This window comes from Hemitrygon akajei, chromosome 16 (genome assembly GCF_048418815.1).
Source record: "Hemitrygon akajei chromosome 16, sHemAka1.3, whole genome shotgun sequence".
NCBI lineage: Eukaryota > Metazoa > Chordata > Chondrichthyes > Myliobatiformes > Dasyatidae > Hemitrygon > Hemitrygon akajei.
This window is the reverse complement of record NC_133139.1, coordinates 90,440,853-90,580,363: the sequence shown is the minus strand read 5'-3', so window position 1 is coordinate 90,580,363 and position 139,511 is coordinate 90,440,853. Positions and strand designations below refer to the sequence as shown.

The 139,511-nt window shown below is 44.9% G+C and overlaps 2 protein-coding genes across 5 annotated transcripts; both read left to right on the top strand.

Annotated features, from left to right (window-relative positions):
* Nucleotides 1-20,416: 20,416 nt before the first annotated feature.
* On the top strand, nucleotides 20,417-111,134 carry LOC140740290 (long-chain fatty acid transport protein 1-like). Of its 3 annotated transcripts, XM_073069431.1 has the most exons (14): nucleotides 20,417-20,501; nucleotides 22,937-23,158; nucleotides 62,051-62,233; nucleotides 72,975-73,369; nucleotides 76,446-76,607; nucleotides 78,607-78,676; nucleotides 79,437-79,528; nucleotides 83,003-83,112; nucleotides 84,941-85,150; nucleotides 86,766-86,892; nucleotides 96,551-96,688; nucleotides 101,597-101,761; nucleotides 103,117-103,263; nucleotides 109,746-111,134. In XM_073069431.1, exons 3-14 carry the CDS (start codon nucleotides 62,067-62,069, stop codon nucleotides 109,901-109,903), a joined length of 1,941 nt encoding a protein of 646 aa, XP_072925532.1. In that variant the 5' UTR covers nucleotides 20,417-20,501; nucleotides 22,937-23,158; nucleotides 62,051-62,066; the 3' UTR covers nucleotides 109,904-111,134. The 3 variants fall into 3 exon arrangements, with proteins under 3 accessions (XP_072925532.1, XP_072925533.1, XP_072925531.1); XM_073069432.1 differs by lacking the exons at nucleotides 20,417-20,501; nucleotides 22,937-23,158 and adding an exon at nucleotides 42,341-42,677; XM_073069430.1 differs by lacking the exons at nucleotides 20,417-20,501; nucleotides 22,937-23,158 and adding an exon at nucleotides 42,341-42,815.
* Nucleotides 111,135-118,271: 7,137 nt separating this feature from the next.
* Nucleotides 118,272-135,071, top strand: LOC140740289 (N-acetylmuramoyl-L-alanine amidase-like). 2 transcript variants are annotated; one of them, XM_073069428.1, is made up of 5 exons: nucleotides 118,272-118,425; nucleotides 119,090-119,944; nucleotides 123,410-123,620; nucleotides 131,047-131,341; nucleotides 134,954-135,071. In XM_073069428.1, the coding sequence occupies exons 1-5, from the start codon at nucleotides 118,305-118,307 to the stop codon at nucleotides 134,987-134,989; spliced, it is 1,518 nt and encodes a 505-aa protein (XP_072925529.1). In that variant the 5' UTR covers nucleotides 118,272-118,304; the 3' UTR covers nucleotides 134,990-135,071. The 2 variants fall into 2 exon arrangements, with proteins under 2 accessions (XP_072925529.1, XP_072925530.1); XM_073069429.1 differs by lacking the exon at nucleotides 131,047-131,341.
* Nucleotides 135,072-139,511: the final 4,440 nt, after the last annotated feature.

Here is a 139,511-nt window from a genome sequence, read left to right as displayed (position 1 = left end):
TGGCATCATCTACAACTTCTGTACTAACACATACTCCCTCTACTGCTCGAAGGCCAGTATATAACTCCCATCAGGGTCTTTTTATTCGTGCAGTTTCTTAACTCTACCCACAGGAACACTGCATCTTCTGATCCTAAGTCACTTCTTTCCGATTATTTGATTTCAAATTTACCAAAAAGCCCTCTTGCCTACCTGCCTGTCCTTTCGACACGATATGTATCCTTGGATATTGAGCTCACAGCTGTGATCTTCTTTCAACCACGACTCAGTGCTGCCCGCATTCGCCATGTTCTAATTGTGCTAAACGATCATCTGTATTATTTTGTATACTACATGCTACTGCACTATGTTATCTGACGCTATATATCAAGGATACTGCTGCAAGTATGTGTGGATATTCAGTGGCCACTTTATTAGGTATGCCTCAACATCTGGTTCTTAATGAAAATATCTAATCAGCCAATCATGTGGCAGCAGCTCAATGCATTAAAGCATGTAGACATAGGCAAGAGGTTTGGTTGTTGTTCAGACTAAACATCAGAATGGAGAAGAAGTATGATCTAAGTGACTTTGACCTTGGAATGATTGTTGGTGCCAGGCAGGGTGGTTTGAGTATTTCAGAAACTGCTGATTTCCTGGTATTTCCATGTACAACAGAACCTAGAGTTTGCAGAGAATGGTGTGAAAAACAAACAAAAACATCCAGCGAGTGGAACAAAACTACCTTATTAATGACAGGTCAGAGGAGAATGGGAAGACCTGTTCAAGCTGACAGGAAGGTGACTGTAACCACACATTACAACAGTGGTGTGCAGAAGAGCATCTCTTAATGTGCAGCACATCGAACCTTGAAGCAGGTGGGCTACAGAGGCAGAAGACCACGAACATACACCTAGTGGCCAGTTTATTAGGTACAGGAGGTAGTGAATAAAGTGGCCACTGAACACATGTTCCTGCATATATGACGATGAATTTGATTTTATTGAGGCCATGGGATTTTTTCCACCGAGAGGGAAGATACTACGAAAATCTCGGTAAGAATAAGGTAATGGGGATAATGGATTCAGTGAAAACTGCAAAGAGGAGAGAAGGCTAATATTGAGAGTATGGATTGCATACACAAAGTTTGCAGAGTTTTCGAACACCGTGGTGCAGTTGGTAGAGCTGTTGCCTCACCTGGTGCAACCCTGCTCTGTAACGCTGGCTGCTTGGATTTTGTACGCTCCCTCATGACCACGTGGTTTCCCCTGTGTGCTCTGGTTTCTGCCCACATCCTGAAGTCATTCCGGCTGGCAGATTCATCGGCAGCCGAAAATTCCCCCAGTGTATAGTCTAGCAGAATCAGAGGGAACCAATGGCAATGAGGGGAGAACAGGTTCAATGAAAATTACCAAGAAATGAGGTTCTCTGTGAAATGGCACAGACAAAAACCCAAAACATCCTCCTTCAGTGTTATAAGGAAAAAAATAAGCTCACATCTTGGAGGAAGGAAGTGAATTAAGTAGCTAAATTTGCAGATGATACTAAAATAGATGAGAAAGCAAATTGTGAGCACAATAGGAATGATTCACAGAGAGATCTTACGTGATACAGCTCAGAAACAGGCCCTTCAGCCAACCACTAAGCAGCCATTTACACACTCCCATTTTTTGTCTTGCATCCCCACAAGTTCCCCTAGGTTCTTCCATGCACCTGCATACCTGCAACAATTTACAGCGATTAACTGGCTTTCATGCAGCTCTTCAGGAAGTTTGAGGAACCAGCGTGCCCTGGGTCACTGGGACAACTTGCAAACTCTGCATAGACAGCACCGGATAGGTGATTGATGAAGCTGAGGGGGAGGGGTGTAAGGCCAAGGGTTGGAGAAGATAGTATATGCTAGGAGAGGAGAATGGACCGTAGGAGAAAGGATTGGAGAAGGTGACTGAGGGGGAAATAATAGGCAGATGAGAAGAGGTAAAAGGTCAGAGTGGAGAATAGAGGAAGGGGGGAGGGAAATTAGAAATAAGTATTTGTGCATTCAGTTGGAATACAAGGAGTTGCTCTTCCAGCCTAAGGGTGACCTCACCTTTGCACAAGAGGAGGCATTGGCCAACATGTCGGAACAGGAAAGGGAATCAGAATTAAAATGTTTGGAAAAATAGGCCCCAAAGTGTCCTTCCAGGTGAGGTGACACTTCACCTGTAAGTCTGTTAGGGTGATCTCCTGTATCTGGTGCTCTGGGTGTTCATTCCTGTATGTCAGTGAGACTGACGCAGACTGGGAGACCGTTCTGCCAAGCACCTGCACTCCGTCATGCGAGGAAAAGCGGGATCTCCTGGTAGGCACCCATTTTAGTTCTACTTCCCATTCCCATTCCGACATGTCAGTCCAGGGCCTTCACTACTGCGGCAACGAGGCCGCACTCAAGTTGGAGGAGCAACATCTTATATTCTGTCTGGGTAGCCTCCAAACTGTCGCATGAACATCGATTTCTCAAACTTCCGATGATAGTCCCCTCTCACCCCGCCCGTCACCATTTTCCTCTCTCACCTCATCCCCTTACCTGCCCATCACTTCATCCCCCTTCCCTTTCTTCCATGGCTTTCTGTCCTTTCCTTTCAGATTCCCCTTCTCCAGGCTTTTATCTCTTTCACCTATCAGCTGCCCAGCTCTTTACTTCACCCCTCCCCCCTTCCCAATTTCACCCGTCACCTACCACCTTGTCCTTCCTCCCCTCCCCCCCACCTTCTTGCTCTAACTCCTCATCTTTGTTTTCCAACCCTGATGAAGGGATTCAGTCTAAACCATCAACCATACTCTTTTCCACAGACGCTGCCTGGCCTGCCGAGTCCCTCCACCATTTTGTGGCTGGTGCTTAGATTTCCAGTGTCTGCAGATTTTCTTGCTTTTGGAAAGATATGAAGTTGTCCACTTTGAAAGAACAACAGGAGAGAGTACAAATGAATCCAGTGTTAGAAACATAGAAACATAGAAAACCTACAGCACAATACAGGCCCTTCGGCCCACAAAGCTGTGCCGAACATGTCCTTACCCTAGAACTACCTAGGATAACCTTAGCCCTCTATTTTTCCAAGCTCCATGTATCTATGAGTAATTTTTACCCTAATATTACCATATACCACCTTAAGAATCATTTTCTTGTAGGAAAATAAAGAAATACAAGAGAATTTATGAAAAACTAAATGGGGAATAAACAAAGAATGACAAACTACCACCCCAACTCTTCTTCTGAGCAGATGTGGAATTCATGTGATCCACTCCAATCTTAATCAAATGCCATACAAATCTACATACACAATATCAAACCCCCTTTGCCTTGGACGATCCTCAATTTTAGAGCAAATTAAGCATTTTTAATCTAATATCAGATAAACCTTTAGATCCCAAGAATCCAATTCCCACTGGGTTGGGAGATATTACTTTTTCTTTGTTCATTAAACGCAGGAAGCTCACACACAAGTGCAGCAGGTAATAGGAAAGGCTCATGGACTGTTACCAGTATCCGAAGGAGACTGGAATTATAAAGTAGTGAAGTCTTGCTGCAAGCACCTGTGAAACGACATTATCTGTGAACAGCCTCAGTTGCCATAATCTAAGGAAAGGTTTCATTTCATTGGAGACAGCTTAGAGAGAGTTCACGGTGATGTTTCTGAATATAGATGGATGGTACTGTGAGGAAAGTTAATTAAGTTGCGTCTTTATTGCTGGAAGAAAGGGAGGTGATCTTTTTGAAGCATATTACGCACTAGACAGGGTGAATACTGAAAGTATTTTTCCTCTCATGGGAGAATCTATAACTGGAAAGCATGGTGACAGAATAAACTAGGCAGTCATTTAAAAGCAAGATAAGGAAGAATTCTTCTTTACAAGCCTTTGATAAAGGACTGAAGTGGGCCGTGTCCTGGGGTATAATTGGAGTCACAATGAATTTTTGATTAGCAGAGAAATAAAGGGCAGGAAAGTGGACAAAGAATGCCAGATCAGGCGAGAGGGGTTGAATAACATCCTCATGTTCCCATTTCCTTATAGCTTGGTCATGGATTTTGAGGACAGCAGTTCACAATTGGCAAGAGTGTGAAAAAATATATGACCCTTTCCCTGTCTGTTTTTCTAACTGAGGGAGAAACTTAGATGCAATTTCAATCCAACAAGCTTTGGGTGTCTATGTTTAGGATGCGGAGACTATGGAAGGAGAGCGGAAGAGGTTTACCAGGATGCTTGCTGGATGAGACGGCACAAGCTATAAGGTTAGACAAACTTGGATTGCTTTCACAAGAGCACTAGAGGCTGAGGGGGAACCTGAAAGAGGTTTACAAGATTATGAGATAGACAGTCAGAATCTTTTCCCCAGGGTAGAAACATCAAACACCATGTTCGTGAGTGAGGCTAGTGAGGGAAAAGTTTCAGGGTGACAAGAGGGGCAAAGCTTTTTGTGCAGAGACTGGTTGATGCCTGGATTCAGTTACTGAGGTAGTAGTACTTTTAAGGCTGGTGAGGGGGTAAGTTTCAAGGTGATGTGAGGGGAGGTATTTTACGCAGAGATTGGTGGGTGACCAGAATGGATTACCGGGGCAGAAGTGGAAGCAGGCGGTTTGGGGGAGTTCTAGAGGCACATGAATATGAAGGGATAGAGAGATACAGATGACAAACAGGAGGAGGATGTTTAGTATAAATTGGCATCAAGGCCAGCATAGCATCATGGGCCAAATGACCTGTCTAATGCTGCAACGTTCTATGTTCTGCATTTTAGATCGTCCGAACGAGGGATACAAAATGTGGCTAAAATTGTTAATAAAATAAATCTAAAAACCTCAAATAAGTTAACTTCCACCTTAGTTGATTTACTTCCTAACAAACACTGAATACAATTGCAATGTAGCTTCCCTGTCTCAAAACATATAAATGTATCTACTCCAGCACAACACTTGCAAGGTGTTTTGTCCGGTGTAAAGTTCTCATCAGTCTGCAGACATCATATTTTCATACAAGGTCTTTCACTTCTGCTTTCAGGCCGCTTCAAGTCATCAATCCACAAGCTCCCGAGCAGCTGTTCTCTCTCTCTCCACACTTCTCTCAGTCCCATTTGATACGCTGCACGGTTGCCAAGGACTCTCACACAGTTCCCTTCGAGGCCAACAAACTCTGCTTTGTACCTTATTCATTCTTAGGATTCTTCATTCTCTGCTCGTCTTTGCCCCGCGATACTGTCGCCATGTGTTTGTACATTGCTGCCACTTGTATACTCTCTTCAAACTTTCTTGATACTTCCTAGGGATTATATTATTTTTTTCAGTACCTCCTGCATCTAATAAAGTGGCCACTGGGTGTATGCTCGTGGTCTTCTGCTGCTGTAGCCCATCCACTTCAAGGTTTGATATGTTGTGCATTCAGAGAAACTCTTCTGCACGCCACAGTTGTAACGTGTGGTTATTTGAGTTACTGTCGGCTTCCTGTCTGAACCAGTCTGGCCGCTCTCCTCTGACCTCTCTTATTAACAAAGCACTTTTGCCCACAAAACTGCCACTCACAGGATGTTTTTTTGTATATTCACACCATTCCCTGTAAATTTTAGAGACTGTTGTGCATGTAAATCCCAGAACAGCAGTTTCTGAGATACTCAAGCCACCCCATCTGGCACCAAAAAATCATCCAAGGTCAAAGTCACTTAGATCACACTTCTTCTCCATTATGATGTTTGGTCTGAACTACAACTGGATCTTTTGACCATACCTGCATGTTTTTATGCATTGACCTGCTGCCACGTGATTGATAGATAGATAGATAGATACTTTATTCATCCCCATGGGGAAATTCAACATTTTTCCAATTGGATGATTAAATATTACATTAACGAGCAGGTGTACAGGCATGCCTACTAAAGCGGCCACTGAGGATATTGTACCCTGACAAACCAAAGCTCTACACCTCTCCCTCCCACTTTAGATCATCAATTGTCTGTGGTGGATGTTGGCCTCTTCTGCTCTTTCACATGGTCCACTTCCTTTCTGGTTGGCTTCAATGTTGTGACTTTGATCTCTCCTCAGAGGAACTGCAGCCAATTCGTGCAAGCTGACTGTGAACTGGTGTACTCATCAGAGCTTCCCTCTCTGCTCCCTCTGCAGTGAAAGGACAAATAAATCAGGATCTTGTACTTGGACCATTCCTTCCAGCTGGGCATGCAGCTCCTCTGGCCACATGATAGCATACTTAAAAAATTGACTGCGACGGCGGAAATTTGCTGCCTGCTCTGAAGAACAGAAAGATTAACTGTTTCTCTCTGCAGAGATGCCACTTGACCAAATGGATGTTTCCAGAATCTGCAGTTCTTTGTATTTTCTGTCTTTTGCTTTAATTTCATGTCCTCCTTCAGTTCAGTACGGTAGGCCTGACTTTCAGCAATTCCATGGCCCTACAGGATCTGACGTGCTTGGCATTAGGAGCCTATGGAAGTCGGAGAAGATGCTCAAACACAGGAGTACCAGGAGAGCCAAACGGGGAAGGATAGGCTGCAGGAGAAGCTTCCATGAGTTCAGAAATTTTACCAAAACGTGGTCTAGTTCTTTCAACACAGACATACACCTGGAACTCCGCTGTAAGCACATTACGATCTCTGAAATTGCAATCTGCAGTAGCCTTGTCCTGTACGGGTCCACACACAATGTACCAGAGGAACTCAAGGACTCAATCAGTGTCTGTCCCGATTCAGGGTTTCCACCCAAAATGTCAACAGTTCCTTTCCCTCCACCGCGCTGTTCAAACCGCCATGTTCCTCCGACGGATTATTTCTTGCTCCAGATCCCAGCATCTCAAGTAATGATCAATATCGCCTTGTTTTTTAATATATCAAAATAAACTTTATTCATAATAATAAAAATCTTTACAAAAATAAACTGCAATGCCCGGCCATTCTTTCATTCTTACCCCCACCCCTACCTTCTATTCTGGATCCTTCCCCTTGCTGCCCAGTCCTGATGAAGGGTCTCAGGGAAAGATGAGGAATCACACATCAGTTCTCATCGAGGGATCAGAAGTGGAAAGGGTGAGCAATTTCAACATCTCTGAGGATGTATCCTGGCCCAACATATTGCTGCAGTTACAAAGGAGACACAACAGAGGCTATATTTCATTAGGAGCTTGAGGAGATTTGGTATATCACCACAGACACTTGCAAATTCCTACAGGTGTACAGTGGAGAGTATTCTAATCAACTGCATCACCATCTGGTTTAGGGTGGGAGTGTAGGGCACAGGATCAAAATAAGCCGCAGAGAATTGTAAACTTAGTCAGCTTCATTATTGGCACTAGTCTCTGTAGATCCCATGAATGCTACCCCACTACCATTTATATTTTTATTTTTGTACTACTTACATAATTTAACTATTTGATATATATATGTACTTACTGTAATTGACAGATTTTTCTCTCTATTATTATGTTTTGCATTGCTCTGCTACCGCAAAGTCAACAAATTTCATAACATCTGCCGGTGATATTAAACCTGATTCTGATTCTGTTTATTCTTCCCTACAGATGCTGCCTGACTTGCTGAGTTCCTCCAGCATTTTGTGTGTCCACTGCTATCCTCTTGGTTTGCCTGTGTATTGTGTCTACACTGTACCTACTGCCCGTGCAGTGTGGGTAATGGATGGTGAGAGGTGGACGGGCTGGCACACAAGCTAAAAGCCCTCCACTTTATCTTGAAGGATACATTTGCTCACAGGACATGGGCAACAGAATCAGAATCAGGTTTAATATCACCAGCGTATGTCGTAAAATTTGTTCACCTTGCAGCAACAGTTCAATGCAGTACATAATAATATATGATAATAGAGTGAAAAAATACTGTGAATTAAAGTAAATATATATATATATAGATGAACTGCAGCCTAGGGTTCTGAAAGAGGTAGCGTTAGAGATTGTGGTCGCATTAGAAATTATCTTTCAGAAATCATTGGACTCTGGCAAGGTGTCAGAGAACTGGAAAATAGCAAATGTCACTCCACTCTTTAAGAAAGGAAGAAGGCAGCAGAAAGGAAATTATAGACCCATTAGCCTGACCTCAGTGGTTGGGAAGATGTTAGAATCAATTGTTAAGGATGAGGTGCTGGAGTACTTGGTGACACAGGACAAGATAGTACAAAGTCAGCATGCTTTCCATCAGGGAAAATCCTGCCTGCAGTGGATGTTATATATATGGACTTTCAGAAAGCCATTGACAAGATGCCACACATGAGGCTGCTTACCAAGTTAAGAGCCCATGGTATTACAGGAAAGTTACTGGCATGGTTATAGCATTGGCTGATTGGTAGGAGGCAGTGAGTGGGAATAAAAAGATCCTTTTCCGGTTGGAACACTAGTGGTGTTCCAGAGGGGTCGGTGTTGGGACCACTTCTTTTTATACTGATATCAATAATTTAAATGATAGAATAGATGGCTTTGTTGCCAAGTTTGCAGATGATACAAAGACTGGTGGAGGGGCAGATAATGTTGAGAAAATGGGTAGGATGCAGAAGGAATTAGACAAATTAGGAGAATGGGCAAGAGAGTGACAAATGAAATAGTGTTGGAAAATTTTCTTAACAGGGAGAAAATGCAAAAATCTGAGATGCAGAGGCACTTGGGAGTCCTTGTGCAGAACAGCCTGAAGGTTTACTTGCAGGTTGAGTCAGTGGTGAGGAAGGCAAATGCCATGTTAACATTCATTTCAAGAGGTCTAGAATACAAGAGTAAGGTGTATCCAGAGATACCGGCCACGTGACAGATGCACTGCCACCTGGCTGGTCGGAGGACACACCACATGCCAATCAACATTTGGTCCCTCCCAACTAATCAACGCACACCTAAATTATTGGTCACCTTAATTGGATTATCTCACCCAGCTCCATGCTTTAAAAGGTGAGACTTGGCCTTGGTTTGCCCTCTCTTACAGACCACCACATTGGAGGTAAGTGCATTGGTTTATGCTTGGGAAGGTCTATCGTTTGTCCTGGTAAGGGAGCCGCAGCTATCCAAGGTCAAGGGGGATAGCTGTCGTAGTGCTTTTCCTTTGTTCTTTGTTTGTGTAACCGTACCCTGTCCCCACACTGCTTCCTGTGTATTGTAGTTGCTTGTGTTGACCTGACTTCCCCTTGTAAATAAATTCCTTATTATTAAAGCTGTGTGTGTCCAGGCCTCTACTGTTGAGACTCAAAGAACCAGTTATTTTCCATCACAACATTTGGATCTGCTTGCGGGCCCCAGCACACGCTGATGATGCGCTGCCACTCACGCCGATCCCGCTGGATGACATTGAGATGAACTGTTTACACAGACTGTTTGCTCCTGCTGGTTTTGGTATATCTGTTTGGGGGGGCCCTGCTGGCAGTCCCCCACCACTCTCCTCCCCACTACACAACATCTCGTCCCTTGGCCCCCGATGGGGTGGGTGCTTCAGGAACTGGTATTTCCCTCCCTACAATTTGACCTCCACCCGAGTCACCACCCTCAGAGTTATTCCACAACCACTGAGTATACCTAACGAATGCTGGTGCAGACTCCGCAATGAGCACATTTCTAACTTTTCCGTTGGTCACAGCAACTGTCAGCGAAACTGGTACCCGGGTGCCCCAGTGACCACTGCCGACGATGCCACTAAGCTGGGAGCTCCCTGGACTCTAAACGGGACCCACTGGATCTGCGGCCACCGCGCCTACCCGTGGCTCCCCACGAGCTGGTATGGCTGCTGCTTTCCAGCATATGTGGTGCCCTTCATCCACCCCCTGAATGACCTTGGGGAGCATCCGGCGTACAGCGGCCACCGGAACAAGAGGGCCATTACAAAGGCAGAGAGATCCTGGATGATAGCCTTTCCCAGTTATGGTACGGCCCGGCTGTCCCGGGAGGTGATCCAGATGACCAGTGTGCTCGAGACTCTGGCCAACGAGATGGCAGTGGCACTGCAACACACGGAGGATGCCCTCACCCGAACGGCGGCAGAACTGACAGCTGTCAGGATGGTCACCCTGCAGAACCGAATGGCACTGGACTACCTACTCGCTGCTGATGGTGGAACGTGTGCAGTGGTTGGTAAGGAATGCTGTACCTTTATCCCTGATGAGTCCAGCAACATCACTCACTTGGCCGCTCACATTCGGGACTCGGTGGCTAAAATTCAAAAATCAAGGGACCAGCTCCTCCAGCACAACACCTCATGGGGCAATTGGTGGCCGTTTGGGTCCCTAGGGGGGGTGGTGGGCAACTGTCATTCACTGGTCCATCGCACTCATTCTTGTAATCATAGCCATTTCTATACTATGTTGCGCATGCCAGCTGATTAAGAGTGTCTCTGCATTTACTTAGCTGCTCAAAATTGGTTATTTCTGGTATATGTGATTTTGTTCCACCCTCTTATGTGTGTTGGCTATGTGGTGCGTCTTCCGAGGGGTGGAGTGTATCCAGAGATACCGGCCACGTGACAGATGCACTGCCACCTGGCTGGTCGGAGGACACACCACATGCCAATCAACATTTGGTCCCTCCCAACTAATCAATGTACACCTAAATTATTGGTCACCTTAATTGGATTATCTCACCCAGCCCCATGCTTTAAAAGGTGAGACTTGCCCTTGGCTCGTCCTCTCTTACAGACAGGTAAGTGCATTGATTTATGCTTGGGAAGGTCTATCGTTTGTCCTGGTAAGGGAGCTGCAGCTATCCAAGGTCAAGGGGGATAGCTGTCATAGTGCTTTTCCCTTGTTCTTTGTCTGTGTAACCGTACCCTGTCCCCACACCACTTCCTGTGTATTGTAGTTGCTTGTGTTGACCTGACTTCCCCTTGTAAATAAATTCCTTATTATTAAAACTGTGTGTGTCCAGGCCTCTACTGTTGAGACTCAAAGAACCAGTTATTTTCTATCACAACACAAGGATGTGATGCTGAGGCTTTATAAGGCACTAGTGAGGCCTCACCTTGAGTATTGAGAACAGTTTTGGGCTCCTCATCTTAGAAAAGATGTGCTGGCATTGGAGAGGGTTCAGAGGGAGTTCACAAGGATGATGCCGGGAATGAAAGGGTTATCATACGAGTGATGTTTGATGGCTCTGAGTCTGTATTGATGCCATTCAGAAGGATGGGGGGGGATCTCACTGAAACCCTCCGATTGTTGAAAGGCCTAGACAGCGTAGATGTGGAAAGGATGATTCCCATGGTGGGAGAGTCTAGGACAAGAGGGCACAGCCTCAAGATAGAGGGGTGACCATTCAAAAAGGAGATGCCAAGAAATTTCTTTAGCCAAAGGCTGGTGAATTTGTGGAATTTGTTGCCACATGCAGCTGTGGAGGTCAGGTCGTTAGGTGCACTTAAGGCAGAAATTCATAGGTTCTCGATTGAATATGGCATCAAAGGTTACGGGGAGAAGGCCAGGAAATAGGGTTGAGGAGGTAAAAAAAGGATCAGCCATGATTGAAAGGCGGAGCAGATTCAATGGGCCAGATGGCTTAATTCTGCTCCTTTGTCTTATGGCTTACTTTATATACTGTGTATATGTGCATATATATAAATACATATATAAAATAGTTACATTAAATAAGTAGTGCAAAAATTAGAAATAAAAAAAGTGATGAGGTAGTGTTCATAGGGTCAATGTCCATTCAGAAATCGGATGGCAGAGGAGAAGAAGCTGTTCCTGAATCATTGAGTGTGTGCCTTCAGGCTTCTGTACCTCCTTCCTGATGGTAACAATGAGAAGAGGGCATGTCCTGGGTGACGAGGGTATTTGTAGTGGATGCCGCCTTTCTGAGGCTTCGGCTTTTGGAGATATCCTTGAACTGGTCAGGGGCCAGCTGAGCTTGCAATCTTCTGCAGCTTGTTCCGATTCTGTGCAGTTGTCCTTCCATCCCAGAAGGTGGTGCCACCGTTAGAATACTCTCCACAGTACATCAATAGAAATTTGCACCCTTTACAGTCATGTACTGTGCAATCTCATTCACTTCATGAACACAACATGAGCTACATCTTCTTACTAAACACAAAGGAGTTTGGTTGGAGAGGTATTGCACAATTGTTTTCCCAACAATTGGTCGTTCTCATTAGCATCTTGCAGCCCAGTTTCTAAGCCTATGCCGTTTGGATGGGGGACCTGCAAGCTGTGGGCTGGCTAAAAATGTCTCTCGCTGAAATGCACCAATTAATGATCCTGTTGCTATTTTTGATATTAACCAGTTAAAGATTCATTTTAAAAATCTGCCTTTAGTTTATAGGTAAGATAGGTGGCGTTGTGGATAATGAAGTAGATTTTCAAAGCTTGCAGAGAGATTTAGGCCAGTTAGAAGAGTGGGCTGAATGATGGCAGATGGAGTTTAATGCTTAGTGTGAGGTGCTACATTTTGGTAGGAATAATCAAAATAGGACATACATGGTAAATGGTAGGGCATTGAAGAATGCAGTCGAACAGAGTGATTTAGGAATAATGGTGCATTGTTCCCTGAAGGTGGAATCTCATGTGGATAGGGTGGTGAAGAAAGCTTTTGGTATGCTGACCTTTATAAATCAGAGCATTGAGTATAGGAGTTGGGATGTAATGTTAAAATTGTACAAGGCATTGGTAAGGCCAAATTTGGAGTATTGTGTACAGTTCTGGTCACCAGATTATAGGAAAGATGTCAACAAAAAAGAGAGTACAGAGGAGATTTACTAGAGTGTTACCTGGGTTTCAGCACCTAAGTTACAGAGAAAAATTAAACAAGTTAGGTCTTTATTCTTTGGAGTGTAGAAGGTTGAGGGGGGACTTAGAAACATAGAAAATAGGTGCAGGAATAGGCCATTTGGCCGTTCGAGCCTGCACCGCCATTCAGTATGATCATGGTTGATCATCCAACTCAGAACCCTGTACCTGCTTTCTCTCCATACCCCCGATTCCTTTAGCCACAAGGGCCATAGCTAACTTCCTCTTAAATATAGCCAATGAACCGGCCTCAACTGTTTCCTGTGGCAGAGAATTCCACAGATACACCACTCTCTGTGTGAAGGTATTTCCTCATCTCGGTCCTAAAAAGCTTCCCCTTTATTCTTAAACAGTGACCCCTCATTCTGGACTTCCCCAAAACTGCACACAATATTCTAGGTGCGGTCTCACCAAGGCCTTGTACAACTGCAGTAGAACCTCCCTGCTCCTGTACTCAAATCCTTTTGCTATGAATGCCAACATACCATTTGCCTTTTTCACCATCTGTTGTACCTGCATGCCCACCTTCAATGACTGGTGTACAATGACACCCAGGTCTCGTTGCATCTCCCCTTTTCCTAATCGGCCACCATTCAGATAATAATCTGTTTTCCTGTTCTCACAACCAAAGTGGATATCCTCACATTTATCCACATTAAATTGCATCTGCCATGAATTTGCCCACTCACCTAACCTATCCAAGTCACCCTGCATCCTCTTAGCATCCTCCTCACAGCTAACGCCGCCGCCCAGCTTCGTGTCATCTGCAAACTTGGAGATGCTGCATTTAATTCCCTCGTCTATATCATTAATATATATTGTAAACAACTGGGGTCCCAGCACTGAGCCTTGCGGTACCCCACTAGTCACTGATAGATGTATTTAAAATTATGAGGGGGATAGAGTTGATGGTGATAGGCTTTTTCCATTGAGAGTAGGGGAGATTCAAATAAGAGGGCATGAGTTGAGAGTTAGGGGGCAAAAGTTTAGGGGTAACACGAGGGGTAATTTCTTTACTCAAGAGAGTGGTAGCTGTGTGAAATGAGCTTCCAGTAGGAGTGGTAGAGGCAGGATCGATATTGTCATTTAAAGTAAAATTGGATAGGTATATGGACAGGAAAGGAATGGAGGGTTATGGGCAGAGTGCAGGTTGGTGGGACTAGGTGAGAGTAAGCGTTCGGTACGGACTAGAAGGGCCGAGATGGCCTGTTTCCATGCTGTAATTGTTATATGGTTATATGATTATACTGAAACAACCTTCAGATGTGCCTGCAGGTGGCAGCAAAGAGTCAAATATGCCTCCAATTTATATATCTGAAAATGAAAGGCTGGAAAATTGTTACAAAACAGAAAAATTTGGAGGTTTAAAGACAAAGTAGACCTCAGATGCTGGTAACAAAAATCAGAATGATAGAAGAACTAAGTAAACATACTAAGATTTAATATTATCTTTAATTTCTTCTGGACCACTTGTCACTTATCTTGAAGGCACACAGAGCAAACTGGCAATGGCCTGACACTTTGATGATGCCAGACTGGTAACTTTTCTGGACTATCAGCATCTGAATCTGGTTTACTATCACTGTTGTACAGTATGTTGTGAAGCCTGTTGTTTTGTGGCAGCAGTACAGTGCAGGAAATAAAATTGCAGTAAGTTACCAAATAAATAAACAGAGCAAAAGAAAATGGTTCGTGGGCTGTTCAGAAATCCGATGGTGGAGGGGCTGAAACTGTTTACGAATCATTGAGCGCAGGTCTTCAGGTTCTTGTATCAATACGATAGTGGACCCTTGACCTCACAATCTACCTCGTTATGTTCTTCACGATTCAAGATAATGTCATTTCCAGTACACAACTGAAAAGGAGAACAAATACTCGAGATCTGATCAACCCAAAAAAACACAATAAGATAAAGAGCACAATAAACATACATACGTTATCTTATATACTTTTCATAGACTGATTGCGTGTCCATAAAGTGCTTCTTTATGGAGTGTCTGTCTATACATAAGGTGACTGACAGGAAATGATAAAGTATCGGTGACAGGGGGTGTGGAGAGGTGATTTAATGGGTGGAGGTGTTGATCAGCCATACTGTTTGGGGAAAGTAACTGCTTTAAGTCTGCTGGTCCTGGCGTGGATGCCTCCTCCCTGATGGGAGTGGGACAAACAATCCATGAGCAGAGCAGACGGGATCCTTCATGATGTTACTGGTCCTTTTCTGTAAGTACGTCCTTGATGGCCGGTGTGCTGGTGCTGGAGATACAGAGGGAAGGTTTTACTGCCTATTGCAGAGCCGCCTTATCCACTGCGGCGAAAGCTTGCTAGGATGCTCTCTGTAGAATGATGCGAGTAAAGATGTGCAACGTCCAGCTCCCTCAAAAAGCAGAGGCGTTGGACCTTGAGAGGGCGTGTGAGCTACGCACTCCCGGGAGCTTGGAACTCTCCGCAGTTTCCCCTGCTGTGCCGCAAGGAGGGTGTGAGTAGTGCGAGTTCTCCTGAAATCGATAACCATCTTCGACTCCGTCACATACCACACCATTCAGCTGTTTGGCCGCGCTGCGATGCTGGGGCGTATCTACGGAAAATGGCACCTTTGGCAAGCCCCTGTCCAAACATCTGACACCCATCTTTTAGATAACTTTATCATAATATCAGCTCAGAAATACAAGTCAAGCTAGTAATCTTTTAATTAACAAATTATGGAACTACATGAAAATTATAACTGCACCTTCCTTGCTTTCACTGAAGCAAATTGGTCTATGATGTGATCAAAGTCAGTTTTTTCCAGTTTCTTCTCTTTCTACACTCAGCAGAGCAAGATCACAGAGCCTGCCTTGACCCATGGAGGCTCTCAAATATGAAAGTATTAGTTTTAACTTGCTGAATGATCTCTCACAGCTGGTGATGGAAACTGTGATGGTTAGCATTATCTGAACAGCAATGGGAAGATTGGGGAAGACGCTCTCATCTCCATACTGAACAATAAATTCAAGAAGCTTTTCAGGTCTTGATATTTTCATGTTGACCCGCCTTGGTAGCAACATTCTGCAATCCAGAATTTCTTCATATATCTGCTGTCCATCAATGTCAGAGCTGTACAGTTCGCCCAAATTTTCGCACTTTTTCTTTAAGTCGTTACTGTCGGCACCGTAACACAGTCCCTCGACATCAAGAAGGAACCCAAACTTGGCGTCAGTGTCGTGCAAACGAGTGAACCTTTCGTCCATTTCTCTGTGAAGACGGTCGAGTGTTCCCTTCACGACTCTTTCCATTTCCTCCTTAGCAGTTAACCCAGCTTCTCTCAAGTTCTCATCAGCCATTCGTTTTTGTCTCTGACATCTTTCAAATTCAATATTCCATTCTTGACAGAGACCGACTTCTTCTTCCAGTGACTCACTGACCAACAATTTTCTTTCATCATAAAAATGATCTCGGAGGGCTTTCAAATCCAGGGCAGCATCGTGGAAGTTCATGCTAGGATCCTGCAGCCTCTTTTGAATACGGTTAATGCGAATGAGTACTTTGTTCCAAAATCCTAGCAAAATCAGAAAGTCGTAACTCAACATGTGGTTGTACAACTGTCTTGCGTCACTTCTTGTTTCACTGGTCTCGTTTTCATTATCTATCATATCCTGGAGATCTTGAAGTATCTCCTCAAAGTACTTGTTGACGGGCTTCACTGCTTCTGTCCTTGCACTCCACCTGGTTTCAGACTCCAACTTAACAACCACAGGCACAATATTTTTGAGTTTTTCCCCAGTGCTGTGTTGAACAAGACAAAAACACATGGGGAGCTTCGATGGTTCCAAAAAACATGGCCATCATTGTATCCTGCTTGGCTTCATGTACACCCACCAAGCTGAGTGAGTGATTGTCGCAATTCACAAACACTGCCAGATTGTTTTTCCTCACGTATTCTTTGATGAACAACACTTCTGTGTCCAGCCATCACAGCAGCGTTGTCATAGCACTGTGACCGACAATCTCGTAACTCTATTTCGTCCTTCTCTAGCTGTTTCAAGATGTCTTCAACCAAGCTCTCAGCATCCTTCTGGCTTATCTGGATAAAACCAAGGAAGGACTCTCTAACAGAGACTGTTTTCCTCTCAAAATCAACTTCCATATACCTCACTACTTCTGACATCTGCTCACGGTGTGCCTGATCAGGAGTCAAGTCGAACATGAGACCATAGTACTTGGCTTTACGAATGCTTCTCAGTAAACTCTGGTGAACAGTGGATGCCACCATGTGGATGAATTCATTCTGGACACCCGGTGAAAGATAAGACGTGGATCCATGATGACTTTCCAAATGAGTGAGGTGTCCTTTTGTGACAGGGTCAAAGATGGCCAGTAATTTCAGTAAGCCAAGGAAATTTCCCACATTGGAGAAATCATCCAGCTGAAGTGACTCCGTGTCCTCGCAAAGCCAGGTTCTGAGTCGCAAGGAATTTTACGCAATGAAGGATTCTCGTCAAGATATCACACCACTTCTGCTTTTCCTTCTCAATCTGTGACTGAAATACCGCATCAATAACTACTGTTTCCAGCTAAATTTCTTTCCATTTCTTTCCACTGTGTGAAGCATTTCCTGCTCCAATGAGGATTGATGGTCTGACCGGGAAAAGAGAAGACAACAGATACAAAATGCAAACACGAGGAAATCTGCAAATGCTAGAAATTCAAACAACACACACAATGCTGGTGGAACGCAGCAGGCCAGGCAGCATCTATAAGGAGAAGCACTGTCGACGTTTCGGGCCGAGACCCTTCATCAGGACTAACTGAAAGGAAAGATAGTAAGAGATTTGAAAGTAGTGGGGGAAGAGGGGGAAATGCAAAATGATAGAAGACCGGAGGGGGTGGGATGAAGCTAAGAGCTGGAAAGGAGATTGGCGAAAGTGATACAGAGCTGGAGAAGGGGAAGGATCATGGGACGGGAGGCCTCGGGAGAAAGAAAGGGGGAGGGGGGAGCACCAGAAGGAGATGGAGAACAGGCAGGGTGATGGACAGAGAGAAAAAAAACAAGCAACTAAATATGTCAGGGATGGAGTAAGAAGGGGAGGAGGGGTATTAACGGAAGTTAGAGAAGTCAATGTTCATGCCATCAGGTTGGAGGCTACCCAGCTGGTATATAAGGTGTTGTTCCTCCAACCTGAGTTTGGATTCATTTTGACAGTAGAGGAGGCCATGGATAGACATATCAGAATGGGAATGGGACGTGGAATTAAAATGTGTGGCCACTGGGAGATCCTGCTTTTTCTGGCGGACCGAGCGTAGGTGTTCAGCGAAACGGTCTCCCAGTCTGTGTTGGGTCTCACCAATATATAAAAGGCCACACTGGGAGCACCGGACACAGTATACCACACCAGCCGACTCACAGGTGAAGTGTCGCCTCACCTGGAAGGACTGTCTGGGGCCCTGAATGGTGGTGAGGGAGGAAGTGTAAGGGCAGGTGTAGCACTTGTTCCGTTTACAAGGATAAGTGCCAGGAGGGAGATCAGTGGGGAGGGATGGGGGGGGAACGAGTGGACAAGGGAGTCGTGTAGGGAGTGATCCCTGTGGAAAGCAGAAAGAGTGGGGGAGGGAAAGATGTGCTTGGTAGTGGGATCCCGTTGGAGGTGGCGGAAGTTACGGAGAATTATACGTTGGACCTGGAGGCTGGTGGGGTGGTAGGTGAGGACAAGGGGAACCCTATCCCGAGTGGGGTGGCGGGTGGATGGGGTGAGGGCAGATGTGCGGGAAATGGGAGAGATGCGTTTGAGAGCAGAGTTGATGGTGGAAGAAGGGAAGCCGCTTTGTTTAAAAAAAGGAAGACATGTCCTTCGTCCTGGAATGAAAAGCCTCATCCTGAGAGCAGATGCGGCGGAGATGGAGGAATTGTGAGAAGGGGATAGCATTTTTGCAAGAGACAGGGTGGGAAGAGGAATAGTCCAGGTAGCTGTGAGTCTGTAGGCTTATAGTAGAAACAAATTGCAGACTTTTTAGAGGGGGAATTCAGCAGCCATGAGTGAAGTCACTTCCTCACCACGACCATTTCCCAATTTCCTCTTGAACCAAGTTTTGTTTATTGTGTGGTTATTTGTTGGTAGGAAAGGCCCCTCACTATTCTGGAAATACTTCCATCCCAGCTTTATTTCTGTTCTCAACGCGTCAGTCAGAAATGCTTTTCTAGTATCCTCATCAAACTTCAGGAAGTCCAATGTCATGCTGTTCAATCACTTCTGGTATGACAGTTCGAGGCTCTTTGACACCATCCAGTTCACTAGGTTCATTGTCGCCTGGTTCAATCTCATCAGGTAAACTCTCGTCAATAAACTCAACATCACCACCACCACCATCGTCTTCCCCTCCTGTCATGTCCACGTTCTCTGTGGCAGCCTCACTCCTAATCTCGTCATACTCGGATTTATCTGACTTGACTTCCTCCTCGGCTTGTGACGCATTTGTACTTGATCCACCTTCGGATTCTAACAAACGTAGCAGGTGCAGGCGACTCCATGGAATGTGTCAGACTACTTGTTCTGGGCTTTTCAGAGAAGGGCATGAAGAACTTGCTCGACTTTTTGGCTTCCTCCGCTTCCAACTTTCATCTCTTCCATCCTTCAGCTCCACTTTCCTTCTTCATGAAGAAACATTTCATGGTCTTCGTACACAATGCTCTGAAATAAGGCCATCCTAGTGCTTCTCACCCATGATAATCAAAGACAGATCATACATCTGAAGAAAATTCTTTTTTCACTAACCAAGGATGGCTTGTCTGACTTTAATGAAAACTGCTCAGAGGTACCCAGGGCACGTGCCATGCCTGCCATACCTTAAAGACGCCACTGCAGCCATGTGTGAGCAGAGAGTAGACTGGATTCATCACACAGTCCAGGATGGGGGGGGGGGGGGTGGGGGGTGCACAAGTGTAGACGATGGGGAGGGGAGGGAGGAACTGTTTGCATCCCGACAGTCTGAAGTCTTTTCATTAGGAAGTGCAACACCAGTGGTGTATTTAGACTGAGGAGCAGGAGTTTGTTCCCCAAGGTCTGTGGGACAACAGTGTTGAATGTCGAACTGAAATCCGGAAACAGCATTCTGACACCAGTGTTCTTGTTTTCTCGGTGTGTCAGGGCCAGGTATGTGACAGATGCTATAGAATATGTTGGAAAGCACATGGGTGAGTGTCCATTATGGCAGGAATTGAGTTTTTGATGTGTGATATTACCAGCCATTTAAAACACATAACGATTGGAGTCAGTGCCACCGGACGTAGTCGTTTAGTTCTGAAGGTGAAGAGAACTAATTGTCTACTTGTCATGTACTTTCTCTGTGGCTGTTATACTTCACTCTGCATTCTGTTATAATTTCACCTTGACGTCCCTCAATAATCTGATCTGTATGAACAGTATGTAAGTCAAGCTTTTCACTCTATCTTGGTACATACGTCAATAATAATCCAATTCCTATGTAAATTTAATATACAATTACACAATACGATGCAAGCACAAATTTTGTTCAACAATTTATTTTACTGTGCCTTTAGCCTGGTGTTATTCAGGCTTGCGCCCCTTTAAAGAACCAGCAGAACTACCTGGGGCTCAGAGGCTGCCGCTGACGATCTCTGTGGCTGCCGAGCGCAACGTCAGAACTACAGCTCCCAGAAGGCACAGGGCGCTCCAGCGCCGGTTAATAGGCGGGGCGAGGACAGCGCAGACGCAGAAGATGAAAATAGCCGGCGTTGCGGGGGGGAATTTAGCAACCTCTCACCTTTGCGGTTGATCCCTGACCTCGGACTCTCTAAAGACCGTGAGTTATTCCCTGACGCTATATTTATCCCTCAGTCGATTCCTATACCCTCCTCACAATCTACCCATCCTCCACCTCCCGGCAAATTCATTCTCCTGGCCCTCACTCTCCACTCCCTCCCGTTCACCCCTCTCCTACCCCACCATCTCCTTCACCCTGCCTTCCCCCCTCACACTCCAACTGGTCCCTTACACACGGCTCCCTCGTCCCTAACCACTCCTACCCCTTCACTCTTCCCTCCCTCTCCTTCACCCGCACTTCCACCCTCCTCTCTCCGCCCCCTCACCCTCCCACTGGTACCGTAAACCCCTCCCCTTTCCTCCCTTCTCCCCACTCACCTTACTCCACCACTCTACCTTCAACTCCCCCTCCCCCCCACTGATCCCCCACTCACTTCCCCTCCTTTCCCTCCTCCCCTCCCCCACTCCCTCACTACTTCCCCTCCCCCCTCCCCCCCCCTCCCCCCCTCCCCCCCTCCCCCCCTGCTTACCCTCCCCTTTCCCTCCTTCTCCCCTCCAAAACCCCCCTCTACACCAATCCCCCTTCCACAACCCCCACTTTTAACACACCCCCTCCTGTGCTCCCACTCTTCCATCACCCCTGCTGCACCACCCACCCCCCTCTGCTCCCCTCCCCCTTCCCTCCCCCTTCCCTCCCCCTTCCCTCCCCCTTCCCTCCCCCTTCCCTCCCCCTTCCCTCCCCCTTCCCTCCCCCTTCCCTCCCCCTTCCCTCCCCCTTCCCTCCCCCTTCCCTCCCCCTTCCCTCCCCCTTCCCTCCCTCTCCCTCCCCCCTCCCTTGTGAAAGCCTTCATTTTTTAAGATGCTTCTCTCTCAATCTCCCCTCTTCACATTCCAGTCTCCAACTTCTTGGTACTGCAGCTTTTTAAGTTAAGAATAATAACACAAAATGCTGGAGAAACTCAGCAGATCAGGCAGCCTCTATGGAGGGGAACAAGCTGTCATCATTTCGAGCCGAGACCTTTCATCAGGACTGGAAAGTAATGGGGAGGATGCCAGAATAAGGTGGTGGAGGGAAAGGAAGGTGACAGGTGAGGGGAAGCTAGCTGGGTGTGGGAGTGTCGGATGAAGAGAGAAATGGAGAGGGGATAAGTGGTATTGGTGAATGGGCTGAAGAGAAAGGAATCTGATAGGAATGGAGAGGAAGGGAAGGAGGGAAACAAATAGGATGGTGATAGGCAGATGAGGCAAAGAGAAGGGGGTTGGAGGAGAGTCAGAATGGGTAAATGGAAAAAGAGAGAAGGGAGTGTGCAGAAATGACCAGAAGTTAAAGAAATCGATGCCCTGACAGAATATGAATCCTCCGCACTGGGAAATCCCGCCTAGTGCCTACGGAGTAATGTGCAGTTTATATACGGAACCTGTTTAGACTGCAGTGACATTTCACCCCTCCCCCCATATTGAATTTGATCATGCAATCTTTATCTTCTCTCTTTAATCACTCTGGTACAGTGTCACTAAACATGATGGGCTTCAACACCATATACAAGTTTGCTGATGTGGGCTGTATCAAAAGGGGTGATGAATCAGCCTACAGGAGGGAGATTGAAAGTTTGGCCGAGGGGTCTAATCACAACAAACTCTCACTCAATGTAACTAAGACCAAGAAACTGATGGTAGACTTCAGGAGAGGGAAACGAGGTCCGTGAGCGAGTTCTCATCAGAGGTGGAGAGAGTCAGTAACTTTAAATTTCTGGGTGTCACTATCTCAGAGGACCTGTCCAGGACCCATTGCAAATTTTCTTTGCAAATATAATTTTGAAGAAAGCACAATAGTGCCTCTACTTCCTCAGAAGTCTGTGGAGATTCAGTATCTCATCAAAAACTTTGGCAAACTACTTTAGATGTGTGGTGGAAAGTGTGCTGACTGGCTGTGTTACGGCCTGGTATGGGAACACCAATGCCTTTGAGTGGAAAATCCTACAAACGGTAGTGGATTCGGTCCAGTACATCAGGGGTAAAACCCAACCCTCCCAACCATTGAGCACATTTACATTAAATATTGCTGTAAATGCTCGCCACCCAGGCCATGCTCTCTTTCTGCTGCCATCAGATAGAAGGTCCTCAGGATTCACACCACCAGGTTCAAGAACAGTTACTACCCCTCAATCACCAGGCTCTAGAAAGAAAAGGAGATGACTAAATTCATTCATGGATTCTTTTATCTTGCTATTTTATGCTCATTATTTATTGCTATTTATTTATATCTGCATTTGCATAGTTTGTTTACAGTTCCTTATGTTTATAGTTTACAGATCCTGTTAGTTACTATTCTATAGATTTGCTAAGAATGTTCGCAGAAAAAGAGTCTCCGGGTTGTACGTGGTGACATCTATGTGTTCTGATAATAAATGTTACTTTGAACTTTGAGTTATGTTGTAGTTTAGAGCATGTATTTACTCCTTTTCGGACCTTTAGGTTCTGCAAACCCATCAGGGAGTATTGAGACTTGAATATGAATATTGGACCATCAGGGAGCGTTGAGACCTTGATGTGAAAACTGGACCAGCAGGGAGTGTTAAGACTTCGACGTGAGTACTGAACCATCAGGGAGTGTTGAGACCTCGACGTGAATACTGGACCATCAGGGAGTGTTGAGACTTCTACATGAATACTACACCCTCATCTGCAACTCACCAGGTAAGTTAAACCTATCGTCAGAAAAGCCCTTGCTCTAATCCTGGATCACCAGACACTTTCAGCTTTTGTATTATTCAGTCTACAGCCAGTAGCCACTTTATTAGGTGTACCTGTAAACCTGCTTATTAATGCAGATATCTAATCAGACAATGATATGGCAGCATCTCAGTGCATAAAAGCATACAGACAAGGTCAAGATGTTCAGTTGTTGTTCGGACCAAACATCAGAATGGGGAAGAAATGTGATCTAAGTGACTTTGACCGTGAAATGATTGTTGGTGGTTTGAGTATCTCAGAAACTGCTGATCTCTTGGGTTTTCATTTACAAAAGTCCCTAGAATTTACAGAGAATGTTGCAAAAAGCAGAAAGAAATATTCAGTGAGAGGCCATGCTGTGGGTGCAAGCACCTTGTTAATGAGAGAGGCCAGAGGAGAATGGCCAGACTGGTTCAAACTGACAAGAAGGTGACAGTAACTCAAATAATCACATATTATAACACAAACAAGAGAAAATCTTCAGATGCTGGAAATCCGAGTAACATACACAAAATGCGGGAGGAACTCAGCAAAGAGTTCCTGCAGCATTTTCTGTATGTTGCTTCAATTCAAGAGCCATGTGGATATGCAGGAAATTTAAGGATGTGGACATTATGTAGGCAGAAGGGATCACATAGAAACATAGAAAACCTACAGCACAATACAGGCCCTTCGGCCCACAAGGTTGTGCCAAACATGTCCCGACCCTAGAAATTACTAGGCTTAGCTATAGCTCTCCAATTTTCTAAGCTTCATGTACCTATCCAAAAGTCTCTTAAAAGACCCTATCATATCCACCTCCACCACCTTTGCCGGCAGCCCATTCCATGCACTCACCACTCTCTGAGTAAAAAACTTACCCCTGACATCTCTTCTGTACCTACCCCCCAGCACCTTAAAACCTGTGTCCTCTTGTGGCAACCATTTCAGCCCTAGGAAAAAGCCTCTGACTATCCACATGATCGATGCCTCTCAACACCTTATACACCTCTATCAGGTCACCTCTCATCCTCTGTCGCTCCTATGGTCGATTCCAGTTAATTGGAATATATCAGATTATATCATTTTGGCCCAATTATGCTGCTGCCACAATTTGCCAAAGTTTGATGGAAATAGTTAAAGTATTAAAAAAAGACAAACTATTGTTTAACTGAGTAACAAATTAAGTATTTAAATGAAATATAAAACAAATTAGAACACTAACAATACTACTACAGTACTATAAAATTATAATTCCAAATGGATATCAATGGAGGAATTCATCCAGTGTATGAAGCCGTGTTCTTTTGATTGTAAATGAACAAAATCGGTACAGATACCTAGTGCAGGTAATAACTTCATACAATGCTTTCAACTATTGCATCCTCCAAATCTCAAGTTTCATTGTAACATTCAAGATGATTTTCAATACCTTCAAATTCCTTGTAGTTCCTAACTTGTTGAAGTAGTGAAATTATTTCACGGAGCTGAAAGTGCTAATAGGAGGGGGCATAGTTTTAAGGTGCTTGGAAGTAGATACGGGGGGGATGTCAGAGGTAAGTTTTTCACACAGAGTGGTGGGTGCTTGAAATGCAACACCAGCAATGGTGGTAAAGGCAAGTACAATAGGTCTTTTAACAGACACTTAGACAGGTACATGGAGCTTAGAAAAATAGAGGGCTATGTGGTAGGGAAATTGTAGGCAGTTTCTAGGTTAGCTTACATGGTCAGCACAACATTGTGGGCCAAAGGGCCTGTAAGGTGCTGTAGATTTCTATGTTCTGTGTTTTCACTCCTGGCTGTTTCTGACATCTCCAAGCCTGAATGCTTGAAAATGAAGTGAGCAATACGGTTCCAAATTGTCTTACTGATAATTCTCATTAACTATCAATGCCAAAGGTTACGCCTTATCAACACAAACACACAAAGCTGATGCTGTTTGATAAACTGTTCGCTTGTGACTGATGTTAGTTAGAAACTTTGGCCAGCAGTCTCCTGTCCCAGTTGAGGTGGCATAGTCCCAAATAAACAAAAGGAATCCCAGCTATTTTCTTGTTTAGATTTTGTTCCTTAAGATTTGTCCCAAGTAAGCAGCTGCCTCAGTTAACCCATGACCCATTTAACCAGATTCAGTTGGGCAGCCTGCTCTGACTTTTCTGCTGTTGGCCCAGCAATGTTCCTGTGAATGGGAGTGGTGAACAGAGAACTCTGCCCTTTGAAAGCTTCTGAGTGAAGCACTTGACAGCACAGTAGCCTAGTCATTAGTGTAACACTGTCACAGCACCAGCAACTCAAGTTCAATTCTGCTGTTGTCTGTAAGGAGTTTATGTCTCCCTGTGACTGCATGGGTTTCTTCCTGGTTCCCTGGTTTCCTCCCACTTTCTAAAGATGTACTGGGTGTGTAGTTTACTTGCTCACATGGGTGTAATTGGGCAGCACAGACTTGTTGTGCAGGGAGGGACTGTTACTATGCCATATCTCTAAATAAAATAAAATTTGATTACTAATTAATTTGGCACAACGTTATGGGCCAAAGGGCTTGTTCCTGTGCCGTACTGTTCTGTGTTCTTAAGCCAGATTTCCTGATGACTGTGTTTATTCCTGGGATCATAGGGTTTTGCTGTGGGAATTTTTGAGTCTGATTTGCACCAAACACACTCCTGCGTGCAGAAGAATGAGAAGTAGGACACGAGGTTATACTGCTGTTAGAGCAATTGGCAGGGAAGATATTGAGAGGCCACTTACTCAGGCTGGGGAGTCTAGAAACAGGGAGACACTGTAAGGTTTCAACTATTTAACCATGAGTCAAGTAACTTCTTTACTCAAGAGATTATGCATATTTGAACTTCTCCATCCTTGGGGAGCTGTGTCAGTCAGTGCATTCCACTCTGAGATTGGTAGATTTTTGGATGCAAGGATGTGGGGGTGGATTGGAAAAGTGAACTGGATTGACTGTGATATAATTGAGCCAAGCTCTAAGGGACAACTTCCATTTATGTTCTTAAGAAGATGTTGGATTGCAGCTGGAGCTGTGATTTCCCATCCTCTTCACCCCTATAGTGAGACAGAAAGAAAGAAAGCCCGATGTCTGTGAGTCCGAATACAAATCCACTAGAGATTGAAGAAGGCAGTTTGACTTGGAGTTAGAGGACCATGTTCATGCATGGGTGGAAGGGAGGATGGGGGCTTGTTTGACTGTTGTTATTTTGTTGCTTGTCGGGTTATGTTTTGTGTTCTGCATTGTTCCGTCAAGCATTGTGGGCATGCTACATTGGCATCATAATGTGTGGCAATACTTGCAGGCTGTACCTGTCACAAGCTTGGGTGTGCTGGTTGTTAACACAGGTGAGGCATTTCACTGTATATACACTTCGTGGCCACTTTTTTAGATACACCTGCATACCTTCTCGTTACGGCAAATATGTAATCAGTAGCAACTCAATTCACAAAAGCATGCAGACAAGAGGTTCAGTTGTTCAGTCCAGACATTAGCATGGGTAAGCCATGTGATCTAAATGATTGTGACTGTGGACTGATTGTTGGTGCCAGACAAGGTGGTCTGAGTATCTCAGAAACTGCAGATCTCCTGGGATTTTCACACACAACAGTTCTAGAGTTTACAGAGAATGGTGCAAAAAACAAAAAAAAATCCAGTGAGCAGCAGCAGTTCTGTGGGTGAAAATGCCTTGTTAATGGGAGGGGTTAGAGGAGAATGGCCAGACTGATAGAAGTTGACAGGAAGGTGCCAATAACTCAAATAACCACACATTACAAGAGTGGTGTGTAGAAGAACATCTCTGAATGCACAACACATTGGATGGACTACAGCAACAGAAGACCAGGGACATACACTCAGTGGCCACTTTATTAGGGACCTCCTATACTTAATAAAGTGGCCACTGAATGTACATGTGATAAATAAACTTGAATCTTGAACCTTAGAAAGTTTGAGATTATGCAGCAAAGGGGAATCAGCCCAGATCTCATTGAAGAGCAAAGCATTTTTGAAGGGCTGAATGGCTTCCTTTGTGTTTGCTGAACAATTCACAAGGGTGTTGGTGCTGGTTCTTCTGTCTGGTCTGAGGAAGAGGCCTTTGTGCTTCTCTGTTTATCAACATGTAATATGATAGCATTTGTGTCTTCTTATCCAATGGCTTTCAGATCTTCTGATCCAGCATGAATTGCGTTCACTCTGGTTCCATTGGTTTTGAGGTGCTGTTGTCGCATTCACAGATGAGGCAGGGGGTTGTGAGGTTATGCCCAGTGACCAAACATTTTAATTCTGAATCCCATTCCTATTTCGACATGTCGATCCATGGTCTCCTGTTGTGCCAAGATGAGGCCACTCTCAGGGTGGAGGAGCAACACCTTATAATCCATCTGGGTACCTCTCGAATTTGATGACATGAATATTGATTCTTTTGTTGAACAAGTTTCCCCCTCCCACCCCCATACCCTATCCCCTTCCTCAATTCCCTACTCTGACCTTTCACTTCTTTCCGCTGGGTCCCCTCATTCCTTTTGTACTATTGTCCACTGTCTTTCCCTATTGGATTCTTTCTTCTCCAGCCCTTGACCTTTCCCACCCACCTGGCTTCACCTATCACCTTCCAACTAGTCTCTTCCCCCCTCCCCCCACCTTTTAATTCTGGCATCTTCCCTCTTCCTTCTCAGTCCTGAAGAAAGGTCTCGGCCGAAATGTTGACTGTTTATTGATTTCCATAGATGGTGCCTGACCTGCTGAGTTTGTCCAGCATTTTGTGAGTGTTACTCTGACTTTCTTGTGAGAGTGAAAAATTTTGGTTTTGCATGTCATATGTACAGATCATTTAATCACATCAATGTTTTGGGGCAGTACAAAAGACAAGCAAACTTGATTAGGTTTTTTGGGGCAGTACAAAAGACAAGCAAACTTGATTAGGTTTTTTGGGGCAGTACAAAAGACAAGCAAACTTGATTGGGTTTTTTGGGGCAGTACAAAAGACAAGCAAACTTGATTGGGTTTTTTGGGGCAGTACAAAAGACAAGCAAACTTGATTGGGTTTTTTGGGACAGTACAAAAGACAAGCAAATTTGATTGGGTTTTTTGGGGCAGTACAAAAGACAAGCAAACTTGATTGGGTTTTCTGGTGAAGTGACAAGGGTAATTGATGAAGGTACAGCTGTTGATGTCTGTATGGATTTTAGTAAGGCATTTGACAAGGTCTCTCATAAGAGTCTCATGCAGAGATTAATAAGCATGGGATCCATGGCAAATTGGCTGCTTGCATTTGGACTGCCTTGTCCATAGAAGACAGAGTGGTGGTCAAAGGGACTTATTCTAGCTGGAGATCTGTGATTAGTGATATTCCACAGTGATCTGCACTGGGACCTCTGCTCTTTGTTTACATTGCTTATAAAAAGTATTCACCCCCCTTGGAAGTTTTTGTTTTATTGTTTTACAACAGTGAATCACAGTGGATTTACTTTTGCTTTTTTGACACTAATCAACAAAAAATACTGTTTCATGTCAAAGTGAAAACAAATTTCACTCGGGATAGGGTTCCCCTTGTCCTTACCTACCACCCCACCAGCCTCCAGGTCCAACATATAATTCTTCGTAACTTCCGCCACCTCCAACGGGATCCCACTACCAAACACATTTTTCCCTCCCCCCCCCCCCCCCCCCGCTTTCTGTAGGGATCGCTCCCTACGCGACTCCCTTGTCCATTCGTCCCCCCCATCCCTTCCCACCGATCTCCCTCCTGGCACTTATCCTGGTAAACGGAACAAGTGCTACACCTCCCCTTACACTTCCTCCCTCACCACCATTCAGGGCCCCAGACAGTCCTTCCAGGTGAGGTGACACGGTGGTGTGGTATACTGCGTCCGCTGCTCCCGGTGTGGCCTTTTATATATTGGTGAGACCCGACGCAGACTGGGAGACCATTTCGCGGAACACCTACGCTCGGTCCGCCAGAAAAAGCAGGATCTCCCAGTGGCCACACATTTTAATTCCATGTCCCATTCCCATTCTGATATGTCCATGCATGGCCTCCTCTACTGTCAAAATGAATCCAAACTCAGGTTGGAGGAACAACACCTTATATACCGGCTGGGTAGCCTCCAACCTGATGGCATGAACATTGACTTCTCTAACTTCTGTTAATGCCCCTCCTCCCCTTACCCCATCCCTGACATATTTAGTTGTTTGCCTGTTCTCCATCTCCCTCTGGTGCTCCCCCCCTTTCTTTCTCCTGAAGCCTCCCGTCCCATGGTCCTTTCCCTTCTCCAGCTCCGTATCACTTTCGCCAATCACCTTTCCAGCTCTTAGCTTCATCCCACCCCCTCTGGTCTTCACCTATCATTTTGCATTTCCCCCTCCCCCCACTACTTTCAAATCACTTACTACCTCTCCTTTCGATTAGTCCTGACGAAGGGTCTCGGCCTGAAACATCGACAGCGCTTCTCCCTATAGATGCTGCCTGGCCTGCTGTGTTCCACCAGCATTTTGTGTGTGTTGTTGTTTGAATTTCCAGCATCTGCAGATTTCCTCGTGTTTGTTCTACAAGTTGATCTAGATTTGTTACAGTTATTAAATACAAAATAATCGATTGCTTAATTACTCACCCCCTTCAAGTCAGTATTTAGTAGATGCAACTTTGGCAGCAATTACAGCCTTGAGTCTGTGTGGATAGGTCTCTATCAGCTTTGCACATCTGGACACTGCAACTTTTCCCCATTCTTCTTTACAAAACTGCTCAAGCTCTGTCAGATTGAATGGGGATCATGAGTGAACAGCCCTTTCCAAGTCCAGCCACAAATTCTCAATTGGATTGAAGTCTTGACTCTGATTTGACCACTCCAGGACATTAATTTTGTTGTTTTTAAGCCATTCCTGTGTAATTTTGGCTGTATGCTTGGGGTCATTGTCCTGCTGGAAATGAAATTCTCCCACATCGCAGTTCTCTTGCAGACTGCATCAGGTTTTCCTCCAGGATTTCCCTGTATTTTTCTGCATTCATTGTACCCTCTACCTTCACAAGCCTTCTAGGGCTTGCTGCAGTGAAGCGTCCCCACAGCACGATGTAGCCAGCTCCATGCTTCATGGTAGGGATGGTGTGTTTTTGATGTTATGCAATGTTTGGCTTGTGCTGAACATAATATTTAGTCTGATTGGCAAAATGTTCAATTTTGGTTTCATCAGACAATAGAACCTTCGTCCAGCTGACGTCAGAGTCTTCCACATGCCTTCTGGCAGACTCGAGCCGAGATTTCATGTTAGTTTTTTTTCAACAGTAGCTTTCTCTTTGCCAGTCTTCCATAAAGCTGCGACTAGTGAAGCGCCCAGTTAACATTGATGCACAGTCTCTCCCATGTCAGCCACTGAAACTTGTAACTCCTCCAGAGGTGTCATAGGTCTCTTAGTGACCTCCCACACTAATCCCCGTCTTGCATGTTCATTCAGTTTTTGAGGACAGTCTGCTCTTGGCAGATTTACAACAGTGCCATATTCTTTCCATTTCTCAATGGTTGACTTTACTCTAAGGGATATTCAATGACTTTGAAACTTTCTTGTATCCAACTCAATAACCATTTTGCAGTTGTTTGGAGTGTTCTTTTGTTTTCATGGTGTAGTTTTTGCCCGGATACTGAATCACCAACAGCTGGACTTTTCGGATACAGGTGTAATTTTACTACAGTCAATTGGAACACCTTGTTTTTGGACACAAGTCTCCAAAAACAGATCTCCATGTAACTAATTATGTGACTTCTAAAACCAATTGGCTGCACCAGTGATGATTTGGTGTGTCATATTAAACAGGGTGAATACTTAAGCAATCAATTATTTTGTGTTTTATATTTGAATTAATTTATATCACTTTGTAGAGATCTGTTTTCACTTTGATACGAAAGAGTCTTTTTCATGTTGATCAGTGTCAAAAAAAGCCAAATTAAATCCACTGTGATTCAAAGTTGTAAAACGATAAAACATGAAAACTTCCAAGGGTGGTGAATACTTATTATAGATACTGTAAAACGACCTGGATGAAAATGTAAGTGGGTGGGTTAGTAAGTTTGCGGATGAAGACTAGTGGTATTGTGGGTAGTGTAGATGACTGGCAAAGAACAACATGGTTCCCGCTATTAGTCAAGGCATTGAATTGAAAAGTCTGTCAGTTATGTTGCAGCTTTATAAAACTGTGGTTAGGCCGCATCTGGAGTATTGCATATATTTCTGGTTGCCCCATTATAGGAAGGATGTTGAGGCTTTAGAAATGGTGCAGAAGAGGTTTACCATGATGCTGTCTGGTTTAGAGTGTATGTGCTATCATGAGAGGCTAGACAAACTTGTGTTGTTACTTCTGGTGTGGCAGAGGCTGAAGGGAGATCTGATAGAGGTTAATAAGGTTATGATAGGGATAGATAGAGTAAGCAGGCCGTATCTAATTCCCAGGCTGAAATGTCTAATACCAGAGGGCATGTATTTAAGGCAGAGATTCCCAACTTTTTTTATGCTATCAAGCAAAGGGTGTGTGGACCCCAGGTTGGGAACCTCTGATTTAAGGTGAGAGGGGGTCATTTTAAAGGTGATATAGATAGATAGATAGATACTTTATTCATCCCCATGGGGAAATTCAACATTTTTTCCAATGTCCCATACACTTATTGTAGCAAAACTAATTACATACAATACTTAACTCAATATAAATATGATATGCATCTAAAATCACCCTCTTAAAAAGCATTAATAAATAGCTTTTAAAAAGTTCTTAAATAGTTTACTAAAATACATTGAATGGTAACTTAAGCTCAATCCTAACCCCGGCACTTTAACATATCTTACCTCTGGCGGTTGAATTGTAAAGCCGAATGGCATTGGGGAGTAATGATCTCTTCATCCTGTCTGAGGAGCATTGCATCGATAGCAACCTGCCGCTGAAGCTGCTTCTGTCTCTGGATGGTGCTATGCAGAGGATGTTCAGGGTTTTCCATGATTGACCATAGCCTACTCAGTGCCCTTCGCTCTGCTACCGATGTCATACTCTCCAGTTCTGTGCCCACGACAGAGCCTGCCTTCCTTACCAGCTTATTAAGACGTGAGGCGTCCCTCTTCTTAATGCTGCCTCCCCAACACGCCACCACAAAGAAGAGGGCGCTCTCCACAACTGACCTATAGAACATCTTCAGCATCTCACTACAAACATTGAATGACGCCAACCTTCTAAGGAAGTACAGTCGACTCTGTGCCTTGCTGCACAAGGCATCTGTGTTGGCAGTCCAGTCTAGCTTCTCGTCTAACTGCACTCCTAGATACTTGTAGGTCTTAACCTGCTCCACACATTCTCCATTAATGATCACTGGCTCCATATGAGGCCTAGATCTCCTAAAGTCCACCACCATCTCCTTGGTCTTGGTGATATTGAGACGCAGGTAATTTGAGTTGCACCATATCACAAAGTCCTGTATCAGTTTCCTATACTCTTCCTCCTGTCCATTCCTGACACACCCCACTATGGCCGTGTCATCAGCGAACTTCTGCACATGGCAGGACTCCGAGTTATATTGGAAGTCTGATGTGTACAGGGTGAACAGGACCGGAGAGAGTACGGTCCCCTGCGGCGCTCCTGTGTTGCTGACCACCGTGTCAGACCTACAGTCTCCCAACCGCACATACTGAGGTCTATCTGTCAAGTAGTCCACTATCCAAGCCACCATGTGAGAGTCTACTCCCATCTCCGTTAGTTTGTGCCTTAAGATCCTGGGCTGGATGGTGTTAAAGGCACTAGAGAAGTCCAGGAATGTAATCCTCACAGCACCACTGACCCCATCCAGATGAGAGAGGGATTTGTGCAGCAAATACGTGATAGCATCCTCCACTCCCACCTTCTCTTGATACGCAAAGGGGCAAGTTTTTTTTCCCCTGGAATACTTTGCCTGGGATGGTGATAGAGGCAGGTATATTAGGGACTTTTAAGAGATGTTTAGATGGGATCATGAATGTGAGGAAAATGGAGAGATATTGACATTGTTTAGGCAGAAGAGAGCAAAAGAGATTAGTTAGCAATTTGATTACTAATTTAATTGGTTTGACACAACATAGTGAGCCTTAGGGCCGGTTGCTATTACAAGAAAGTGCAGTGCAGATAGACAATAAAGGACAAGGCCGTGAGGAGACAGAAGAGGAGATCTGGAATCCATCTTATCAAGTGGGGTCGCAGGTAGATAGGGTCGTAAAGAAAGCTCTTGGCACATTGGCCTTCATAAATCGAAGTATTGAATACAGGAATTAGAATATTATGTTGAAGTTATATACAACATTGGTGAGGTCAGAGTTGGAGTATTATGTGTAGTTCTAGTCTCCTACCTACAGGAATGTTATCAGTAAGATTGAAAGAGTGCATAGAAAATGTACAAGGATGGTGTCAGGTTTTGAGGACCTGAGTTATAGGGAAATGCTGATTTTTAGGTTTTTACTCCCTGGAGTGTCAGAGAATGAGAGGAGATTTTATAGAGCTATATAAAATTATGGGGGATATAGATAGGGTAAATACGCAAGAGGTCTTTTTATACTGAGGTTGGGTGAGACTAGAACTGGAGATCATGGGTACGGGTGACTGGTGAAATGTGAAAGGAAATATGCGGGGGAATTTCTTATTTCAGATCATGGTGAAAGGGTGGAACGAGCTGACAGCAGAAGTGTAGGGCACTGGTTCAATTTCAACTTTTTGGAGAAGTTTAGGTAAATGCACAGATGGGAGGGGTATGGAAGGCTATGGTCCAGGTGCAGGTCAATGGGACTAGACAAAATAATTTCAGCACAGACTAGATGGGCTGAAGGACTTGTTTCTGTCCTGTAGTTTCTATGACTGTATGACTATAAAAGGGTTCTCTTCAGGAGTCTCATATCAATGGGATGGAAGCTGTCTTTGAGCCCGATGGTACCATGCTTCTAGGGTTTTTATATCTTCTGCGCCATGGGAGGGAGAAGGCAGAATATCCAGGGTGGGAGAGGTGTTTGATTACGTTAGCAGCTTTTTCAAGGAATGAGGGCATACAGAGGAGCCCTGTTGCCTCAAGTTGGGTAAATAGGGATCATCCTCATACATTCTGTGACTGCCTGGGTTTCTCCTAGGTGAAGACAGGAGACAGCAGATGTTGGAATGGGGAGCAACACAATTGGCTGGAGAAACTCAGCAGGTTGAGCAGCATCTGTGGTGAGGGAAAAGGAACTGTTGACATTTCTGGTGATGTGTGAAGCATTATCTCAGCCTGAAACATTGACAGTGTCTTTGTTTCTCTTGGGTGCTCTGCTTTCTTTCAGCTTCTAAAGATGTGCTAGTTTGTAGGTTCAAAATTCAAAGCACATTTATTATTGAAGTATGTATGCTGTATTCAACCCTGAGCTTCGTCTTCCCCACAGACAGTCACGAAACAAAGAAAAAGCGTGGAACCTGTTCACAGAAAACATCAACCCCCCCCCATGAGCAGAATAAAACAAATCACACAAATGGCAACAGGAAAAAAATGAGCAAAAACAGAATATAAAACACAAAGTTGAAAGAGTCCAGGCAAATTCAGTTCAGCTCAGTGTTTGTTTTCTGCAGGCCACCCCGATCCAAAATCGCCCAAAATAGTAACGGGAAAAAAAAGGAGCACCCAGAAACACATCATAGGGTAAATTAGAGTCCAATCCACAAACCGTCTTGATTAATCCATCCTCCGTTTGACTAGATGCTTTAAATTACAGCTAGTGTTGGTGAATCAGGAAGGAGTTGATGGGCATGTGTGGTAGAATTTATTGCCACAAATGTGTATGGAGGGCAAGTCATTGCAGTGGAGCTAGGTAGGTTCTTGATTAGTAAAGGCATCAAAAGTTACAGGGAAAAGGCAGAATAGGGTTAACAGATAATAAATCAGCCATGATTGAATGGTAGAGCAGGCTCGATGGGTCAAATGGCTAATTCTGCTCCTATGTCTTATGGTTTTAATAAGTCAAGTATGGTTGGAGGTGACATCAGATGCACCTCAACTCTGGCAGAGTTTGCAGGCCATTACTTCCTATAAAGCAAAAGACAGCGATCGATGCGTTACTACCAGACGAGCTCAATGCTTTGAAAAGGAGAATAAAACCACAGCTATGAGAATCCCTGCTGCATCTGGTGACCCTGTGATCTCTGTCTCTGAGGCTGCCGTCAGACTGTCTTTGAAGAGGGTAAACTCTCACAAGGCAGTAAGGCCCGGTAAGGCTCTGAAATCCTGTGCTAATCAACTAGCAGGGGTATTCAAAGACATTTTCAATCTCTCACTGCTACAGTTGGAAGTTCCAATCTGTTGCAAAAGGGCAACAGTTATGCCAGTGCCCAGGAAGAGCAGCATGAGTGCCTCCAGCAGTACTACATCTACGGTAATGAAACACTTTGAGAGGTTGGTCATGGCTAGAAACGACGACTGGCTCGGTAGAAACCTGGGTCCACTGCAATCTGCCTACAGCCACAACAGGTCTGCAGCAGACACAATCTCAATGGCTCTCCGTGCAGCCTTGGATCACCGGGACAATGCAAACACCTATGTCAGGATGCTGTTTATTGACTATAGTTCAGTGTTTAACACCATCATTCATACAGTCCTGATCAGAAAACTACAGAACCTGGGCCTCTGTACCTCCCTCTGCACCTGGATCCTCAACTTCCTAACCAGAAGACCACAATCTATGTGGACTGGAAATAACATCTCCACCTCACTGACAATCAACACTGGCACACGCCAGGGATGTGTGCTTAGCCCATTGCTTTACTCTCTCTACACCATGACTATGTGGCTAGGCATAGATCAAATGCCACTGTTGGCAGAATTTCAGATGCTGGTGAAGGAGCATACTAGAGCCAGATATACCAGTTATTTAAGTGGTGTTGCAAAAAAACCAGCAAGACCAAAGAGCTGATTGTGGACTTCAGAAAGAGTAAGATGAGGGAACACAAACCAATCCTCACAGCGAGATCAGAAGTTGAGAGAGTGAGTAATTTCAAGTTCCTGTGTGTCAATATACCTGGCAACCTAACATGACGCAACATTGATGCAGCCATAAAGAAGGCAAGAGCGGCTATATTTAATTCAGAGTTTGAAGAGATTTAGTTGGTCGACTAAAACACTCGAAAACTTCTACAAATGTACTACAGAGTGCGTCCTGAATGGCTGCATCACCATCTGGTATGCACAAGATCGAAGTAAGTTGCAGGAACTTGTAAAATTAGTCATCTTCATCTTGGGTACTAGCCTCCATAGTATCCAAGACATCTTCAAGGACCAGAACCATAGGAAGTCGGAGTCCATCATTAAAGATTCCCACCACCCAGGACATGTCCTCTTTGCGCTGTTAGCATTGGGAAGGAAGTACAGAAGCCTGAAGGCACACACTCAGTGATTCACGAACGGCTTCTTCCCTCCCCCCATCTGATTCCTAAATGAACATTGAACCCATGAACCCTACTTTTTTATTTCTGTTTTTTTTTTGCACTACTTATTTTGACTTAACTATTTAATAGACAGAAATGTACTTAATGTAACTCAGATTTTTTCTCTATATTTATCATGTATTTCATTGTACTACTGCTGCAAATTTAACAATTCTCACAACATATGCCGGTAGTATTAAATCTGATTCTGAAGTTGCCAGGAAATAGGTTTGGGAAGTGGATCACACAAGATAATGCAGACACTGAAGTCCGGATTAAAAAAAACAGTAATTGGTAATCAGATTATTGTCACGTATACCGAGATGGAGAGAAAATGTATGTGCCGTGCAGACACCTCACTTCATGCATGAGGTAGTACAAATGGGGACAAGAAAACAGAAGGCACAATCTGGTGTTATAGTGGCCCAATTCTGCTCATAGTTACAGAGAAAGTGCAGTACAAGTAAATAAATAAAGTGTAAGCACCATGTCACAGCAGCCCAAAGGTTGATCAGAAGTTTGGAAGACAAAGCCTAATGGATGAAGGCTGAAGATTGGAAGTCTGTCCTGGAGTTGGAGGACTATCTGTGTGTGGGTGGGTGGGTATGAGGGAGAGAATGGGCTTGTTTCTCCAGAATATCATCAACAGGATCTTACACCTAACACATATTTGCTTCTGCCCCACTTTCTCCAGGCATCAGCCCCTCCATGATTTCCTTGTCTATTCATCCCTTTCCACTAATCTCCTTCCTGGCACTTATCCCTGCAAGTGGCAGAAGTGCTACACCTGCCCATTCACCTCCTCCCTCACGTCCATTCAGAGCCCCAAACAGTTCTTCCAGGTGAGGTAACCCTTCACCTGTGAGTCTGTTAGGGTCATCTAACATATCTCAGTGCATCCCCTCTACATTGGTGAGATCTGATGTAGGTTGGGAGACCAGTTTGTTGAGCACAAAATAGTACAGTTGTACTATTTTGATTTCCCTTGTCAGCCACGGTTGTAATGTTTCTTTGTTTTGGAATACAACTATCCTGCATTTCCTCATTTTTGCTAGAAACTCATTGCTGCTCTGCTGACATCCCTGCCAGCAGCTCCTTCCAATTTACTTTGGCCAACTTCTCTCTCATAACACTGTAGTTTTCCTTACTCCACTGAAATACTGCTATGTCAGACTTTACTTTCTCCCTATCAAATTTCAAGGTGAACTCAGTCATATTGTGGTCACTGTCACCTAAGAGTTCTTTTACCTTAAGTTCCCTAATCATCTCTGGTTCATTACATAACACCCAATCCAGTATAGCTGATCCCCTAGTAGGCTCAATGACAAACTGCTCTAAAAAGCCATCTCAAAGGCATTCAACAAACTCATTCTCTTGAGATCCATTACCAACCTGATTTTCCCAATCAACATAAGTGTTGAAATCTCTCACGACTATCATAACATTTCCCTTTTGACATGCCTTTTCTAGTTCCTGTTGTAATCTGTGGTCCACATCCCAGCTACTGTTGTAAGGCCTGTATATAACTGCCGTCAGGGTCCTTTTGCACTTTCTTAACTCAACCCACAAGATTTCAACAGCTTCCGATCCTATGTCACATCTTTCTACTGATTTTATGCCATTCTTTACTAGCAGAGCCATGATACCCCCTCTGCCTACCTTCCTATCCCTCCAATACAACATGTAACGCTGGACATTCAGCTCCCAACTACAACCATCCTTTTGCCATGATTCAGAGATGGCCACAACATCATACCCAACAATCTGTAAAACTGCGGCAAGATCATTTGCCTTATTTCTTATACTCCATGCATTGAGATACAACACTTTGAGTACTGTATTTGGTACTCTTTTTGAATCTGCATCCCTAATGCACTGATACTCACCCTGCTGGCTGCAATTATGTCCTATCATCTGCCTGTCCTTTCTGACAGTCTGACTGCTTGCTACCTTTGATTTTTTACCATCCATCTTATACCGAGTCCCTTCACTCCGGTTCCCACTCCCTGAAAAATTAGTTTAAACCCTCCCCAACAGCTCTAACAAATCTGCCCACGAGAATATTGGTTCCCATCAGGCTCACTTACAACTGTCACTTTTGAACAGGTCATATCTCCCCAGAAGAGGAGATCCCAATGATCCAAGAACCTGAAGCCCTCTCCCCCGTACCAGCTTCTTAGCCACGTGTTAATTTACCAAATCATTCTGTTTCTACCCTCACTGGCACCAGGCACAGGCAGTGATCTAGAAATTATTACCCAGGAGGTCCTGCTTCTCAGCTTTCTGCCTAGCTCTCTAAATTCTCTTTTCAGGACCTCATGCTTTTCCTTACTATGTCATTGGTACCAATATGTACCAAGGCATCTGGCTGCTCTCCCTCCCTCTCCAATATGTTGTGGACATGATCCGAGACGTCCCTGACCCTAGCACCTGGGAGGCAACATACCATTGGGGTGTCCTGTTCACATCCATAGAATGTCCTGTCTGTTCCCCTGACTACTGAGTCCCCTATCACTACTGCTTCCTCTTTTCCCTCTTTCCCTTCTGAACCACGAACCTGTGCTCAGTGCCAGTAACCCGGTCTCTGTGGCATTCTCCTGGAACAGTGTCCTGAATGGGAATGGCCACGGGGGTGCTCTGTGCTAACTGTCTATTCACATTTCCATTTCTCCTGACAGTCACCCAGCTACTCACCTCTTGCAACTTGGGGGTGACTACTTCCCTGTAACTCTGATCGATTATCTCCTCACTCTCCTGTACAAGCCGAATATCATCCAGTTGCTGCTCCAGATCCCTAACACAGGAGCTACAGCCGGATGCATTTCATGCAGATGTAGTTCCCTGGAAGACTCTGGGTCTCCCATGACTCCAACATACAGCATGAATAACACATAACGGCTATTTACTGCACATCTTACTTTCTCTACAGTAAGAGAAAACAAAAAAGGGACCCTAACAGAAGCTTACCCAGAGCCAATGCCTGTTTCAAGCTGAGGCCTCCTTTGAGCCAAAGCCTGACACTCCTACTCTCATCACTCACCTACTCCCAACAATGGCCTCCCCGCTTGTCCCTGCTGTACTTTTGAACGAGCGTCACTGACCTGCAAGTCTCTCCTCTTTTAAGTTTTGCTGACTTTCGAGAAAACTCGGCACTGTGGCTGCTCCTGCCGCTGCTTGGGCAATCAGAATTTTGGTTGGAACATTCCCCCGCACCTGGTTTCACTAACTTCACCAACTTTTCATCACTTGCCAGCTTAACTCCTTCCCATCCACCAACCTTATTCTGGTTTCTTTCACCTTCCTTTCCCATCCTGATGAAGGGTCTTGGCCCAAAACGTCAACTGTTTGTTTATTTCTATAGATGCTGCCTGACCTGCTGAATTCCTCCAGCATTTTATGTGTCTAACACTCATTTTGCTGTTGTTTTGTGTTACTCTGCTGAACTTGTGGGCATGCTATGTTGGTGCTTGAATATGTAGCAACACTTGCGGGCTACCCCAGCACATTATTGGTGTGTTGGTTGTTAAAGAAAGAAGGTGGCAGAGTTTGAATCGAAACATTGGTTATAATCAATACCTATACCTTGCTGGAAGCCTGAGAAGAGTTTATTCGTCATATTTACCAAGAAGGCATTAGGTCCTTTTTAAAGAATGACACAGTCTGTGCTATACATTTAACCTAGAACAGTACAGTGCAGGAAAAGGCCTTTCAGCTCATGATGTCGTTAAATTTAATCAATGTGCCTGCACATGATCAATATCTCTCCACTCCCTCAGGTCCAAGAATCTGCTTAAGTATCTCTGAAATGCCACCATTGTTCCAAGCAACTACCACAGTCTGTGTGAGGGAAAGGAAACTTAACTCACACATCTGCTTTAAAACTTTCCTCCTCGCTCTTAAACTCTATCCTCTATTCTTTGACATTTTCACCTTGGGGGAAAAAAAGACCATAAGACGCAGGAGCAGAATTAGGCCATTTGGCCCATTGAGTTTGCTCCACCATTTCATTATGGCTCATCCATTTTCCTCTCAGCCCCGATCTCCTGCCTTCTCCCTGCATGCTTTCATACCCTGACTAATCAAGAACCTTATTGACCTCTGCCTTAAATACACTCAATGACTCTGCCTCCACGGCTGCCTGTGACAATGAATTCCACAGATTCACCACACTCTGGCTACAGAAATTCCTTCTCATCTCTGTTCTAAGAGAATTCTGAGGCTGTGTCCTCTAGTCTTAGACTTCCCCACCATAGAAAACGTTTCCATATCTGCTTGATCAAGGCCCTTCAACATTCGATAGCTTTCAATGAGATCCCACTCATTCTTCTGAATTTCAGTGAGTAGAGTCCCAAATTTATGAATATTTCAATCAACACACACAAAATGCTGGTGGAACGCAGCATCTATAGGAAGAGGTATAGTCGACGTTTCAGGCCGAGACCCTTCGTCAGGACTAACTGAAAGAAGAGATAGTAAGAGATTTGAAAATAGGAGGGGGAGGGATGAAGGTAAGAGCTAGAAAGGTGGTTGGCAAAAGGGATACACAGCTGGAGAAGGGAAAGGATCATGGAATGGGAGGCCTGGGAAGAGAGAAAGGGGGAGGGGAGCACCAGAGGGAGATGGAGAGCAGGCAAAGAGTGATGGGCAGAGAGAGAGAGAGAAAAGGGAGGGGAAAATAAATAAATTGGGGATGGGGAAAGAAGGGGAGGAGGGGCATTAACGGAAGTTAGAGAAGTCAATGTTCATGCCATCAGGTTGGAGGCTACCCAGCCAGTATATAAGGTGTTATTCCTCCAACCTGAGTGTGGCTTCATTTTGACAGTAGAGGAGGCCATGGATAGACATATCAGAATGGGAATGGGACGTGGAATTAAAATGTGTGGCCACTGGGAGATCCCGCTTTTTCTGGCAGACAGAGCGTAGGTGTTCAGTGAAACAGTCTCCCAGTCTGTGTCGGGTCTCACAATATATAAAAGGCCACACCAGGAGCACTGGACGCAGTATACCACACTAGCCGACTCACAGGTGAAGTGTCGCCTCACCTGGAAGGACTGTCTGGGGCCCTGAATGGTGGTGAGGGAGGAAGTGTAAGGGCAGGTGTAGCACTTGTTCCGTTTACAAGGATAAGTGCCAGGAGGGAGATCGGTGGGAAGGGATGGGGGGAGGCACGTAGGGAGCGATCCCTGCGGAAAGCGGGGGGGGGGGAAGGGAAAGTATTTCAATCCCGAAATAATTTTGCGAACCTTCTTTCAACCCTCTCCAGTGTCAGAAGCACATCTTATCTTAACCCAGACTGCTCAAAATGTCTCTCTCTACACCTCTCATAGTTTTATAAACTTACTTCAGATCTCCTCTCAACCTCCAACACTCCAGAAAAAAAACAGCCCAACCTGTCTTGCCCTGGAGGAGGAGACTGATGTTGAGCCATTTCAGTGAATTTTGAGGATTTAGTGTCCCTGTAAAGTTACAGAGACAACCTCTTTTAATTCCTTTACCGAAGTGCTTGACATTTACAATCAAGTTCCGGAAACAAAAACAATGAGCATTCTTTAACTTCGCTCAACAACAAGTTTAAAAACTTAGCAGAAGTTTCTGTTCACTGTAGCCTCTCCAGTTCAGGTAGTTGTTTTCCTGAGCTTTTAGTTTTTAAACTCTTTTAGTTCCTCTGTCACATCACCCTTCTGTTTATTATTTACCACACGCATCTCGCGTTATGCCAGGGAGAGCAGTTTCACCAGCCCTGAGCAGTGCCGAGGGAGGGAGTGAGACTGCAAGGAGTTCTGCTGGGATAATAGAGCACCCTGTCTTAAAAACAGTTTATTCCGAAAGGTGTTCTTTAGGACCCATTGGGGACCTGCTCTGTGTTTTCCTGCTGTTCCTGTGAATGGGAGTGGTAAGCGGAGGGTTCTGCGCTGAAAGGCTCGCAGCGAGTGAGGTACTCGACTGAATGTGGAACAGCCCGTCTGCTGGAACGCTGCCTCGATGCTGGGCCTTGGAGCCACAATGAAGTGTCTTTGTGTGAAGTGAAACAGATCACAGCAACGGGATTGTTTGCGTGCAGATGGGAGGTGAGATAATCTTGCACTCAGTCCACACTTTAACCAGCGAGAGCTTGACAACCGGAAAGTTGCTTTCGGAAGGATCGTTTCAGTCTGTGGTTTGGATGCCTCGGTGAGGAAGTTTTTAAGCACACGTTACACATTCTGGTGAGTTTCCTTTCAGTGAACAAAGTTTATCATTTGGAAAATTCAAAGCTGTGTGTGAAGTCTGTTTGAAGGTTAGCTGTCCATTCCATCATTGGTTTAAACAGACAGGCAGCAACTCCTGATTGAAGTTCAACCACGAACTTCACAAATAGTAGGAGAGTCTCCTCAAGTAGGGAGACTTTTCTTGGTATTTAGGAACAAATGCCTTCCCAGTTTGGTCTTAGTGGCACAGTGTCAAATCGGAAAAGTTTCCTTTGGTTTTCAAGGGGAACTGTCTTCCTAATTAATTCTGCAATATGCAAAATCATTCCATTTCAAATGAATTCCCTTCCAAGGCTGGAAACAATGAAGCATTTTATTTCTCAAGTGTTTGATTTCCTGTGAATGGTGTGGCTCACAGGGTCTGCCATTGAGGGTGGCAAGGGGGTGGTGTGGTGGTTGGTTTAGTGCGTGGTTCGATCAGGCGACTGGTGACGAAACATCGGACTGTGAGCGCAAACTGAACCCTCACAACCTCGAAGCATGTAATGTAAATGGGAAGTGAATTGTAATGGTCTGGCATAGTCTGAGCAGTCTAGTGGTCATAACTATGTGCAGAGAATTGAGAAACTGGGACTCTTCACCTCTAAAGAGGATGAGGAGCAAGGCTGGTCGGTTTGGACTCCAGAACTCAGCGATCACAGCTGAAGGGTGACCTAACTCTAAACACCAGCCTTTCTCTCCCAAGCCCTAAATCACCCTTTCACAGCTGTCACAACTATCATTCTCAGATTAAACCCTTAATATTACAAATAAAACATCATTAAATCTGTGAATATTTTAAAAAATAGTAATTAAATTGATATAAATTAACGTGGAAAAAGAGAGTTCAAAGTAAACTTATTATCAAAGAACTTATATGTCACCATATACAAGCTTGAGATTCATTTTCTTGAGGGCATACTCAGCTAATCAGTAGCAAAACAGCAGAATCAGAATCACTGGCATCTTAGATAGGGTGGTGAAGAAGGCTTTTGGAACGCTGGCCTTTATAAATCAGAGCATTGAGTACAGAAGTTGGGATGTAATGTTAAAATTGTACAAGGCATTGGTAAGGCCAAATTTGGAATATTGTGTGCAGTTCTGGTCACCGAATTATAGGAAAGATATCAATAAATTAGAGAGAGTGCAGAGACGATTTACTAGGATGTTACCTGGGTTTCAGCACTTAAGTTACAGAGAAAGGTTGAACAAGTTAGGTCTCTATTCATTGGAGCGTAGAAGGTTGAGGGGAGATTTGATCGAGGTATTTAAAATTTTGAGAGGAATAGATAGAGTTGACGTGAATAGGCTCTTTCCATTGAGAGTAGGGGAGATTCAAATGAGAGGACATGATTTGAGAGTTGGGGGCAAAAGTTTAAGGGAAACATGAGGGGGTATTTCTTTACTCAGAGAGTGATAGCTGTGTGGAATGAGCTTCCTGTAGAAGTAGTAGAGACCAGTTCAGTTGTGTCATTTAAGGTAAAATTGGATAGGTATATGGACAGGAAAGGAGTGGAAGGTTATGGGCTGAGTGCGGGTAGGTGAGACTAGGTGAGAGTAAGAGTTCGGCATGGACTAGGAGGGCCGAGATGGCCTGTTTCCGTGCTGTGATTGTTATATGGTTATATGTGAGATTTGTTAACTCACGTTAACACAATACATAATTCAATGCAATACATAATCTAGCAGAGAGAAAAACAAATAATAAATAAAATAAAACAATAAATAGACAAGTAATTCAATTACGTATATTGAAAAGATTTTAAAATGCGCAAAAGCAGAAATACTGTATATTGAAAAAAGTGAGGTAGTGTCCAGAGCTTTAATGTCCATTTAGGAATCCGATGGCAGAGGGGAAGAAGCTGTTCCTGAATTGCTGAGTGTGTGCCTTCAGGCTTCTGTACCTCCTACCTGATGGTAACAGTGAGAAAAGGGCATGCCCTGGGTGCTGGAAGTCTTTATTAATGGACGCTGCCTTTCTGAGGCACCACTCCCTAAAGATGTCCTGGGTACTTTGTAGGCTAGTATCCAGGATGGAGCTGACTAAATTTACAACCTTCTGCAGCTTCTTTCAGTCCTGTGCAGTAGCCCCTCCATACCAGACAGTGATACAACCTGTCAGAATGCTCTCCACGGTACAACTATAGAAGTTTTTGAGTGTATTTGTTGATATGCGAAATCTCTTCAAACTCCTAATAAAATACAGCAGGTGTCTTGCCTTCTTTATGACTACATCGATATGTTGGGACCAGGTTAGATCTTCAGAGATCTTGACACCCAGGAGCTGAGGAACTAGACCTTGACACTAGTCAGTGGTGGAGGCAGATACACTAGTGAAATTTAAGACACTGCTAGACAGGTATATGGAGGAATTTAAGGTGGGGGGGTATATGGGAGGCAGGGTTTAAGGGTTGGCACAACAGCTTGTACTGTACTGTACTATTCTATGTTCTATGTTGAACTTGAAGCTGCTCACTCTCTCCACTTCTGATCTCTCTATGAGGATTGGTATGTGTTCCTTCATCTTACTCTTCCTGAAGTCCACAATCAGCTCTTTCGTCTTACTGATGTTGAGTGCCAGGTTGTTGCTGTGGCACCATTCCACTAGTTGGCATTTCTCACTCTTGTACTCCTTTTCATCACCACCTGAAATTCTATCAACAATGGTTGAATCATCAGCAAATTTGTAGATGGTATTTGAGCTATGCCTGGCCACACAGTCATATGTATACAGAGAGTAGAACATTGGGCTAAGCACACACCCCTGAGGTGCACCAGTGTTGATCATCAGCAAGGAGGATATGTTATCACCACAGACTGTGGTCTTCCTGTTAGGAAGTCAAGGATCCAATCGCAGAGGGAGGTACAGAGAACCAGGTTCTGTAACTTCTCAATCAGGATTGTGGGAATGATGGTGTTAAATGCTGAGCTATAGTCGATGAACAGCATCCTGATGTAGGTGTTTGTGTTGTCCAGGTGGTCTAAAGCCATGTGGAGAGCCATTGAGATTGCATATACCATTGGCCTATTGTGGCAGTAGGCAAATTGCAATGGGTTCAGGTTCTTGCTGAGGCAGGAGTTCAGTCTAGTCATAACCAACCTCTCAAAGCATTTTATCACTGTCAATGTGAGTGCTACTGGGCGATAGTCATTAAGGCTTCCCACATTATTATTCTTAGGCATTGGTATAATTGTTGCCTTTTTGAAGCAATTTTCTGCCCGTAGCAGTGAGAGGTTGAAAATGTCCTTGAATACTCCCGCTAGTTGGTTGGCACAGGTTTCCAGAGCCTTACCAGCGTCACTGAAAGATCAACCAGAGTGCAGAAGACAACAAACTGCAAATGCAAATATAAATAAATAGCAATAAATATTGAGAACATGAGATAACAAGAGAAAAAGTCCTTAAAGTGAGATCATTGGTTGTGGGAACTTTTTAGTGATGGAGCAAATGAGTGCAGTTATTCCCTTTTATTCAGGAGCCTGATGGTTGAGGGATAGTAATTATTCTTAAAGGTGGTGGTGCAAGTCCTGAAGTTCTTGGACCTTCGACCTCATGGCAGCAGCAAGAACAGAGAATGATCTGATATCTAGATGTCCAAATGATGTTCCAAATGTTTATCATCTTCTTCAAGCTCCTGAACCAGAATGGATAACTTCACTCACATCATCAATGAATTGATTTCACAACCTATGGAGTTTCGAGGACTGTACAACTCATATTCTCAGTATTACTTATCTACTCATTTTTTTTTGTATTTGCACAGTTTCTCTTCTGTTGCAATCTGGTTGCTTGTTTGTCAGTCTTTGTAGTTTTTCATTAATTCCATTGAATTTCCTTGTGCCATTGAATTACATACTTATTGCCCGTTTCACCACTGGCGTTTAGGACAGCAATGACGATCCTCCATCTCTGGCAGTGCTCAGAGCTTCCTTCATGTCAGCAGCTTGGTTTTCTCTATTATCAGTCATGTAACTCCCGGGTGGAGAATCAGGAATACTATTGTACACAGATGTAGAAGGACTCTTCATTGCTGTTTCCATAACAATTTTGTTTTACCAGTCAGGGTTGTTAGCCCTGATCTGAACCCCCGAACCTAGAGGATCAGTGGACCACTCTTAGTCTGGCCTTTACCCTTTGACCTGTTTGGCATGGGTGACCCTACCAGGAGCCAAAGCATAAACCCTTGCTTCCAGCCAACATAGCTGTCTGGGTCATTGAGATGAGCCTCCAAACCCTACGACAAGGTTGTGGGCCTCTTGGAAGTCTTCTATGAATGCCCGCAAAAATGAATCTCAGGATAGTATACGGTGACATACGTACTTTGATAATAAATTTACTTTGAATTTTGAGCTTTATGAAAGACTGATCCAGACCCACTGAAGAAATCTGTCTAGTTGTGGATGGAATATTTTAGGGAAGCTGTAAAGACTATTTAGAAGTTGCAGAAGAGATTTACTAGTTGTGATTCCAGGGCTGAGGAAGTTTAGTTATGTGGACGGATTGGAGAACAGGGAAGACTGCAGGATAACTGACTGAGATGTTTAAAATTAGGAAGGGTATAAGTGGTGGGGAGGAGGTGTAAGGCTCTCCTTTTCTGCTGATGGCTGGGGTCACTCATCGTGTAAAGACAATGCCCAGAAGAAGACAATGCAAACCAGTTCTGTAGAATTTGCCAAGAATCATCATGTCATGAAACCATGATTGCCTACGTCATATGACACGGCACATGATAATGATAGGCAGAAAGGCTCTTTCTGCTGTCAGAAAGATCATAAGCTTGTGTTGTAGAATGAAACTGATGGCAAAAGAACTAAAGCTGACTTGAGAAGCATTATGACAGGTTGAAATCAGGAAGATAATGTTGGGTAGGAGTAGGGGCAGATTTAATTGTAGAATTAAAAGGAAGATAGTTCAGTATCTGAAAGGCAAGCAATTACAGGACAAGGGGAGAGGTAGGGAAGAAAGTCTAACTGGATATCTCTTATGTAAGAGCTGATACAGACTCAATGGGCTGCTTCTATGCTTTAATCAGAGGGTTACACTTTGGCATGGCTTGAAGTTTTAGCAGACTAACAAAAATAACATAGAATAGGCATTAACAGGTGATTTGCTGGCAGAAAGAAGATGTAAAGGATGGCGTAGCACAGGGATCAGTGCTGGGTCTCAGTTTTTTACTGCTTGTACAAATTACTTGGATGAAGCCATTGAAGCCGCTGACAGTATGGTTGCAAAAATAACGGGGAAAGTAAGTTGTTAAATTGTCCTTATTTGCATGGTGTATCTGGCCAATGCAGTTAACTCAGGTCACTATTTTAGGCCAATAGCTCCAGAGAAAAATCTGTATCATGGAACAAATTCAAATGCAATATCTAAAGGCATGGAATCAAATTAAGAGCAAGGTTCAGTCAGAAACACTTCCACATACAGAGGCAAACAACAGTTACAGCTTGTGTCTACAAGTGGTAATTACGTCCAGGTCAATTTGTAATATTAAGTTAGTAATTTTTAATTAACAATTGAATAATGTTATTCAGTTATTAATTTTGAAGTAGTTAATCATTGACTTATGTAATGATGTCTTCCTGGTTTCTTGCCACTTCTTTTATTTTGTTGTTGCTATCTTGGACGATTTTGAATCTAGACGGCCTGCAGATAACAAACTCTGAACTGAATATGCCTGGACTCTTTCATTTTTGGGTTTTATATTCTGTGTGTTTTTTTTGCTCACCTTTTTTGTTGCCATTTGCCCGATTTGTTTTCTTTTGTGCATGTGGTGGGGGGGTTAATATCTTTTTTTGAACGGTTCCATGGTGTTTCTTTGTTTGGGAGCTGTCTGTGAGGAAGACAGGGTGTCAGGGTTGTATGCTACACATACTGTGTACTTTGACATATACCGGTTTGGCAAGTTTTGTTTTTATAAATTATGCAACTTCCAACTGGCAACACCTGAAAACAACATCTTGGGCAATCCCATGGGATCAAGGAGAACTTGCTTCCACTCCACCCTTTTCAGTTCTGGTCACCTTATTATAGGAAGGATGTAGAAACTTTCGAGAGGGTGCAGAGGACCCTACCAGGATGCTGCTTAGATTAGAATGTATGTCTTTTTTTTGGAAATGTTGACTGAGCTAGTTCTTTTCTCTTTGTAGGGAAGGGGGATGAGGGGTGACTTGATAGAGGTGTAAAAGATAAGAGGCATAGATAGATTGGACATCAATGACATTTTTTCCAGGGCAGAAATGTCTAAATCAAGAAGGCGTAATTTTAAGGTGATTGGAGGGAAGTATAGGGGAGGATGTCAAAAATATTTTTTTTTTAAACAGAGCGGTGTGTGCATGAATCACACTGCCACAGGTGGTGGTAGAGACAGGTATTTTAGGGACGTATTTAGGTGACTCTTAGGTACATAGATGAAAAAAATTGAGGACTAAATGGGAGGGAAACATTAGTTTGATCTTGGAATAGGTTAAAAGTCAGCACGATATGGGTCAAAGTGTTTGTACTATTCTATTTCTATGTTCCAGGTTTTAGTGTTTTGAATCAGAATCAGGTTTAATATCACCTGCATAAGCCATGAAATTTGTTAACTTAGTGGCAGCAGTACATTGCATTACATGATAATACAGAAAAATAAGTAAATTATTTACAGTATGTATGTATATTAAATAGTTAAAATAAGAATAGTGCTAAAACAGAAATAATAAAAAAGTGAGGTAGTGTTGATGGATTCGTTGAAGATGTCATGGATTCTGTGGAGGCTAGTACCTGTGTTGGAGCTGACTAATTTTACAACCCAAGTAGTTTTTTGAGGCCGATGCAGGAAAAGTAAACTCTTCTCAGATAGGGAAGATGAGCTGCTATTTTGTGAGGAAGTGTGCTGCTTCCACTGCCTATCTGGGACTTCTCTACCCTCCAAATGCACACACTCAGGTTTCTCAATACAAGCTGAATGCTCTTTCTCCACTATGAGTGAGTTATGAGCTAAAGATCTCAGAATTAGGGTGGAATTACATTTGTTCAAGCATATTTGTCAATCTTTTCTTTTGTCTCCACGGTAATCTCTTCATATAAAAGAGCTTGGAATGGACTATCTGTTTCGGGAGTCTGTTGACATATCTGAGATAGACATGTCTGCACAACGTAGCCAAATGAGAGTAACCAGGGTCTCACTGTTGGGGCCGTTGGCCTAGGAGAGGGGACTGGGTATGGATCACTCGCTCTTTCAGTGAACGTAGACGAGGTCACAGAGATGGCTGTGGTATCAGATTCTGATTTATTTATCTAAGTTGAAAGTAAATTTATTACAAAGTACATTAGTTACAGCCCGATATGCCGCTGGTGTTTAGGGCAGCAATGAAGGTCCTCCATTTTTGTCTGTCCTTGGCCATCTTCTCTATTGTGGCCTGGGTGTGTTTCAGGGTCCTCATTTCTACATCTACAGTTTAGCATCAAGTTGCTTTGGTCTCCTGCATTTCCTTTGTCCTTCAGGCATCCAATGGAATGCTGTCTTGATGATGGAGTTGGCCTCTCTTCTCATCATGTGCCCAATCCATCCCTAACAATTCCTCATGATGATTGTGGCCAGGTATTCTTGATGACACTAAAGGAGTAGGGTGTTGTTGGAGATCTTGTTTGGCCAGAAAATATGAAGGAATTTCCGAAGGCTCATGGTGTGGAATGATAACAGCTTGGCAAGGTTGTTCTCTGTCATGCCCTGAGATTCTGACCCTACAAGAGTATGGACAGAACACAGCTCTAGTACAGCTTCACTTTGGTGTGGATGCTGTACTTGGCTGTGATCACCTTCCCTTCCTGAGTATAAAACTGTTTCACCAGTTGCTGCCTTTATTCTACCGGACACTGTCCACCTGCTTTCAATGATGCCCAGTATGTGTAGTTGTAATGACGTATTTCAGCAGTTATTTGTGCTAGCTTGCCAGTGTTGTCCATGGTTTGTACATTCCAAAAAACAATTTTGGTCTTAGTCTTGGTGGTGTTCAGGGCTTCCTTCATCATGTCAGGAGCTTCCTTTTGGTTTTCACCACTGTCAGTCATGCAAGTCCCAGGTGGAAACTCGGGAACACGGTCTCACACAGATGTAGAAGGATTCTTCATTGCGTTTTCCATAACAATCTTTTTCATTGACCAGTCAGGGTTGTTAGCCCTGATCTGAACCCCCAACCTGGAGGATTGGTGGACCACTCTTAGTCTAGCTTCTATCCTTTCACCTGTTTGGTATGGGTGACCCTACCAAGAGCCAAAGCACAAGGCCCCGACTCCAGCCAATATATCTCTCCAGGCCCACAAGCCTCCAAACATTACAAAAAGATTGTGGTCCTTCTGGAGGACCAAAGTATGTATATGTCACTATATAGTACCCCAAGATTCATTTCCTTGTCACCTATTCATTCACATTTACTCTACATTGAAACATGCAGTGAAATGCATCATTTGCGTTAACAGCCAACACACATAAGGATGTGCTGGGGGCAGCCCACAAGGGTCACCATAGATTCCAATGCCAACATAGTATTCCCACAGTGTTCAACACAATAACAACACAATCAGCAGCAGCAACACCAACAGATGAGAACAAGACAACAGCAAACCAGACTCCTTTACCACACTCCCAGCTACCCACTGGCTCACACATACACACAGGCAGTCCTCCAACCCCAGGACAGGCCACCTCAGGGCCTTCAGTCCTTGGTCCTGGACTTTCAAATACCTGGCCTCCAATTTCCAGTCTCTGACCCAGGCTCTCAGACTCCACCTTCAGGCTCCTATCTCAGGACACGCTGAGCTCTGGACTTCAACCTTCGGTTTTGCACTCAGAACTTCATTGGCCTCTAGTATTGACCCAAGGACTGAACAGTCATGGGTTTGACCTTCTCTCCAGTACTTGAGAAGTCTGCTGTAGGCAGTCCAGATACAACAGGAAGGGCAGGAATGCTGCCCATTGAACTTGTGCCTTGTCTGACGTCTTGATCTTCGTACACCCTCTTCCTCAGTCAGACATGCAAAGATGAAAAAGGTGGTGTGTTGGCTCTCATTGGTTGGAAGATTGTATTCAAGAGCTACAAGGTAATGTTACAGTTCTATAAAACCCTGGTTGTGTAGTGTAGGTCTCCATTAGTCTTGATAGACCGTGGATTTACGCCTTGGAAAGTTTCCAGGGCACAAACCTGGGCAAGGTCTTTTTTTAATGGAAGACCAGCAGTTGCCAAGCTGCAAGTCTCCCCTTTCCACGCCACTGATGTTGTCCAAGGGAAGGGCATTAGACTACACTTGGAATGTTGTGTTCCGTTCTGGTCTCCTTATTATAGGAAGGATGTGAAAGTTTTCGAGAGAAGGCATAGCAGATTTATCAGGAAGCTGTCTGGTTTAGAAGGCATGTCTCATGAGAATAGGTTGAGTGAACTAGGATTTTCTTTCTTTGGAGCTGAAGAGTTTGAGAGGTGACTTGAAAAAGGTCTGCAAGGTTGATAAGAGACATGGAAGGAGTGGAAAGTCTGAGACTTTTTCCTAGGATGGAAATGGCTAATACAAGACGCCATAATTTTAAAGTATTGGAGAAAAGTATGGGGGGTATGTCAGAGGTAAATTCTTTACATTGAAAGTGGTTGGTGCTTGGAATGCCCTACCAAGAGGTAGAGGCAGATGCATTGAGGCAGTTAAGAAACTCTTTGATAGGCACATGGATGATAAAAAAAGTGGAGGGTTATGTAGGAGAGAAGGGTTAGATTGATCTTTTAGTAGGTTAAAAGTTGAGCACAACATCACAGGCCAAAGGGCCTGTACTGTACTGTATTGTTCTATGTTTAACCAAAGGTACTGTTGGTGTAATTGAAGACCTTAATGAATGATCTCGCAAATGTCTGCCTTTACCCAAAGGAGGATGGCAGATGCAACATGAATGCTGGCCGTTGAGCCATATGTAAGGAGTAGTCCTCGTCCCACCTGTCCCCATGGTACTGTATTCCTTCAGCACCCCACCTAATTCCCTCAAATGTTGATTCAGACTCTATGTCAGTTTCAAACTTTGATATGCCCTGGAACTGCATGATCCTTGGACTTGGGCCCCGAAAGCTCTGAGTTGGAGCTGACGGTGCAACTATTTATTCAGGATTGATATCTTCAAGATAAGAATAGTTATCTGGTAACCCTAGAGGTATCTCACCAAGGCAGTGTTAGCCTGTGCCTGCCTCCCAGTGAGTGGATTACACTTTAGTAAAAGGCAATACATAATAGCTGTCTAGAAAATATCCTTCCTCTGCCAACTCAATTGTTGTGCTTACCTGCATTCTGATGGAGAAGTTATTGTATGCTGTGGTTTTACATTTCAGTCATGCATTCTCCATTGTACCCTAGATGCTGGAACAGTGCCTTAGTGTTCATGGTGATTGTGGGTGCAGAGGGGAGGAAGCTGTGCTTTGAATTAGATTTCTAAACCCTTCCAGAACATCCAGAGATACTCCAGAATCAAATAAAATCACAAAGAGACAACTGGAAGATAAGTCTGTTCATTAGATTTCAAAGCAAATTCAAAGTAAAATTATCAAATTATTTACTGTACATGTTGCCAATGCCACCCTGAGATTCATTTTCTTGCAAGCATTCATAGTAAAACAAACAAATTTAGTAGAATTGAAGAAAAACAACACTCAGAGACAGACAATAACCAATGTACAAAATACAAAGCAACACGTACAACAAGCCGGAGGAACTCGGCAGGTCGGGCAGCATCCGTGGAAACGAGCAGTCAACGTTTCGGGCCGAGACCCTTCGTCAGGACTGAAGAGGGAAGGGGCAGGGGCCCCATAAAAAAGGTGGGGGGAGGGTGCCCGACCTGCTGAGTTCCTCCAGAGTGTTGTACGTGTTGCTTTGACCCCAGCATCTTTGTGTGTACAAAATACAACCTGTGCAAATACAAAAATAATAAACAAATAAGTGAATTAATTAATACAGATCTTTGAAAGTGAGTCCATAGACTGCGGAAATAGTTCATTGTTGAGGTGAGTGAAGTTATCTATGCTGATTCAGCAACCTGATGGTTGAAGGATAATAACTGTGCCTGAACACGAGAAAATCTGCAGATGCTGGAAATTCAAGGCAACGGACACAAAATGCTGGAGGAGCTCAGCAGGTCAGACTGCACCTATGGAAATGAATAAATAGGCGATGTTTCGGGCCGAGCGAGACCCTTCTTCAGGACTGGAAAGGAAGGGATGAAGTCAGAATAAGAAGGGAGGAAGAATAACTGTTGCTGAACCTGGTGGAATCGGACCCAAGGCCTTTGTACCTTTCTCCTGATGGCAACAGCAAGAAGAGAGCATGGTCTAGATGGTGGAGTCCTTGATGATGGAAGGATTTATCTTTGAAGAGTCTTTTAAGTATATCTAATGATAGTTTAGGAACATTTAAGAGATTCTTAAATACAGTCAGCCCTCCTTAACCACAAGTTCTGCATGCGCAAATTCAACCAACCGCGAATCGAGAAAACCCGGAAATGCTCTTCCAGCACTTGTTGTTCGAGCGTTCACCCCACATCTCGTTCGTTCGCTACTTTGTTCCTGTGAAAAAATGGCTCCTAAAAAGCAAGTTAGGTGGTCAAAGCAATTCCTCAAAGGCTAAGAGGGAGTGTAAAGTGCTATCTCTCACTGAGAAAGTAGAAATATTAGAACTTTTGATGGCCAAATTATACATGAAAAAGCTCTTAGTCTCTATGAGCACTATGACAGGATTGATGAGAGTGAGAGAAAAGAGTTTAAGGCTAGTAAGAGATGGCTGGCTGGCTGGCTATGTAAAGCGCTACAGCCTCAAGAACATAAAGATCACGGAAGAATTGGCATCGGCTAATGCTGAGGCTGCAGCAGCGTTCCCAGAGGAGCTGCAATTCTAAAGTCTCGAAGTTCAATGCTTGAAGATCCTCAGCCCTCAACCTCCACAGTTCCTGACTTTAGTATTATTGAGCCTCCTCCAAAGCGTCCTTATTCCCTAAGCAAGACAGTGTAACATCTACTGTACAGGTATTACAAGTTTTACTCGTCATTTGATCATTGTTCACCTCGTGTCTCATTCGTTCACTGCTTGTGTTGTGAGCGAGAGGAACATGTAGTTTTTTTTCTTGTCAATATTCCCTAAACAAGACAGTGTAACAACTATTTACATAGCATTTCCATTGTATTAGGTGTTATAAATTCTGTAATCTAGAGATGATAAAAGTTTTACTCGTTTGATGATTGTTTGCCTCGCGTCTCATTTGTTCGCTGCTTCTGTAAACATTACAGTATAACAACTGTTTACATAGCATTATCTAGAGATGATTTAAAGTATACGGGAGGATGTGTGTAGGTTACTTGCAAATACCATGCCATTTTATAGAAGAGACTTCAGCATCCGCATTTATTGGTATCCGCGGGAGGCCCTGGAACCAATCCCTCGCAGATAAGGAGGGCTGACTGTAGGCATATGGATGATAGAGGGTATTGTGGGAGGGAAAGGTCAAATTGATCTTGGAGTAGGTTAAAAGTTTGGCATAACATCGTGTGCAGTAATGTTCTGTGTTCCGTCAGTACGTAATGGAACATCATTGGTCTACTGAGGATATCATAGTCCCTGCATTGCACTCCATCCTGTCCCACTTGAAAAATGGTGCCGTCTACACCAGGATGCTGCTGATTGACTTCAGCTCAACGTTTAATAAGATCATCCTTCAGAGGCTAGTGGGCAAATTGCCCTAGTTGGGTCTCAAAACCTCTCTCTGTAACTGGATCTTGGACTTCTTGACAGAAAAATTGTGGTTTGTGTTGGCGGCAGCATCTCTAGTTCCATCATACTGAGCGCCAGCACTCCCCAGGGCTGTGTGCACAGCCCACTGCTGATGCACGACTGCACTGCTAGATCCATTTCAAGTTCACCAATGACTCAACAATGGTTGGCCTCATCAACAGCAATGACAAGACAGTGCACAGGGTGGAGGTAGAGCGACCATTGAATGGAGCGAGCATAACAGCTTGAGCCTCAACATGGACGAGAGTAAAGAGATGATTACAGCCCTTAGGAAGGTGCAGGCTGACCCTCTTGCACATAAACAGTTCCTCCGTGGAGATAGTTAAAAGAATCAAGTTTCTTGGAGTACATATAATGGGCGATCTCACCTGGTCCCTTAACACCACATCTTTGGTCAATAAAGCACAGCAGTGTCTCCAATTCCTAAAGAGATTGAAATGAGTAAGGCTTCTCCCCACCCCTCCCACCACCATTCTAACTAATGTTTACAGGAGTACAATTGAAAGTGCCCTGACCAGCTATATCCATCTGATATAGGAATTGCAAGGCGACTGACCACAAGATCTTATAAAGGATATTGAGGACTGCCGAGAGGATCATTAATCCGAGATCCACTCATCCGAGAAACTGTGCATGAGTGCTGCTCGTGCAGGACCTTTACCATTGTCAATGGTCTCTCCCATCCATCCAAGATCTCTTTGACCCTCTACCACCAGGCAGCAGGTACTGTAGCGTTTGGGAAAAGGATTGCTAGGATGGGAAATAGCTTTCTCCCCAGGCCGTGAGACTACTGAAGTCCCTGCCATCACCTAGGTCTCATCATGTATAAAGTGCCAATGGTGTTAAACTGTTTACTTTTTGACTTGTGTCATAATTGCACTATATTATTTGTTGATTAATTGTGGTAATATTACCTTTAGTTCTGTGTGAGGTACACGTACTGTGTTGTGTATCTTCAGCTGGAAGAACATTGTTGAAGTTTAATGTTCATTCAACGATGCATGAATATATCCAAATGAAACTGCGTTCCTCTGGGAACAAGGTGCAAAACACATTACCAACAGCACACAGCACAAATAGCACATATGGTTATGATAGCAGAAAAATAATATGGCCCAACTCTCTGAGTGGCATGACTGCAGATTGATGGTAACTTGTTGTAGTCTAGCTTGTTCTTCCGCTGAGTCAACACTGAAGGGCAGTGCCTATGGGAGGGGCCAATCCCCTAATGCAGTACAGTATGGATTCCAGTTCACTCACCGAGGTCCCTGCTCTCTCCTACGTTGCCTCTTCTGGGCATCTGCAACAGGCAATCTTGCAGCATGAGGACCTGGTCCTCCTTACAACCGGGTCAACCACTGCAGGTCTTTCCAATGAACCAGTGAACTGGACTTTCAGTATACTACATTGCCAATTTCTAATAGGGTCTTACAATCACAATGAATACACCCAGGATAGTCATGTACACCAATACATCAAGAGTACTCAAGGAGCCCAGGTGGCAAAATAACAATGGTATTCAATAAATCCAGATCCATTGCTATCGAGCACCTTGTTGATGGGATAGTCATGCAGTACTTGATGTTCTTAGTATCCAGCAGTATCTTGCGATTGTCATTGAGGCGCAAAAGACAAACAATTACACCTTTGATTGGACCTGGAGTAGCCGTTGCCAGTAGTCCAGAAAACCTGCAAGTCTAGTGCCACCAAAGTGCCAAGGGTGCCATTTAATGGTTCCATTTAATATCAGAATGTATACAGTATACAACCTGAAATTCTTACTCTTCACAGACATCCATGAAACAGAAGAAAACCCAAAGGATGAATGACAGAAAACCATTAGAACCCCAAAGCCGCTCCACCCCCTCTCCCGTGCACAACTAGCAGCAAAAGCATCAACCCTCCTCCCATTGGAAGCACCACCCCCCCCCCCCACAACGTGAAAGCAAGAGCGAAGTCCCAAAGAGACCATGATCTAGAGTCCATCAAAAACTACAGTCCTTAATCAGTACTTCAACATGCACAGGCTCTGTCCCTCACTAACGAGGGAGAGAGAGGGATCACCCCTTCTACAGTATCGCTTATTCAAGCTCACCCGACTCGAGAACCAGCAGACTCTTCCCAAACCCCACTGTGTGTGAGAGAAATTGAGACCAATTGCCTGAGTGTAGAGGTCTCTGAAAGCTGCACCCGCTGTCTTGATGTTTTGATCTCCTGTGATGCTTCCACATCCCAAAGGTGCACGTATTCCAGGCCACGCCTGGAGACACTGAAAATGCAGCCGCTCAGCAAGCTTTGAGAGTGAGAATCCACCGCCACGAAGAACTGTAGTTTGAATGCAGCTGTAGATCACGGACTCTGGCAGAACACCTTGAAAAGCAAAGAAGAAACATTAAAGAGACAAATTTAAGCTGTTTCACAGATGAACTCAAAGAAGTTGCCCTCCGGCACCATCTTAGATCCTCCTTCAGGGAGCACGATGGGGAGTAACCGCTCTGTCACCAGTGGGGCCTGATATCACTGCATGGGGCTGATTCCTAATTGTACAGAAGCTTTAGAGGGGCTGTAGAGGAGATCTACCAGGATGCTGCCTGGATTAGAGAGCTTGTCTTACGAGGGAAGATTGAGCGAGCTATGGCTTTTTGCTTTGGAATGAAGGAGGTTAGGTGTATAGGATTATGGGATCAAATAAAGTATGTCTGTCTGTCTTTATCCCGGGGTGACAATGGCTAATATCAAAGGACACCCATTTAAGGTGAGTGGAGGTAAGTTTGGGGGAGATGTCAGAGATGGGTTTTTACACAGAGTGAAAGGGGCCTGGCACGCACTGATGGAGGTGCTGGTAGAGGCTGATATAGTAGGGACATATAAGAAATATGGGCAAAGGAGAAATGAAGGATTTTGGGCTTATAGGAGGGAAGTGTTAGATTGATTGTGGGGTAGGTTAAAAGGTCAGTAGAATATTGTGGGCCAAAGGGCCTGTAATGTGTTATACTGTTGTGTGGTCTAAGTTGAAGACCGGGTAGGAGTCCTTAATTGAGCCTCCTTGGCTTTAGATTGGAAGTTAATATTAATACGGTTTTCTTGCGTTATTTATTGTGCAAGATTCTGGTATGTCCTTTGCTATACGTTATTCAATGAAATATGATCTCCACTCCCTCCATACTAATCCCAATCTCACCATCAAACCTGTTAATAAGGGGGGGTGCTGGGTGCTGTAGTAGTCTGGTGGTTGACCTCTACCTTGCTGAGGCCAGATGGCAACTCTCAGACCTACCCCTTGAGCAGGACCTCACTAAAGAGCATTAGGCCATTGTTTCTTGCACCATCACCAACCTCATCGACTCTAGGGATCTCCCAACCACTGCCACCAACCTCACCCAGCACCTTCCAATTCTACCGCCAACCCAAGATCCACAAACCTGACTGTCCAGGTAAACCCATGGTTTCTGCCTGCTCCTGCCCCACTGAACTTGTGTCAGCATACCTCAACACTATTTTATCACCCCTGGCTCAGTCCCTTCCTACCTACATCCATAACACTTCACATGCTTTCGATCTCTTCAATGACTTTAAGTTCCCTGGGCCCAATTGTCTCATTTTTTCTATGGATGTCCAGTCCTTGTACATTTCATGAGGATCTTAAAGCTGTCTGCTGCTTTCTGGACAACAGACCCAACCAGTTCCCCTCCACCATCTCTCTCCTCCATCTGGTGGAACTGGTCCTCGCCCTCAACAATTTTTCCTTCGGCTCCTCGCACTTCTGTCAAACAAAAGGCGTAGCCGTGGGCACTCGCGTGGGTCTCAGCTATGCCTGTCTTTTTGTTGGCTACTTGGAACAGTCCACGCTGCAAGCTTACATCAGCATCGCACCACAAACATTCCTATGCTACATTGACAACTGCATTGTTGCTGCTTCCTGCACCCATGCCCTGTTTGTTGACTTAATCAACTCAGCCTCCAACTTCCACCCTGCCCAACATTTACTTGGTCCATTTCTGACACCTCTCTCATCCAGTTTTTTGATCTCCCTTCATCTCTGGAGATAGTCTATCTGCTGATATCTTTTACACACTCACTGACTCTCATAGCTATCTGGACTATACCTATTCCCACCCTGCCTCTTGTAAAAATGCCAATCCCTTTTTTCATTTCCTCTGTCTCCGCTGCATTTGTTCTCAGGATGAGGCTTTTCATTCCAGAATAACTGATATGTCCTCCTTCTCAAAGAAAGGGGCTTTCCTTTCTCCACCATCAACGCTGCTCACACCCACATCTCTTCCGTTTCACACACCTCTGTCCCCACCCCATCCTCCTACTACCACACCAGGAATAGCAATCCTTTTTCCTCACCTATCATCCCAGAAACCTGCCCATCCAGTAACTTCTGCCGTCTGCAACGGGATCCTACTGCCAAGTATATCTTTCCCTTCCCCCCCCCCCCCCCACTTTCCACTTTCTGAAGGGACTCCCTTGTCCACTCATCCTTCCCCACTGATCTCTCTCATGGCACTTGTCCTTGAAAGAGGAACAAGAGCCACACCTACCCCTACACCTTGTCCCACACTAACATTCAGGGTCCTAAGCTGTCTTTCCAGGTGAGGCAACACTTCACCTGTGAGTCTGTTGGGGTTATCTACTGTTTCAGTTCTACATCCCAATCCCATTCTGACATGTCAGTCCATGTCTTCCTCTGCTTCCATGATGAGGCCACTCTCAGGTTGGAGGAGCAGCGCCCTATATTCCATCTGAGTAGCCTCCAACCTGATGGTATGAACATCGATTTCTCGAACTGCTGTAGCTGCCCTCCCTCCTTCACCATTCCCCATATCTGTTCCCCTCTCCCACCTTCTCTTCTTAGCTGCCCATCTCCTCCCTGTAGTGCTCTTCCCCCTCCCCTTTCTTCTGCAGTCTTCTGCCCTCTCCTGTCAGATTCCCCCTCCAACTCTTTATCTCTTTCACCAATCAACTTTCCAGCTCTTTACTTCACCCCTGCCCCTGTCCCGGTTTCACCTATCACATGCCATCCTGTAATTTTTCCTCCCCTCATCCCACCTTTTCAGTCCTGATGAAGAATCTCAGCCTGAAATATCGACGGTTTATTAAATTCTATAAATGCTGCCTGACCCAAGCTCTTCCGACACATTGTGTGCATTGCTCTTGATTTCCAGCATCTGCGGTACCTCTGTAACTATACAATGTAACCCCTGCCAAGAACTGATCCAGAGTTGGCATCCCAACTTGGAGATACAGATTCATTTACTTATCACATGTACAGTGCATCGGAACATACAGGTAAAAGAAGATTTCTCTCTCCCCACCCCCTCCCACGCTCTTCTGTTCCCCACTCCAGCCTTTAACCTCACCTCACCTGCCTATCACTTCCCCCGGATCCCCTCCTCCTTCCCTTTGTCCTGTGGCCACTTCTCTCTCCTATACACAGGCAGTCCTCTTAATCCCAGGACTGAGCTCCAGCCTCCAGTCTCCAGGCTTCCACCATCATGAATTTGGAGATGCATATCACAGTCATAGGCACCAGGCATCAGCTGTAGTTCTAGATTGTCTATCGTGCAATGACGAGACTCGCCCTAGTCATCTGCGATTTGTAGGAACTGAATTACAAGAGTGACTTGCGCAAAGCTTTAGTTTAAAATGGAGGAAGAGTTGTGTTGACCTCACTCACTGATCTGATACCATTGTATCCAGTGGCAAGACAGCTGGAGTTGAGGTCAGTTGCAATGGATTTCCATGACGTTCCCAGTGCCTCTTCACACTCCAAGCGTTCCACAGTGCCTTGCTGGGTCTGCCCTTCTGAACCAAACTAATGGCTAATTCTGCGCAGTCTTCTGCTTGGATAGGCAAGCTATAAATAATGCTTAAAACAACTTAAAAATTATATAAATGATGTAGAGCTGATTCAGAGCCAGGCAAGCAGAAGCTTGAAGGAATAATGTGCAGTTTAAATAGCCCATGCCTCCCCGCCCCACCCCACCCCACCCTAACACTGGTTGAGGCACTTGCCAAACTGTTGAACTGTCCGGTCTGACGTCAGACCAGCCCGTACCCAATAAAACAATACCATGATACTGCAGAGAAGAGGGTGCAGAGTTGAGATGGCATGAAAGGTTAGAGGACCCAGTGCACTGAGTGTACATGGCCCATTATTGAAACTGTTTAGCAAGTGGTGAAAGTCCTAGCCCCAGGTATGGTCCCAGGCATGCCGTCCACCATTTCTAACAGCATTAGTTGCAAGTGTGATAAACATGATGACTGCCCCATGCAATTGGCCACTTTTCAAATAAGGTGGCTTTCAATTATTTCTATTCTCTTCCTCATGTTTAACCTGCTTAGCTCGTAACTGTTCTGACAATAAAGCCACATATTACTGTTGTTAATTTCAGCATTGTTTCTTTTCAAACAGGCACCCTGTTTGCAAGATGCACAACGTGGTGAGTTGTACTGTATCCCTGGGATCGCTGGGATTGATGCAGCTCCTGGGAATCTCCTGGACTTGGAGCATTGCTGCCAGTTTGGGCATTTATCTCGGAACTGGAGGATGGAGGTTTTTCCGAATTGTGGTGAAAACGGCCCCTAGAGATATCTTGTAAGTTTCACTGCAAGACTGACTTCATTGCGGGGTGTCTGTGCCTCAGTATGAGAGGAAGCAAGTCTTGCACTTGGTGCAGCACTGAAGCTAGACATTGTTTCTTTGGAGGGATCTTTTAAATTTTAAAACTTCTCACATTTATAGCATATTTACCTCATTCCTTAGTTCCTCTGTAACTCTAAGCAGAGCAGTTAGTGTAATGTTGTTACAATGCCAACAACCCCAGTTCTATTCCTGTGTGAGTACGTGGATTTCCTCCAGGTACAGGTTAGGAGGTTGATTGTTCACATGTGTGTCATTGGGCGGTGCAGGCTCATTGGGCTGAAGGGCCTGTTAACTGTGCTGTTCTCTAAATAAATAACAGATGTTAGAAACACTCATTAGGTTAGGAAGCATCAGTGGAGATAAAAAGTTTCATGTCAAAGATTTCTACAAACAAGCTGGAAATGTAAGGAAGTAGGCTAAGGATGTGTCATAGGATTAAAAGAAAGGGGCTTAAATGATGAAAGAGGTGATTGAAGACCCAAGGAGAGGGGCATATGAAGAAACAAAAATAGTTGTTAAAACAGAAGTGCTTATATATTTAAAAACAAGGTCTAAAATTGGTATGTAGCACCAAAGCAGAAAACTACAGTGATTTGTCCAACAGTCGTGTTGTCAGCGAATTTGTGACAAAGATAGGTAGAGGTCTAGGTAGTACTGAGGAAGCAATGTGATTGCAGCAGGACTTGGACAAATTAGAAAAATGGGCAATAAAGTGGCAGGTGGAATACAGTGTAGGGAAATATATGATAATGCATTTTGGTGAAAGGAACAATAATGCAGATATTATCTAAATGGGGAGGAGGTTCAAAATCAGAGGTGCAGAGGGACTTGGGAGTCCTCATGCAAGACTCCCAGAAGGTTAATTTACGTGTTGAGTCTGTGGTAAAGAAAGCAAATGCAATGTTGACATTTATTTCAAGGAGAATAGAATATAAAAGCAAGGAGCATTTATAAGACATTAGTCAGATCGCACTTGGAGTATTGCCAACAGTTTTGGGCCCCATATTTCAGAAAGGGTGTGTTGTCATTGGAGAGAGTCCAGAGGAAGTTCACGAGGATGTTTCCAGGAGTGAAGGGGTTAACATATGAGGAGCTTTTCGCAGCTTTGACCTGTATTCACTGGAATTTAGAAGAATGTGGGGGAATTTCATTGAAAGAAATGTTGAAACCCTCCTGATGAAGGGTTTCGGCCCGGAAAGCCGTCACTACCTCCTCTCATAGATGCTGTCTGGCCTGCTGAGTTCTGCCAGCATTTTGTGTTTTTATTTATTTCCAGCATCTGCAGATTCACAAATGTTGAAAGGACCAGATAAGGTGGATGTTGAGAGGATGTTTCCTCTGGTGGGGGTATCCAAAACTAGAGGAAACAGCCCCAAAATTGAGGGGCAACCTTTTAGAACACAGGAGGAATTGTTTTAGCCAGAGAGTAGTGAATCTGTGGAATACTCTGCCACAGACTGTAGTGGAGGCCAAGTTCATGGGTAAAGCAGAAGTTGATAGTTTCCTGATCGGTCAGGGCATCAAAGGATATGGGGTTGAGTGGATCAGCCATGATGGAATGGCAGAGCAAACTCGATGGGCTGAATGGCCTAATTCTGCTCCTATGTCTTATGGAATTTGAAGATTAAGTTCCATCTGCCGTTTCTCCACCCTTACCTGTAACTTTTCTATACCCTGCTGTACCCTTTGATAACCCTTATCAATCTCCACCAGTTTTTGCCAGCTGTAAACATACTAACTAAACCATCTGCATTTTCATCCAAGACATTATACATACACTGTATATAGTTACAGATATGAGGTCCCTGAACTAATCCCTGCAGAACACTGCTGTTCACAGACCTCCAGCCAGAATAAGACCCATCAACCACTGCCATCTGTCGTTGGTGAACAAGGGAATTCTGAATCCAAACTGACAGACATTTTAATCTTCTGGATCAGCCCACCATAAAGGACCTTGTCAAATACCTTATTAACGCCCACGCTGACACCATTTACTGCTTCACCTTCATCAATTAACTTTATCACCTCCTCTTACTCGATTAAGATTGTAGACGTGACCTGCCCCATGCAAATCTAGGCTGCCTGTTCCTAATTAGCTCATGCTTTTCCAAACACTAGTAAATCTATCCCTAACAATCCTCTCAAACTTCCCTACTTTGATGTGGTAATTCCCTGGATTATCCACATTTTCCCCCTTAAACAAACAAATAACGTTATTTGTTCTCTAATTCTTCTGGAATTTACCTGTGGCTAGAGAGAATTCAAAGATCTTCTTCCAGGCACTAGCGATCTCCTTTTTTTCTCTCTCAATAACCTGGGATAGATCCCATCTGGTCCTATGGACATCAAGCATAATGCTTGTCAAACATCATCTCCTTCTCAATCTCAGAATTTAGATTAGTGTACCCCACCAATCTCACTATCCTCCATGCCCTTCTCCTCGATGTATGCTGATGTTAAAACACTCATTTACTACCTCATCCACATCTTCTGATTCTAAGCATGAATTCCCTTTGGCCTTTTTTCCTTTACTCTTACTCCTTCCCCTATTGTCTTTTTGATTTTTAACATATATGAAATGCCTTGAGATCCTAGTGGTTAGCACGACAGTTTACAGTATGGGTGACCCAGCTTCAATTCCCGTCACTGCCTGTACATTCTCCCCGTGACTGCGTGATTTCTTCCAGGTGCTCTAGTTTCCTCCCACAGTCTAAAGACATACCAGTTGGTAGGTTAATTGGTCATTGTAAATTGTCCCGGGATTAGGCTAGGATGAAATCGGAGGATTGCTGGGTGGTAAGGTTCAAAGGACCTACTCCACTCTGTATCTCAATGAAAAATAATTTTTTAAAAATTTAAATTTATGTCCGTTTTGGATTTTTAAAAAGGTTACGATTCTAACTTAGTTTTATCTGTTACATGTATATTAAAGCATACAGTGAAATGTGTCATTTGTGTCAAATCAAGTAGGCAAGGATTCTGCAGGGGACAGCCCACAAATGTTGCCATGCCTCTGGTGTCAACAAAGCATGTTCCACAAATGTACTAACCCTAACCCTGATCTTATATCTCTGCAATGTGGGAGGAAACTGGACCACTTGGAGGAAATCCACACAGTCACAAGGAAAATGTTCCTTACAGACAGCCACAGAAATTCAATTCATTTTGTTTAATTGTCATTCAACCATACATGAATTCTCATGAGTACCGCCAAACGAGACAGTGTTATTCCGGAATCAAGGTGCTAAAACACAGTACCACCAGTCACAAAGAAGAATACATTCATGGAATAAAAGAGTCCCGACCACCACCCCCCATCGCGGATGCTGCTTGATGCTGAGTACGTCAACAAACCCCAATAGAATATCAGTAAAATACATTGACGCAGAGCATGTATGTATGTAGTCCAGACCTCCCAACCCACCGATATATGTCGACCAATTGGTGATTGCTGGCATTGTAAAGTGACTGTGTTAACCACTACATTACCAGGCCACCCTCCTAATTCACTACCGTGGTCCTTTTAATTCCCTGTTTGAGTTCTTTTCTGCTCTCAAATTTCTCAAAGGCACTATCTGATTGACAACCTTATCCAAAGTTCCCTTACCTTGATCAGCAGGTTTTTAAGCAACCCCCCATGTTATCAGATATAGATTTGCGTAGTAACAGCAATTCCCAGTTTATTCTCCAAGACCCTGCCTAATAAATTGGTAATCTGTCTTCCCTTAGATAATTTGCCACTGAGATGCCAGTCACCTGGCCAGGCTCATCTTCCAATACAAAGCTCAGTTGGACTATCTAAAAACAACCTGTTTTTAGAAAAAAATCTTGGATGCATCTAATAATTTCTGCCCCTTCTAAATGTCTTGCACTGAAGAAGTCCCCATTAATATTGGAAAGTTAAAGTTATCCACTAGAATATGTATTTACTTCTTTCCATAATCTGTATGCGTATCTGCTCCATAATCTCTTATAGTATAATAGTTCTATAGAGAGGACTATAGTATACTCACATGAGATTGCACTACCTTATTTTGAACTTCAGCCCTCCTGTCTGTCCACTGAAGGCAGCTGTGATATTTTCCCTGAGTAATAATGCCTCTTTTACCAATCAGGGTGGGGTTATTGTGTTGTTGGAGAAAAGATAGCTAATGGATTTAAAGCATTTGTGTCATTGTTTGACTGTCTGTCTCTTTGTACCTGAACCTATCCTGCAGTTCACTGTGACTTTTGACAGGCACTCCACTAAAGTACAGAGGGTGCATTTTAAACAGAGCCCTGATATTGTACAGGTTGTTCCCTTGTAATAAATTAATTCCACCTTTCTGAACATCTATAAGTCAGTTTCATCCGTGAGTAGGAAATATGTAAAAGTGTTTTTATGGTAATCATATATCTATGGTACTGTAACGAAATGGCATCAGAAGTATATAAGGCAGATAAGGAAAATAAATATTTACTGAAAGTGGAGAGAAGAGGAGAGTTCTGGTATTTATAGCACGTGAGTGTGTGTGTGTTCGACTTTGAATTTAGATAAGATCATAAGGCATTGGAACAGAAAAAACAAAGTACACTGCAGATGCTGTGGTCAAATCAACACGTACAAACAAGCTGGATGAACTCAGCAGGTCGGGCAGCATCCGTTGAAATGAGCAGTCAACGTTTCGGGCCGAGACCCTTCATCAGGACTGAAGAAGGAGGGAGCAGGGGCCCTATAAAGAAGGTGGGGGGAGGGTGAAAAACCAATCAGAGGAAAGATCAAGGGGTGGGGGAGAGGAAGCAGGGAGGGGATAGGCAGGAGAGGTGAAGGAGGAATGTAAGGGGAAAGCACTATGGGTAGTAGAAGAAGGCAGAATCATGAGAGAGATGATAGGCAGCTAGAAGAGGAGGCAGAGTGAAAGTGGGAAGGGAGAGGGAGGGAATTACCAGAAGCTGGAGAATTCAATGTTCATACCAAGGGGCTGGAGACTACCCAGATGGCATATGAGGTGTTGCTCCTCCAACCTGAGTTTGGCCTCATCATGGCAGTAGAGGAGGCCATGTATGGACATATCCAAATGGGAATGTGAAGCAGAGTTGAAGTGGGTGGCAACCAGGAGATCCTGTCTGTTGTGGCAGACGAGCGGAGGTGCTCGACAAAGCGGTCCCCCAATCTGTGTCGGGTCTAGCCGATGTAGAGGTGGCCGCACCGGATGCAATAGATGACCCCAACAGACTCACAAGTGATGTGTTGCCTCGCCTGGAAGGACTGTCTGGAGCCCTGAATGGTGGTAAGAGAGAAGGTGTAGGGACAGGTGTAGCACTTATGCTTGCAGGGATAAGTACCAGGTGGGAGATCTGTGGAGAGGGACATGTGGACCAAACTTTGTATGCTTCTTCTGTCTGCAAAAAATGATTGCAACCTTTGCGTCAAGTTTGAAATAGAGAGGCATCATAAACACTATGCTGATAGAATATGACAGCTGGCTTTAATATTGTAAATATAGAACCTCTGCATAGATTAAAGTCCAAACTATTGTTGCACAGGATATAATATACCTCAGGGTCTCATCACCAATCAGCATTCTATCATTTTTTAGGAAGTACCCTCCCTCCCAGTACAGTTAATGCTCATTTGCACAGTTCCCTCATTCATCCTAACTCTCTCAGGTGAACCTCGTCTTTGTCCCGAATTTTCAGATCCGTTCCTGGCTGCACTCCTCTAGTTTTGTATCTTTCAGACATTCTACAACCTGTCAAGAACTCAGCATTTTGACTGTCAGACATCTTGCGTTGAGATGGATTAATAATTCACAGGCCTGGATGAGTTACGAATCCATCTGGCAATTGGATCACTTACGTATAATTAATTGAGTAAATGCTAATTAATAATGCAATACTTTCCAGCAAAGACCAGATAAGGAAAATACCTAAAATCACTTTCATGTTTTTATTTTGTATTTCTTCATGATAAAAACGGAGTCCATTCAGCCCACTGAGCATGTGCAGACTTTCAAAGTGATCCCATCTATCCAATACCCCTCAGTTATTTCCTTATAACTTTTTCTTTTCTCCATCACATTCCCAACCTCTTGCCCACATTCAGTCCTGGTTCTCCTGCTACCCACCAACACTTGAGAAACGCTACAGTGGCCAATTAGTCTACACACCCACACATTTTTAGTGCCTAGACGAAGCCCTGTTGGTCACAGGGAAAATTTGCAAAATCCAAACAGGCAGCACTGTGGTCACGAGAGCTGCACTACCTGCTGCACGACTGTGTCACTTAGTGGCTGTAGCCAAGTCTCTGAAATTCTCTCCACATTATAAGAGCAGAATTAAGCCAGTGGGCCCATCGAGTCTGCTCCGCCTTTAGATTATGTCTGATATACATCCCCATTCTCTTGCCTTCTCCAGGTTACCTTTGACACCCTTACTAATCAAGAACCTATTGCCTCCACTTTAAATACACTCAATGACTTGGCCTCCGTAGCCATCTGTGGCAATGAATTCCACAGGTTCACCATGCTCTGGTTAAATAAATTCCTGCTCATTTCTGTTCTAAAGGGACAGCCCTCTAAACTAAGGCTGTGCCCTCTGGACTTAGACTTCCCGACTATGGGAAACATCCTTCCCATGTCCACTCTCTCTAGGCCTATTATGTGTTCCTCTTCAAGCCATAAAGTATATTGCCTGACCCTGCTTTTGGTCACTCCTAGAATCCCTTTCTTTTGAAGGTCAGGTTCAGCTTTTAACTATCCTGTGAAGCCTCCTCAGGTGTTTGCTTGGACATAGGCGCAGCCTGTACTTGCCAAAGTCTGTCTCCTGACTGGAATCCCCAGTGACTTAGACATACTGTAGACTATGGGACAAGTTCAGACTTTGATACAGTTAGTCCACACTAGGATCAGCAGTCAAGTGTCAGAAAGATCTTTCAGAACAATTGTAACTGTGAGTCTAATACGGGAAATGGAAATTTGCCAAATTGAAGCTTGTGTGCAGGAGAACATTTCTTTAAGAGTCCATTCCTAAACAGATACAGGCTCCAGCTGAGGGTCTGTGTGAGTTGGAGCCAGCTGGAATCTTCTCAGCCAAGCTTCCCCTCTCAAAGCCTTGTGAAATGAAAGCAGTCCGAGGGAGGGAGGGAGGCATGCAGTAGATTTAAATACACTGCTCTGCTAAAGTTCCTGGCCCTTGCCAGCAGGCATACTACTGATTTGTAAATGAAACCACATTACTCAACTTTGTGCAGAAACTAGAGGCTGCAGACTCTGGGATTGGGAGCAACAATCTGCTGGAGGAACTCACAGGGCCGGACAGCATCAGTGAGGAGGAAAGGAATAGTCAGTATTTCAGGTTTCTCAAATGTCAACAATTCCTTTTCTCCAACAGATGCTGAGTTCCTCCGGCAGATTGTTTATCACTATGTGTCTGGATTAGGGAATGTTCCAAGCTCAGTATTGACCGGATACCACACAGCACAGTGTCTCTGCTTGTGTTGCTGCCATCCCACAGCTACAGTAACCTGAATTCAATCCTGACCTCCAGTGCCATCTCAATGCAGCTTGCCTGCGCTTCCTGTGACTGAGTGGATTTTCCCTGGATGCTCCAGCTCTCTCCCACGTCCCACAGTTGCCAGCGCAAGTATAAGAGAAGTTAGTATAGGTACATGGATGGTAGGGGTATGGTCCCAGTACAGGTCGATGGGAGTAGGCAGTTTAAGTGGCTTGGCGTGGACTGGATGGGCCAAAGGGCCTGTTTCTGTGCTGTACTTTTCTATGACTCTAGCACAGGTTCCCAGCATTCCTGTCAGCCCCATTCCCTCCCCATATTTCTCTAGAATCGGTTCTCGCTCATGTCCATTAACTGCCCCACACCCTGATTCAGGAATAGCCTTAACAAGCCAAATGCTTTCCTTTGTCAGATTAAAGCAATTTGATTTGCCAAAACTATTTCTCCTTTAGGAAGAATCTAGGAAAAGAAACCCTGATATAAAAATTAGAGCTAGCTCCATTCCTCCATTCTCTGTACATTCAGTGGTCACTTTATTAGAAAATCTGCTGCTGCTGTCGACCATCCACTTCAAAGTTCAATGTATTGTGTGTTCAGAGATGTTCTTCTGCACACCACTGTTGTAACGTGTGGTTATTTGGGTTACTGTTGCCTTCCTGTCAGCTTGAGTGGTCTAGTGCCAATTCACATGGAAGTGAAATCAGGAAACTATTAAATCAATAAGACAGAAAAGGAGCTCTTCCTCCCCCCATCCCCCCCACCCCCAAGGTGACCTTGTTTGTGAAGATTTGTGGAACCTTTTTGTCTCAGACCTCCATGGGGAAGTGAGAATGAGAATTTCAAGTTTGGTTTGTTGCTTGACAAGAGGCCACTGTTGGGTTAGTGTGAGCTAGGCTCACGTCCAACTCTACTCGCTTCTGTTGAATGATGAGAGAGAGGGAACTGAATCTAGGGGTGCTCCTGATTTCCATAACTTCGCACTGGAATCAGCATTGCCGGGATGCAGGGAAAGTGAGATAGTGGCAAAGTTATTAATTCCTGCTGTGTCCCATAAAAACGCAACAGGGAATCCTCAGCACTGTAGCGTCTCCATGCCCCCCTCCCCTGGCGATTTTATAGAATTTATGAACAGGCCCTTCATCCCACAACATTGTGCCAAACAAATTAAGCTGATGGTGCCTAATTAAACTAATCACTCCTGAGTGAGCGTAGTCTATACTCCTCCACACTCAGTGGCCATTTCATTTGATACCTCCTGTACCTAATGAAGTAGCCATTGAATATGTTCGCAGTCTTCTGCTGCTGTAGCCCCTCCACTTCAAGCTTCGACGTGTTGTGTGTTCAGAGATGCTCTTCTGCACACCACTGTCGTAACCTGTGGGTATTTGAGTTACTGTCGCCTTCCTGTCAGTTTGAACCAGTCTGGCCATTCTCCTCTGACCTCTCTCATTAACAATGCCATAGAATGCTGCTCACTGGATATTTTTTTGTTTGTTTTCCCACACCATTCCCTGTAAACTTCACAGAATTTTGTGTGAAAATCCAAGGAGATCAGCAGTTCCTTGGATACTCGAAGTACCCCATCTGGCATCAATAATCATTCCAAAGTCAAAGTTACTTAGATCATATTTCTTCCCCATTCTGAAATTTGGTCTGATCAACAACTGAACCTGTTGACCATGTCTGCATGCTTTTACACATGGAGTTACTGCCACATGATTGGCTGATTAGTTGTTTGCATTAACGAGCAGGTGTACCAGATAAAGTGGTCACTGAGTGTATATCAGAGACTGCTTCTCCAAGTACCTACACGCCATCCATCACAAAAATCGGAATCTCCCAGTGGCCACCCATTTTAATTCTACTTCCTATTCCCATTCTGACGTGTCAGTCCATGTACTGCCGCGGTGAGGCCGCACTCAGGTTGGAGGAACAGCACCCTATATTCCGTCTGTGTAGCCTCCAAACTTGATGGCATGAACATCGATTTCTCGACTTTCCGGTAATTACCCCCATCCCCCTTCTCCTTCACCAATCACCACTCCCATTTTCCTCTCTCAACTTATCTACTTAACCTGCCCATCTCCTCCCTTTGGTTCTCCTCCCTCTTCCCTTTCTTCCATGGCCTTCTGTCCTCTCTTATCAGATTTCCCCTTTATCCTGTTCACCAGTCGACTTCCCAGCTCTTTGCTTCACCCCTTCCCCCATCCCAGTTTCACCAATCACCTACTACCTTGTTCTTCTTCCTCTCCCCCTACCTTCGTACTCTGACTTCTCATCTCTCTTTTCCATTCCTGATGAAGGGTCTTGGATCAAAACATCAACCTGCTGAGTTCCTCCAGTATTTTGTGTTTATTACTTTGATTTCCAGCATCTGCAAATTTTCTCTTGCCACTGAGTGTATATCCATGTGCTTCTCCTCTTAAACTTCTGTAGCATATCTGCTTCCACTACCACCTCAGCAGCACATTGCATGCACCCATCACTCTCTGTGTTTGAAAGAAAAGCCTGTACCACCCATGTCCTTCGAACTCTCCCCCTCTCACTTGAAATGCGTGCACTTAAGACGTTTGATCTGGGAAAAAGATACTGTCTCTTTAGTCTATTAGACCCTTTCATCATTCTTATATACTTCTATCAGGTCTCAGCTTGCACCACTCCAAAGAAAACAACCCTAGTTTGTCCAACCTCACCTTAATCCAGGCAGATTTGTCCTCTAATCCAGGCAGCACCTCTTCTGCCACCGACACAAAATGCTGGAGGAACTTAGCAAGTCAGGCAACTTTTATACAAGGGAATAAATAGTTGACATTTCGGGCTGAGACCCTTCATCAGGACTGTTTATTCCCTTCCATAGGTGATGCCTAACTTGCTGAGTTCCTCCAGCATTTTATCAAAGTCAAAGTTACTCTCAAAGTATCTATTGTGTGTGCTGCTTAAGCTTTCCAACATCTGCAAAATCTCTTCTCTTCTGCACTTTCTCCAAAACATCCACATTCCAGCCTACAATGCAGAGTCCAGAATTGAATGCAGTACTCCAGATGAGAGCTAACAAGAGTTTTATAAACTTGCTGACTTTTGACCTCAGTGTCTCAACTAAAAAAGCAAGCATGCTATATAACTTTACCACCCTGGCAACCTGTGCCATTACTTATTGATGTGCTAACTAATCACGTGTGATTATTTCTCTCCTGGACAGCGGGCTGTTCCTGCTGATGCGTGTTAAGTTAGCGGTGAAGAAACACCAGAAGGAAGACAGCACCATCCCAAAGATCTTCCAGGAAACAGTGAGGAAACACCCGGACAAAGTGGCCCTCATTTATGAAGGAACGGATGAAAGCTGGACCTTCAGGGAACTCGACGAGTACTCAAACGCAGTGGGGAACTTCCTACTGGAGCAGGGCTACCAGCCGGGCGACGTCATTGCCCTGTTCATGGAGAGTCGGCCTGAGTTTGTTGGCCTGTGGCTCGGCATGGCCAAGATCGGGGTGGAGGCTGCCCTGCTCAACTTCAATCTCCGTCTGGACCCTCTCACTCACTGTCTGTCTGTGTCAGGAGCCAAAGCCATAATCTTTGGAGCAGAGATGAGTGATGGTGAGTCACATATTTATTGAGCCTTTCATGCTCTCAACCCTAAATTCTTCTGCAATAATTTTTTTTTACTAGTTTCATGGTGCACTTGTTACATCTAGGTTCTCATTATTAGAAGCAGGTTTATTATCACTGACATGTGAAATCTCTTGTGGGAAAAATACGGTGCAAGACATAAAAAATTAATATAAGTTACAGTTAAAAAGATTAGGTTTATCTGTCATATGTACATTGAAACATACAGTGAAATGCACCGTTTGTGTTTAAGCAGATCAGTGAGGATTGTGCTGGGCAGCCCAAAACTGTTACCATGCTTCTGGTACCAACATAAGCTGCCCACAACTCACTCTCCCTAACCACACGTGGGAGGAAATGGGAGCACAAAGAGGAAGCTCACGTGGTCATGGGGAGAACTTACAAATTACTTACAGGCAGTAGTAGGAATTGAATCCCGATCGGTGATCCCAGTGCACTAACAGCTATGCTACCGTGCCACCCTAAAATAAAAAATAGTGAAAAAAATGAATAACCAAGTAGTGTTCATGGCTTTAAGTACCAAAGCAGTCCCTGAAATGGTGGGTGTGGGTCTTCGGCATTCTGTACCCTCCCCCTTGATGGCCATAATGAAGTGGTCATGTCCAAAATTGCCATTCAACGTAACTAGCAAGGCAGGTATTTATTGCCCACTGCTTGCTTTAAGGAGATGAAGATGATCCGGTGGTGTCATCTGTTTGTAGATTTCCCGCACTGTCATCTTCACAATCCCAAAGTCTTGGGTGCTGGATAAGATGCAAGGTTCCGATCTATCGCTTTCTGAGATGGCATGAAGTTAGTTGTTTTGTGGTAGCAGTAAGATATACAAATTACTATAAATTTTGGAAGTTAATAGTGCAAAAAAAAAAGAAATGGACCATTCATAAAGCTGTTCTTGAGGTGTTGAGTGTGGGTCTTCAGGCTTCTGTACCTCCTCCCTGATGTTAGTAACAAGAAGAGGGCATGAGGTTCCTTAATGATGACTGCGACCTTCTTGGGACACTGACTCTTGAAGATGCCCATAATGGTGAGGAAGCTTGTGCCTGTGATGGAGTTAGCTGAGACTACAACCCTCTGCAGCCTCTTGCAATCTTGTATATTGGAGCCTCTAAACCAGGCTGTGATCCCACCAGATGGAATGTGCTCCACCTTGCATCTATAGCCATCTGTAAGAGTCTTTGGTGACATACCAAATCACTTAATAAAGTATAGCTGGTGTGCCTTTTTCATGATTGTATCAATGTGTTGGAATCAGGATAGTAATTCGAGATGTTGACAACTTGAGGTTGCTCACCCTTTCCACCACCGATCCCTCTCAATAAGGACTGGTGTGTGTTCTTCTGATATTCGTCTTTATGAGTCCACAGTCATGCTGATGTTGAGTGAGAGGAATTTGTTGCAATACTACACCTCTTCATCGCCATCTGAGATTCTGCTGACAACACCGATATACTTCAAGGTAGAGATTATAAGCCACTCATCACAGGGGTATCAATAATGCAACAGTGTGGATGCCAACTGCCGTAAAAACTCAAGGAAGAAGAAGAACAGGGGTATCACGTGCCCATACCCTTCCATTCATAGCACCTACCAGAATTAACCACACCACCCAGTCTGTAGACAGCAGTCAGTAACAAGGTAGGCAGCCAGTTAATTTGATTGTCTTCAGTTAATCAAAAATGGTCAGTTAAGTATTCCCTGCCCTTCTTGCACTTACGGTTTTGGGATCTTTAATGTTCACTTGACAAAAGCCAGGTAGTTTAGTCACTGTGACAGATGGCCCTTTTTGTACACAGAGGGTAGAGGTCTATGGAACGATCTGTCAGAGGAAGCTGTAGAGGTGGGTACAACGTCTATAAGACATTTGGAAATGTAGGAGTAGTAGCAGTAGTGCGATCACCCTGTTTGAGTTTAGGGTTGTCTATCGAGTGGCTGCAGAGTCCGATCCAGGATCCACGTATTCCAGTGCAGTGTGGGCGAGAGTAAGTGCTGGTTACTGGCTACTCAGTCTCTCCCTTTGCAGCTGCCGCTTGTTCTCTGTGGCACAGCAGAGGTTGTTTCATGTAGCGCAGCTCCCTCTTGAACAGATTTCCTGCAGGCTTATCTATTGAGTGCAATATCTTCTCAGTGTTTAGATGAAATGTTGAATTTCTTCAGGCTGATTTTGAAGTTCCAACTACATTTATTATCAAAATATGAACACATTATACAACCTTGAGATTCGTCTCCTTATCGGCAGCCACAAAACAAAGAAACCCAAAAGAACCCATTAAAAAATAATTCAACACCCAATGTGCAGAGAGAGGGGAAAAAAACAAATTGTGCCGGCAGTGAAAGCAAACCGCACTTAGGATGAGAGTGACGTGACGCCGAGAGCAGCTGGAGCAGGTCACAGCCTCAGTTTAGTGCAGAGCCAAGTAAATGTCGTGGAGCAGAACTGGCCCAACCCTTGCCTGCGGAGCCAACACCCTACCTTTTCGATCTGGCCCAGCATTTAAATCGTCCCAACATTGGGTCGTTCCTCATTCTAGGACCCGGGCCCCGTCGCTTCGATACGCTCTGGGCCCAGACCCTGTCGCCACATTTCAGCCACGACCTGACCTTTCCAAATCGGCCTGTCTTTGATGTTATGTTTGCCCACCAGGGGCCTGCTGGCCTTCCTTCAACTGAGAGCAAAGGATCTGTTTGGGGTGACATGGGTTAGGCAGCCAGAGTACAGTTAGAGTTGGTATGCTTTCTCAGTCCAGTCCAGCTTTCACTTTTTTTCGTAAACTCATGTTTATTTAATTAAGGTGAATTTAAATTTCTCATCTGGTACCGTGGGCATTGTACTTGCTGGACTTGCTTCCGGGGACCACTGGTTACCAGTCCAGGAACAATTACTACACTTCCATCCCAAGTTTGTACATTTTCTCAACTCTGTCCTGTCATTTAGCGCCTGTTTAAAGTTTATTCTTTGAACGACGGTGGATAAACTTTAAACACAGTAGAAAAGGTAACTGATAGATCTTTGCCTGATTGTCATCTGTCCCTGCTTTTGTTCCAGCTCTGTTGGAAGTGAATGGAATCCTGGGAAAAACCGTTCGGAAGTTCTGCAGTGGGAACTGGGACCCCAGTAAAGTTGCCGCTGGGACTGAACATCTGGACCCGCAGCTCAATGCAGCATCTAAGTTCGCCCCCTCTCCTCCTCCTTCAGTAGGATTCATGGGTAAGGATTATTTCACTGCAGCACCTTTCAAGTCTGTCCATCCATGTAATTCAAAGGAGAATTCGGAAACCTCAATGTAACCGCTACGTTTGAGAATCACGTCACATTGCTATGTCCCAGGGTGTTGCACAAACAAACTCAAACTATCTGGCAGTCACCATTTATGTAGAAGCTTTAGCAATCTATCATTCATATTATGTGGAGTATACTATCCCATTATTATTTAATATTTGTACCCTGTGGAGTGTCAGCATACACTTAAACAGGAGTACTTATTGTTAAGGGGGTACTGCCACAGGGGTACTCTCTAGTATCTGACTCTTGCCCTTCCCTTTCCTGACTGTTACCCACTTATCTGTCTCCCCAGGCCCCGGTGTGGCTATTTGCCTATAGCTCCACTCTATCACCTCCTCACTTTTCCTGACCAGATGAAGGTCATCAAGCTTCATTTCCAGTTCCCTAACCTGGTCCCTAAGGAGCTGCAGCTCAATGCATCTGGTGCAGATGTGGCCGTCCGGGAGGCTGGGAGTCTTCCGGACATTCCACATCTAACAACTGGTATAGAACATCGGCCTCACAGATTACCTTATGTTTCTATTCCTCACAGGTAACTTACCTCGCCTCGATCCATTATTGCCAAAGCCCCATTGAGCCAAAGTCCTACCACTCTGCCTCAAGTCACTAGGTTGATGACCTCTCCACTAAACAGTGTCTCCCTTTTATGCCTCAACCTTCCCTGCTATCCAACTGACAAATGATGCTCCCGTTATAGCCGCTGATAGGCCACGTACAATGAACAAATGCACTCGAAACTCCCTTTATAAATAACTGCCATCGACCTGCAAGAAATCCTTCTTGGTAAAACTCTTTTGACGCCGCTGACAGGCTGCGTACAATGGACAAATGCACTCGAAACTCCCTTTATAAATAACTGCCATCGACCTGCAAGAAATCCTTCTTGGTAAAACTCTTTTGACGCCGCTGACAGGCTGCGTACAATGGACAAATGCACTCGAAACTCCCTTTATAAATAACTGCCATCGACCTGCGAGAAATCCTTCTTGGTAAAACTCTTTTGACGCCGCTGATAGGCCACATACAATGGACAAATGCACTCGAAACTCCCTTTATAAATAACTGCCATCGACCTGCGAGAAATCCTTCTTGGTAAAACTCTTTTGACGCTGCTGATAGGCCACGTACAATGCTGTCAGGCAGGAACTTTGAAGTCTGACACAATCATAAAGCTATCAGGCAGGAACTTTGAAGCATAACTTGGAAACAGATGTTCTCAGGGAGATGTACGGCAGAAATGTGACAAATGTTCAGGGGATATTTATGTGGAGTTCTGCATAGGTGCATTCCAATGAGACAGGGAAAGGATGGTAGGGTACAGGAACCATGATGTACAAAGGCTGTTGTAAATCTAGTCAAGAAGAAAAGAAAAGCTTATGAAAAGTTCAAAAAAACTAGGTAATGATAGAGATCTAGAAGATTATAAGGTTAGCAGGAAGGAGCTAAAGAAAGAAATTAGGAGAGCCAGAAGAGGCCATGAGAAGGCCTTGGCAAGCAGGATTAAAGAAAACAGGAGTTGTACCTGCAGAGGAATGTCTCTAGGAAAGGGGAACAGGAGGGATAGGTAGGGAGGAATAAGTGAACCATGAGCTTCCTGTTCCACTCACTCCCTTCCCCCTACCTTAAACCTACTTGTTCTCTCTTTTTCACAGTTCAGCTGAAGGGTTCTGAACTTGAAATCTTAACAGCTTCTCATTCCTTGGATGCTGTTTGACCTGCTGAACATTTCTACTATTCTTAATTTGTATTTCAGAACTCCAGCTTCTGCAATAGGTATTTTTGGGGGGAAGGAGCAGGGACTTTTCGATTGTCGGCCTGATTTGAGGCAATGTGATGCCGGAGTAGGGGGGAGGTGAGGAGGAGCGGGGAGAAGCTTAGAACTTCTTCAACAAAAAGCAGCAACTGTACATGCTCTCTGTTGCAGATCGCCTGTTTTATATCTACACATCTGGCACCACTGGAATGCCCAAAGCTGCCATCGTCGTGCACAGCAGGTACAGACCAAGATGGGCATGGCCCAAGGCAGAGGTAACATCGGTAACAATTCTGAAGAAACAGATGGGTGATGGCAGCTTCTAAAGAGAGGAATTATTTTGTGTGCTGCCTTAACGCACAGATGTAGCAAGTTTAATTGGAATTTTCAGTGAGAGTTGGAAATATTTGGGTTGTATTATTGAACCAATCTACCCAAGAATATTTCTGGCCTTAGAGCCTCTTTCCCCACCTGCCCAGGAGGGACGATCTGCCTTAATGTTAGGCAGCTGTCTCCTTAGTATTTCAGTCACCTGATTATACTCTGTCGTCCCTTACAGGAATATTTGATGAGTCCCTTCGGAGCTCACATACAAAGAGTAACCAGTTTCCAACGCCGTCTTAGATTCATGATCTTAGATCCATACTTTGTGAGTGGTGGGTGGGGAGGTTAGAGCACATGTTTGTTACTGGCTCTCTGAATAGTGACAGGCTCGATACCGCGGCATCTGCCTCCTCCGTCACTGCTCATATCGAGTAGGAGATGGGTCTAGACAGTGCCTGGGTGGAAGACATCTTTAGTTCGTTAACTCATAGCAAGAGCTGAGCACAATATTAACCCCTACCCCAACTGATCTAGTAAGGACCAAGATCTCCTGGGTCAGGACGTCGCACAGAGTTTGCACCATCTTGTTGTCCAATCTTGTCCACTTGTGGAAATGAAATGCTTTTAGTGAGTTTTCCACTGTGTCGATCCCTCTTGTCTCATTTCCTTGGTTACAGGTATTATCGGATGGCTGCGTTTGCATATTATGGATTCCAGATGAGGCTTGATGATGTCATTTATGACTGCTTGCCATTGTATCACTCAGCAGGTAACAAGTGGGCTCCTTAATCCATATTCCCAATGAACACTACCCCGCTAGTCAGCTATTAAACCTCTCTGGGGTATAGGAGGAAATCCACACTGTCAGAGTATGGACAAGCAGACACCACACTGACTGCATCTGAGGTCATGATTAAACCTGCCCTCCTGCTACCTGTCCTCAGTTCAATGTCACATACAGCACCTCCAACAGTCCCTCAGCATGACCTTGAACCCACAGCCATTTCACCCTGAGAACAGCAAACTGCACACGGATTTGTCACTGACCGCTGGAACTACTAACATCTACTAGAGATCGAGCTCCAAAATCTCCTGAATGAATAGGACTGGTATGAAAACTATGTCCGTTTGTCTGTGTTTTAGAGACAAGCCAAGAGGAGGGGAGAGCAAGGGGTTAACGGTGGCTGACACCTGCTGTACCCTTTGTGTATCCACAAGATGGATTTCCAACATCAACTCCCAAGTTATGGCGGTGAGAAATAATGAATAAAGGGATCGGTGCTGAGGCTCGAGATGGAAACAGGAAAGCTCCCACCGCTGTCAGTCGATGGCTCCCACCTACTGACGACCTACTTGTATCAAAAACAAGATACTAGAAGCACTCAGTAGGTCAAGCAGCAGGCATGAGGAGTGAAACAGAAGATGTGAGGTAGAACATCTGCCTTGGGTTTCATCTGACTAGATAGCACTGTGGCACTCCCTTGGCTCAGCCACTTGAGTTTGAGGGCAGAGAGTAATGTGACGAAGTCCCTGGCAGGATTTACGAAGCGTCACAAATCAAGTTTATTATCACTGACACGTATCTTGAAATTTGTTGGTAGCAGTACAACACAAATTGTGATAATGTTTCTGGTCAAGATGGCGCCTACATACAATGCTCCCACGATTGACGTCTTCGGGAACAAGTGTAAGACAAAGACTGATTACCAGTAGCACATAACTTCAGTGTTGGGAATTATGGCGAGGCCGAACAGCCACTAACTGTTCATCTGGGCAGCGGAGGAAGCAGTGGCTTACCTTCCTGATGGATCAGTGTGCAAATTATGTTTCATGCACAAAATTATTAAAAATACTATATAAAGCTACCTTCAGGGTATATGTGTAAGCTGCATATGTAATGCAAATGGATATCATGTTTAGACTCGTGGCTCCATCCCCAAGTTACCTCATTGTATAGATGCAAATATTCCAAAATAAATTCGAAATCTGAAACACTTCTGGCCCCAAGCATTTCAGATGAGAAGTGCTCAACCTGTATTAAAAATTTTAAAAGTAGTGCAAACAGAGAGCAAGAATAGTGATGGATTTCAATGTCCATTCAGAAATCTGATGGCGGGGAGAAGAAGCTGCTCCTAAAATGTTGAGTTTGGGTCTTCAGGCTCCTGTACCTCCTCCCCGATAGTAATAATGAGAAGAGGGCATGTCCTGGGGTGGGGGAGGGGGATGAGGGTCCTCCCTGATAGATGCCACCTTCTAGAGGCACTGCTCTTTGAAGATGGTGGGGAGGGCTGTGCCCACTATGGATCTGGCTGAGTCTACAGACTTCTGCGGTCCCTTTTGATCCTGCGCCTTGGAACCTCCACGTGAATGCTGACCTTCCTTCAACTGAGGTACGCGTGTAGAAACTTGCTGCCGTCTTAGTGATGTACCAAATCTCGTCAAACTTCTAATGGAATACAATATAGCCTCTGGTGTACCTTCTTCGTAACTGCATCGATACATTCGGCCCAGATTAGATTTTCAGAGAGATTGACACCCAGGAACTTGAAACTGCTCACCCTGTCCACCGCTGAGAGCCGGTGGTAGTGGGGGCAAGTACAGTAGAAGTGTTTAAGAGGCTCTTGGATAGGAACACAGGGAATGGAGGGACATGGTCTTTGTGTAGACAGATGTGTAACTTCTAGTTTAATTCATTTAGGACAATATCGTGGGCCAAAGGGCTGGTTCCTGTGCTGTACAGTTCTCTGTCCTGTGATAGGAATGGGTCCCGGAGATTGGCACCGGGGTCATTCTGGACATCGGGATTCCTAGGAGTTTCAGGCTCACAGCTTGACCCTCTAACTTCTCCTTCCACCTTGACCAGCCTGGGAGAAATGTGACCCCCGGGGGCGGCAGGGAGAAATGATTAATAAAGGCTTGGTGCTGAGGCTCGAGAGGAAGTGGAGAACCTCAGCCTCTGTCCATCGATCACTCCCACCTACCCAGGTCCAGCTCAGGTCAAAATCCGAGGCACTCAGTAGGTCAAGCTGCATCTATGAGAAGAAACACAGCGGCTGCAGATGGAGTAACGACAAGAGGGTGGAGGAAGTCAGCAAGTTAACGAGTGGTAGAACACTGCAACACAAAAACAGGCTCTTTGGCCTGTCAAATCCATGCCAAGTTGTTATTCTGCATTGCCCTCCGTACCCCTCCTACCTATGTACTATACAGATGAATAGTTTTGACCAAAAACATCTAGTGTCCATCTCCCTTCACAGACGCTGCTGGGCCTAACAAGTTCTGTCAGCCTCCTGTTTGTTGTTCCTTGAGGACAGAAACTGAGGACATTTAAAACACTTTGCTCAGTTCCTCCTCCAGACATCAGGCAGCTGAGCCCAAGGTCAGCTGGAAATCACTCTATCATTTAGCGTAGGAATGGCACTACATTCATTCAATGAAATAAAACAGGTCAAAGAGCAGTGAGATTCGACCTCTTTCTCATCTGCGAGTTTCCTGTTTACTTTTCTGCAACCACTCATACTGGATCCTAACACACGCTCAGCCCCACTTACTCACCAGCTCTGGCTCAGTGACCTTCATTGCCATCCAGTTAATCAAAGGCTTAGTGTTTAGATGCTCCTCCTTGCATTCTGGATGTTCTCCCGACCCTCCCTGAAATCTGCAGCAGTACATCCTCCCATGATCTCAAGCCTCCTCCAGTTCTGGCTAATTGTGCAACTCTCCACCCTTGCAGGGAATGCTCAGGCTGCCAAACCTCTGGAATTTCCCTCCCCAAACCTCCCTGTTTCACTGCTCATTAAAACCCACCAGCTAGAATGAGCTCTTAGTCACACACTAGAACAAATCCTTCTAATCCCTGTGGCACGGGAGCGTAGTAATTAACACATTGCTCCACAGTGCCTGCAATAGGCATTCAATTCCTGCTGCTGTCTGTAAGGAGTTTGTACATTCTCCCCGTGACCACGTGGGATTCCTCTCTCATTTCTAAGGCGTATGAGTTAGGGTTAGTAAGTTGTGAGCAGGCTATGAAGTATAGCAACACTTGTAGGCTGCCCCCGCATATCCACAGACTGTGTTGGTTGTTGACACTGTTCACTTAATATTTCAATGTAGATCTGACAAATAATCTCTATCTTTAACTGTGCTTAGTCCTCATGTTGACGTTCATGTTCTGCACGTGTTCTTGCCTGTGTTCGTGGCAGGACCTGGTCTCTAACCTTGCCTCTGTCTGTTCTCCTGCCAGGTAATATCGTCGGTGTGGGGCAGTGTCTGCTGCATGGCCTGACCGTGGTGATCAGGAAGAAGTTCTCAGCCTCCCGTTTCTGGGATGACTGCGTGAAGTACAACTGCACTGTGAGTTTTAGCCGAGCCCTTTGGACTCTGGATGCTGAGCCCTCCCGATCCAAGGACTCCCTCTTCCCTGGCTGTGCATCAGCTGCAGCCTTAGAAACTTCCTACCCACTGACTGCAGGTGACAACAGGAGGGTCAACTTAGACCCGAGGATGGGAGCAGGACTGACCACTGACCATCTTTGACTGTACTGAACACAGCAGCTCACTTAATAAGCTCCCTGTCCACAGTCACATCACTACCCACACACAGTATCAGCTTTTGTTCCATCTATTAGAAACTTGCCAAAATTCTTCAGACAGCACTTCCATTTGCAACACCTCTACCAGTGAGAGAGACAAAGACAGGAAAAGCACGGGGAACCCCACCACCTCCAGGCCTCACGCACCCTGACTTGGAAATATATCACTATTTCTTCAGTGTCACCTGGTCAGAATCCCTAATACTATTGTCGGTAAACTCACACCTCAAGGAGTGCAGCAGTTCAAGGCATGGCTCTCCACCACTGTCTTTAGGGCAATTTGTGCAATTAACTGCTGGCGTAATCACACATTTTTTGAATAAGTAAAAAATATAATGGCTGATGTAATTGTATACTCACCTCAACATTCCTGCTTGCCCTCCTACAGGCTGTAATCTATCACCAGTTTGTTTCCCAAGAATTTATCAAACTCTACCTTAAAAAAAATCAGTATCTGTGCTTCTTTGAGTGTCAGAAACTCGGGTCCCTCAGAGAAGAAAGTCAACCTTATCTCTATCCTCTGCTTTCTGAGGAGACTGAGGTCCTATGGAATATACAGGCCTCCCCTTCACATGTTCTACCAGTTCTGTTATCGCCAGTACAGTCTTCTATGTGGTGGTGTGCTAGGGCAATGACATCAACGTGGGTGAATCCAACAGGTTCAATAAACCGATTAGAAAGCCTGGCTCTGTTACGGGAGTCAAACTGGACACACTGGAGGCTGTGGTAGAACAAAAGATCCTACAGAAATTTCCTGCCATTTCTGGACAATGTTTCTCACCCTCTGCATGCCATCTTGGCTGAACAGAGGAGCACTTTCAGTAATAGACTAAGACAACTGCGCTGCTCCAAAGAGTGTTAATGAGGTCATTCTTGCCCTCAGCCAGTAAGCTCCATAATGATTCAACCTATAGCTGAGGAAATGATTACGCCCCCCCCCCCCCCCCCGTGTACTTGTAATGCTAGAGTGACACTGTAATTTCCTTTGGAATCAATAAAGTATCTCTCTATCTGTCTATCTATCCCATATTTTTTTAAACCGTGACCCTCAATTTTAGATTATTCCACAAGAGGAAACATCCTCTTCCCTTCCACCCCATTTAGAAACTTTAGTATCTTTATGCCATGATTCCCTTCTCCTCAGCCAACAAATGTCTTGTCAGATATAGTTTGACAAGTTCCATTTAACTTGCCTCTCTGATGGTTTTGGGGAGGAATTCCTTGGTTCCACTCTCCACTATGTGAGTAAGTGGTTCCCACGTCACTCCAAAGCACAGCTTGGTTCCAGCTGTAATCTCCTGCCCACCATTCTGGAATCCTCCCAACAGGGAAAAAGCCTGTATATTTCTTTCTCTCTCCCTCATATCTCCCACTGTGTGGGGCTGGAGAAGGAGTTGTTTGGGTTCTGCAGGATTCTCTTTCTCTCCCTCAGCCTCTTTCATTCGTCCTGTGATGAGGGATTAATTGACCAGCAGTCACAGAGGGGTACAGGGTGAAAACAGTCTCTTCAGTGGCGGGTGGTTAAAGGTTGACGTTTCTCCGCTGTGATTTCTAGGAGCCCTGTGTAACGTGTAACCATGTTTCCTCAGATTGTTCAGTACATCGGTGAGATCTGCCGTTACCTCCTGAACCAGCCGACACGACGTGCCGAATCCCAGCACCGCGTCCGCATGGCGATCGGCAACGGGCTGAAGCCCTCGGTCTGGGAGTCCTTCGCCAGCCGCTTCCGCATCGAGCGGGTGGCTGAGTTCTACGGAGCCACCGAGTGCAACTGTTCCATCGCGAACCTGGACGGCAAGGTGAGTGCCTGCAGCTCTCAGCCAATCGGAATGGGCACAAACCACCTGGGCTTTCTCAACGGTGACCCATTCTCATAGAGTTACACAACATGGAAGACAGGCTCTCAGAATCAGACCATCCACGACGACCACTGTGCCTACCAAGGCTATAGAGAACATTTGAGACTGTAGGTGTTGGAATCTGGACCATTGTACAAAGTTCTGGAGGAACTCAGAGTCAGGTAGCATCTGTGGAGAGAAATGGACAGTGGCTTTCAGGTTAAGACCCTTCATCTAGTCCAGCTGAAGAGCCCTGACCTGAAATGTTGACTGTCCCTGTCACCCCATCGATGCCACTTGATCCTTCGAGTTCCTCCAGCACTTTGTATTTTGCTCTAGTCCCATCTGAGTTCATCCCATTGGCCTTGTTTGGCTCACATCCTTCCTAACCTTTCCTATTTATGTACCTGTCCAAATGTCTTTTAAACATTCTAATTGTACCAACCTTTACCACTTCAACTGCCAGCTTGTTCTGTACGCCCACCACCCTTTGAAACTTACCCCAGAGATCTCCTTTAAAGATCTGCCCCCTGTGCTGGAAAAAAAGACAGAGACCACCCACATTATCCACACTCCTCACAATATTATATACCTTTTATAAGGTCATCCTTTAGACTCCAAGGCAAACAATCCTGACTCCCATTAGTGGTCTGTGCCAAACTATTGTTGTGCCTGGTCCCATTGAGCTGCACCTCCCATTGCTCTCCATACCCCTCCCATCCAAATGTTGAACTCAAATCCACATCCACCACTTCCACTGGCAACTCTTCCACATTCTCATGACCCTCTGAAATGTTTCCCTCAAACATTTCACCTTTCACCCTTAATCCATAACCCCCAGTTCTAGTCTCATCCAACCTCAATGGAAAAACCCTGCTTACAGTTACCCTATTTATACCCCCTCATAATTTTGATAAATCTATAACTCAGGTCATCAAGTCCCAGCAAGATCTTTGTAAATTTTTGCTATACACTTTCAGTCTTGTTGATCTGTTTGAAGATGAAGGAGGGAGGTTGAGGTTTATGGCTGGTGGGAGAAAATGGTTGAAGCCTGAGGTAGAGCCTCATGTCGATGTTGTGAGTGGTGGGGAGGGTTGAGCCCTGATGGACCAGGTTCCTCTGCAGACCCCTGTGTACCCGTGCATTGGAATTGCCGTACCAGACTGCAACCATTCAGGGTACTTTCCGCAGTGCCTGTGTAAAAGTCTCAAATCTGTGCATGTGCCTCATGGGAGAGAGACGGATAATGCTATGGATTCTCATCCACTGCACTTGAATGTACAACCATGTTCTGTCCTAGACGGGAGAAACAGGCCCTGGGGGTTCCACGGGATTACATGCTTCCTCTGAAGCTCTGTGAGTCCGGAGATGAACCCCTCCAGGCGCCCAGCACCCACTCCACCGTTCCAGCATTCCAAATGGTGTCTGGTACCTGAGGGCGATTTGGAACATCGCCAGGTCTGACTCTACACTAGCTCTGAGGAGGGCTTGGTGCGGCTGCAGGACTTCGCATCGTTGCTGGCTTTAGAGTCTGCTGAACATTGATGCCAGGCTCTCCCCTCCTCTCTCTCCACAGGTAGGGGCCTGTGGCTTTAACAGCCGGATCCTACCCCATGTCTACCCCATCCACCTGGTGAAGGTGAACGAGGACACGCTGGAGCTGATCCGCAGTCCGGAGGGGCTGTGTGTGCCCTGCAAACCAGGTAAGGGCAGCGTCAGAGGGGTGATTCATCTGAACTGGGGGGAGGGGTGGGTGCTTAAATAGGTGTTGCCTCTCCCTGACGTACTGGTGCCGTGCTAACTTCCCATAATTCTCCTGTGACATTGGCCATTCGGCCCATCAGTTCCAAACTGACCATCAGGGCAATCCCACTAGACTCGTTCCCTCACTTATTTCCCACATATTTTATAAACCCCCCCCCCCCACTACCCAGTCCTTCCCTACCCCTGTCCTGATAACACCTCCATCACTACCCTTGTCCTAATAACACCCCCTCCCTTCATTACCTCTGTCCTAATAACACCTCCCTTCTGTACTCCTGCCACCCGCCCATGATGAGGATAATTTACATCGGCCAATTAACCTGCCAACCAGCAGGTCTTTGTTGGAGGAAACTGGAGCAGTTGTGGGGAGTTAACGTCCAGTTTGTTGACATGCACACAAGTATACGTATGCACAAGTGCAGTGAAAGATTGCAGCAGCATCAGGGCTTGAAGCTTATTGCCAGGCTGGACTGCAATTTGTTCTCCACTCTGTTATTGTTTTAACTTGTTCTACCTCCATACGCTGTTGTGATGAACTGATCTGTGTGAGTAGTATGTAAAACAAGCTTTTCACTGTTTCTCAGTTCATGTGACAATAAAAACCCAATTCAAACCCCACATAGCATCAGATAAGGAACCTTGTGAAGTCACAGGGAGAACATGCAAACTCCACACACAGACTTCCTAATTCTGGCTTCTTCCCCCTGCTTTTCCAGTCCGGATGAAAAGTCAAAAACATCAGCTCTTTATTCCCCTCCACAGATACTGTCTGAGCTGCTGAGTTGCTCCAGCATTTTGTGTGTGTTAGTCCACACGCAGACAACTACCAAGGTCAGGATCAAACCCAGTAGGATTAACCACAGCCCCTCCACCCACAATCCATCCCAGTCATGGTCAGCAGGTCACGGTTTGGCAGAAGGATGTGAATTTTAGCCCCCATGTCCACTGCAGAACCAATGGAGCGCCACGCTGTCAGAGGCACTGTCTACACAGTCTGAGGCTGAGGCTCCACATGCACTTCCAGGTGGTTGTCAGTGATCCCACGGCACTGTTTCAGCAAGTATCTATCTATCCCCCAGATTAGCTTTATTTGGCACGTGTACATCTAAACATACAGCAAAATGCATCGTTTGCATCAAATTAACGAGGATTGTGCTGGGGTCAGTTCACAAGTGTCACCTTGCTCCCAGTGTCTGCCTACACCTTACTAATTCTAACTGTACTTATTTGTACAGTGGGAGGAAACCCATGCGGTCACAGGGAGAATGTACAAGCTCTTTACAGACAATGTGAGAGTTGACCCCAATCCTACAATAATAGTGCTGTACGAACTGCCCAGTTACAGCGGCATGCCCCCAGACACGTGGTCCAGTTACTGAGAGGTAATGAAATAGCATGGATAAGCGGCGACTCTGATGGGAATCTTCGAATATTCCTGTTTAGGACTTGTACAGCTGAAATCCACGGTCACAGCCATGGGTACTTCATTAAGCAGCATCTTTTTAAGAAGTTAAAAAGATCTATTGATCCTCAGAATTGGCAGCCCACTGCCAGCAGTCTCAGGTCACAAGTGCAGAAAAGGAAGCGCGGGAAGCTTGCTGGGCTGCAGATACGATTGAAACGCAGAGGCCTTAGAGCTGCAGTCCCATCTATTCTGCTGAAATACGTACGGTCTCTGCAAAATAAAACTGAAGGCCTCAGAGTACCAGAGACATCAGCGACTGCCATGTACTTCACTTGGCAAAAACGTGGCTCAACCCCATCATTTTGAATGGAGTGCTGCAGCTCGAGTGCTTCACCATCCACCACAAAGATAGGACAGCTAAGCCATTTAAAGGTAGAGGAGGGGCGAATGCTTCAGGATTAACTCATCATGGATCACAGACATGATGGTTCAGTCTCAGTCTTGCTCACCTGACCTAGAACATCAAGCAGTCAAGTGTTAATCCATTTTATCTGCAGAGGAAATTTTCTGCCATCAACCTGGTATATTTCCACCTCTGGCCAAGTGTCAGGCAGGCACTGAAGGAGCTGAGCACCATGATCAGCAGTCATGGAACAGCCTTCCCTATCGTTGCGGCGGGTTTCAACCAGACCAACATGAAGAAGTCTCTGAACAGCTACACTTGTTCGGTATAACAGAGGATCCAACGTAACTGACCTCTGTTATACCACCACCAAGAACGCTTACCATGCCATTCCGTGCCCACACTTTGTAAAGTCCTTTCACCTACTCCCGACTACAGGCAGAGATTAAAGGCCACCATACTTGTGGTGAGGACCAAGAAGGTATGGTCAACAGAGACCAACTGCTTTGAGTCAGTGGACTAGATAATATTCTGGGATTCATCTTTGAATCCAAATGGATATGCCACAGTTGTTACTGACATCATCGAGACCCGTGTGGATTTCAGCATGTAAATGCAATTACGAAGAAAGTATGGAAGTGCCTCTACTTCCTTAGGAGTCTGCACAGATTTGGCATAACATCAAAAACTACGACAAACTCCAAAAGATGTGCAACGGAGAGTGTATTGACTGGCTGCATCGTGGCCTGGTAAGGAAAGACCAGTACCTTTGTACAGAAATCTCTACAAAAGTTAATGCAGCCTTCCCAACCATTAAGCACTCTTTATCTTGTTAAACACTATCGTAGGAAAGCAGCATCCATCGTCAGAAGTCCTTACCAGCCAGGTCATGCTCCTTTCTCACTGCTGCCATCCACTAAAAGATACAAGAGCCTCATGACTCACACCAGCAGGTTCAAGAAGAGTTACTACCCCTCAACCATCAGACTCCTGAACAGAAGTGGATAACTACACTTACACCCATCCACTGGGACGTTCCTGCAACCAGTGATCTCATTTTAAGGACCTGGACCCACTGCAATAGGTCTATAGCGGAAGGTTCTTCACTCAGCCTTGGATCACCTGGACAATAGTAATACATACAACAGCTCAGCGTTAAACACAATCGTACCCGCAGTACAAGTTCCAGAATTGGGGCCTCTGTATCTCTTTCTGCAACTGGATACCAACTTCCTCATCGGGAGACCACAGTCAGTGCAGATCGGAAATAATGTTGCCTCCTCGCTTACAATCAACACTAGCACATTTCAAGGATGCATGCTTGCCCACAATTCTACTCTCTCTACCCCCACAACTGTGTGGCTAGGCATAGCTCGAATGCCATCTATAAATTAGCTGATGTCACAACCATTGTTGTCAGAATTTCAGATGTCAAAGAGTGAGGCAGGTCACCTGGTAGAGTGGTGTTGCAACAATAACCTTGCACTCAGCAATCAGTAAGACCCGGGAATTGCTTGTGGACTTCAGGAAGGGGAAGTCGAGGGAACACACGCCAGTTCTCATTGAGGGATCAGCAGTGGAAAGGGGGAGCAGTTTCAAATTCCTGGATATCAATGTCTCTGAAGTTCTTTCCTGGGCCAAACATATTGATGCAATCACAAAGAAGGCACAACAGTGACTTTATTTCATTAGGAGCTTTAGGAGGCTTGGTTTATCACCAAAGACTCGCGCAGGTTCTGCAAATGTTCCACAGAAAGATTCTAACTGGTATGGAGGGGTCACGGCGAAAGATCAGAAAAAACTGCAGCAAGTTGCAAACCCAGCCAGCTCCGTCGTGGGTGATAACCCCCGCCCCCCAGTATCAAAGACATTACTTCTCATTCTACCATCGGGGGAGGTACAGGAGCCTGAAGACACACACTCAATGTTTCAGGAACAGTTTCTTCCCCTCTGCCATCAGATTTCTGAATGGACAATGAACCCATGTACACTACCACAATATTTTTTGCTCTCTTTTTGCACAGCTTACTTAATTTATATATTTTTTCAATGTTATTTCTTGTTTTGTTTCTATTATTATGTACTGAGATGCACTGCTGCCACAAAACAACAAATTTCGTCAAGTATGCCGGTGATATTGAACCTGATTCCGATCCTGCTGCACACAGTTCGAGCTGTCACGTTTCCTTTAATACAACATCCACTATATTACAAATTTCATCGGCTGCGAATTGCGTTTGATATCCTGAAAGGAATATGAGGAATTATTTCCACTCTCACAGCCTTTCAGGAACAATCCAGTCATAGATCTGTAATGACTGAGTCTGTTCAGCCCATCTTCTCTGTGCTGTTCAGAACAGAACCCTTTATCCTGGGCTCAGCTTCCAGCACTGGTCTACAGAGCCCATCTCACAGCTTGTCTAGTGCACATCCTGTACTGCTTACGAAGAAGGATCGAGTGACATGGGAGAAAGTTGGAACAGGGGACTGTTCTTGGATGATCAGCCATAATCATATTAAATGGTAGCACAGGCTTAAGGGGCTGAATGGTCTCTTGTCCTTTTTTAATATAAAAATGATGAGAGTTTTTGCCTCAATTGGTAATACTGGTTTCTGCCCTTTGTATGAAAATAATGTATGCCCATCTCCTCTCCTGTCTGCCTATACTTTAACCCCGATGTCCATTTGTTTTTCACCCTTCTACTATCAACTTCAAAGATTCAAGGTTCAAAGTACATTTATCATCATACAGTGTACAACCCTGAGGTATGTCTTCCCGCAGACAAAGAAAGCCATGGAAGCTGTTCAAAGAAAAACATCAAACTCCCAAAGTGCAAAAAAACAGAACAAATCACACGAACGGCACAAATAAAGAGCGAAAAACACTGAATATAAAACTCCGAACCGGGAAACATTGAACCAGACCAGGCATTTTCAGTTCAATCAGTGTCACATCGTTCATTAACTTCAGGCCGCAGTACTAGTCCACCCCGATGAAAATTGCACAGAAAGGGGCAACCTGAAACACATCATAACAGAGTCCAGTCCACAAGGCACTTCGGCTAAACCTTGCCCAAGACCCAGGACTCCGACAGCATCGAGGGGGAGAGAGAGACCATTTGACACCAGAATCTTCCTCCAGCAACAGTGGACAAGAAGGAGAGAAAGACCATCGCACACAGACACCTTCCTCCGGCAGCCATGAGCGAGAGGCTGATAGATGGCACAGAACGCTTACTTGCTTTCTGCTCAATAAGTTCAAGTTTATTGTTATGGCATACATTCTTGGGGTAAGAATGCTGTGAAAATTAGATTTTTACATCACAATACATTACAAACATGACTAACATAAATTAGCATAATTTATACATAATTTGTGCAATAAAATAAAAAATTAGCATAATGACATTAGTCTGAGTGAGAGAGAGTAAAAAGAAATAGTGTTAGACTTCATGGCCCGATGGCAATGGGAAGAAGCTGTTGTTGAACTCTGAGGTGTGGGTCATTAGGGTCCTGTACTTCCTGCTTGATGGCAGCATTGAGACGATGGCATGGCCTAGATGCTGGGTTCCTTAATGATGTTGTCTTCTTGAGATATCGCCTCTTGTAGATGTTCTTGATGGTAGGAAGAGCTGTATCTGTGATGAAGTCCACCACTCTCTGTAGCCTCTTCTGTTCCTGTGCATTGGAGTTTCCCATACCAGGCCGTGATGATCCAGTCCAAAGAAATATGTGTCCTTCCAATTCAGCTGAAGTCTTCACAATTTTATACGCTCAATTAAGTCTCTGCTTGTACTTTTCTGTTCCAAAGAAGAAATCCCTGGGTTATCCAATCCTTCCTCATAGCTGCAGTTTTCCAGTCTTTACCAAAATTCTAGTAAATCTCTTCTGTCTTTTCTGTAAGGGGATGACAAGAGCTGTTCGTGGTACTCCATCTGCAGTCTAGCTAATGTTGAATACAGTTCCAGTTCCTGTTTCTTATTTGTTGTGGCTCAGCTAACAAAGAAAAGCATTATTATTAAGCTCATCTTCCTTTGAGGACCATTGTGTTTATACCCTAAGGTCTCTCTGTTCTTCCACAACTCTGAGAATGCTAATTTCCTTGCAGTTTTGCAATTTCCAAATGAATTATATCACACTTCAGTGAACTTAATCCATTTCCTCATTGATATTATTTGCCAATTTCTTTATCATGCTCTCTTCATTATTAAGAAAAATGACAAAAACAAATCAGTATGTGTGCTGCACATTGCACCTGGCTCAGATTAGATCTGCTCAAATTTGCTTTAACAATTTGAGGCTTCAGTGCTATCTGCCACATGTGAGTTTGTCACCATCTGCTGGAGCCATGAGGAGCTGCACCTGTGACTTCCTTGTTTTTGAGGTCAGAGTGAGGGAGAGCAGCCTCCTCCCGTCCGATCTGTTGTGAACTTCATCCTGCACATTACCAACTAGCAAATATTGCAGACAGCATAGACATGATGAGATGAACACTGTTCTTGCGTTAGAGTCAAAGAGCCTACGGCACAGAAACAGGCCCTTCCACCCATCTAGTCTGCCTCATCCCATCAACCTGCACTCCATACCTCTCCCATCCATGTACCGATCCAAATTTCTCTTCAATGTTGAAATCAAATCCACATCCACCATTTCCTGCTGGCAGATCTCACCATTCACTCTCACCATCTGAGTGAAGTTCCCTCTTGTTCCCATTTCATCCTTAACCCATGACCTCTTGTTGTCGTCCCACCCAACTTCAGTGGAAAAAGCCTGCTTGCATTTGCCCTATCTATACCCCTTATAATTTTGTATACCTCTATCGAATCTCCCCTCAGTCTTCTACACTCCAGGGAATAAAGTCCTAACCTATTCAACCTTTCCCTATAACACAGGTTCTCAACTCCTGGAAGAATCCTTGTAAACTTCCTCTGTACTCTTTCAATCTTATTGACATCTTTCTTGTAAATAGGTGACCAGAATTGTACACAATACTCCAAATTAGGGCTCAACAATGTCTTATAAAACTTCATCATAAAATCTCAACTGCTTTACTCAGTACTTTGATTTATGAAGGCCAGTGTGCCAAAAGCTTTCTTTATGACACTATCTACCTGTGATATCACTTTCAGAATCAAAATCAGGGTTATTATCAGTGGCATACTGTATGTCATGAATTTGCAGTATTTTGCAATGCATGATTTAAAAACTATAAATTGCAATAAGAAATCAATGTTATAACCATATAAACCATACAACAATTACAGCACAGAAACAGGCCATCTTGGCCTTTCTAGTCCGTGCCGAACACTTACTCTCACTTAGTCCCACCGACCTGCACTCAGCCCATAACCCTCCATTTCTTTCCTGTCCATATACCTAACCATAACCATATAATAACCATATAACAATTACAGCACGGAAACAGGCCATCTCGGCCCTTCTAGTCCGTGCCGAACACTTACCCTCACCTAGTCCCATCGACCTGCACTCAGCCCATAACCTGCCATTCCTTTCCTGTCCATATACCTATCCAATTTTACCTTAAATGACAATATCGAACCTGCCTCTACCACTTCTACTGGAAGCTCATTTCACACAGCTACCACTCTCTGAGTAAAGAAATTCCCCTTCGTGTTTCCCCTAAACTTTTGCCCCTTTCCTGTCCATATATCTGTCCAATTTTTTTAATGACAAAATATATAAATGTCATATTTCAATGTCAAAACATGTTAAAATATATAAATTAAGTAATAGTGCAAAAAGAGAGAAAAAATGGTGAGGTATGTCCTGTCGATGAATCTGTTAACCTCCTGAATGATCTGTAGTTCAACCCATTCCAACTCCAGGTCCTTAACATGGTCTGAAAAAAGCTGCAGCTGGATGTACTTCTTACAGGTATAGTCATCAGGACACTGCAGGTCTTCCTGCCTTCCCACATCCTGAATTCCCACAACATTCCACTTTCCCATCTGGCATTCTCCCTGCTATAACTCTGCCATAAAAAAAGAAGAAAAATGAAATAAATCTACCTGCAGCCTTAGACCCTTCTCGCTGAACCCTCGTTGAGCTAAAGCATCAACACCCCACTCTAACTCTGGCCCACTACCGCAATGGCCACTCTGGTTAAACCTAACTCCTTTACATTGGCCCTTGCCAGGAACCTAATTATACACAGTCCAACATCTCCACAAGATCTGTAATGTGCAGAATATCCCAACTGCCCTTGCTCGCTTCCTTTGAACTCTATCTCCCTCTACACAATCCAGGGTCTTCTCAGGAACTGTGGCACACTGTATTCTTTGGTTAAGTCAAGTCAAATCAGCTTCCTTTTCAGATTCGGATTTATTTATCACATGTACATGAAAACATACCAGTGCTAAATTTGCATTAACAACTAACACAACCAAGGATGTGCTGGGGGAAGGCCATAAAGTGATGCCACACATTTCGGCAACAGCAAAGCATGTCCACAATGCCTTGCAGAACAACAAGAGAAGACAAGCAACAAAAAAGCAAGTCCCAACTCTAGGACAGGCCTCTAGGCCTCCAGTCTCAGGCTTCAAATTCTGGACTTCTAATTAACCTTCAGGCTTTGATTTCGATATCATCCCCTCGACTAGCTGATGACAAGACCCCGAATGACCGGCCCTCTTACTTCCTTGTGCTTGCTGTTTACATAGACGTCCGATCCCAAGACCCACCGACCTGGGACAGCCCGACATCCATGTATGTTCTTTGTCACCTAACCACGTCACTGGACTTTGAGTGCAGAATGGAGGGGCCTGACTTTTAACTCCTCCACATTCCTATCCCTGAATCCTAATCTGGTCTCTAACTACTCACGTCCCTGTCCCTAATCCCTGTTGTGTACCTTTTGTTATAAGACATTTTAGGTCTTATAACAAAGAACCAAAGAAAAACAGAGTGGATCTGTTCAACAGCATGTTTATTGCTTGCAAGGAAAAGCACCTCTACTCCTCGTGATGGCAGGCAGCTTCTGATTTACAGCTTTCAAAGTTTGTTTTTATTATGCAAGTTTTCAGGCTGTTATCTGTTCTGGGAGTCAGCTCCTGCATTACAGCCACAGTACTCAAGGCCACACAGTATATCAACATCCACTTAGTTACACAATATATAATGATCAGGGCATTACCTGCTTCCCATCACGTAAAAAACTTAGCTTATAACAAAGCACTCTGGAATTATACAGGTTCCATTTTGTCACTTTACAAGATTAAATACATTAAAAATCCTAAAGTTTTGAATAAATTTTCACACCCCTAACTTCCTTCTCTGTCGTAAGTGCAAATTTGACCACTAACACCCCCCTCTGTACCATCCCTATGAATTTAATAAAAACAACTAATTCTGAGCTAAGATCTTGATGAAGACTGCAGCTTAGCACCATCTTGAAGACGTGTCAAGATGGTATGGAGCCAATTGGAAATGTGCTGTGCCCACAAGTACTGTGAGGTGCAGATACAGTGATAAACATGCTTGCAACAGGTACCGACAACCCACAGAACATAAATTATAGATGATAGTGAAAAGAGAGAGAAAAAAGGATCTTAGTACAAACTTGGTGATGTGGGACTTCAGGCTTCTGAAATGGTATATCTATCATCGGTTGCATGGTGCATGCAGCATGCTGTTACAATGAGAGTCTGTTGAGATGGAAGAATCTCTGTGTTCACAGTGGCTGACTGTCTCTCTGTCTTGGGGCCAGGGAGGGTGGTGCGGACCCTGTGCTGTGGAGCTCACTGACATTGACACCTCCTTTGTGCCATAGGGGAGCCAGGCCAGCTGGTGGGTCGTATAAACCAACAGGACCCACTCCGCCGCTTTGATGGATATGCCAGCAAGTCTGCCACAAATGAGAAGATTGCCTACAACGTGTTTAAGAAAGGAGACTGCGCCTACCTGTCAGGTACGGACCCTGGGATGCTGCAGACTGGGTAACTGAGGGGGTAACAAGTATTTGTTGTAATGTTCAGCCCCCCCCCCACCCATCCCCCTGCAGAGCCCTGGACCCCATCTCCCTGCTCCGTCCAACCAAGTCTCACAGAGCATTTCTAACATCTCTGTATTTTTAAATGCTGAAATGCTCTGCAAATCAGGCAGCCTCCTTGGATGGAGGAATGGTGTTAATGTGGAGACACCAGAGACTGCAGATGCTGAAATGTGGAGCAAAAAGCAAACTACTGGAGGAACTCAGCAGATTGAATAGCATGTTAGGGAGGAATTAACATCGCTCTCCATTCTCACATCTGATACAGTGTTCCAACCTAACCCTTCAACAATTCCCTTCTTCCCATGCATGCTGCTTGTCCTGCTGAGTTCCTCCAGCAGAATGTTTCTTGCACCACGAATAATGATTCTGGGATCCTGTTTTGCATGTGTTCGCTGGCTGGTTTGTGTCTGTGTCCTCCAGGAGCTTGGGTGATTCTTGATTTACATTCGCTGTGGTCTGTGTTGGGAGACTCTGAACTTTTATCATTTGGGGATGGGTGTTCGGAGATTTCTATAGTCCTCCTGGTGATAACAGGTCCAACTGCCTCTCCAGTGATGGAGATTGGGGACTGGGTTATACTGCCTCTCTGGTGATGGAGATTGGGGACTGGGTTATACTGCCTCTCCCGTGATGGAGATTGGGGACTGGGTGGTTATACTGCCTCTCCGGTGATGGAGATTGGGGACTGGGTGGTTATACTGCCTCTCCGGTGATGGAGATTGGGGACTGGGTGGTTATACTGCCTCTCTGGTGATGGAGATTGGGGACTGGGTGGTTATACTGCCTCTCTGGTGATGGAGATTGGGGACTTCATGGTTATACTGCCTCTCTGGTGATGGAGATTGGGGACTGGGTGGTTATACTGCCTCTCCGGTGATGGAGATTGGGGACTGGGTGGTTATACTGCCTCTCTGGTGATGGAGATTGGGGACTGGGTGGTTATACTGCCTCTCTGGTGATGGAGATTGGGGACTTCATGGTTATACTGCCTCTCTGGTGATGGAGATTGGGGACTGGGTTATACTGCCTCTCCGGTGATGGAGATTGGGGACTGGGTTATACTGCCTCTCTGGTGATGGAGATTGGGGACTGGGTTATACTGCCTCTCCGGTGATGGAGATTGGGGACTGGGTTATACTGCCTCTCTGGTGATGGAGATTGGGGACTGGGTTATACTGCCTCTCCGGTGATGGAGATTGGGGACTGGGTTATACTGCCTCTCTGGTGATGGAGATTGGGGACTGGGTTATACTGCCTCTCTGGTGATGGAGATTGGGGACTTCGTGGTTATACTGCCTCTCTGGTGATGGAGATTGGGGACTGGGTGGTTATACTGCCTCTCCGGTGATGGGGATTGGGGACTGGGTTATACTGCCTCTCTGGTGATGGAGATTGGGGACTTCGTGGTTATACTGCCTCTCCGGTGATGGAGATTGGGGACTGGGTTATACTGCCTCTCCGGTGATGGAGATTGGGGACTGAGTTATACTGCCTCTCTGGTGATGGAGATTGGGGACTTCGTGGTTATACTGCCTCTCCGGTGATGGAGATTGGGGACTGGGTTATACTGCCTCTCCGGTGATGGAGATTGGGGACTGGGTTATACTGCCTCTCCGGTGATGGAGATTGGGGACAGGGTTATACTGCCTCTCTGGTGATGGAGATTGGGGACTTCGTGGTTATCCTGCCTCTCCGGTGATGGAGATTGGGGAGTGGGTTATACTGCCTCTCTGGTGATGGAGATTGAGGACTGGGTTATACTGCCTCTCCGGTGATGGAGATTGGGGACTGGGTTATACTGCCTCTCCGGTGATGGAGATTGGGGACTGGGTGGTTATACTGCCTCTCTGGTGATGTAGATTGGGGACTTCGTGGTTATCCTGCCTCTCCGGTGATGGAGATTGGGGACTGGGTTATACTGCCTCTCCGGTGATGGAGATTGGGGACTGGGTTATACTGCCTCTCCGGTGATGGAGATTGGGGAGTGGGTTATACTGCCTCTCTGGTGATGGAGATTGGGGACTGGGTTATACTGCCTCTCTGGTGATGGAGATTGGGGACTGGGTTATACTGCCTCTCCGGTGATGGAGATTGGGGAGTGGGTTATACTGCCTCTCTGGTGATGGAGATTGGGGACTTCGTGGTTATACTGCCTCTCCGGTGATGGAGATTGGGGACTGGGTGGTTAACCTGCCTCTCTGGTGATGGAGATTGGGGACTGGGTTATACTGCCTCTCCGGTGATGGAGATTGGGGACTGGGTTATACTGCCTCTCCGGTGATGGAGATTGGGGACAGGGTTATACTGCCTCTCTGGTGATGGAGATTGGGGACTTCGTGGTTATCCTGCCTCTCCGGTGATGGAGATTGGGGACTGGGTTATACTGCCTCTCCGGTGATGGAGATTGGGGACTGGGTGGTTAACCTGCCTCTCTGGTGATGGAGATTGGGGACTGGGTTATACTGCCTCTCTGGTGATGGAGATTGAGGACTGGGTTATACTGCCTCTCCGGTGATGGAGATTGGGGACTGGGTTATACTGCCTCTCCGGTGATGGAGATTGGGGACTGGGTTATACTGCCTCTCCGGTGATGGAGATTGGGGACTGGGTTATACTGCCTCTCCGGTGATGGAGATTGGGGACTGGGTTATCCTGCCTCTCCGGTGATGGAGATTGGGGACTGGGTTATACTGCCTCTCCGGTGATGGAGATTGGGGAGTGGGTTATACTGCCTCTCTGGTGATGGAGATTGGGGACTTCGTGGTTATACTGCCTCTCCGGTGATGGAGATTGGGGACTGGGTTATACTGCCTCTCCGGTGATGGAGATTGGGGAGTGGGTTATACTGCCTCTCTGGTGATGGAGATTGGGGACTTCGTGGTTATCCTGCCTCTCCGGTGATGGAGATTGGGGACTTCGTGGTTATACTGCCTCTCCGGTGATGGAGATTGGGGACTGGGTTATACTGCCTCTCCGGTGATGGAGATTGGGGACTTCGTGGTTATCCTGCCTCTCCGGTGATGGAGATTGGGGAGTGGGTTATACTGCCTCTCTGGTGATGGAGATTGGGGACTTCGTGGTTATCCTGCCTCTCTGGTGATGGAGATTGGGGACTTCGTGGTTATACTGCCTCTCTGGTGATGGAGATTGGGGACTGGGTTATCCTGCCTCTCCGGTGATGGAGATTGGGGACTGGGTTATCCTGCCTCTCCGGTGATGGAGATTGGGGACTGGGTTATACTGCCTCTCTGGTGATGGAGATTGGGGACTTCATGGTTATACTGCCTCTCTGGTGATGGAGATTGGGGACTGGGTGGTTATCCTGCCTCTCCGGTGATGGAGATTGGGGACTGGGTTATACTGCCTCTCCGGTGATGGAGATTGGGGACTTCGTGGTTATACTGCCTCTCCGGTGATGGAGATTGGGGACTGGGTTATACTGCCTCTCCGGTGATGGAGATTGGGGACTTCGTGGTTATCCTGCCTCTCCGGTGATGGAGATTGGGGAGTGGGTTATACTGCCTCTCTGGTGATGGAGATTGGGGACTTCGTGGTTATCCTGCCTCTCTGGTGATGGAGATTGGGGACTTCGTGGTTATACTGCCTCTCTGGTGATGGAGATTGGGGACTGGGTTATCCTGCCTCTCCGGTGATGGAGATTGGGGACTGGGTTATCCTGCCTCTCCGGTGATGGAGATTGGGGACTGGGTTATACTGCCTCTCTGGTGATGGAGATTGGGGACTTCATGGTTATACTGCCTCTCTGGTGATGGAGATTGGGGACTGGGTGGTTATACTGCCTCTCCGGTGATGGAGATTGGGGACTGGGTGGTTAACCTGCCTCTCCGGTGATGGAGATTGGGGACTGGGTTATACTGCCTCTCCGGTGATGGAGATTGGGGACTGGGTTATACTGCCTCTCTGGTGATGGAGATTGGGGACTTCATGGTTATACTGCCTCTCTGGTGATGGAGATTGGGGACTTCATGGTTAACCTGCCTCTCCGGTGATGGAGATTGGGGACTGGGTTATACTGCCTCTCCGGTGATGGAGATTGGGGACTGGGTTATACTGCCTCTCCGGTGATGGAGATTGGGGACTGGGTTATACTGCCTCTCTGGTGATGTAGATTGGGGACTTCGTGGTTATACTGCCTCTCTGGTGATGGAGATTGGGGACTTCATGGTTATACTGCCTCTCTGGTGATGGAGATTGGGGACTTCATGGTTAACCTGCCTCTCCGGTGATGGAGATTGGGGACTGGGTTATACTGCCTCTCTGGTGATGGAGATTGGGGACTTCATGGTTATACTGCCTCTCTGGTGATGGAGATTGGGGACTTCATGGTTAACCTGCCTCTCCGGTGATGGAGATTGGGGACTGGGTTATACTGCCTCTCCGGTGATGGAGATTGGGGACTGGGTTATACTGCCTCTCCGGTGATGGAGATTGAGGACTGGGTTATACTGCCTCTCCGGTGATGGAGATTGGGGACTGGGTTATACTGCCTCTCTGGTGATGTAGATTGGGGACTTCGTGGTTATCCTGCCTCTCCGGTGATGGAGATTGGGGACTGGGTTATACTGCCTCTCCGGTGATGGAGATTGGGGACTGGGTTATACTGCCTCTCTGGTGATGGAGATTGGGGACTGGGTTATACTGCCTCTCTGGTGATGGAGATTGGGGAGTGGGAGGTCATATTGCCCATCTGCTGTTGGAGATTGGGACAAGGATGTTTTACTGCCTCTCCGGTAATGGAGGTTGGAGAATGGACGATCCCAACGTGCAGTTAGTTTCTAATGCACTGTTTCTCTCACCCCCCAGGTGACGTTCTGGTGATGGATGACCTTGGCTACATGTACTTCAAAGACCGAAGTGGAGACACCTTCCGGTGGCGGGGGGAGAATGTCTCAACCACGGAGGTGGAGGGTACCCTGAGCCAGCTGTTGAACCTGACCGACGTGGCGGTGTACGGAGTGCCCGTGCCAGGTAGGCAGAGATCTGAGTTACAGCCCCTAGCTACTGCCCTTGACTGACGAGCAGGGGCACCCAGCATAGAACCAAGGCTCTCTTTCCCTGCTGTGGCCGCTGCTGATTTGTGGGCCTGTGTTCTCTTCCCTTGAGCTCGTGACATTCCGCCTGGGGACGTACCTCCAAGTTGCTGTTGGATTGCCTGTCCTGGGTGTGTGTGCTTGAGGAATTGTGGGAAGGATAGCCATGCAACTATTGCCCCTCCAGTGATGGAGATTGTGGACTGGCAGATCCTACTGCCCCTCCAATGATGATCAGAGACTGGGAGGTTCTACTACCCCTCCAATGGTGGAAATCAGAGACTTGGGAGGTCTTACTTCCCTTCCTATGATAGAGATCAGAGACTTGCAAGTCCTGTTGCCCCTCCTGTGATAGAGATCTGAGACTGGGAAGTTCCACTGCCCCTGCAGTGACGGAGGTCAGGGTTGGGAGATCCTACTGACCCTCCTGTGATAGAGATCAGAGACTGGGAAGTTCCACTGCCCCTGCATTGACGGAGGTCAGGGTTGGGAGATCCTACTGACCCTCCTGTGATAGAGATCAGAGACTGGGAAGTTCCACTGCCCCAGCAGTGACGAAGGTCAGGGTTGGGAGATCCTACTGACTCTCCTGTGATAGAGATCAGAGACTGGGAAGTTCCACTGCCCCTGCAGTGATGGAGGTCAGGGTTGGGAGATCCTACTGACCCTCCTGTAATAGAGATCAGAGACTGGGAAGTTCCACTGTCCCTGCAGTGATGGCGATCAAGGATGGAAGTTCTTAGTTTCCTTCCACTCATGGGCAGTGAGAAAGGGAGGTCCCTTCTGAGGAATGTGGGAGGAGAGTACTTCTGTCACTGGGTGGAATGCTAGTACCGTGGGTTACTCTATTCCCAGTGGGGTTGAGCCTTGACAGCCACAGAGGGGCAGTAGTGGAGGAGGGGGAAACGAGCACACCGTTACGTGGGGTAGAACACCATACCAGCCAGCACCTCCGTCGGGTTTGGAGGATCCCAACAGCTCCAAATGCACAGCTGCATTGTTTTCCCCTCTACCACCTTTTCCCCAAGGGAATGGGAGCTGCACTCTGACCTCCATCCCCCTGAGAGGCTATAGCCCACAGTGAGGTCAGGGTGAAATCCCAGCTAATTGGGGAGAAGCCGGGCTTGCACCTGGTGGGTCAGAGGTGCCAACACCCTTCATCCCTCCAGCCTGTCCAGGGAAGGGCTGCAAACTCTACGCATTGGGTTGTTGAGTGTTCATCATTGCCTTTTCAGGTCTCCAGTGGCCACAATATTAATTTTGTTTCTGTATACTCTTCTGTTCTCCTACCAGGCGTGGAAGGGAAGGCTGGAATGGCGGCAATTGCAGATCCTGATAACAAGGTTAATCCTGAGCACCTGTACCAGGAGCTGATGGCGGTGCTTCCTCCTTACGCCAGGCCTGTGTTCCTCCGCATCCTCCCCGCCGTTGACACCACAAGTACGTACCTCGGGGCCTGTCTTGTGCAGCCTCTTGTGTGATTGAAAGGGACGTTTCCATTTCCCCTCCCTTCTCCATGCACGATGCAGCACGTCACCCCAGCAGAAGGAGACCCAATCTCTCTGGATTATTTTAGAATAACATAGACACAGCAGAGTGCAGTGAAATTTGGGACACGAGACTGCAGATACTGGAAATCTGGAAAGACCCACAAAAACACTGGAAGAACTCAGTGGGTCAGGCATCATCTAAGGAGAATAAATGGGCAGTCATCATTTGGACTTTCCAGACCAGATGAAGGGTTCTCGGCCTGAAACACTGACTGCCCATTTCCCTACATGGATGCTGCCTGACACATTAAGGTCCTCCAGCTCTTTTTGCATTGAAATTTGTTGCTCATGTGATGAATAAACTGTATACTTAGCAACAGCAAGTACAACATTTAAAATGCACAATGAGCAGTAATAGCGGAGTAGTTAAAGACTGCAATCTGAAGTATTGTAAAGGAAATGCTATGGTGACAATAACAGAATAAGCAAGAAAGGTAGAGCTAACAGAGTTCTTCCTACAAAGTAAAGCCTAACATCATGAATGATTATGATGTTGCACTCCCAGATGAGCTCAACATGTTTTATGCTCGCTTTGAAAAGAAGAATAAACTACAAATGTGCGAATCCCAGTAACATCTGCAAACTCTATGATCTCTGTCTCAGAGGCTGATGTCAAAACATCTTTCAAGAGGGTGAACCCTCACAAGGCATCCGGCCCTGACGGTGTACCTGGTGAGGCTCTGATCCAAAACCTGGGCCTCTGTGCCTCTATCTGCAGCTGGATCCTTGCCTTCCTCATCGGGAGAGCACTTTCTGTGTGGATCTCCATCTCACTGACAGTCAATCCTGGCGCACCTCAGGGATGCATGATTAGCCCATTGCTCAACTCTCTCTACACCCCTGATCATATGGTTCAAACATCATCTATAAATGTACTGACAACACAACTATTGTTGACAGAAATTCAGATGGTAACAAGGGACATACAGGAGTGAGGTAGATCAGCTGGTATGTGCTGACACAACAACCTTAGCCTCAATATCAGTAAAACCAAGGAATTGATTGTGGACTTAAGGAAGGGAAATTTGAGGAAACATTCACCGGTCCTCATTGAGGGATCAGAAGTGGAAAGGTTCTTGGGTGTCAACATCTCAGGGCATCTGTCCTGGGCTAATATATGGATGCAATTATGAAGAAAGCACACCAGTGGCTATATTCCATTAGGAGTTTAAGGAGAATTGGTATGTCACCAAAGACACTTGCTTATGTTTGGAGATGTACCATGGAAAGCATTCTAACTGGTTGCATCACCATCTAGTATGGAGAGGCCTCGGCACAGGATCAGCAAAAAGCACTAAACTCAGCCAGCTCCGTCATGGGCACTAGCTTCCCCAACATCCAGGCCACCATCAAACAGAGATGCCTCAAAAAATGTTGCATCCATCCTTAACGACCCCCATCACCCAGGACATGCCCTTGTCTCATTGCTACCATCAAGGAGTGAATAAAGGAGCTGGAAGACACACACTCAATGTTTCGGGAACATCTTGGTCTTCTGGGAGATCAGAATGGTAATCTATGTGTGGAGCCAAAAGAGATGGTGATATCTTAAATGCAATGTTTGCATTCGTATTTACTCAGGAGATGGACACAGAGTCTATAGAAGTGAGGCAAAATGGCATCAAAATTCAAAGACTTTATACATACTACAGAGGAGGAGGTGTGTGCTTTTTTGAGGCAACTTGGGGTGGATAAACATACCATTGAAGGAACACATACCAATCCTCGTAGAAGGATCGGAAGTGGAGAGGATCAGCAGTTTCAAGTTCCTGAGTGTCAAGATATCTGAGGATCTAACCTGGTCCCAACATATCGATGCAGTTATAAAGAGGGCAAGACAGCAACTATACTTCATTAGGAGTTTGAAGAGATTTAGTATGTCAACAAGTACACTCAAAAACTTCTATAGTTGTACTGTTGAGAGTGTTCTGACAGGTTGCATCACTGTCTGGTATGGAGGGGCTACTGCACAGGACCAAAAGAAGCTGCAGAGGGTTGTAAATCTAGTCAGCTCCATCGTGGGTACTAGCCTACAAAGTACCCAGGACATCTTCAAGGAGCTGTGTCTCAGAAAGGTAACATCCATTATTAAGGACCTCCAGCATCCAGGGCATGCCCTTTTCTCACTGTTACCATCAGGTAGGAGGTGCAGAAGCCCGAAGGCACACACTCAGCAATTCAGGAACAGCTTCTTCCCCACTGCCATCTGATTCCTAAATGGACATTGAACCCTTGGATACTCCCTCACTTTTTTTTTAATATATAGTATTTCTTTTTTTGTATGATTTTTAATCTATTCAATACACATATACTGCGATTTATTTATTTATTATTATTTTGTTTTGAGATTTTTTTATCTTCTATATTATGTATTGCATTGAACTGCTGCTGCTAAGTTAACAAATTTCACATCACATGCCGGTGATAATAATACTGATTCTGATTCTAAATCTCCAGAGCCTGACATGTTGTTCCCTTGGATCCAGCAGGAGGGAACTGATAAAATGCTGGGGCTCCAGCAGAGATATTTAAAGCATCTTTAGTGACAGGTGACGTGCCAGAGGATTGAAGGATAGCCGATGTTGTTCCACTGTTTAAGAAAAGCTCTAAAAATAAACCAAGGAATTACAGGCCCGTGAGTCTGATAGGAGTTGTGGGAGTTATGGGAAGGTAATCTAAGTGAGGATGACTATCATAGGATGTAGCAGGATCTGGACCAGCTGGAAAAATGGGCAGAAAGATGGCAGATGGAACTTAATGTAGATAGGTATGAGGTGTTGTATTTTGGCAGGATCAACCAGGGTAGTCTTACACAGTGAATGGTACGGCACGGAAGAGTGTGATAGATCAAAGGAATCTATGAATACAGGGCCATTATTCATTGAAAGTAGTGCCACAGGTAGGGTCGTAAAGAAAACTTTTGGTACATTGGCCTCCATGAGCCAAAGTATTGAATACAGAAGATAGGATGTATGTTGAAGTTGTATCAGATATTGGTGAAGCCTAATTTGCAGTACTGTGTACAGTTTTGGTCACCTACCTACAGGAAAGATGTAAACAAGATTGAAAGGATGCAGGGAAAATTTGCAAGGAAGTTGCTGGATCCTAAGTTACATGGAAAGATTGAATATTCCTGAGGATGTAGAAAATTGAGAGGAGATTTGATAGAGGTATACAAAATTATGAGTGGGATAGATAGGGTAAATGCAAGCAGGCTTTTTCCACTGAGGTTGGGTGGTACTACAACAGAAATCATGGGTTAAGGGTGAAAGGTGAAAAGTTTAAGGGAACATAAGGGGAAACTTCTTCACTCAGAGGGTGGTGAGCGTGTGTATCAAGCCTCCAGTGCAATTGGTGCATGGGAGCTCAATTTCAACGTTTGAGAGAGGTTTGGATGGGTACATGGATAGTAGGGATATAGAGGGCTATGGCTAGGATAAAGGTCGATGGGAGTAGGCAGTTTAAGTGGTTTCAGCATGGACTGGATGGACCCAAGGGCCTATTTCTGGACTTCTCTATGACTCTATCTTCCTCCCTTCCTCCACCAGATTTCTGAATGGGCACTGTACCAATGAACATTTCCTTGGTATTTATTCCTCTCTTTTTGCACTGCTTAATTCATTTTCTTAAATATTTATTGTAATTTATAATTTTTATTATTAAGTGATGCACTGTAGTGCTGCCACAAAGCAACAAATTTCAGGAGTCGCAGTATGCCAGTGATATTAAACCTAATCTGGTTCTGATTCTGATGCTGAGTGAATACTGGAGTCCTGAGGGTGGATCTGAGCTCTCCACACCAGACAGCAACAAGACGCAGGTGTGACATCTCTACCCCAGGAAGTAGGGAAAAGCAGACATTCCTCTGACGTTGCAAGGTCTTCGTCTTCAGTTTCCTCTGGTCAGTCATCTCTGAAAGAATCAGGAGGAGGTGGGATGCGCCAACCTTTGTGTCCTTATACAGAACCACTCAGCAGCATCTGTGAAGAGAAGCTTGGTTAATGTTTCAGTCCAACAAGGCTCTCAGACTTGGCACATTAACTGTGTTTCACAGAATGTAAAACAGTACAACACAGGAACAGACCATTTAACCCACAACATTGTGTCAAACCAGCTAAAAAACAAATCAAAAACACCCAAACACTAGTCCCTCTATCCTACACAATGTCCATACCCCTCCATCTCTTTAAAAGCCTCTAATGTATTTGCCTGTACCACTATACCAGGCAGCGCATCCCAGGCATCCACCATTCTGAGTAATCTGAGATGCTGCCTGACCATTTTCTGTTTTATTTCAGTCTCCTAACATTTGCAGTGTTCCTTTATTTTAATGGATCTTCACAATCTGCTTCGATCATGGCTGATCTCAATTTTAACCCCACTCCTAACTTGTTGTCTAAACAAAGTCTACTGTGAGCTTTAGTTATGTTTTGAAGGGGAAAGTTTCAGATTTACTCTCTAATATGTGAGAAGAACAGGAGTCTAGCTCTAATTTAAAGACTATTATTCCCCCTACAACCATTAAGTTCTTGAACTAACAACTCAACGTTGGAACACCTTGGACATCCTCGCGCTGCAATGGCTTAGTCTCCAGCTGTGTTTAGTTGTATTATGTTTATTTGTACGAATACCTTGCTTTGCTCAGGTAACCTGCAGGTTGAGTCAGAGTTAAGGAAGGTAAATGAAACATTAGCATTCATTTCGAGAAGACTAGAATACAAAAGCAAGGATGTAATGCTGAGGCTTTATAATGCATTGTTCAGTCTGCACTTGGAGTATTGTGAGCAATTCTGTACCCCCTTAGCTAAGAAAATGTGCTGGCATTGGAGAGTGTCCAGAAGAGGTTCACAATGATCCTGGGACGAAAGGGTTAATGTATGTGGAGCATCTGATTGGTCTGGGCCTGCACTCACTGGAGTTTTCAAGAATGAGGGAGGATTTCTTTGAAACATATTAAAGGCCCGGATAGAGTGGCTATGAAGAGGAAATTTCCTATAGTCGGGAGTCTAGGGCCACAGCATGCAGCCTCAGAATAGAGAGATTTATTTCATTTTTCAATCTTTTTTATTGATTTTCAAATAAAGAATATACAAATCGGAAGAGGAGTTTAACAAGTAGATAATATAAAAGACATATAAACAGCAATAGTAAAAACAGAGTATATAATGTCAAAATCAAATAGGTAAAATATTATGCTGTTATATATACAATGGTCAGAAAAAACTACAACTCCTCATAGCAAGCATAAAAAAAATTGGAAATTTTATTGATAAAGAGAAAAAGAAATGCACTAACTAAACTGAAACAAAAAAAGAGAAAGAAAAAAAAGGAAGGAAAAAGAAAGATTGGGCAGTCCAATTGAGGATAAATTAGAAAAAAAAGAGAGAAAAAAAAACACATCCTTCCAGTCATCTCCGAACCTTCATGGATAAGGATTTTCCCCAAAGAGAATAAAGAAAAATAAATATTTAAAAATAAATTAAATCATGTGAAAGTATTGAATAAAGGGTTGCCAGACTTGTTCAAAATTAAAGGATGTATCAAATGTCCGGCTTAGACATGACATAATGGAGGAGAGCCAATAGAAAACAATAGGTGGGTTAGATTCTTTCCAGTGTAGCAAAATAGCTCTCCTAGCCAGTAAAGTTGAAAAAGCTATCACATGTTGGGTGGAAGCAGACACTTTGCTTCCTCTGGAATAATCCCAAAAATTGCTGTAAATGGATTAGGTTGAACATCCATATCTATAACTTTAGATAATATTCCAAACACATCCCTCCAAAAATTATTTAAACTTACACATGACCAAAACATATGAGTTAGAGTAGCCACTTCTGCGTTACATCTGTCACAAATAGGGCTTATATTAGGAAAAATATGTGCCAATTTATCTTTGGACATATGGGCCCTATGTACTATCTTAAACTGAATTAAGATATGGTGTGTGCAGATAGATGAATTATTGACTAAATAATAAATTTTACTCCATTGATTATCTGAGAGTGAATGTTGAAGTTCTACTTCCCAGGTGTGTTGAACCTTATCATTAAGCGACATGCGAGCATTCATTAACTGTTTATAAATGATAGCTATTAATCGTTTTTGGAAAGGTTTAAACTGAAAAATAACATAAGCCAAATTTAAAGAGCAGGCCAAGGGGTAATTTGGTAAAAAAAATCACGTAAAAAATTCCTAACCTGTAAATACCTGAAAAAATGTGTATTATTCTTGAAATGTTTTCTTCGTTAGAGATTTAGAACAAAGTTGAGAAACTAGAGGATCATGAGTGCTTCCGGCAGGATGGGAATTTTGAATGTGTATTTAGTGACTGAAGGTGACCCCATATGAACTGGAATCTCTTTATTGTTTTAGGTACATTCAAGATCCAAAAGACCAGGTTACGCAAACAAGGTTTCGAACCGCATCAAGTGCAGGACAAGCTTTTCTTCCTCGACTCAAAACTGTCCAAGTATATCCCTTTAGACAGGAAAGTGTATGAGATGATCCTGGCCGGGAATTATCATCTTTAGATTAGGAAGCCAATCCTGGCATGTTAACAAAATTAAACACAAATTATGGTTAAGGTGGGGGAAGAGCTGAGATACGAACTGTGCACCGAGCAGGGAAAGGAGCTCCTGTGGAATGAAACATTATTTGGTTACTGATGTTGAATTCCGGGTCCCTGAGTCACTTTGGAATTATTCACAACCCAGGCTCCGGTCTGCAGTCAGGACCAGTGCTCCAGGAACCCGATCTAAAATCAGGAATTCAGAACATGCAACTGCCTACTGATGCCCATGGACTGGGAATCCAGGGGTCGGATTCAAACATAGGAACTCTGCAAATAAGGAATTGTTGGGCTTCCCTCTCTGCTCTGGGGCAGTGACCTATCAACGTGCCAGCTGCTGGAAGGGGAGATAGGCACAAAAGGCAGCTTCAGTCACACCAGCTTCAAACCATCTCCCACTCTCTGACACCAGCCTTCTTGGTTCACTCTCCCCTCTTCTTTCCCCTATTAGTCTAGACTATTGGTGTACAGTAGTGTTGCAGCCTGTTCCTCCTTCTCCACATGGTACTTGTTTGGGTATTTTATGGTTGAGGATTCTGCATCCATGTGCTTTGTGCCGATGTACTTCTTCATATGTGTGTCTATGCTTGAGGATATCTGTGTGTGTGTGTGTCTATGGCTCTGTCATTGGAGTGTCTGTATGGAGGGGGACTAATCTCTCTCACTCTCCTTCCCCCCCCCTCTCCCCCCTCCCCCCCCCTTCCCTCTCCACTCTCCCTTTCTCTCCCCGACACTCTCTCTCTCTCTGACTCTCTATCTGTCCTATCTATCTCCATCTCTGTCTCTGTCTTTCTTTCTCTCTGAGCTTGTGTGAGTGAGTGAGAGACCCTAGATATCGCTTGGTGTCTGGCAGTTTCTTTGCGTGTGTGTGAATGTGCACCCTCGCTGCTGTTTTGGGAACTTGCTGTGCTTGCTCTCTGGATCACTGGGATTCAGCTCAGCATTCAGGTGAATGCAGCAGAAAGGGGTTAATTTACTTGAACTCGGTCCATTTCATGCACTTGCCCCAGTGTGAGGAACAGAGGTATTGCTGGGAAATAAGTTGTTGACGTATAAGCAGTTTGTCCAGGATCCTCACCAGTTTGACCCCTGTATCAATATGTCTATATCGAGGGCTGTTCTGTGATGTGGAGCTCTGGGGCATTCTTTCTGCCCTCTGCCCCACCCCCCAACCCTGGCATTTTCTCTCAAACCAGAGACTCGCCCAACACAAAGCAAAGGGCTGACTTAGTGATTGAAGGAATAGCGTTGAGGCATAATGCAGGGAGCTCAGGCACCTCTGAAACACTGACCATCCTGCTCTGCGCTGACAGTCATGTTTCTGCTCAGGCACAATCTCAAGTTTGCTCCAGCGCAGCCTATCACTCAGACGAGCTCCCCGTCTCCCTCTGGCCCCAGGACAGCCGATCTCCCATTGAGACTACCACTGCTCAGGATGCCGTGTTGGCAAAACGGGAACCCCTGTCTGATTTTTCTCCACACCTTCCTCCATTCTCGACTCACAAGGATATAAGGAAGATCCCTCATTTCGAGTGTCTAGTTAGACACCCCTCACCTGCATCGAGATGGAATTCATTCAGTGGAGTTGAAAGGTGATAGAAAGATCATTCTTATGAAAAACTGCCACCAGGAACTGGTAAGTTGATTCCTAATGCTTCCTGCAGCCCAACTCCATAGGAAAAAGGGAGATTTCTCCACATACAGAATGTGTTCTCTACTTCAAGGAATATTTAAAAACTATAGGAATTGTTCATGTTATGTTTGAATCTATTCACTATTGGAAATTGATTAAAAAGAGTCTTGACAACTTGGCCTGGAGCTAGCCTCAACAAAAACACACTCCTCTCCGGACATCATTGTCAGAAGCACAAGTTTAATGTTTAGCTGTAAGAATGTCTCCAAGGCACTCTATTGCCGAACAAGAATGGATATTCTGACCAAGCATGGGTATACGTTGGGAAGCTCTAATCTTCATTGAAACTGACATAAGTGAAGATTAATAGAATATGATTGATTTCACTAGCTTGTAACAATTTACCTCTTTTTCATTGAAGGACTGATATGCCTTGAGAATCAGTTTTCTTCAGTGGATTTAACCAGCCCAGCCACTCACTGCAGTCTACTTATCAATCGGTAGTACAGTAGTGCGTATTGTATCTTCGTTGAAGTATGATTAAACATTGTGTGCCTTAAATGCTGCCTGCGTGTATGTGTGTGAGAGAGAGAGAGAGGGAGGGAGAGAGGAGTAGTACAAACGTTACTGAAATCTGGTACAGAAATTCATACTTGACTGCTGTAATGTTGATATATGCATATAGATTAACACAGACAAGAGAACTCCTGCTTGCTTTTCAAAAAGATTACTTAACATATTAATTATAATTTAGTTTTTATATTTTTAATTTAGAGATTCAGCACAGTAATGGGTCCATACCATCCAATTACATCCATGTGACCAATTAACCTACATACAGATCCCTATGTCTTTGGAATGTGTAAGGAAACTGGAGCATCTGGAGGAAAGCAATGCAGTCCCATGCAAGCTCCTTACAGAAAGCAGCGATAATTGAACCTGTGTCACTCGCACCGATATTCAACTGTGCCACCACATGAGAGTTTGATGAGTTGATTGAAGGGTGACCTGATAGAGATCCATAAGATCACGAGGGGCATAGACCAGGTGAAAGCTCCTAGGGGGAGAGCTACTAAAAACAAGAAGAAATAGGTTCACGATCAGAGGCGAGAGATTTGAAAGGGACATCGGGGCACGTTTTTCACAGAATGTTTGAAACAAGCTGCTAGAACTAGCTTGAGGTGAGCACATTAGCAACGTTTAAAAGTTAGCAGGATAAGTGTGGGGACAGGAGAGGTTTAGAGGACAATGATCAAAACGAGGTAAATAGGGCGAGCAGCGTAGCTGGCACGGACAAGTTATGCTGTAACATACTATGGCTCGAGCCTGTACTTCATGCAGTTAGGTAGGATGAGGACTCTTATTGAAACCTAGCAGACATTGAAAAGGCTGGATAGGTGGACGTGGAGAGGATGTTTCTATTAGTAGGAGAGTTTAGGATCTGAGAGCATAGCCTCAGAATAAAGGGAAGTCCCTTTGAAATGAAGAATTTCTTAAGGCAGGTGGTGAAGCTGAGGATTTTGTTGCTGTAGAGGGCAACGGAGCCAAGTCATTGGTTGTATTTAAGGCAGAGAATAGGTTCTTGATTGGTAAGGGGTTAAAGGTCATAGGGAGAATAGAGGGATTCTGTTTTAAAAAAACAGCTATGATTGAATGGGAGAACAGACCCAGTAGACTGATTTTGCTCCATAAATGCAGGAGATATTTTATGGTCACATGAAACTGTTGTGTGGGATCTTGGTGTCCTTACAGAGCTTTGTTTAAATTCCTGATGTGGAATGGCATTAAAGAGGCCCTTTAAGATCTTGTCAGTAACACATCAGTCAAGCCAAAGGGAATCAAAATTTGGTTTATTATCTCTGTCCTGTTGACCTTCATAAATCAGGGCATTGAGAGCAGTTGAAATGTTATGTTGAAGATGTGTAAGATGTTGGTGAAGCCAAATGTAGAGTACTTAGAACAACAGTATTGTGTGCAGTTCTGGTCACCTACCTAAGAGAAGATACCAATAAGCTTGAAAGAGTGTAGAGAAAATTTTCAAGGATGTTGCTGGGTCTGGAGGACCTGAGTTATATGGAAAGATTGAACAAAGGAAGATTTGTTAGAAGTATACAAAATAATGAAGGATATAGATAGGGTAAATGCATGCAGGCTTTTTCCATTGATGTTGGGTGGGATTACAACTAAAGGTCATGGGTTAAGGGTGAAGGATGAAAGGTTTAAAAGGTACATGTGAGGAAACTTCACTCAGAGGGTCAGGAGAGTGTGGAACGAGCTGCTAGTGCAACTGGAGCATGCAGGTTCAATTTTAATATTTGAGAAGTTTGGATAGGTACATGGATAGTAGGGGAATGGGGTGCTATGGTCCCAGTGCAGGTCAATGGAATAGCAGTTTAAATGATTCAGCATGGTCTAGATGGGCCAAACGGCTGGTTTCTGTCCTGTACTTTTCATAATTCTATGACTAGGGTTTGCCTTTATCCCAAGAGCACAGGAGAATGGGGGGTAATCTTACAGAAAATAGACAAAATTTTAAGAAATATAGATAGGATAAAAGCATGCGGGCTTTCACTGAGATTCAGTGAGACAACAGTTAGAGGTCTTGGGGTTAGAGAGAAAAGTGAAGTGTTTATGTAGGGTCTCAGGGGAAACTTCAGTTAGAGGGTACTGTGAATGTCGGCAGAAGTGGTAGAGGCGGGTTCAATTGTAACATGGAAGAGAAGTTCAGGGATGTGAGAGGTATGGAGTGCTGTGGTCGAGGTTCAGGTAGATGGAAATGGGCAGAAAGCCAGGCCAGTGTGGACTAGATAGGCCAAAGGGCCTGTGTCTGTACTGTAGTGTTCTATGACGTGAGATCTGTTTTTGTGGCAGCAGTACAGTGCAAAGGTATAAATTCCAAAATAAACTAATGCTAATTAAAAGGAATAATGTTCATGGGTTCATGGACTGTTCAGAAAGAAAACTGGTTTACTTAACAATCTTTGGCAAAGAATCTCAGTATGCTCCCTCTCTATATCTGTCTCATTGCCAAGCGCTGTCAGAGTCTGGGGTGAGCCCATCCATGTGGAAGTTTCATAACTGAAATAAAACCCTATTGTAGTGCAATCAAGACACCTTGAAATAAATGAGCTTCAGTTCTCAGCAAATTGCAAACTCTGTCCATGGCTGAAAAGCTCTGGAAAACTCTTGTGGAGTTTGGGGAAGCCGGAATTGTACTTCAGAGTCACCCTGAGGGATTTCAGCCCGTCTTCACCAATTCAGCGGATAGGTAAGATCCGGTTGAATTCCCGCTGCTGTCAGCAAGGAGTTTGAACATTCTCCCTGTGACCATGTATGTTTCATATGTGTGCTCCGGTTTCTTCCCACATTCCAAGGACATACAGTTAGGCTTAGGAAGTTAAGGACATGCTACGTTGGTGACACTTGTGGGCTGCCGAGCAGAATGCTCAATGATTTAATTTGACGCAAAGCGATGAATTTCACTGTGTGTTTAGATGTACATGTGACAAATAAAGCTAATCTTCAAAAAGACTCTTACTGTAATTTCATTTGCAAAGCACCTACAATTTGGCAAAACACTGGAAGCAGCGATTTCAAAAATCATTTGACAGCAGGTCACAAATAGGTATTAGAAAGGGGTGTCAATAGTGTGACTGAAGAGAGAAAGAGATAGGAGATTGAGGTGAGAAGTCCAGAGCTTGGGGTCTTGGTGGTTGAAGGCACATCCATTATTAATGGTTCCGTTTGATATCAGAGAATGCATACAAGTACACAACCTGAAGGCTCATGTCTTCCAGGCCATTCTTGGAGATAGCAAAGCGCCTGTCTGAAAACCCACCGCTTGCAAAGAGCCATAGTTTGAATTGTAGACCACGCACTCCGACAGAACCCCAACCACCTTGTAAAGAAAAGAGACATAAGAGAAGAAGAATAAGCTACTTCGTGGACAAACTGCAAGAAGTCTCCTGGGTCTGCAAAAATGGCTGGTGCCATCTCTCCTCACATTTCCCTTCATGCAGATATATTCAAGCAATTGGAAAGATGCAGAGACCTCAGAGTATATTAAGCAATACAGCATTGATACGGGCTCTTTGGTCCAATGAATCCATGCCAACCATGGTGTCCTCCCAACTAGACCAATTTTCTTTTAAATCTTTCCCCCTCACCCTAAATCACTGCCCATAGTTTTGATCTGCTGTACAAAGACTGACAAACAGCTAATGTGCAAAAAATGACAAAACAAAATGAACAATAATAGAGAGAAAAACACTAAAAAGTGTGCAGGTACTGGAAATCCAAAGCAACAAACAGATGCTGGAGGAACTCAACTCAGCAGGTCAGGCAGCATCAATGGAAAAGAGCAAACAGTCACCATCTCAGGCTGAGACCCTTCTTCAGGACTGGAAAGGAAGGGGGAAGACACCAAAGTAAAAAGGTGGAAGGATGGGAAAGAGGGATAGCTAGAAGGTGATAGGTGAAGCAAAGTGGATGGTAAAGGTAAAGGGCTGGAGGAGAAGGGATCTGATAGGAGAGGAGAGCTAAACTTAGGAGAAAGGGAAGGAGGAAGGACCCCGGGGGAAGTGATAGGCAGGTGAGAAAGATGTTAATTAAATTGAGAACATGAGTTGTAGAGTCCTTCAAAGTGAAGCTTGAAGGTGGGCAGTTGTGGAATTAGTACAGTGTCAAGGTGAGTGAAGTTATCTGTGTTGGTTTAGGAGTCGATGAGAACGTGGAGAGAATACCTTGCAGGAACAGATCATGGGGGAAGATGATTGCATTGTGAGCCAGCAGACACAAAGAACCGACGGCCTCCTTTTGTGTTATGTGGAAAACATGAAATAATTGAATTCAAGGCCCAAAATTTCAGGCATCTTTTACCCACTCCATTTGGCCATCACCCACACATTCCTCCCTCTGATACCCTCTCCCTACTGTTACCATCCGCCCTTTGTATCTCTCCTACATTTGATTCCAGCCCTTTGCCACCTCCATCTATCACAACCCAGCCTCTGTCGCTATTTCCACCCCCCTCCCTCATCTGCCTATCACTCATCAAGACCTGGATGCATCCAATGCTTGCCAGCTCTTGCTTCATCCATTCCCCTCACCTTTTTATACTGGCTACCTCCATTCTGCCTTTAAATCCATGTGAAGGGTCTTAAGCCAAAACGTTGCCTGTCTATTTCCCTGTATCAGTGCTGCCTGAGCCACTGAGTTCCCCTACAGCTCAGTTTTTGCTTTGTATCAGTCCACTGGGAAGCAGAAGTAGGAGAGTCAAAGAACTGCAGCTCTTCCATTGTTATTGGTGATCTCTGAGGTTGTACAAGATCGGACCCAGGGGAGCCAATGAATTCTGTCTCTGCTGAATGGGTGCAGTGTGGGTCTAAGCAACCTCTGCCTAGTAGATAAAGACTGTCGGTGCCATCGCATGCAACCCTCTAAAACTCTGAAAGTCACAAGGGGCTGCTGATGCTGGTGTTTGCAGCAACAAACAATCTGCTGAAGAGCTCAGGGGGTCAAGCAGGGAGGATGGGGGAGGGAGAGAAGGAACTGGTGACATTTTGGGTTGAAACCCTGCAACATCACTTAGTGGGGAGTGATGTCACCTCGGGCTCCTGCCTCACCACAGTGGATGTTTCCAACAGGAGCAGAGTCTCTGATCCAAAGGCACAGCCACCAAATAGAGGAAAGTTCCATTTGAACTGAGATGAGGAGGAATTTCCCAGCCAGAGGGTGGCAAATCTGTGAAATTCATTGCCACAAGAGAACTATGAAGACCAAGTCTTTGACTCTACTAAGATCGATAGGCACTTGATTGGTATGGGAGTTAAAGGTTATGGCGAGAAGACAGGAGAATGGAGTTAAAAATAATCAGCGTGGAGCAAACTCGATGGATTTGATCTTTAATTTTGCACCTGTACCTTATGGTCACTCTCCATCTTCTCTTTATAATTCCTCAGTATTACTATTTCAGAGGACCTGTCCTTGGGTCCAGCAGGCAGGCACAATTATGAAGAAAGTACAGCAGTGCCTCCTAGGAGTTTACAAAGATTCAGCATAACATCTGAATTTTTAATGAACTTCTATAGATGTGTAGTGGAGAGTATATTGACAGGCTGCATCACATCCCGGGATGGAAACACCAACACCCTTGAATGGAGAATGCTACAAAAAGCAATGGAAACAGCCCAGTCCATCATGGGTTCAAGCACATCTATGCAGAGCACTGGTGCAGGAAAGCAGCATCCATCATCAGGGACCTCACTACCCCATTCATGCTGTCTTCTCACTGCTGCTGTCAGGGAGAAGGTACAGGAGCCGGAGGACTCACTCCACCATGTTCTGGAACAGTTGATATCTCCCAACCATCAGGCTCTTGAACCAAACGGGATAACTTCACTCAAATTCACTTGCTCCATCTCTGAAATGTTCCCACAGCCTATGGACTCACTTACAAGGACTCTTCATCTTATATTCTAGATATGTATTGCTTATTTATTTATTTATTGTTATTATTAATATCTTTATTTGTGCAGTTTGTTGTCTTTTTACACTTTTCACAGATGCTGCTCAACCCGCTAAGGTTTGTCTAGCAGATTGCTGCTATTAGAGTCATGGATTTCCCTTAAATCTCCCACCAGTGGGCGTAACATTGAAAGCTAATGAAGTAATAACTTGTTTACAATAGAAAGTAAAGTTCAAGCCAACTTTACACAAACTCTCGAACGGAATGATAAAGGGGGCAAAGGTTTCACTTGTTTTGTTAACTCCGAGGATGGCGGACAGCGTTAGAATTCTATGGAGCTTACTCCTCCTCTGGGTTCTGTACCTACAGCCCCTGCCCTGCTATGGTGAGTTCTCTGCCCTTGAATGGCAGCTCATTTTCTTAAGCCAAGGTTTAATGAGACACAGCTGTATTCTGTCTGGGTAGCCTCCAACTTGATGGCATAAACATCAATTTCTTGAACTTCTGGTAATTGCCTGCCCCCCTGTACCATTCCCCATTCCTGGTTTTCTCTCTCACTTTATTTCCTTACCTAACCATTACCTCTCTCTGGATTGGAGGACTTTGGCTATTGGCAGAGGTCCGACACACTTGAGTTATTTCTCTGGAATGGCAAAGGCTGATGAAGGACCTGATAATCTTATAAATGTCCACATGAATCCCATCTACCTGAAAGTGATCTCCATTACCATAAGGGCCCTTGTGTAATTGGTCATGCATATCTTGTATTGGGCCTTCCTCCAATTGATCTAGCACATCATTGTTAGGGGTCTTCATGTGGTTAGCCATCCACGTCCCCCAGCAGGGTCTTCCTGTGATTGGTTCTGCACATCACTGTGTGGCGCCTTTCAAAGTTCAAAGTAAATTTATTATCAACGTAAGTATATGTCACCATATACTACCCGAGGTTCCTGCATGCATTCCTCAGACAACTTTCCAAATAGTGCATGATAACATTTTTGGGCTTTGGGTGTCTCACCCCCTACTGAAAATCTTTGTTCTCTTCCCAGCAACACCAGCCTCCCACCTAAATAATGTTTTAAGTATCATTGAGGAGCTGGAAGGGCAGGATCCCACAATGAACATTCTCAAAGTTACAGAATTTCTACGTGACCTTCAAACATCTGACCAGGATTTCAGACACTTTCTCCTTGGGGGGACCTCAGACGCCGTGGTCTTGCCACAGCCCTTGAATCACACCAGCCTGTCCTTCCTCAAGGAGGTGCTCAATCACGGTGCTGGCCCTATGAACGAGACGGGGGTGGTCCTCACTCCAGATGGGACGACGGTCGCTGTGGGGAATCTTGTTGCTGGAATTGAAGCCGGACTGAAGAGAGGGGTGAACCAGTCATGGTCAGGTGTGGCTGGGCCCTTCTCTGCTCCGGTTGACAGCCTTTGTGCCCTAACACTGGCCAAGGACCTGGGACTGGCTTTCTTATTCCACCATACGAACCAGAACAAAGAGCAACTTGGACCAGATGGATGTTGGGATGATGTGGACTCTCCTCGGGTTTTCACCAGGTCTGGCCCCTGGACCCCCGCTACCAATGCTCTGATCAACGGTGGCATGGATGGCTTCATCCTGGGAAAGGTGCTCACCGAGCTGCAGACCCCACTGCCCAAGCTCAGCGTCTTGCTGAGGGATTACTACAGCCAAGTTCCCAGCCTCCTGCGCCAAAAGGCAAGTAAACGGCGGAAAAATTTTGAGGCCACCTTTGACCTTGGTAATTTCACCAGTCAAGTCTTAAGTGCAGTCTCCATCTTGGACCACATACGGAACAATTCAGTCCTCCAGCACCTCGACCTCAACACCTTCAGAGAGAGATCTGAACAAGGACTGCTGCAGTTTTATCGCAGCTATCTCGGTAAGGGATTGATGGCTATGACCGTCATTGAGCAGACCGAGCTGATACACGGTAATATGACAGCTGAACACACATTTTTTATTCTGCCTGGGTAGTCTACAAACCAACAGCATGAACATTCAACTGCTCAGTTTCAGGTAACCTGCTCCCCTCTGTCTCTTTCCTCTCCCCTCCTGATCTACCCAGACCTTTCTACACCCATCCCACTCCCCATATCACCCTGTTTCTTTCCCCCCCTCCACTCACTCCAACTGCCATTGCTCACATACTCCACCCACTCACTCCCCTTGCCCCACTATTCCCATCTTCCCTCCCCACCTCCCTTATTTTGTTCCATGCTCCACCATCTTCTCCTATCTGGTTCCATTATCTGCAACCCTTTCAACTCCAGCTACCACCTCCTAGGCTCCATCACTACAGTGGTACTAGAAAGTTTGTGAATCCTATAAATATTCTCTATTTCTGCATAAGTATGATCTAAAATGTGATCAGATCTTCACCTAAGTCCTAAAACTAGATAAAGAGAACCCAAATAAATAACACAAAAATTATACTTGTTCATTTATTTATTTATTAAGAAAAACAATCTAATATTACATGTATTTCTTGGAAAAAGTATGTGAATCTCTGTGGTAAAATCTTCTACAAAAGCTATTTGGAATCAGGTGCTCCAATCAATGAGATGAGATCGGAGGTGTGGGTTGTAGAGGTGCCCTGCCCTATAAAAAGACACACAAAGTCAGGTTACTGACAGAGCCTGCTCTTCTCAAGAAAGTTCTGTTTATGTGCACCATGTCTCAATGAAAACAACTTTCAGAGGACCTTAGAAGATGGACTGAAGACCTCAGTATTCATCAGTCCACAGTAAGAGAAATTGTCCAAAAATGGAGGAAACTCAGTAGTGTTACTACTGTCCCTAGGAGTGGGCAGCCTGCAAAGATCACACCAAGAGCACAATGTGCAATACTGAAAGAGGTGAAAAAGAACCCAAGGTTAACAGCAAAGGACCTGGAGAAATCTTCTAGAACTTGCTGAAGTCTCTGTTCACGAGTCCACTATAAGAAAAACACTGAACAAGAATTGTGTTCATGGAAGGACACCACGATGGAAACCACTGTTCTCCAAAAAAAAAACATTGCTGCACGTCTCAAGTTTGCAAAAGGCCAGAATCAGAATCAGGTTTATTATCACCAGCACGTGTCATGAAATTTGTTAACTTAGCAGCAGCAGTTCAATGCAATCACCCGGGTGTTCTGCAATGCTTCTGGGACAATGTTCTGTGGACAGATGAGACAAAAGTTGAATGTTTTGGCAGAAATGTTCATTGCTATGTTTGAAGGAAAAAGAGCACTGCACACCAATACCGAAACCTCATCCCAACTGTGAAGCACGTTGGAAGGAGCATCATGGTTTGGGGCTGCTTTGCTGCCTCGGGGCCTGGACAGCTTGCAGTCACTGAGAGAACAATGAATTCAAAATTGTTTCAAGACATTTTACAGGAGAATGTCAGGGTAGCAGTCTGTCACCTGAAGTTTAATAGAATTTGGATAATGCAAAATGACAAAGATCTGAAAACGTATAAAAGTTTGAAACGTATAAAATTCTAAAGGGATTGGACAGGCTAGATGCAGGAATATTGTTTCCGATGTTGGGGAAGTCCAGAACAAGGGGTCACAGTTTAAGGATAAAGGGGAAGCCTTTTAGGACCGAGATGAAGAAAAACTTCTTCACACAGAGAGTGGTGAATCTGTGGAATTCTCTGCCACAGGAAACATTTGAGGTCGGTTCATTGGCTATATTTAAGAGGAAGTTAGATATGGCCCTTGTGGCTAAAGGGATCAGGGGGTATGGAGAGAAAGCAGGTACAGGGTTCTGAGTTGGATGATCAGCCATGATCATACTGAATGGCAGTGCAGGCTCGAAGGGCCGAATGGCCTACCCCTGCACTTATTTTCTATGTTTCTATGTTTCTATGAAAAACCAGAGTAAATCAACAACAGGTTGGTTTAAAAAGAAGGAAATTTGTGTTTTTAAAGTCCTGACCTGATTCTTACAGAAATGTTGTGGAAGAACCTGAAGTAGGCAGCTCATTTAAGGAAGCCCACCAGCATCACAAAGTTGAAGCAGTTTTGTAAGGAGGAATGGCCTAAAATTCCTCCAGGCCGATGTGCAGGACTGATCAACAGTTACTGAATACGTTTGGTTGAAGTTATTGTTGTACAAGGGGGTCACACCAGTTACTGAAAGCAAAGGTTCACATACTTTTTCCAACAAATACATGTAATATTGGATCATTCTTCTATTTATTTAATTGAGTTTCCTTTATCTAGTTTCATGACTTAGGTGAAGATTTGATCACATTTTAGGTCATATTTACAAATGTTTGTATTTAGAAATAGAGAAAATTGTACAAGGTTCACAAACTTTCTAGCACCACTGTATTTTCATTCTCCGTCCCTCTACCTGTCACTCCTCCTCACCCGGATCCACTGTCACCTCCTAGACTATGTCATTATTTCCACTCTCCTTCCATCTGCCTATCAAGCCTCCAGCCTCTGTCACTATTTCCATTCTTCCTCCATCTGTATATCACTCCTCTTCACCTGGATCCACCTATCACCTGCTAGCTCTTGCCTCACCACTTCCCCTCACCTCCTTCTACCGATTTTCTCCCCTCTGTCTTTCAGTTCAAGTGGAGGGTGTCAATCCCAAACATTAAATGTCCATTTCCCTCCACGGAATGCAATCTTAAGACTGATGTTTAAATTTATGAGAGACGTACATTCGATGGATGCTTTTGCTCCCAGAGTTGGGGAGACTAAAACCAGGGGCCATAGATTCGGGTGATAGGGGAACATTTTCAAACGGACCTAAGGGCAACATTTTCACGCAGAGGGTGGTGGACCGAGCTGCCAGAGGAAGTGTTTGAGGCAGGTGCACTTAAGGAGTGCTTAGATCGCATGGAGGGCTGGGGCTTAGAGGGAAATGGGCTGAACACAGGATGCCATGCTCAGCAGGGATTTATTGGGCCACAGGGCCTGTATCAATGCTCTGGTGTTCTCAGGCTCCGTGCTGCCTGATGCAACATTTTCCTCTCATTTTTTCATTCCAGACTCCAGCATATATGACTAAATTTTTTTTAACTTTTCTTTCTTTAAGTTATGTGGGCTTTGCAGGCTAATCCAACATTCAATTGTCTATCTCTAAAGAACAAGAGAAGTCTAGGGGAGTATGGGCCAAATAGAAGAAATGGTACGAGCTAGTGAGTACCTGGAATTTGCTGCCAGAGGAAGTGGTTGAGGTGGGTTCAAGTGGAATGTTTAAGGGGCATTTGGATAGGCACATGGAAGGGTTATGGGAAACTGAGCTACGTAGGGATGTGCACCTGATGGGCTGAAGGACTTGTTTCCGTGCTGCATGAGTCTCAGATTCTACGCAGCTTCCGTGTGAATTTGTTTCTTCCAGAGTGCCCAGCCATTATACCCCGATGTATGTGGGCTGCCAAGCCCTTCAGGGGCGAGCCCGAGGAGCTGGAGCTGCCGCTGCGCTTTGTCTTCATTCACCACACCTTCGAGCCCAGCCAGCCTTGCACGACCTTCCGGGAGTGTGCGGCGGACATGAGGAGTATGCAGCGTTTCCACCAGGATGATCGGCAGTGGAACGACATTGGGTACAGGTAAAGAGACGCACCGTGCCACCCCCACACCCCCCCCGCCCCCGCCGCTGTTTGTGTCTGGGGTGGGAAAATGAAGAAAATTGTACACATTTGACCCATTGCACTTGTGCCTGTTGAGAATAATAGCCAGGACAGGGATAGAAAATACAGGAGGGATTCAGCTAGTCAAGTGTCTTCTGTGGAGGGAGAAACCAGTCAGGTTCAAGCAGGTTTACCCAAAAAAATGATCAGTAAGTGTAGTCATGGGAAACAATGAGAGAGCTGTTTAGCTGAAGCTGGAGAATTCAGTGTTCATTCCAGAAAGCTGTAAAGTACGAAGGCAGCAGATAAGAAGCTGTACTTTAGACCGAAGGGACTGCGGACAGACAGGTCTGAATGAAAGTGGGATTGAGAATCAAAGTGCCAGAAGCAGGAAGCTTAGGACCACTCCGTAGGCCGAGGGCAGGTGAGGTATTTAATTTATTTATTTATTTGGGATACAGCACTGCTACAGGCCATGAGACCATAAGATATAGGAGCAGAAGCAGGCCGTTCGGCCCATTGAGTCTGCTCCGCCATTCAATCATGGGCTGATCCAATTCCTACAGTCATCCCCAATCCCCTGCTTTCGCCCCAAACCCTTTGTTACCTTGGTGAATCAACAACCTATCTATCTCTCCCTTAAATACACCCAATGACTTTAAATCTCTCCCTTAAATGCACCCAATGCATCCACAGCCGCTCATGGCAACAAATTCCACAGATTTACCACCTTCAGACTAAAGTAATTTCTCCGCATCTCTGTTCCAAATGGACGTCCTTCAATCCTGAAGTCGTGCCCTCTTGTCTTAGACTCCCCTAGCATGGGAAATAACTTTGCCATATCTAATCTGTTCAGACCTTTTAACATTCGGAATATTTCTATGAGATCCTCCCTCATTCTCCTGACCTCCAGGGCATACAGACCAAGAGCTGCCAGACATTTCTCATATGGTAACCCTTTCATTCCTGGAATCATTCTCGTGAATCTTCTCTGAACCCTCTCCAATGTCAGTATATCCTTTCTAAAATAAGGAGCCCAAAACTGCACACAATACTCCAAGAGTGGTCTCATAGAGTGTGGCCTTATAGAGACTGAACATCACTTCCCCGCTCTTATATTCTATACCTCTAGAAATGAATGCCAACAATGCATTCGCCTTCTTCACCACCGACTCAACCTGGAGGTTAACCTTTAGGGTATCTTGCACAAGGACTCCCAAGTCCCTTTGCATTTCTGCATTTTGAATTCTCTCCCCATCTAAATAATAGTCTACCTATTTATTTCTTCCACCAAAGTGCATGACCGTACACTTTCCAACATTGTATTTCATTTGCCACTTCTTTGCCTATTCCCCTAAACAATCTAAGTCTCCCTGCAGGCTCTCTGTTTCCACAACACTACCCGCTCCTCCACCTATCTTTGTATCATCGGCAAATTTCACAATAAATCCATTAATCCCATTGTCCAAATCATTGACATAGATTGTAAAAAGCAGCAGTCCCAACACCAACCCCTGTGGAACTCCACTGGTAACCAGCCAGAAAAGGATCCCTTTATTCCCACAACAACACACACAAAATGCTGGTGGAACACAGCAGGCCAGGCAGCATCTATAGTGAGAAGTGCTGTCGACGTTTCGGGCCGCGACCCTTCATCAGGACTAACCGAAAGGAAAGATAGTAAGATATTTGAAAGTAGTGGGGGGAGGGGGAAATGCGAAATGATAGGAGAAGACCGGAGGGGGTGGAATGAAGCTAAGAGCTGGAAAGGTGATTGGCGAAAGTGATACAGAGCTGGAGAAGGGAAAGGATCATGGGACGGGAGGCCTCAGGAGAAAGAAAGGGGGGGGGGGAAGCACCAGAGGGAGATGGAGAACAGGCAAACAACTAAATATATCAGGGATGGGGTAAGAAGGGGAGGAGGAGCATTAACGGAAGTTAGAGAAGTCAGTGTTCATGCCATCAGGTTGGAGGCTACCCAGCCGGTATATAAGGTGTTGTTCCTCCAACCTGAGTTTGGATTCATTTTGACAGTAGAGGAGGCCATGGATAGACATATCAGAATGGGAATTTCCCAGACCCTTTATTCCCACCCTCTGTTTTCTGTCGATCAGCCAGTGCTCCACTCATGCTAATAACTTCCCTGTAATTCCATGGGCTCTTATCTTGCTGAGTAGCCTCTGCGACACCTTGTCATAGGCCTTCTGAAAATCCAAGTACACCACATCTCCTTTGTCTCCCCTGCTTTTCAATTCCTCAAAAAACTGCAGTAGGTTTGTCAGGCAGGATCTTCCTTTCAGGAAACCATGCTGGCTTTGACCTATCTTGTCATGTGCCTCCAGGTATTCCGTAACCTCATCCCTAATAATCGATTCCAGCAACTTCCCAACCACTGCTGTCAGGCTAACAGGTTTATAATTTCCTTTTTGCTGCCTCCCACCCTTCTTAAATGGTGGAGTAACATTTGCAATTTTCCAGTCATCCGGTACAATGCCAGGATATATCGATTCTTGAAAGATCACTGTTAATGCCTCCACAATCTCTCCAGCTACTTCCTTCAGAACCTAAGGGTGCATTTCATCAGGTTCAGGAGATTTATCCACCCTCAGACCATTAAGCTTCCTGAGCACCTTCTCAGTCGTAATTTTCACTGAACAAGCCTCACTTCCCTGACACTCTTCAATGTCCGGTATACTGCAAATATCTTCCACTGTGAAGACTGATGAAAAATACGCATTCAATTCCTCTGCCATCTCTGCGTCTCTCATTAAAATATCTCCAGTGTCATTTTCTATTGGTCTTGCATCTACCCACAACTCTCTTTTATCCTTTATATACCAAAAAAAAGCCTTTAGTATCTTCTTTGATATTAGTCGTCAGCTTTGTTTCATAATTTATCTTTTCCTTCCTAATGATCTTCTTAGTTTCCTTCTGCAAGTTTTTAAAATCCGCCCAATCCTCTGTCTTCCCACTAGCTCTGGCTTCCTTGTATGCCCTCTCTTTTGCTTTTACTTTGGCTTTGATTTCACCTGTCATCAACTGTAGTGTCCTTCCTCCATTCAAAAATTTCTTCTTATTTGGAATATATCTACCTTGCACTTCCCTCATTTTTCACAGAAACTCCAGCCATTGCTGCTCTGCTGTCCTTCCTGCTAGTGTCCCTTTCCAGTCAACCTTGGCCAGTTCCCCTCTCATGCCTCTGTAATTTCCTTTATTCCACTGAAATACCGACACATTGGAATTTAGTTTCTCATTCTCAAATTTCAAAGTGAACTCGATCATATTGTGATCACTGTTCCCTCAGGGTTCCTTAACCTTAAACTCTCTTATCACCTCCAGATCATTCCACAACACTCAATCCAGTGCAACTGATCCCCTAGTGAGCTCAACAAGAAGCTGTTCTGAAAAGCCATCCCTTTGACATTCTACAAATTCTCTCTCTAGGTCCAGTACAGGCCTGGTTTACCCAATCCACTTGCATGTTTAAATCCCCAATGATCATCTGACATTGCCCTTCTGACGCACCTTTTCTATCTCCTGCTGTAATTTGTAATCCACATCCCGACTGCAGTTTGGAGGCCTGTATACAACTGCCATTAGGGTCCTTACCCTTGCCATTTCTTAACTCAACCTATAGAGACTCTATACCTTCCGATCCTGGGTCATCGCTTTCCAATGATTTAATATTATTTCTCATACACAGGGCCACACCAACCCCTCTGCCTACTTAACCTATCTTTCCGATACACCGTATATTCCACCCCCAAAGACAGCCATCCTTTAGCCAAGTTTCAGAGATGGCCACAACATCATACTTGCCAATCTGTAGCTGAATTTCAAGATTGTCATTTTATTTCTTATAGTACATGCATTCAAATACAACACTTTCAGTCCAGTATTTGGTGCTTTCTGTTTTAACTGCACCACGCCTCTATTTCCCCATAACTCATCCCACTGGCTGTCATTATGCCTCATCTCCTGCCTGTCCTATCTATCATCTCTGTTGCACGCTATCTTCTGAGGGATGATGAGCTAAAGTCAATAAACAGCATCCTGGCATATGAGACACCATTTTCCAGGTGGGACAGGACTGAGTGGAGTCCAGAGGCTATAGCATCATCAGAGTCTGGTTTGAGCTATAAGTGAATTGGAAAGGATCCAATGTGGTGGGAAGATGCGACGTTATAAAGCACTTCATTATAGTTGAGGTCAGTGCCACTGGACAGTAGTGACGGAGAAAGGTTACTGTTGTTCTCGTGGGCACTGGGATAATGGTGGCTTCCTTGAAGCCTGAGGGGGCAGTGGACTGTGCCAGAGAGATGTTGAAGATGTCTGTTGGAACTTCTGTTAACTGGGCTGCATGGTCTCTCGACTCCCAAGCAGGTGTGCCATCAGGCCCTGCATCTTCAATGGATTGACCCAACTTGGGTCTTCCTCGCATCAGCTGTAGCCAGACTGACTGCCTTCTCCTCAGGGGCTCTTCCTTGTCTGCACGTCACTCCATGCTTCAAACTAACTGTAAAAGACATTCAGCGTATTGAGGAGAAGTGGCATTATCGTTGACACACAGGGTGGCCTTCTAGTCCTTCAAGGTCTGAATGCCCTGCCACCTGTGCCTCATATCTCTGATGTCACAGAAATGGCTGTATGTAATCCCATTTTGCCTTCCTGATGGCGCAGGAAAGCATAGTTCTTGCTGAACTGAGAGCTGTCTTATCTCCCAATTTGAAAGCAGCACTCCAACTTCTCTGTCATGTCTGGACCTCTGCTGCCAGCCACGTCCTCACATAGATGTGTTTAATAATGGTGATGTCCTCAGTGCAGCTTCTTATAGCCAATCACAGATCTCGTATGTTCATCAACGTTAATGTGTCGGTCACAGGTAGCTACCTCCCTGAACTTGAACCAGTCCGTGTTTTCAAAACCTGTAAATGCTGTAACGCCGAGTTTTCTCCTTCTGTCTTGGTCTTTATCTCCCTTTGAGCTGGTCTGACGTGTTTAATTAGCAGTCTGGTATGCAGGAATTAGTGTAACAGACAAGTAGTCAGAGGTGGGGACGGGAAGCAGCTTTGTCTGCGCCAAGGATTTTGGTATAAACCAAATTTGATGTGTTCTCACCTCTAACAGAAAAGTCAACAGGCTGACAGAAGTTAGGCAGGACTGTTTCTAAGCAACAGTAAAGAAGGTGTTGGGGTGAGTGGTTTGGAGGTCACTGACGGCTCTGTAGAGCTCCCACAGCGCTTCCCCGGCATTAGTACGGGGTGGGGGGGTGGTATGTGTACTGGCACATCACAATGGCGCTCAACCCCCTTGGAAACTGAAGAGCCCACATTTCACTGTTAAGAACACTACCAGGGTTGAACAGTGGGTCGTCACTACTGAAGCATTTACACACCAGTTTTGATTAACGCAGTTACACACACCTCCACCTCAGAGATTGCAGGGATTCTGTCCGCTCAAAAAGAGTTGATGGCTGCTTCAGGGATGATATCCTGGAGCCATGTTTCCGTCGGAATGAGCAAGCAGCTGTGCTTCATCTCACACTGATTCCGTCTCAGACACAGGTAATCTAGTTTATTCGCTAGTGATCAAATGTTTGAAAGCAGAATCAACAGAAGAGCTGGATGCAGGGTTTTGCCTTTAGATTTGCATGATTACCAGCACATTTTCCTCACCTCTGTTTCCTTGTGCAGTGTGTTTGGGCGGCTGCTGTAAACGACAGCGCAGCCTGATCTGGAGCTCATCTGCTATCCAACGAGTCACTAGCAAAGCAGACTTACAGTACCTGGTGTTCTTAGTATCCAGCAGTGTCTTGTGATCATAAGAAAGATGTTAAAGATGAATAATTGACACCATTAGTTGGAGCTGCTGCCACTGGATGCACCGCCATATTGCAGGAGTCTTCAGTCCACAGTGTGAATACCCAGTCTGCATTAGGATGCTCTGTAGAGGCCTTGGGGTAGACAGGGGTGCAAGAGACTAGAAACAAAGTAGAGCGAATGAACTGATGCTTCATCTAGAAGGATTGGTTGGGAAATGCAGTAGCTCCATGGTCTAATCAAAAAAAACCTGCAACCATGGCTGTTCAATTTCAGTCTATTTTTAAAGAGTGTTTCAAACACATCGAACATTTGGCTCTCTAATCCTTTGGCCAATTCCTTTATACTGCCTGGGTATTGACTTCTTGGCTAAGAGAATCTGTTCTTTCCTGTTTATACTATCTCGGGCTATTGGATATGGTAGTGTGGCATCGTTAGTAGAGCCAGTGTCTTGTATTGCCAGAGATCTAGGTTCAGTCCTGACTTCCAGTACCATCTCTGTGGAGTTTACAAGTTCTTCCTATGACCATGTGGATCTCCAATTTCCTTCCATATCCCAAATATGTGCAGGTTGAAAGGTTAATTGACTGCTGTAAATTGCCCCTAGTACAGATTAATGGGAAAACAATATGTGTGAGGATATAGGGAAAGAAAGAGAGGAGGAATAAGGCTTGATGCTTGTGGTCTAGAATGGACTCAGTGGGCTGAATAGCCTCCTTCCATGTGATTATATGAATAAGGTGGTGTTTTTAACAGCAAACCATTCTGAAACACTTCCCAGGAATATAATCAAAGTCTATGACAGAGATATTGGAGTTGTTAACTGACACAGATAGAAGTTTTCTGAAATGTACAATGAACAGAGATTTGTAGGAGGAAGTTCCAGAGTTTTCGGACATGGAGACTTGGTCAATGCTGGTGGAGCAATTAAATCCAGGGATGAGCAAGGGACAAAGTTAGTGAAATGTGGAATTTGTGGTTATGGGCCTGGAGGCTCCTGCTTGGCAACTACCACAGTTTATGTAAAAAAAAATGTTGCCTTACATATCTCTCGTAAATGTTCCCTCTCTCACCATGACCTCTAGTGCTCGACATTTCCCCCAGTAAACAGACGCTATCCACTCTATCAATGCCACTATCCACCCTCTCTATACCGCTACACTCTCAATGTCAATATCAACCCTCTCTGTTGCTATCTGCCCTCTCAATGTTACTATCTACCCTGTCACTATCTACTTGTGTTACTATTCTTTCTATGACACTACCTACTCAAAGTATGAGGAATTAGGAGTGAGACTGGGGAAGGTTGAAACGTGTTGGAGGAGTTGAGACTTGGGTGGAAAAGAGACTGGGGAAGGCAGAAAGGAGAGAGAAGAGAAGAACAGATGCAGGGGTTGATGTGATGTGACCATAGAGAGATTTTAAGGTAAGGACTGGATAATTATAGCTAAGCTATTGTGTTATGAGATGATGTGAGCACAGGGCTGGTGGGACATGGTGCAGATTAGGGCAAACCTGTTAGGTTTACAGACTGTAGTTACCACAGTGTGAGAGCCCTGTGCTAATTCCTGCCATGTCCTGTACAGTTTTGTGGCAGGCTCTGATGGATACCTGTACGAAGGCCGGGGCTGGCACTGGTTAGGAGCCCACACCAAAGGCCAGAACTCTAAGGGTTATGGGGTGAGCTTCATTGGTAATTACACCTCTACACTCCCGGACCAAGACTCGTTGCAGCTGGTGAAAGAAAGTTTCACGAAGTGCGCTGTTGCGGGCAAGAAGTTAGTGGGTGATTACGTCATCCAGGGACACCGACAATACAGAGAGACCACCTGTCCTGGGGAGGCTCTCTACAATGAAATCAGGAGCTGGGAAGCCTTTCAGGTAAGAGTGTTTCCATGAGACCTTTCATTGTTAATGGATGGACGATGACTGTGATACTGAGTACCCATCTGGACCATTTTATTTGTGTGTTGGTTTAACATTCGGATTTATGTCACTGACCCATTTACAGGTTCTCTCTTGTAACGCCTTTTTTCAATGATTTTAAGTTCTCTGCCCCCTACCGCCTTATTTTCACCATGGATATCCAGTCCCTATATACCTCCGTCCCCCACCAGGAAGGTCTCAAAGCTCTCCGCTTCTTTTTGGATTCCAGACCTAACCAGTTCCCCTCTACGGCCACTCTCATCCATCTAGCGGAATTAGTCCTTACTCTTAATAATTTCTCCTTTGGCTCCTCCCACTTCCTCCAAACCAAAGGTGTAGCCATGGGCACCTGTATGGGTCCCAATTCTGCCTGCCTTTTTGTTGGCTTTGTGGAACAGTCCATGTTTCAAGCCTATACGGGTATCCATCCCCCTCTTTTCCTTCGCTACAGCGACGACTGCATTGGTGCTGCCTCCTGCACGCCTGCTGAGCTCGTTGACTTCATTAACTTTGCCTCCAACTTTCACCCTGCCCTCAAATTTACCTGGTCCATTTTTGACACCTCCCTCCCCTTTCTTGATCTTTCTGTCTCTGTCTCTGTCTTTGGAGACAGCTTATCTACTGATATCTACTATAAACCTATAGTCTCTCACATCTACCTGGACTATTCCTCTTCCCACCCTGTCTCTTGCAAAAATGCCATCCCCTTCTCGAAATTCCTCCATCCGCCGCATCTGTTCTCAGGATGAGGTTTTTCATTCCAGGACGAAGGAGATGTCTTCCTCTTTTAAAGAGAGGGGCTTCCCTTCCTCCACCATCAACTCTGCTCTCAAACGTATCTCTTCCATTTCCCGCACATCTGCTCTCAAACCATCCTCCCACCACCCCACTCGGGATAGGGTTCCCCTTGTCCTCACCTACCACCCCACCAGCCTCCATGTCCAACATATAATTCTCCGTAACTTCCGCCACCTCCAATGGGATCCCACCACCAAGCACATCTTTCCCTCCCCATCTTTTCTGCTTTCCGTAGGGATCGCTCCCTATGCAACTCCCTTGCCCATTCGTCCCCCCCCCCCCCATCCCTTCTCACCGATCTCCCTCCTGGCACTTATCCTTGTAAGCGGAACAAGTGCTACACCTGCCCTTACACTTCCTCCCTCACCACCATTCAGGGCCCCAGTTTATCCTTCTCCACTTTCCCATTAACTTCCCCAGGTCGTCTACAGGCTAGAGGAAATTTGTAGTGGTTAATTAACCTACCAACTTGCACAATTTTGGTGTCAGTCTGCCTCACCACTGCCCCGGTTTCTGTTCTTGTACCACAGTGAGTCAGACTGCTAATGGTGTCGTTTCGCAGTGTAGTAATACCTGCTGAGCTGCTTTCATGGTGATCTCTACAACTTTGTAGAACGTACATCTACGAAGGAGCAGGTGTGAACAATACAGCTCCTTCCAACATGCTCCACCATTCACATTGGATCTGATCTTGGCCCCAGCACTCAGCTGCCCGCTGCCCACGCCCTTGCCTTGCCCGTAGCCCAAAACTGCATCTCACAATAGCATTATCTAATGAAGGTGAACGAGACTGTAGGTCATAAACACGAGAGATTCTGCAGATGCTGGAAATCCAGAGCAACGCACACAAAGTGCTGGAGAAACGCAGCAGGTCAGGCAGCCTCTATGGAGAGATTTAAAGAGTCAATGTTTCAGGCTGCAACCCTTCATCTGGACTGGAGAGGAAAGGAGAAGATGGCAGAATAAGAATGTGAGGGAAGGGAAGGAGTACAAGGTAGGAAAGAGGAATACCAGGTGCTTTTTAAGGTACAGATAAATACATTTTTGAAAGATCAGGAAATTGAGGGTGTTGAGGAACAACATAGATCCCATGATCATATGGAATGGTGGGGTAGGGGTAAGGGGCTGAATGGCCTACTCATGTTCCTGTTTCCTTGTGCTCTTCTATAGGACTAGATTCCTCCTTGCAGGAGAAACATCATCTCAGCGCCCACTCTGGTAACCATCTTGTGTTTCAGTCAGGCCTTCTCTGTGTGTTCTGAATCCTATTAGTATAGGCCCAGCCTGCACACTCCTTCCTTAGTAAAAAGATACTTTATCCCAGCAATCTTCTTTGCTGCGCTACCTCCAAGTCAAGTATACTCCTTCTTAAAGAAAGACATTAGCTGGGCACAGTAGAGACACAAGAGAGTCTGTAGATGCTCGAAATCTTAAGCAACACACAAACAAACTACTGGAGGTCAGGCAACAGCTACCTGAGCCTTCATCAGGACTGCAAAGGCAAGGGGCAGAAGCCAGAATAAGGTGGAAGGGAAGGGGAGGAGTACAAATTGGCAGGCGACCAGGTGAGGGGAAGATGATTGTGTGGGGGAGGAGGGAATATGTGAGAAGATGGATTGTGATGGTGTATGAGGTAAAGGACTGAAGAAGAAGGAATCTAATAGGAGAGGACAGTGGACCACAGAATAAAGGGAAGGAGGTGGGAAACCAGAGGGAAATAAAGGGCACTTCCTGAGGGTGGAGGAGAAGAGAAAGGGTAAGAGGATAGCCAGAATGGAGAATGGAAAGGGGGGGGGGGGGGAAACAAAGATGAATGATTAAGTTAGAAAATTCGATGTTCATGCAATCTTCCAGGTTTTGGACAATCTTACCACAGTTTTGGACATTTGAAACAAGCCGTCACACTTTCCATACTCTATCCTCTTTCGAAGCCAGCATCCCATTTGTTTTCCCAATGACACTGTATGTGCATGCTCACCCTGTGTCAGGCTGTGATTGATGCCGGTGGTCAAGCCTATTCCAGCCTGGACCCCTGACTCTGGCTTCAGACTGTTCGCAAGGGCCTCATGGAATTTGTGCAAGATGGTGTCAATTTGGCTGCTTTACATATTTTCCTCACTTATTCTATTTTATTTTCTTACGATGCAGAACGATTTCTGAAAATGGCTGTTTGATGGTCTTGATCCAGAATGTCAACTCTTTATCCCTCTCCATAGATGCTGCCTGACCTGTTAAGTACCTCCAGCATTTTGTGTGTGTTACTCTCTGGATTTCCATCACCTGCAGAATCTCTTGTGTTTGATTATCAGTGTGGACTCAGCTGAAGAACCTGTTTAAGAGAACTTTTAAGATCATTTAACGCATCAGTTAATGATCCTACATCTCTCTTAGTACCCCACTTATTTACCAGTAACTCACCTATCACCTCCAGTCCGATTCTTCCACTACCCATCTACACCAGGGCCAATGACTCACTCTAATGTCATTGAGACATGGGAGGAAACCAGAGCAATTGGACAAAATCCACACTGTCACAGAGAGAACATGCAAACTCCACACCCATAGCACCAGAGGTGAGGCACCCTGAGTCGCGGCTCTACCAGCTGTGCCACATTATTAACCGGGAGGAAACCCAGTGTGTTGCTGGTAGAAATGCTAGCAGGCTGGCACACAGAATGTGGGGGTGGGAGACAGGGGAAGGCAGGGGGTGGGTGGTGGAGGTATATATAGCTTTAATTCTGACCCTCTTATCTCCATGTTCCACATTAGGAGGTTGGAGCCACCGAACCCACTGGCAAGATGTAACCATTGAAATCTAATGCATTAAGTGAAGATCACAGATGGAGACCATGGGCTCCACATCCATCAATAAACATCCTCAATTCTCCACTATGACTTGGCTCAGTGATTTCATTGGGGCCTATTTGCCACATTGAAGCCTCAGACTCGCATGCTTACTGCTTTCACTGAGGTTCAGGTGGGTTTTGAACCTCTGGCAGGCTTCTGACTGTACTTTACTTTATTGTCACCAAACAATTGATACTAGAGCGTACAATCATCACAGCGATATTTGATTCTGCGCTTTGCGCTCCCTGAAGTACAAATGGAAGTAAATATAATAAAAATTTAAATTATAATTAGAAAATAGAAATTTAAATTTAAATTTAAATCATAATTAGAAAATAGAAAAGGGAAAGTACTGTAGTGCAAGTCAGGTCTGGATATTTGGAAGGTATGGCCCAGATCCGGGTCAGGATCCATTCAGCAGTCTTATCACAGTTGGAAAGAAGCTGTTCCCAAATCTGACCGTACGAATCTTCATGCTCCTGAACCTTCTCCCAGAGGGAAAAGGGACAAAAAGTGTGTTGTCTGTGTGGGTCGTGTCCTTGATTATCCTGGCAGCACTGCTCCGACAGTGTGCGGTGTAAAGTGAGTCCAAGGATGGAAGATTGGTTTGTGTGATGTGCTGGGCTAGGTTCACGATCTTCTGCAGCTTTTTCTGGTCTTGGACAGGACAACTTCCATACCAGGTTGTGATGCACCCGAGAAGAATGCTTTCTATGGTGCATCTACAAAAATTAGTGAGGGTTTTAGGGGACAGGCCAAATTTCTTCAGCTTTCTCAGGAAGTAAAGGTGCTGGTGGGCCTTCTTGGCAGTGGACTCTGCTTGGTTAGACCAAGTCAGGTCATTTGTAATATTCACCCCGAGGAACTTAAAGCTTTTGACCTGTTCCACCTGCGCACCACCGATGTAGATGGGGTCGTGTGGTCCGCTACTCCTTCTGAAATCAACAACCAATTTCTTCATCTTGCTGACATTGAGGGATAGGTTATTGTCTTTGCACCATGTCACCAGGTTCTTAATTTCCTCTCTGTACTCAGACTCATCATTACTCAAGATACAGCCTACAATTGTGGTGTCATCAGCAAACTTACCGGTATATATTGAGTTCAATAGAAACTTGGATACACAATCATGGGTGTACAGTGAGTACAGCAGGGGGCTGAGTACACAGCCTTGTGGGGCACCGGTGCTCAGAGTGATTGTAGAGGAGAGCTTGTCCCCTATTTTTACAGCCTGGGTCTTGTCTGTGAGGAAGTTAAAGATCCAGCTGCAGATCTGAGTGCTAAGACCCAGGTTCCGGAGCTTAGGAATCATTTTATTTGGAATGATGGTATTAAAGGCAGAGCTGTAGTGAATGAAAAGGAGCCTTACATATGCGTCTTTATTCTCCAGGTGTTCTAAGGAGGAATGTAGTGCCAGAGGGATGGCATCTGCTGTTGACTTGTTGCTCCGGTAGGCAAATTGCAAAGCATCAAGGTTAACTGGTAGGTTATAGCTGATGTGTGCCATGACCTATCACTCGAAGCACTTCATAACAATTGATGTCAGAGCCACAGGTTGATAGTCATTCAGGCATGCCACCTTGCTTTTCTTCGGCATCAGGATTATCGTTGCCTTCTTAAGACACGAGGGGATCTTAGTCTGCAGCAGGGAACAGTTGAAGATGTCAGCTAACACTCCAGCTAGCTCGCTTGCACAGTCCCAGAGAACCCGTCCCGGGATGTCATCTGGGCCCGTCGCCTTCCTTGGATTTATCTTCAGGAAGGCTCTTTTATCGTCTTCCTCGGTGACGATGAATCTCGATGCCACCAGGTCCGGTACAGGGAGAGAATGACACCAAGGCTGACACAGATAGTTCTCCTGGTCTCCACTCACACCCAAACTTCAGGCCTTCCTGTGGTCAAAAGCTAACCCCAGTGATCCCTGAAGATTACGTTGGCAGAAGTGGGTGGAAGGATTTTAATGACTGTCCCCTGCTGCTGCTTCCCCGAGAGAAAGACAAACATAGTTCAGAGTTGACAATCAAAACAAGTTTTATTTCTGAACACCAATAGGGTCACTGGGCCTAGCAAATTGAAGTAAGCCTGATGCAAAGTTACAGTTTTGGAGATGGGACATTCAGTGCATTCATTTTAATCTGCAGCATATAAAATGTTGGCACAGGAGGTCTTCAGGTGTGCCTCCTGTTTGAAATACTATTCAGCTTGAAATGTTCCTCCCTTCCCTGAGTTAATAAATCAAGAGTCCATGGATCTGGAGATCTGTGTGGTTGAAGGAAATTTCCAGCCTCAGTGTGTTGGGGATCACAAACAGGAAAGGGGAAGGTGGTAGGAAGGAACAGCACAAAATGGCTTGTAAATTACAACCCAGAATCAGGCCATTCAAACCAACTAGAGTTTCAGCTCTGCATAAATCCACTCCCACCCCTTCTCCTTTCTCCCCCAGGTGTAGATCCAACTTCTCCATTGTATGCATTCCATTTGTCACAAATGCTCCTCATGGGAATGAGTTACCCATTCCCACCTCTCAGAGGGTGAAGAAATTTATCCCAGAAAATGCACCCATTTTATGGCCATTTCTGTGCATTAAGTGTCCAGGAAAATCATTTTCCTTCCCAGTAAAAGTTGCCCGGGAGGGAATTGGCTCAGGGACTTCTGGATATGATTCATCTTAAATCAAACACTATTTTCTTAGTTTCACATAGTCCCACTGATCACAGAAAGCCACCAATTCCACCATACTCCATACCAGCACACTTTGCCTATGCCCCACAATCTTCAGACCACTTCGTGCCTTCCTAATATAGATAGATAGATAGATACTTTATTCATCCTCATGGGGAAATTCAACATTTTTTCCAATGTCCCATACACTTATTGTAGCAAAACTAATTACATACAATACTTAACTCAGTAAAAATATGATATGCATCTAAAATCACCCTCTCAAAAAGCATTAATAATAGCTTTTAAAAAGTTCTTAAGTAGTTTACTTAAATACATTGAGTCCTAACCCCGGCACTTTAACATATCTTACTCCTGGCGGTTGAATTGTAAAGCCGAATGGCATTGGGGAGTATTGATCTCTTCATCCTGTCTGAGGAGCATTGCATCGATAGCAACCTGTCGCTGAAACTGCTTCTCTGTCTCTGGATGGTGCTATGTAGAGGATGTTCAGGGTTTTCCATAATTGACCGTAGCCTACTCAGCGCCCTTCGCTCTGCTACCGATGTTATACTCTCCAGTACTTTGCCCACGACAGAGCCCGCCTTCCTTACCAGCTTATTAAGACGTGAGGCGTCCCTCTTCTTAATGCTGCCTCCCCAACACGCCACCACAAAGAAGAGGGCGCTCTCCACAACTGACCTATAGAACATCTTCAGATATGGAATTTCCATTGATATTCACAAGGGATGACAGGAATTTTTCAAGAGATGAAAGCAACCTGGAAAATCGTGTTTCACTCTGGGGAAAAGGATCAAAGTTCAAATTTTAACAAAGCAAGGAAAGAAAATCAAGATGCAATTGAGTTTCTGGACAAGGAAGATCTTAATTTACTTTCTATGACAGAGGATCCATACCTTTTCCTAGCAGTTCCATTCCCCATCTTGTTTCCCTTCACTCATTTACACAATCCCATACACCCCTTTTAATCTTTTGTCATTTTCCTCCACTGGGACATTTTGTAGAAGACAACTAAACCATCTGCATGTGTTTGAGTTGTGGGAGGAAGCTCGAGCACCTAACAGAAACCCACATAGTCATAGGGAGAAGTGGGCAAACTCCACACGGACTGCACCAGATATCAGGGTTGAGCCCAGGTCACTGGAGCTGTGAGGGAACAGTTCTACTGGCAGCACAAGCACAGTACTCTAGTGAGACATCTCCAGCAACCCGGGTTCAATTCTGATATCTGCTGCTGTCTGTGTAGAGTTGGCGTGCTTTCCCTGTGACTGCGTACCAAAGATTGGTAATTGGCTAACTACACTAATTTATTCCTAGTGTAGGTGAGTGAATAAAATTGGATCTGCTGAAGGAACTCAATGGGTCAGGTGGCACCTTTGACAGGAAATGGACAGTCAATATCTTGAGTCAAAAACCTTCATTTAGACTGAAAGAGGGGAGATAGCATGAATAGAAAAAGGTGGGGAAAGGGACGGAGCAAGAGCTGAAAGGTGATGGGTGGATCATGTGAGAGAAATGGTAGGCAATAGAGGATGGAAGAGTGGAAATAGTGACAGGGGATGGAGGCAATAGAGGACTGAAGATGATAGGATCTGACAGGAGAAGAAGACAAGATATGAAATGAAATAAGGGCAGTGAGGTAGGCTGATGGAAACAGTGGAGAGAGGGGTCTGAGCAGGAGGAGTGTGTTTGTGTTGGGCAGATGGGAACAGTGGAGAGAGGGAACCCAATGGGAGTGATGTGTGGATGATGGGCAGATGGGAACAGTGGAGAGAGGGAACCCAATGGGAGTGATGTG

Bases quoted from the DNA above. Each gene is read 5' to 3' on its own strand.
- LOC140740290 (XM_073069431.1), top strand. From the start codon at position 62,067: ATGCACAACGTGGTGAGTTGTACTGTATCCCTGGGATCGCTGGGATTG. The intron at 78,677-79,436 runs GTACAGACCAAG...CCTTGGTTACAG, and splicing joins GCCATCGTCGTGCACAGCAG to GTATTATCGGATGGCTGCGT. The intron at 79,529-83,002 runs GTAACAAGTGGG...TTCTCCTGCCAG, and splicing joins GCCATTGTATCACTCAGCAG to GTAATATCGTCGGTGTGGGG.
- LOC140740289 (XM_073069428.1), top strand. From the start codon at position 118,305: ATGATAAAGGGGGCAAAGGTTTCACTTGTTTTGTTAACTCCGAGGATG. The intron at 119,945-123,409 runs GTAAGGGATTGA...TGTTTCTTCCAG, and splicing joins GTTTTATCGCAGCTATCTCG to AGTGCCCAGCCATTATACCC. The intron at 131,342-134,953 runs GTAAGAGTGTTT...GTTCCACATTAG, and splicing joins GGAGCTGGGAAGCCTTTCAG to GAGGTTGGAGCCACCGAACC.